The sequence below is a fragment of the Labeo rohita genome, chromosome 21, assembly GCF_022985175.1.
Source record: "Labeo rohita strain BAU-BD-2019 chromosome 21, IGBB_LRoh.1.0, whole genome shotgun sequence".
Taxonomy (NCBI): domain Eukaryota; kingdom Metazoa; phylum Chordata; class Actinopteri; order Cypriniformes; family Cyprinidae; genus Labeo; species Labeo rohita.
Window position 1 is genome coordinate 2,775,178 of NC_066889.1, and position 130,672 is coordinate 2,905,849.

A 130,672-nucleotide genomic window follows, 5' to 3' on the forward strand; every position below is an offset into this window, starting at 1 on the left:
GGTCTGGGCAAGACACTATTGCGGTGTCCTCTAGTTGAGCATAAACAGACATGAATACGTATCAAACAGTTTTGTTAAACAAGATATTGCACACTTTAATCTACTGTGTATTATTAATGAAAATGGATGTCATTCTTCCTACACAACATTCAGTCAGGTACACCTGCAGATCACAACTTTCATGTTCACACTTACAAGCTCCATAAAACATTAACACACATTTTAATGCAAGAAATATTTAAAAATGTAATGTTCTGACTCAATACACTGGTTTAATTTGTTTTCATAAGCAGTCCCTTTGCATGTGAAGTGAAAAGAAGTGCAACTAAATGTACTAAATATGCACTTGTAGATTACTTACAATCTAAAGTTTACTTACAAATACTATGACAAAGAAATAAAAGGCCCCTGGATGGTACATAAAGAGAGTCCACTGCTTAAGTACACTTAAGAGCACATATGTGACCCTGGACCACAACACCAGTCATTGTCATGGTCGTGTGTGGAGGAAGACGAAATATAACAAAAAGGGCTTTAATAAAAGCCAAATAGGGTACATCAAGATAGAAACAGCAGGGAAACACACACCAACATAACTTTAAGCTCAGACGGCAACCACTGAACTGAATACAACTTATAAAATGGTGCTAATGATACACAGACAGGTGAGAGTGATTAACTAATAATGACTAGACAAAGACAGGAACAGGAAAAACCGTATAAGGACACAAGGGGGAGAAACCAAACTAAACAGTCAACAGGGGTGTGACAGTCATAAGGTTCAATTTTTCAAAATTAAGATTAATAAATAAGCTTTCCATTGATGTATGGTTTGTTAGGATAGGACAATATTTGGCCGAGATACAACTATGTAAAAATCTGGAATCTGAGGGTGCAAAAAAATCTAAATATTAAAGTTGTTCAAATTAAATTCTTTGCAATGCATATTACTAATCAAAAATTAAGTTTTCATATATTTACAGTAGGAAATTTACAAAATATCTTCATGAAACATGATCTTTACTTAATTTGGCCCACACAATGTATTTTTGGCTATTGCTACAAATATACCCCAGCAACTTAAGACTGGTTTTGTGGTCCAGGGTCACATATTATAGATTCATATTCAAAGTTGTACTAAATTACAACTTCATCATTGCATAAGTGTTATTACAAACATACTTAACTATATGCAAGTTTTAACTGAAATAACATTTTAGTTTACCATAATTGCTTGTCAGTACAATCAGCAGTACACTTTAACCCCTTAAAACAGCTATGAAATTATACATAAATATGTACTTAAATGCTGCTTAAATGGTTCAAAAATGTGCTCTTACACTACTTCAACTACTGAATTTAAATATAAACAATATTTTATACATTTTCATTTAATTGTAAGTTACATGCAATTAAATGTCCAAAAACATTACATTTAGTTTGCATGTATTCTTTGAAAGCATGTTATTTCTGTAATAAGCATTCTTTTTAAAGTATGCTAATGTGCACTTTTTTTTTCAAATTACGCTTTGGCTATAGTCTGCATCCACAGTACCTGTTAGCCAAATAAACAAAACAGGCATAGATAAACATCCAAACAAACTCACCTGAAAATTCCATTATTTGAATTGATCTGTGAAGAGTGAATTAATAAATAACGTTAGATGTTAATTTTTTTCTATTTCATTATTTGTTCATTGTGAATAAATAAATGGTAAGGACTTTATAAAACGACGCATTCATATATAAAATACAAAAGTAAAACATGATTTTAAGTTAGCGTATTTTGAAAGATATACCACACATACCAGTGAGATGTAAATCGTCTGTTTGGCAGTTGTGCTAACCTGTAGGGTAAAGGTTTCTTTCATGACAAACAATCTTAAGTCCCTTTTTTTTTCCTGCACAGTGTTTGTGGTTGAACAGGGGTTTGACCCACTTTCAAGTTCAGTTACTTCTGGTTTTAACAGCTTGAAAATGAACCGTTAATTCTGGTAACTTCATGTAAGTAAGTAAATAGGCCATAAATAACTGCAGGCATTTCCCCCTGTTTGCAACTCTGTATTAGCTTTATCAAATTTCTAGACATTTTTGCAGTTACTTTCTCAGCTTATAAGGAAATTCACAGTTTTTTATGTAGGCCCTAATTTTCATAAGCAGGTTTGTGTTTCACATCAGCTGTAACAACAGGGAATAGTCAGGCAGGCTAAAGAGCAGGCTGGGAAGCAGCTAAACAAGGGAACAGAGAGCAGGAGAAAACACAAGAAAATCCAGGAACATGCAATGACTGACAAACAAATTAGAGATAAGCAGGGCTATAAATGCTGAGCAGAACCAGTGAGATACTATGGAAACTAACAAGGATATGGTTGTGGACAAATGAGTCACTATTGCAACAAACAAGGGAACAGAGCAGCAGGGAAACATGAGGTGAACAATACAAAACAGAACTACACAATAAGAGTCCATGACCACAGACACAGAAAACAGAGGCAAGGATCATCAGCTTCACTATTTGTCACTTGTTACCTCACAAATGACATTAAAAGGATAGTTCATCCAAAAATAAAAAGCGAGCGGCGTTCCAGCAGATGACGTAGGTCGTAGGCATATAGCACAAGCTCTGGTGAGATATGACGAATGCAGAAGTGCAGAGAAGAGAGCAAAACAAAACACCGGTCATGAATTAGAAGTACAAAATGAGGATTTGTAAAGTAAAACGTTGGAGGATTTCGATATAAGCCAAAAGGAGACTGTAAACAAAACTTGGTTCTCATGCATGCATTGTCATACAATGCTACACCTATGTCTGATATATTTCTTACACAAACACATCGATTCACTTTATTAACCCCCCAGAGCCATGTGGAGCACTTTTTATGATGGATGAATGCACTTTATTTTGCTTCAAAATCTCAACAGCCATTCACTGCCATTATAAAGCTTGGAAGAGCCAAGACATTTTTTTTAATATAACTCTGATTGTATTCATATGAAAGAAGAAACACCTAGAATCACTAGTATTATGGGGTAATTTTCATTTTTGAGCAAATTATCGCTTTAACACTTCACACCACTGTGTTTAAGCGTCAAAGTGTACAACAACATTTAGTGACTTCTTTTTATTTTTAGGGGCGTGAACTGAAGTGCTGTAAAAGTTTAGATTACCCCCTTTTTCAGGGTTAATTTTAGGATTTGCTCTTCTGGCCACCTGTATTGCCTGGACTTTCAGTAAAATGGGATCATAATGTGGTAAAAATATATTTTTGGATGCTATTCTTGCATTTTATTTGCCTAAGATGTGACGTCATTGAAATCTGCTGAGACTGTAAATTAAAACACATATCACTATCCAAGAGAAGCCTCATTTGAAAGCGACCACAGCTAAAATGGATACGAAAATGCAGCACACAGCTGAAAAAATGCACAGTGGCTCAATATCAAAATATATGACCCTGGACTGCAAAACCAGTCTTAAGTCGCTATTTGTAGCAATAGCCAAAAAACACATTGTATGGGTCAAAATTATAGATTTTTCTTTTATGCCAAAAATCATTAGGAAATTAAGATCATGTTCCATGAAGATATTCTGTAAATTTCCTACTGTAAATATATCAAAACTTAATTTTTGATTAGTAATATGGATTGCTAAGAACTTAATTTGGACAACTTCAAAGGTGATTTTCTCAATATTTTGATTTTTTTGCACCCTCAGATTCCATATACTGAAATAGTTGTATCTCGGCCAAATATTGTTCTATAATAGCAAACCATACATCGATGGAAAGCTTATTTATTCAGTTTTCAGATGATGCATAAAGCTCAGTTTTGAAAAATTGACACTTATGACTGGTTTTGTGGTCCAGGGTCACATATAGACAAGACAAGGCAAATTTATTTACATAGCACATTTCATGCACAATGCTGTAAAAGTGCTTTACATAAAAAATATAAATAATAATAAATAAATAAAATATATCATAAAAAAATAACCACAACAATAAAAGCAAGGAATTAAAAATGTAAAATGATTTACAAATGGATTTAAAATGAATTAAAACCGTTAAGAATGGAAAATGATAATAGATAAATTCCTGTAAAACCACATACTGTAGATGTTCTTTATTTTTTTAATCTTATTTAAAATATATATGTTATGATTTGAGTATTTTATCAATAATTCTATACTATGACGTATGAACTGACAACCATAATGAAACCTGCATCACGTGTTTTGTACAACTATAACTTAAGTGAACTATGGCTTGTGTGGGTGATTTAAATAAATGTTCCTATGATATTTCATAATTAATGAGTTCTTTGACAATGATATTGTTTAGTATTTTCTATTTTAATCTTTAATATTTTCTATATTTTTAATATTTGATTGGTAACCATGGTAACCGATATGACCGCTAACGACCGTTAGCGTGAAGACACAACAACAACGCGACTGGTTCTCTGAGGTCTGCTAGACAACTGTTTGTTAAGGTATCGTACATTTTACTGGCATTTTTATATCCTCAAACCGCAAGAAACAGCAACAGAAAGGAAACAAACGACACAACGCGATAAAAATCCATCGTTAAAATTTTAACAAGGCAGTTAAAAGTCCCGGCGCTGTCTCGCAGTCTAGACCGTTGAACAAACTCTGTTACAAACACGGACGAAGTATGAATTATATTTCGCATAAAAACGTAGAAACTAAGTACAAAATGTCGTTACTGACATACCAGATTCTCTAGGTTATTGTGCAAAATAAATAGGTGATTCCTAAAAATTACTAAATGTTACAGCTGAGGAGAAATATGCAGTATATATTACTTAATGTGCTTAATATTGAAAAGCAATACATAGTGTAAGTTGTTTTGTGTATCTCTTTACGGAGGATGTGGAAAGTGTTGCTGGACAGGGCTCTCCAACTGCAGCAGGACCTGTGTCGCTCCACTAAACTCTATGACCAGATTATGGTGCTTGTGCTCATGGTGAACACTGCAACACAGGTGGTGATGACATTTGAAGGACTCGCACCAGGTAAGGATCACTGCAGCCCGGGGTCACAAATTAAATATACATATACAGTGCACAGCATAAATGAGTACACCCCCTCTAAAACTTAACAAATTCAGCAATTACTCTTCACTTAGAAGACATGTTAGGGTTCATTGGAGATATAATGTTCCAACAAGCCTGCTTGATCAATTACCAAAGAAAAATGCCCAAATTATTCAGCAAATTTTCTTATCAGTGATAAAATGTTGTGTTGCAAAAATGAGGATATTTTTGATCAACAGGTAAGTATACTGAACCAAAACCTTTAAAGACAAGTAATTTCCTGACGGTTAAAGGCATTTTATAGCCTACTGAATCATACACAGACTTAATGCTGTCAACAATGAAACTACTTGGGAGAGAACTTCCAGGTGACTTATTTTTTTTTTTAGCATAAAAGAGGACAGTGGTACAAGATGAATACCAAATTATTGTTTTAAGTGTGAAAATATAACAGAAGTTGTACCAACATTTAAAAACAATGGACTTGTGACAAGGCTCCTGAAAGAATCAGGTCTTCACTTTAAGATTTCATTTAATGATGAGTGATTTTTTGCTAGAAAAAGAGCTGTAAAAACACTACGCAAGAGTCTCAGAGCCGGCAAAAGCTATGAAAAGAGTGACACTTTTTCTCACAGAGTACGACGGAGCCTGCAGAAGTAACATGCATGGTTGTTGTTACTACACTGTAGCCAAAGCACAATAAACTCATTTAACCTCTTTCAATGCCTGTGTTTACAAAATATAGACTCTGGGAATCCATACTCTGGGGTGTACTCATTTATGCGGTGCACTGTATACATATATTTATATACTTATATATATTTGCAGGTTGCAAGCTTTTTCTTAAAGGGGTCATCAGATGTTAAGTTCACTTTTACATGTTGTTTGAACATTAATGTGTGTTGGCAGTGTATGTACAAATCTACCCTATAATGATAAAAATCCATGCAGTGGTTTTTAATTAATCTGTAAAAATAATATCCCCTTTTCCAAACTGAGCCATTCTCAGATATCTGTCGTTGTGGGGTCACACCCACAGAGGCTGATCCCACAATAGTTGATTGACATGAGCATCTTACCTAAGATCAGCTGTAACAGTCCAACCTCCATGTTTCGATGCCGGAGCAGGGATGTAAGTTAGACAAGAATTGAGCGATTGAGGTGTTGTGTTGCTGCATGTAATAATGAATGTAGTGGTCGTCAATTACTCCCGACATCTGAGCCGCTGAAGATGCAGTGGATTACCTTTGTTTGTGAAGGGAATGCACCTCCCGATCTACATATATCCATCTATGTTCGCACGAATCATTTGTGATCCAGCTTCACTTACAGCAGAAGTGAGTATAAGTTTTTTTAATAAATCTTTGCGATCGCCTTTCCTAATAATGTGCTAGTTAGCAAGTTTATCTGCTAAATGCGGCTAAAGTAAACAGGCTCGTCACTCCACAGAGAGAAGAGAGGGGTGGGGCGAGCAGAGCTCATTTGCATTTAAAGCAGCCTCGATCAGAATGGAATGATTTTTGCAGAGCTCATTTTGACAAGGTTAAAAGGGTGTTTTTTTACACTACCATTGAGAATTTTTAACCAAAGTATATTATAGACTTTTCATTAAGACTCTAAAGAATCATATTAACTTGTGGAAAATGGGCATCCGATGACCCCTTTAAAATTTTGAGATATTAACTCAAATTAAAAAGTTAGAATTTTGAGATAAAAAGTCGCAATTACCTTTTTTACGCAGCATTCATGCCTTTAGGCGTCATTTTAAGTCCAAGGTGACAGCAGAAGCACAGCATAAAAATGACTGAGTGCTCCACTGCATTCATCAACTTTCCACCAGAAGTAACGGCGCCTGTGCACAATATTTTCACAAATGTTGAGTTGTTCTTATCAGTACTAACATATGGTATTTTGTCTTTGTCATTGGTTTTTCTTAGCTTGGGTTTATGAAGCACTGGAGGCAGTTTTCTTGGCTTTTTATATGATAGAGTGTGTGTTAAAGCTCATAACTTCTGGCTTAGAGTACTTCAAAAGCCTGTGGAATATTCTGGGTGAGTTTTCAGTGCTGGCAAAACGAGTTTTTAATTTTTTCTTATTTTAAAGCACACATTTGGTGAATTTACTTATGCTTAAAGTAAGCGAAAAGTATTTACCACTGCAGTAAGAAAGTAAACATGCCTTAATATTTGATACAGCTTTGCTTCTCAGATTTGTTTATTTAAAGTGGTTGTCTTCTTTTCCAGTAAAATAAATAATGAAGAAAAATATTTTTTTACAGTGTATAGGAACATAACGTAACATTTTCTTTGTTGTTTATTTCTCCAGATTTCTCTGTCACACTAGTTGGATTGGTAGACCTTTTTCTCGACAGCGAATACTATGATACTGGGCGTTTCACCACTTTTTTCCACCTTCTTAAAATGTTCAAAGTATGTCGAGCATTCAGGATCTTACGCACTCTTCGGTGAGTGTTTCAGTCCTTATTACCAAATATACAAGCTGAAGCTTGAACTACCTAAGGCTGAATAGTGTGGAGCTGTTTTGCATCGTTTTTGTCTCAAAGGTAAACAGGATCTAATAATTGTGTCCTCATCTCAGGTTTTTCAGTGGTCCCAAGGTCGTCATGAAAGTAATAGGAAAGTCTTTGAAGATGAACGGAGTCATCTTCTTGCTAATGTTTTGCATGTTCGTCACATTTGCCATTGTTCTCCGACAAAACTTCAGCAAGTCTGACCCAAAGCGATTTGGTTCCACACTCAATACCATGTCTACGCTCCTCCAGCTGTTGACACTTGATGACTGGATCAGCGTCTATTACACCAGCCGAAACTATGGTATGGTACAGAAACATGTTCACAGGCTTATATTTTTTCAGAACTACAAAAAGTCCCATAAAGTTTTATCGAGGGGATCATAACTAGCAAAGCTTAATGACTTACTCATCTAGGTTTAAATTAAAGACTTGTTTATTTTAATACATTTATTTTGAAGACAATTCTTATGTATGTTACCAGGTGCACCTAATATTATCATCTTCATCGTCTTGTACATCTTGATTGAATACTACATCATTTTAAGGTAAGAAATAACATTTCCATATTCCCTTCAAAAGTATGGATTTATCTTTGGCCCTGGCCAGTAGTTTGTATTTGTAAACCATGCTAATGTTTTCAGTGGCCTCACAAAAATAAAACAAAACATTAACGTAATAATAATAAAATTTTATAAATTTAATATAATGTTTGAATCATGTTCAACATATGGCAGATTGGGTGACTGACGGTCCCTTTAAAAGTGTCCTGAAACTCTCTGGTTCCAGGCCATCCTTATCATTGATCCCAGTTTTTATGCATCATCATTATTAGTATTTTGTAACACAATGTGCTCATAAGTTGCATTATCCATTTTTTCTACAAAAACAAACCATGGGCGTAAGCCTGATCTACGCAGTGACGGTGGACACCATCCTCAGCAACAGAAAGGTCAGAGGGCATTAATAAAAGCACAATTATAAAACACAATTATAATGCTACATGAAGGTTTCACTAACAACGTTCCCTTTTACTGGACATGTTCACGTTCAGAATATGGTTGAGGATCAGGCGTCGCCAATTGAGCAGACAGGTGAGAGTTTTGTCATTCACTGAATAACTCATGAATGTATACCTGAGCCTGATTAACCAAGCTCTTCTTAAAACACTATACTATAATATAATACAATTTCAATAAAACATTTGCAATTGGCCCATTGGATATTTCCTCTATTGTACAGTTACCTTCTAAGTGGATTTTGCTGCCTTGGAATTATAAGGTTCTACACTGTTAAAAAAAAAAACACTATTTGTTGAGTAAACTTAAAAAATTATAAACATGTAAACGTAAAACTTATAAAAAAAATAATTTGTTACCCTGCAGATTTAAAATGTTAAGTTCAGTCAACTCGAAATACTTGAAATGTTAAGTTGTACTAAGTTAAAACTTAGATGTTTGAGTTGGCTAAACAAACAATTTGGATTGGTAAACTTAAAAGCTTGTTACCCAGCTATTTCAAGTTGACTAAACTTTTTTGAGTTGACTGAACTAAAAATTTTAAGGCAACCATGTAACAAATTATATTAAGTTGAATCAACAAATAGTTTTTTTTTTACAGTGTGCATCTGCATTCTGAGCAGTTCTTAGCTCTTATGAAGTTCTTAGCAATACATATTACTAATCAAAAATAATTAAGTTTTGATATATTTACAGTATGAAATTTACAAAATATCTTAATGGAACAAGATCTTTATTTAATTTCCTAATGATATTTGCCATAAAAGAAAAATCAATCATTTTGACCCATACAGTGTATTTTTGGCTATTGCTACAAATATACCCCAGCGACTTAAGACTGGTTTTGTGGTCCAGGGTCACATATTATTATTCCTCTAAGCACTATTGTTAGTTTATGTACTGCATTTATGTACGGCAAAAATGTCATGCTCCATTTGTAATGTTAGTCAAGTATGTTTTTTAGAGCAAATCACAAGTGAGCCGACTGACGACCAGACGACTGTGGTTGGTTTCTCAGAAAACAATTTCAGTGAAGGGTAAGAAATGGAAGCACTTTCAGCTACAGGTTTCGTCTTTATTTAGTGGATATTCACGTAGAAATCCAGTTACAATATGTTTAGGCAACCCAGCACTGATTCATCAGACTTGACTTGAGTGATTTCAGCTTAGGCCCTATCATGGATTTTTCTTGAATAAACACCAGTTCACGCAAATTATTTATTGTATTATTTATTTATTTATCACCTGGTCATATACCTGACATTTGCAGTTCAACAGTTATTCAATATTCCGGCCTGCCTTTATGAATGTCAGTGTCAAAAATAAATTGACTTAAAAATAAATGAACAAAATGATGTTGTGTTAAAGGAGAAGTTCACTTCCAAAACAAAGATTCACATATAATGTACTCGCCCCCTTGTCATCCAAGATGTTCATGTCTTTCTTTCTTCAGTCGTAAAGAAATTAGAATTTGACATTAAAACGTATACAAATTGTATTATTTTTATGAAAATAACTGATCGTTTCACTAGATAAGACCTTTCTTTCTAGGCATTTTGAAAGTTCGAAATCGGGGCACCATATTCTCCATTATATGGAGAAAAATGCTGAAATGTTCCTCAAAAAACATAATTTCTTTACGACTGACGAAAGAAAGACATGAACATCTTGGATGACAAGGGGGTGAGTACAGTATATGTGAATCTTTGTTTTGGAAGTGGACTTCTCTTAAAGTGCAGCAAAAGCAATGCACTGAAGTTAGTATTCTTATTGGTGTGTTGTTTATAGAAAGAACATTCGGATGGAACACTGTCTGAGACTCCTGGAAGCTCTGGAGAAGAATCAGCAGTCATTACAAATACAAACCAATTACCTGTACAGGCTGATTGAGAGCACTGAGGTTGGTTTAGTTCATCTCAGCTTATAAAGAAATCTTTACAAGTACTTTAAGTGCTTAAAAACAAATATCTTTCAGGATAGTTATAAGAATATACAACAGCATTATTTTAAGCTTTCATTTAGTACCTGTCAATATTGAGCAGACAGCGTGTGTTGGTTTACTTTGAGTTTAGCAGGTAAAATGCGCCAGTTCAGCGTAGCTTTATTAGGCACACTTGTATTTGATTTAATACTGTTACTCTACACAAATACAATAGTACTATGAAGAAATCATGCAGAAAACAAGTAATTTGTGTGTGTGTGTTTAGGGACCTTTCTTTTACCGTAGAAAAGAAGCAGATGAGGATGAGGATGAGCTACAGGACAGCCAGTGAGAAGATGGTCCCATTGTAATGTAGTATATGTGTCATATATTATTTATCTCCATTATAATATAGTATGTCTGTCTATGTATTATTTTTAGTATATATATAGTATATATGAAAAATAATAATCAGTTGTTTTTGTGTTTAGTTTAAGTTAATGAGATTAAAATTGTCTGTTTGAATGGTCAAAAGTAATCAGTTCTGTTTGCGTTTGTTCTTTTTTTATGTCACTTTGGGGACATAGTAGCTGAAATATCCTCAAAGTTAAACCTGACTAGAAGTTTATCCAAAAAACTAAGTTCATTCAGTTCAAAAACACTTTTTTTCCAGCTGGCTTTTTCATTGAGATGAAATGATTGGCAGTTGGAAATATATTTGTGAGATAAGAAACTTACTGCTGAATCAGACAGGGATTTACACTCAACCTTACAAGTTTTGACACTGAGATGTCAGCTTGAATTTCCAAAAAAAAAAGGGATCTTACGTAGGGATTAGGTTCATCTGAATGTTTAGAAACAAACCAGTCTGCACTAAAGCTTTCATAGCAGCTTTAGGACAGTATTTACCAGACTGTAAAAACAATATGTCAGTGTCCCTATTTAAGTTTGTGGTTAAAGGAATAGTTCACTTCCAGAACAAAAATGTACAGATACTCACCCCCTTGTCATCCAAGATGTTCATTTTTCTTCAGTTGTAAAGAAATTATGTTTTTTGAGGAAAACATTTCAGGATTCCTCTCCATATAATGGATTTGTATGGTGCCCCTGAGTTTGAACTCTTTGAAAATCGCCCTACATCGCTGCAGAAGTACCGACGTTTTCCTCAAAAAACATCATTTCTTTATTATTTAAGAAAGAAAGACATGAACATCTTGGATAACAAAGAGGTGAGTACATTATCTGTAATTTTTTGTTCTGGAAGTGAACTAATCTTTTAAGTTGATGCACATACGATCACACTTGGCGAAATCATCAAGATGCCGTAAGTACTGCATGACCATTATTTCATGTTTTTTTTTCACAGGAACTGGGAAATTAGTTGACAGGTACATTTCAGGTAAATAAAAAAGCCAATAGATGATGCAAATCCTCCATATAGTGGGGGTGTCCAAATTTTTATTTTTATTTTACATTTTTGAAAATGGACATTCATATGAGTAGACCATCAGTAAAAAGTGGAAAAATATGATAATAATAATAATAATAATAATAATATATTATTATGAACTATTATGGTCTACTCTGAAAATATTTGTCACGCTATAACTATTATAATTTAATGACAATCATAAATGTACTTGTTATATATAATGTAAAAATGAAAAATTTTATAACATTTTATATATACAGTCTAATAAGTATTTTATATATACAGTTCGAATATAACCTCTATTATGCTAAAAATGTGAGGATAAAAATAAAATATCTGAAAGAAATGATGGCGATGGTATTTTAAGCTTACATCATGTACATCATGTGTCATATACGTTGTGATAAAGGCTAATAAAAGTCTTTTACGGGCGCAGTGGAGGTGCATAGAGAAGCTTTTCTATCGCCACCTTCTGGAGTACATGAACATTTCAACGCTGTAAAATAGAGTAACAGATAGTCACAATAATCGTCAAAAGATGTAGCAAATGACAGAAAATTACAGAAGACAATGACAAGTCAGTGACAAACACTAAAAGGGCACTTGTCGCCTTTTTTCATCTTCTAATCTTCCCAGTTTAAAATGCAGTTTAACAGAGATGAATTGATATCTTAACTGAACATGCAACATTACAGTAGTATAAATCTTATAAAAAAATTATCTTTTTCATTTTTGCTTGCTCTATATATATGAAAGGTTTTACTTAATAGATTTTAAAGGAATTTAATATTATGTTCCCTCCTGTTTTCTAGGGTGAATAATGAGGAAGCACTGAGGTCACTTTTCAGTGCTCATTCTCTGTGCACCTCATCTGTGCATCTTTAAATCTTCATGAATCAGTTGAACACACCTCTTCTGTGAGCACACAACTCAAACCACAACTACAATCAAAGGAACTTACCAACTTACCATACATAAACTAATAACATGTTATTAATATAATGTGTTATAAATTTAATTTATTGATTTATTTGGTACCCTTTCCATGACAAAGACAGGACAGGAAACTCCGGTCCCAGGGCAGCTGATACAGGAGCAGTGGACCCACGTCTTTTGTGGTCACCTGGAAAAAAAAGAAGTAAATTGTGTAAATTCTATCAAAAATAAACAACACATAAGAACAAATAATGCAAAAAAAGGAGGAAACATTTTTAAAGAACAGAGTATTTTTAGAACTCAAAAAAACTTATTTCATAAGGTTTTTTATTTTTTTTATTTGCAACCCTTTCATGTTTGGAACACAAAAGGGAATTCAGGTACTGAGACATTCAAGACAGAGAGCACTGGGACAGGCATGACAGGAGCCTGTGGGTCCCAAGCTCTAGGCAGCCATTGCAGGAACCTTTGGGATGTTCACGACAGCTTTTTGGGGCCTCTTGTATTGGTGCAGCTGAAATTACTGGAACTGGGTGATCTTTTCAGGCACTTCTGGTACTCAGAAAACATCACATGGAGCAGAGCATCTGGGGCAGCCATGAGAAGAACATCTGAGACTGGACCATGGCATGAACATGTCTGAGTGGCCATTACTAGAACCTCTGGGACCCAGCTGACTTTGCAGGGACATCACTGTCCAGGATAAACTTTTTGTAGCCACTACAGGAAGTTCTGGTACCAGGGCAGCAAGACTAAGAGAACTGGCACACCTGGCGCACCGTAGCAGGAAGCTCTGGGCCAGACGTGGGAGGTCTTCCTGCCAGCCCGGAAGACACAAAGCTGACAGGAGACTGGGGAAATGTCTGGGGTTGGAGCTCCTTTACCCCACGACTTATATGGAGATCTGAAACATAACAGAAATAAGCATTCACCTAAATACGTTACACTTAACTTTGTCATTTCTTCCCATTCAAAATTAACAGTAAACACAAATGTGTAAAAACAGTCAGATCTTAAGATTCGTACCTGAAACCAGTCGTGGTGAAGGATCTTCCCCAGAACGAGCCGCTGCTTGGTGGAAGGCAGCATTCTGTGCAGAATCATATGAGAGACATCTGGTTATGACCTGAAGCCTTACATTTGCAATATTTAGTTGTAAAATCTAATCTGGAACAATCTTTGTATGATTGAAAAATGAAGAACTCACCTTTTGACAATCCAGGCTCTCAGAAAAAACTTTGTGTATATATACACATCCCCAAGCGAGCAGTACCGACAGATGCAAGTACTGCTGCTTCAGGCCATGGCGCAAGATGCAACCATGACCTGCCGGCCCCGTGAGACACAAGGGCTTTACGGAGGGATGGAAAGTCTTCCTGCCAGCCTGGAAGACACAAAGCTGACAGGAGACTGGGGAAATGTCTGGGGTTGGAGCTCCTTTACTCCATGACTTATATGGAGTTCTGAAATAAAACAGAAAAGCAAAACATTTGCCTAAATACAATAAACTGAACTATGTCATCTTCCCAAAATGAACAGTCCTTTGGTGGAGGAGGACAAACAGCAGCATTCTGTGCAGAATTCTGTGCAGAATGACGGGAGAGACATCTGATTACAAGGGCTTTATGGAGGGATGGAAAGTCTTCCTGCCAGCCCGCAAGACTCAAAGCTGACAGGAGACTGGGGAAATGTCTGGGGTTGGAGCTCCACCACTTATACGGAGACCTGAAGCAACACAGTGAAGACACCAAATAAAACATGAGTCTAAATACATTACATTATAAAAGCAAATGTGGCTGATCTTAGGCTCAGTACCTGAAACCAGTCGTGGCGAAGGATCTTCCCCAGACTGAGTCGCCGCTTTGGTTTATGCTGCAGGAGGCTGCAGATCAAATGGCAGCAGTCTGTGCAGAAACACAGGAGTGATATCTGATTATGACCTGATCTGGAAGAACATTTGTATGATAATTGGGTTTAGGCTTTTCTTGTGATGAAGAGCTCACCTTTTGACAGGCCAGGTTCTGACCAAAGCTTTAGTTCGGTCTTCTGCAGGTCCTCGGCAGTTGGAAAACGGCCGCACAGCATTGTGAACAAGATGACCCCAAGAGACCACGACAATGCAGACTTTGCATGGTACTTGCCCTTGACCCTGTACTCAGGAGGGTAGTACTCCATGGTGCCTGGAGGAAAGACATTTTCATCTCGTATGCAAGTTTGCATTACCAAAGCATTTTCTCTGTCAGTTGTGAGGAATAATACAATATACGTACCATACAATGTCGTGTAGGCAGACTTTCTCATGAGGTCCCCACACCCGAAGTCAATCAACTTGACCTGCAGGGTGTCCTTGCTCATGAGGAAGTTTTCCAACTTGATGTCGCCATGGAATACTCCACGGCGACAACATGTGCGAGCTGCCTGCGTCGCTTGCTGCATGATGTCTCGAACTAAACCTTCACTGAGCCTGCCTCCGTTGCCCTCCAAGAGACTAACTAAGTCCTCGCAGGGCGACGGACACTCAAGGACCATGATGTAGCTGTCCCATTGCTCCTGCCATTCCAGCAGCTTTATAATTTCTGGCGCACTGGGTCCCTTGTTGGCCAGGAGTGTAAGGGCGATCTCCACAGGTAGGGGTTTGGATGATCAGGCTAGAAGATTGACAGTTTTAAAATGATTTGTCTATTGAAAATCCATTTGTAGTCTGTGATAAAAGTTAATTTGGGATGTTTTAAATGAAAATGGTGTGTGAGAGTACATGACTTACAATAGTTAGATATTCCATGTCATGCGTCTTCATGACGTCTTTCACTGCCACCTGATCAACAAAACAAAAGCAAAACAATTCACATGTGTGTAGAGGTCATGCTATTCCACTCATTAAACCTGAAGACTGTGGACATGATAGTAAAAGGATGAGGAAAAAACAGTTGCTTATTTTTTTGTACTTACCTTAAGGCCATCCTCCACTCGACTGGCTTCATAAACGACGCCAAAGCCGCCTACCCCCAGACGATCACCGAGCTTGTAGCGGCTCATAATATCATCTATTAAAAGAGAAATAATTGCATTTGACACTTTTTATGCAGGTATTTTCAAGGGGACATTAAATAGTCTGGGTGAGGGGAAAGCACAAATTAAAAATGTAAATTTTTAGAAAGCTTGAAGCTATTGTCATAAAAAATATTATGAATAAATTCTTGGTTTTTGAAAATTATCTTAAGGAATTAATATATAATATAATAATAATATATATAATATATTAATATAAGTATTTATTTATGCAATAATTAATTACGCACTTAATGGATACTCATATCAAGGTTTACTTTTTTTTTTTTTTCACACAGTTATATCACTTACCATTAGTGCTGCTGGCTGGCGATGGTGACTCAGTGAGCTGCTCTTTAGTCTGACCATGGCAGATCCTCTTGAGGTGTTTCCTGGCAGCTTTGAGGAAAGAGGGCAGCCTCCAGAACCTCTTTTTCCTTTTCTTCTTCTCCTCCTCCTTCCTCTGTTCCTCTCCCTGTACCTCTAACTCCTCCTCCCTCGTCTCCTCTTTCCGTACCTCCAACTCATCCTCTCTCTGGACTTCCCTGGTCCTCCCCTGGTCTCCTCCTCTTCTCTTAGTACATCCAACTCTTCCTCTCTTTGTACTTCCAACTCCTCCTCCTTCCTCTCCTCCTCTTTCCGTAACTCCAACTCCTCCCTGGTCTCCTCCTCTCTCCGTACATCCAACTTTTCCTCTCTCTGTACCTCCAACTCCTTCTCTCTCCTCTCCTCCTCTCTCCTCTCTTCCTCTCTTCGTACCTCCTCCTCGATCCTCAGGGCGCCTTCCTCACCGGCATCGACAGGCGGCTCATCGCGGGGATGAGGATGTTGCTCCGCCTTGTCGGTGCCGGGTTTTGGGGGTGTACTACGATGGTAATCGTACACCTCGCCATCATCCACCGAAGTAACTCGAGAAAATCGCTGTCCCATCACTGATCACTGTTGAGTTAACAACTCTTGTCAACAACCACTACAACAAACCCACAAAATGGTTCACAGAATTCCACGGCTTTATATACCGCGCGCGCCAACATTCTAAACTTCTCAGCCGCGTTCTATCACGTCATAATGGTAATGATAATGAGAAATTTCTTAAGATCCATGCAAATTACACAAAAACAACAACAACAATTATAATAATAATAATAATTATTATAATGATAATCAAATAAATAAATAGAATTAAAAAATCACCCATTTTAAAATATATAATGGCAAAGCACTATAAAAATCCCTTTCAAAACACCTTTGTTTTCAAAGGAAATTACTCTACTTTTTATTGTAGTTTATTTTATTCTCATTATTCTTTTTTTTCTTATGATCGAGAGCCATATGTGTATTAAAATACATTTACATTTTATCTGTGGATAGTGAGAATCATGCATAAACTTTTTTTTTTTTTTTTTTTTTTCAAAATCGGTATAAAGGAGATAGCTAGACTGCCACACTATTTACAGTGAATATTTCTCTTGACTACGGAAAAAAAACAGTTTGGTATCTAGCGTAGTGAAAAAATTATGTTTAAAAGCATAAATATACAATGTAGATTTTTAACCAATTATGCGCTATATCTGCAGCTATAACAAGTTCATGATAAACAGACTGCGGAGACTATTTTAATTCAGTAAGGTAAATAAATAAATATTAAAAATAGTTCTAGAACAGCAACAAGCTGGACATAATATTAAGGTTAAAAGTTAATATTGAGGTTGCTCAATATATTCAAGTTTACTCAGAAGCCAGTTTTTGAAAACGTGTAAGTAATCTTAACTAGATATTAAATTATGCTCTGCTTCTCCCTTACAAATAATAATAGAATAGTTCGCTCATTATTCCAGCGGAATATTGTTATTGTACTGTTAATGTTTATTGGAGTAATGCAGGTAGTATCTGCTGGAAAAAGTGAATGCTTCCACATATTTTTTTTCTTAACCCCGCAAGGTAAACGATTTCTTACAAAATAATTTACAATGCAAAGCATTACATTAAAAAGTTTAAAAACGATATTTCCTCGAGTTGCTACTTTCTAATGACTCTGCTGAAATTGCTGTTCATCGTTTTTTTCTTTTTTCTTTTGTAGTAGTCATTTTGTCAAGATATTTTAGAATTTCGAATGAAATTTAAATATTTTGTTTTGGATGGATAGTGCTGTTTTTCTCCCCTATTCCCATTATGGTTTAATTTTGTTTTAAAGTTTATGGGGCTACAGCTAATATGGCGATTTATCCGATATATCCTAATAGACAGCTTAAAAATAAGTAGTAAAATTTGGAAATCATCATCTCAAAAACTATTACACAGCACTGTATATGTTTCTATAAAGGACCTACTATAGCCTTCTAGTGGTTAAACAATGACATTACGTTTGACTTCCCCCACCAGATGGCACCAATCTGCCTCTTAGGTTGTACATTTTGCTCACTTAATGCATTAAGAATTAATAATACATTTTAAATATATTAAAAAAATAAAAATAAATACAATTATAAAATCTTCACTGAACACATCTGTTTATTACTGTGCAGTTCCATTAGACAACATAATAGCTACTATCAACACTGCTGTAATGTATTATTTCAGTAAAAGGCAACTTATTATTAATTATTTGACAAAGTATGAGTGACTGCTGCTGGAGTTAATATCTGCATCATTCACCTTTAATTTTGAGGCCAACTCTCCCTGCAGAACACAGCCTCCTGGAGATACCCTGATGTGTGTGTGTGTGAGAGAGAGCCCACAGTTACATATATTATGTATAATCTACAGGTTAATATGGCTTAAATACCATAATGATTTTATTTTACTGCATATAGTACATTTGTTTCATAAAAATGAAATTATTGTAAGACTAAATCTTCTAGTTTAGCCACAAACAATACACATGTGATTCCTAAACATTATAATACTTAACAGATCATTACTTTTTATACAAAGTAATTCAGATTCATAATTTTACGGCTATTAATTTTGAATATTCATGAACTATTTGATATAATGCATAATGTGTTACTAAGTTATGAATTGTAATTTACAGAAAAATAGAAACATCTCTTTTTTAAAAAAGCAGTTATTAATAAGAAAATAAAGGTCATGTTCTGTTGGATCTGGGGCTGTCTGCGGTCTCTGATTTTACAGTCTGTGTAACTCAGCTTGACAAAACAACACTATCATCAAGAAATGACTCATTCAATGTTACTGCATAACCTTGTTGTCAGCTCAGTTTTATGTAAGTAGCCTATAGTTTGATTTGCCATTTGTTTGTTTTGATGCTTTGTACAACAAAAATCTTTTTATATCTTACATAACAATACGACATTCATTTCTAGTGTGTGTATATACATACATAATTTTAAAAAAGGCAACTTAAATATAAAATAGCAGCGTGCCAAGTGATTTTTAATACAAATATGTGACCATGGACCATAAAACCAGTCATAAGTAGTCAACAATACATTGTATGGGGCATTGATTTTCCTTTATGCCAAAAAATCATTAGGGTAATTCATAAAGATAGTTTGTAAATTTATGATTAGTAATATGAACTTTAAAGGCGATCTTCTCAATCTTTTGATTTTTTTTTTGCACCCTCAGATTCCAGATTTTCAAATAGTTGTATGTCTGGCAAATATTGTCCTATCCTAACAAACCATATCAATGGATTTCAGATGTCAATTCTCAATTCTAAAAATCTCAGTTTAAAAAAATGACCCTTAAGGCTAGTTTTATGGTCTAGGATCACAGAACCCCACACAGATTTCTAGATATATTTAAAATGAGATTATTTATTCACAAAAGAGAAATTAGTAGGGCTCTATGCTGAAACCCTGTTGTGCTTGTTGTGATTTTCTTAATTATATTTTCCGTCTGGTCTTTGGTGACAACTCATTAAAAATAAATGTTTTAGAAACATGTACAACTACAGTAAAGGTTCCCGGCACTTTCTGGTGACGTTTTAATGTGCTATTTAATTCCATTATTTTTTTTTCCATGCCTGGAAAAAGCATCATCATTTTAAATTTCCCTAATATTAGGGTTTCCATTTCTGTGCGAGCCATGGGTGTATGCGTTCAGGCAGGGTGAGGACAGGCTGTTTTCCTATTGTCTGGTGAGTTTGGAAATAAAAAAAAAAATGAGTGCAGACTCTCGACATCACTTCGGCTTGTTCAGTGACTAGAACAACATACGCTGTTCGGTCACAGCCGGGTTGGATGCTGCTGGGTCATGGTGCTCTCTAACGGCTCCATTCTTCCTCCAACAGGATGAAGACTAAAGGATGACAAGACAATAAACGAATTGATGCATTTCGGCGAATACCAAATGCGGGATGTCTGCGTCCCTTTGGCGAAGCAACGGCGCCGTGATAACGTAGTTTGTGAATAGGGAGAAATGCGTATGACACGCAGGAATCTGTCGTAAACTACGTCCTGGGCTCTGTACTCCGGCGTGAAAGTAGAGAATACTAGTCCGAGTGCTTCAGATGATCGCATAGGATATTTTCTCCACCGCAAGCGAGCTAATGTTAGCAGCCGTGAGCGGAACACTCAGCGAGACCGGGGGAATCCACTTGTGACGGAGGCCATGCTATTATGCCGCTCGAAAATGTACCCGAATAATCGGATGACAGCGCTCCGAACCGTCGACGGGAAACTTTTGGGTTCAGTCTACGCGGCGGGCTTGCAGTAAAGGAGGTCGTGTGCGGCTAGCGGGGTCCCGAAGGCCGGTGCGAGGCGAGGAGCCGTGGCTGGCATGGTGCTGTCACGCATGCAGCCGAAGCACCGCATCGATTGAAAGCCGCTCTGACTGCGTCGCCTCTCGGATCGGCTAATGTGCGTGAGGCGTGTATGGGTCCTGCGTACTCGAGATCCCCACTCCCTCACAGGGAGCCCTGAATCCGAGCTGCTCTACGGGCCATATTTTTGCCTAGCCTGACTGTCATTTCATGTATGGATGGACGCTTGCATGCTTTGACAGAGTCCTGCGTGCATCGTTGCAGTTGGCACAGTGCATCCCAAGGAGGGGCTGTTACTCTAGCAAACAGACATTGGCTCCGTCGAGGCGTTTAATTTGCGGAGGCTCGCGGCTGCCTGTCTCCCTAAGAACATTACGTAAGGCTGCAGCGTACGCTACGTATTTTCGAAGGAAAAATATCGGGTGACATTGCAGTCTCTCCCCCTCTCTCTCTCTCTCTCTCTCCCTTTCTCTCTCTCTTTCGCTCTCTCTGTCACGGAGAGATATAACGTAAGCTCCTCTCGGTTATTACGTCTGTCAAAGGCAGGGAAGGTGGAGCATTGTCCGTCGTACGTGCTGACGCAGTGGGATTTCTACGTGTGGTCTGCGTTTCGACCCGCCCTTCCCGCGGTGACGGTGATGGGTCGGAAGCGGTGTGTCGGTGCAGATTGTTCGAAGATGGCGGCCGGGTGCTGCGGGGTGAAGAAGCAGAAGTTGTCGGGATCCCCCGGGGCGGGGGGTCCCGGCGGGGCGGGGAGCGGAGTAGCCGGGACCGGACATTGTGGATCGGAATTGGGGATCGGGTCGTCGTCGACTGTGGTGGCCGGGAGCGTGAATCGGGTGAACGGCCTGGGGGGTCCGGGGGGTAGTAGTAGTAGTAGCAGCAGCAGCAGCAGCAACAACACCAATGCTCTGTCCCCAACTCCAGGAGGCTACAACTCCACCGGCCTCTCCCCGACTCTCAGTCCTGGCCCTGGCTCCGGAGCCAGGAAAATGGTCGTTTCGGCGGAGATGTGTTGCTTTTGCTTCGACGTGCTTTATTGCCATCTATACGGATACCAGCCTCCTCGAACACCCAGGTTTACAAACGACCCCTAGTAAGTAGCAAGATGGCTATTCTGACCTGCTTTGCTACAACAACAGATGGTGTGTTTCCTGTTCTCTCTGCTCGAACCAACAAGTTTAGAGCCCTCGTGCTCATGGGCCAAGTTTTGCTCTTGCCCCTGTCAGCCTAATGTCACGATTGCCATCATAATTACTTTGTTTTTATGCCCATACATACCAAATGCAGTAATTAATAGTTTACTCGCTAACCTAGCTAATCCAACCCTCCTCGATTAAAAAAGAACGAAAGGAAAAGAGTAACTGTTAATTGTCATGTTTCTAAATTCTAACTTTGTAATGAGTTTTGTAAAAATAAAATGTTACTAATTAATATACACTCAAAAGCATAATTTTATATATTTTTTATTAACAGTTGTTAAATTACTGTAGTCGGCATACATATTTGATAAAAAAAAAAATCGAATACGTGGGCTTTAAAAGTTTTTTTAGACATATAATTTTGAAGCCTGGGAGTAAAACGGATCTATTATTAATGCGCTCGGTAACTGGTTAACATAGCTGATGTGTTTTTTTTGCTCTCAAAGAGATTAATGGGTGTTAGCCTGCTCTTCTTTATTCGAGCTTCTCTGCAAGCTAACATGCTAACCAGCGATAGCCAACAAACACGATTCTCATTCGTCGAATATTTGGCTTTTTCTTTTCAGAAGGTCTCAGTTTTCTTTCTTTTTCTATTTAGATTGATTTTTTTCCAAAAACACCGAGTGTTATTCCGTTTTGATTCGATTTGAAGCCGCTTTCAGTGGTTAGCTCAAGTGAGCTAGTAAGCTAACAAAGCCCAAGAGTTGTTTACTTTTCCCCCAGATATTTTCATCCGATGCCTCTTACAAAATTGTTCATTCAATTTACAGTCATACGCTTATGTAAAGATACAACAATAACATGATATCAGGACATAAAAGAATGTTTGTGTTAAATGTTAAATATACAACGGTTTTGCTATTTTGTCGACCGCTAAACACTAAATCTTTATCTAGGACATTTTCAGGTAAGCTTTCTCGATGACATTTGGTGTGTTGTAAATGATTGTGTATTTGTATTGTAAAACAATGAGATTTACTTGAGCCACAGTTCGACTGCTGAGTTATAAGAGCGTTAAAGGGATCTTTATCTTATCCGGTTATTAGTCAGGGTTCATCGAACTAGGCAATGAATGAATGTCTTCACTGCAGTTCCTCCATCTGCTTATAGTAACACTGCCGCTATTTGGAAATACATATATTTATTTCATGTATACAACAATATAACTGTGTTTTTTCAACACAGTGGTGTTGGCCATTTACGGACCACTGTCATGTTCTATAATGTGTTTGTTTTTTTTTCCACAGTCAGATATGTGAATAAGTAACATGTATAATTTTCCATCTATTTATTTAGCAGATGGTTATTCACTGTTTTACAAATGATGAAAAATGTCATATTTGATAGATATTTTCAACGCTATTCATTGTACACAATGTGACTTTCAAAGTGTTGCTACACAAGCTAGAGGGAAGGAGGATATTAATAGTTAGTAAAGTAGTTGTTATGTTTAGGTATGCTTTAGAATTAAGGGAACAGAAATATGCTCATTCAGAATAAGGAATTAATATGTGCTTTATAAGTACTATTAAACAGCCAATATGCTAGTAATATGCATGCTAATACGCATCTAGTTAATAGTGGGAATTGGTCCCTGAACTAAAGTTTTATCAAAGTAATAAATACATATAGCTATAGCATTTTCTCCAAGCACCAATGGTCCACTTGGATGTTTGTCTTATGATGTGTTTTTTACAGCATAATCCATCTTGAATCCTTATTGATTGTTAGCATTTGATGACAGCAACACATAGGTGTCAGAAGGGGGAATGGACATACAAAAGAAATCACTTTCTCTGGATTAAAAAGATAAAAAAATGTAGTACTTTATAATAACTCTGATAATTCATTAGCAAACATTAAATAATGCTTAACAGATCATTAGTTGATATATATTCAATTTGCTACAATTATGAGATGATGTTCTTGAAAATGTTTACAAATGAACATTTAACATTACATAATAAAGCATTAGTTCATGTAAATTAAAAAGCTTAATGTTATTAAATGTTCATCTTATATGATCATGCACTTTAAAATTTTTTTACAATTTGTTTTTATATAATGATGAACAGATCAGTAGTTATTATATCCAAGTATCTACAACTATGAAATGATGTGCTTGTGAATGTTTACTAATTGGACTTAGCTGCTGTAACAAAGTTTGAGTAAAGGTCTAAAGGATGATTAGTCAAGAGGATTTATATTCTTGATGAAACAACACCAACCAACCACACACAATAGTAATTTGGGTGCAAACCTTGTTTTATTGCCTCAACACTTACAGTATACTGTAAACAGGGGATATTCCTTTCATCATACATCAGTATGAAAAGAAATGTATTTCCAGGAGAGAAGAAAAATACTTGTATGTAACTACCAATAATATTGAAATAAAAATGCATTAGATTAATATATAAATCATTTTAATCCATTTAAACAAGAAGTTTAATGGAATTTGTAATGCATTCAGTCAGTGTATAACATCTGTTAAAATCTGTATATTATTTTCTTAAAGTGCATGATCATGAAGGTTAATGACATATGTATGCGTTTTAATTTAACTAATGATCTGTTAATCATGTAATGTTCAATAAATTCATTAGTGACAATTTACAAGCGCATTATTTCATATTTGTAGCTATTTGAATATATACTATCTAATGATCTGTTATTCATTATATAATGTTTGTTAATAGTGTATTAATAAAAGTTATTAAAGCTGTATATATTTACTTTTTTTTTTTTTTTTTTTACTGTTGTAAGATATGTGATTGTAGTACAGGTGGTTTATGTGTGGACTGAATGAATTGTTTCTTATGGTACAGTTTTAAATCAATGTGAACATATCATTTGCAGATCAAAACTTGATTTGTCTTAAGATTTTATACAGTTTTTATCTTTTAGTTGAAATGGCAGTTAGTTTATCTTAATTATGAGATATAAATTGCTAGAAATTAAAGCAAGGATTCTGAAGAAATCCTTAAAATGTAAAGTTAATGTTGGTTATTTTGCTAGAAGACGCGTGACATGTATTCTAAAATTGGCTGAAAAAAAAATCAAATGTTTGATTTCCTCCGACTGGGTGGAATCATGAGCCCCTTTCACACAGTAATACCAATAAATTGCCATTTTCCGTTTTTCTTTGGCAGTGAAGTGGAGGTATGACAGGAAGAGAGAGAGGGGTGTGGGGTTGGGAAAGGTCCACGAGGCGGGATTTGATCTCGGGGCACCCGAGGCGGTGTTGGTGCACTGCTCACAAGGTTATTGGCGCCGACACATCTTACGTCAGCTTTAAATTCTCACACTTGTTTGTGACATTATTAAGTGTTTGTGCACCGCACATTTCAGTTCTCACAAAGATGCATTCTGTGTCTTTGCATCCTTCTGAGTTTGTTCTTTCAAGATAGCCTGACAAGAACACGAGTCTCCATGAGAGTGCCAGTCCATTCTTTGTGCTCTTATAATTGAGAAATAAACTAGACATTTTGTAGGGCTTGACTCAAGGATTCAGGGGAAAAAAAAAGCTGCGTTCACACTAGCAGCGACTTCTGCTTGCGACGAGGTTGCTAGTGGGCGTATTAGCGAATCAGGTTTCTTGCCGCTAAATTCAAACATTTTGAAGGCAAAAGACTAAATATAAATTAAATCTGTACATACAAACAAAAACGAATGAGAAGCAGAACCTATATTTTTCCATTGCGTATGTTTATCTACGGCTGAGAGGAGAACGATCACATGAGCTCTACCATCTTCTTTCCTAATGGCTGTCGCTCCCGAAAGTCACTCTTCATTTGCAAGTTGAGGGTTTCTGAATTTTGTCGCGTCGCTGGACATGGCCCATCCGGTTGTCAACGGTCACTGTAGCTCGCTGTTGCTCGTCGCCGGAAATCGCCAGTTCTTCATTGAAATGAATGGGATCGAGTTTCTGTTTGTATTTCAGATCTGTTCATCATGGGATGTCCTTTATATAGTGAGATGGCTGATGCTGAAAACACCACAAGTGTGACGTGTGCTTGAATACGTGTAGCAGACAAAACTGTGCCACTGAAGCCCAAAACATAGTTAGGCTCTGCATATATGATGCACATTTTGTCACCAGAACAGCATATGTGTACTGTAAATGCATCACCTAATTTTTAAAACCATGTTCATTATGCACGTGCAGATCACATGTGCTGTGGATTTGTTTTGCACCAGTCAGTTGTTCCACAAGGTGGCAGCACTTGCCCAGGCTTTTGTTTCACAGTAGGAAACAATGAGGCGTAGACTGCAACAGTATTGTATCAGTATTTTATCAGTATTTTATTTTCCGAGTTGTGTTGAGGTAAAAATAGCAACAGGTAGCGCCTGTAGCTTACAAAGTGCAACTCTTTCGCATCAACGAATTAACGGCGCCCCCCATAGTCCAAAATATACATAAAACAATGTGTGTTTTTTTTAAAAAAATAACACAAATCTTTAATTTCTACTAAGTAAGAGACATAATTTGTTTTGTTTTTGGTTTTTTTTTCAAAGAAAAATTAAAAATTATTACACACTTAATGGTTTACATGCATAAAGTGGTCTTCACAGAATGAAGTGTACATGCGTGAACAAAGACAACATGTGTAACGTATCTTTGAAAGAATATAAAATGCACTGCTGCTTATTTTCCTCATTTCATTGTCAATATTTAGTAATAGGCTCAAATGCAGGATTTTTTCACTTGGTGTTAAAAGCATTAGATTGTTGATATAGGACCTGTTGTTGTTAAATGTTTATTCCTCTTCTATTAAACTAGTGTAACATTTTATAACAATATCGGCCTGCATAATCAATAATACCTTACCATAAATGTGTCCAACCCAAGTGATAATGTCATAATAGGAGAGAAATGCTGGATGACATCAACATGCATGGTCTTGCAATGACCATAAAAACGCTCACCTTCACCTTGAACATAAAGGATTTTATATGACTTTCTTCAGCATCAACGCCTCATGAAATGCAATTCGTTTCAAACATAAATCGATATGAACACGTTGGAATTTATTACAACTCATAAAAGGAAAGCTAATGCATTCTGTTGGTATAAGGCCAATTAAGTAAATTAAAAACACAACAAAACAAACAATTTCAATAATTAATGCTAACAGATTGTAGGATATCATTAAATAAAGTGCCGGCAAATTGAACAACCAAAAAGCTTTTTCCGACAGGCTGCTTGTCACAGGCACACCTGTTATTCAATTTAATCTGTAGTCTTGGAGTGGGTAGATGATAACATTCGCATATTGCGACTGTTACCCCTCTTACAGGTTGGGCAGTTTCACTTCCCACCACTAGAGTTTGTGATATTTTGGGGAGTCCCTATGTTAGACATTCTTTGAGACAGGAAAAAAACAAACCTGAAGAAAGGGGGTAGTTAGAAAACATGGTCAGAGAAGCATTTTACAAACTGACATTTAAGTAATCGCATTTCAGATGTTTACCTGTTATGTTTGTTGTATTTCTGAAAGAAACTTAATTTGTTTGGAGCTTGCACACTACCTTTAAGAGCTGTAAAAACAATGTGTTATGAAGAACTAGAAAGACTTTTGTCTGAGACAAGGAAGTGGTGATAGGATTTCACCGCATGCTTTCCCTGAGTTAGGTGCGTGTAATGGATAGTGATGCTAACTGATTTAATACACACACAAGGTATATTGTAGAGCATTTCTGTTTTGCAACACGCAGAAGTGTTTCAGAGTGTCTGTCACTGATCTTCTACTAGTTCTTGTTGTTGGTGGCTTTAGTCTGACAACTGTTCTTTTATGCTGATCCCTATGAAAAACTATCTCAGACCTCCTGCCTTTTGTCTTTTTGTCCACAGTTTGCGTGGCCATGTGCCTATTTAGCTCAGTGTCTTTAAGGCAGCCATGACATTGCTGGATTTTCACTCAAATGTCTTTGTGCGGTTTTTTTTTTTTTGGAATTTCACAAAGGTTGCTATTTTAATTATTTTATTATTTACTCAAACTAGTATAGTCAAGCAAAATGTTATTAATAATCATAAAGAGTTTGACAGGGAAGGCGATGGTGGTTCTTTACTTATCAATAAATATTGCGCCTGCTGAACCCGTGGTGCGGCAGCAAAGTTCCTTGAATGTTATGCTGAAATGAGAGTATAGTTCGTAGCCATATCGATCTAGAAAATCACAACTTTTCATTTTTCATCCATCTTTGTACACAATTTAACTACAGAAGAGTCAAGTTTTAAATGGGAAAAATATTGAAACTCATTGGTCATTTTTGAGCGAGATACTAACGGTCTAATCAGATTCAATGATCTATGCTAAACTATGCTAAAAGTGCTACCGCCAGACCCAGAGATCGGCTGAATGGATTCAAAAACTGTAAAACTCATCTGTTTAATTCTAGGGAAGATGGAAAATGAGCCTATTTTCCAAAAAAGTGGAGTGTTCCTTTAATTTCATTAATGCATTTATCCCATTTCATCTGCCACTTTTTATAATTAAATATAGCAAAACAGAAATGAAATCAACACAAAATCCTTAACCTTTTTGCCAGAATGGTCTAAAGAAAATCTCAGTTTTGGTGGAAATCAGACCATTGGTGTAGGAGGAGTTTTTTTTTTTTTTTTTTTTTTTTTTTTTTTTTTTTTTTCCTAACAAAATCTAAATGGCTGACAGGAAGTTTGGCAGACTGCTTTAAAATTGGTGTCTATGCTCTCGCTTGAATCACAGAATCTATTGTTGACTCCAATGGATTCGTAAAACACAGCGTTTTATGTTAAAATTCCAAAATGGCAGACACCCAAAATGGCCAACATGTGAAAATTGCCAATTACAATATAGGTGCCTTCGCACCTTCAACACTTGTCCCCAAATTAGTGGTCAAGGTCAGAGGATGAAATTTGACACTCTGAAATTGTCAGGGTGTGAGCTTTTGAAATGTTGTCTATAGCAATTCAGTTGCTGCCCACGTTTTTTCTACGCCACGTGGTGTTTGTGCAAATGACGGGAGTAACTTTTGTTGCACTGTAAACAATCAGCGAAAGATTCACTTGAGGAATATAATAATAATCTTCAAAACCAGGGTACAATGAGGTGACGGATTTTGGTGTTCTGTTCCTGTCTAGAGCTGTCCCCGTTTTACTGGCTGCTAATATAATGCAAACAACCCTGGCAATCATAACCTGCTTGTTATTTGTTACCTTTTTTAATGTAATGGACACTTACATTTAAAAGCCTTTATATGTACATTAAATCACGCTTATAGACGCCAAACCTGAAATGAGCCCTCCTGATGTTTTTTTGTTCCTTGTTTTGCTTGTTTCCAATACATGTAATTTCTTCCATTATGAGCACTGATTCAGAATTAATGCTTGGGATGTCCAGGCAAAAGTGCTTTGATACAACTTCATCTTTTTATGTATGTATCACTGTCCCTGGATTTAAGGGTCAGGAGAGAATGCCTGATGCTGGGAAATGTGTCAGAAAATCTAAGTGTGGATGGCAGATGGAAGAGGGTTAGGTAGAATTTCAAGTGGTTTCTTTCTTTTTTTTTTCTTTTTTTGCAGGGGAAGGGTAGATTGTAAATGGGTAAAAACTGATTTTAGGTGGTTATCAGCATGTTTGTGTGCATGTAAACATGCTCACTAAGTTTAGTCTTTACCCTGGTCTTTCCAGCGCATTAAAAGAGTGTTGCCAGTTTGTTCCTGGCCAAAGGGCTCAGTCCTTAAATTTCCATCATGATCAACTGATATTCAGCTTGTGCTTTAAACAGTGCCCTAAATTTTCTGTCATGGGATCAGTTAAATATTGACTGCAACCGCAGGCCATATATCGTTAATCCTTGTTCTCATTAACTCCACTTTAATGTTAAAGGTGGATAGTAGGATAGTAACAATTGGACTGTTTATGTACAGAAGATGGACTGTAGTCAGTAGTAGTTGTAGTACAAATATTCTCATTTAACAGCAGGATTTTGAATCGGTTGTTTATGTTTAATATCTGTAGTTCATGTTTGCGTCTCCTGAAATCGTTGTGGGGTATAGACTGATAGATGGATAGAATTATAGGTCATTAGGGGAAGTGACAGATACAGTAATTTGCTGCTTATTAATAGTTACTATGGTAGTTGTTAAGTCTAGGTATGGGGTGGGATTAGGGGATCAAAAGTGGTCATACATAATAATTGGAGTAATATGTGCTTTATAAGTACTAATAAACAGACAATATACTAGTACTACACATACTAATAAACTAGATAATAGTGAGAATTGGTCCCAACAATAAAGTGTTACTGCTTTTGCTTGCAATGTTACCACTGCAATACTGTAACCTGTGACGTCTTCAGGGTTGGTTGAGTTCAACAGATAACAGAGACTGCAGAAGTCAGACAGTGGACAGATAGTGAAAGATGGAAACTGGAGATCCACAGGGCTAGTGCTGTACCGGTTAGCCTGACAATCGCACACAGTCATGAATACCACAGGCAAAAAACAACATAATTATGTTTTTTAACATGAATCTTAGGACACCAGTGAAGTATAATGCTTTGTTTACAAAATAATTGGTTAGCAACTAAATGTTACATTGTGACCATGGAAACATTTGGATTTAAGCCGTGTGAAAGTGGTATGTGAGCCTATAAATCTGAATTAAGCTATACACGGCTTTGTGCTCTGTTTTGTGAGTTGCTCACTCATTGCTATGGAAAGCCCAACTAAAGCCAAAGCCAAACTTGTCAGCCAAACTTTTTTTTTTTTTTTTAAATTCTGGAAAGTGTGTGCTCAAGTAATTTGTTGACATATTAGACCTTAATGGTCACACTGCACAGTGACTTTTTTTATAGAAAAATCCTGTTTCACTGATTTTAGTTTTTATCTCTTGAGACATTCATAGTTTGTGCCTGTTAGTCAAGGTAAGGCAGTCAAATATTTGTATAGAGCCCGGGATGTGATGTGGGGGAAGAATGAAGGATATCGTGTCCAAATAAAGAATTTGTTTGTTCATTTTTAGTCAAATCATGGCCATACTATGAATTAGAAATTCCCACAAGAATGCGATAAGTATGCGTTTTTGGATGCAGACATTCTTTATGAGTGGATTGTTGAATCATTGGCTCATGTGATTCATTCAAAAACGTATTCGTTCAGAAATGAGAAACACCATTGTTTTCCTGGGATGCACAAATATTCGGCACCGACTTTGGAAACATTTTTGTTGACAAAAAAAGAAAAAAAAAGAGGACAGTTGAACTGCTGTAGAAAATCAGTATCACATTTGTGAGTGCGCTTGTGCTGATATTCAGGAAAACTGCACTCATACTTGTGTGACAGTACTTAATTCCGTCATATCTAATAAATCTAAAAAACAAAACCCATAGAGGGAGATTTTTGCTTTCATACCTTGAAATTTGGGCATTCTGACTGCATTCTAATTGGTGTTCTTTTCTTTTCCAACAGTCCACTGTTTGTCACTTGGAAAATCGGCCGGGACAAGCGGTTAAGGGGTTGTATAGGTACATTTTCTGCCATGAACCTGCACTCAGGACTCAGGGAGTACACCCTTACCAGGTATGCCACATCCGTCTTTGAAAATCTTCTTTTCTCTCACTTATGCATCTCCATTTATTTGGATTAGATTTAGAATTAGTTACATTTATTACCAAAATGAGGATTTCCATCTTTATTTATTTATTTATTTACTGCACCAAATGGAATTGCAAATGATTAAAAAACAAAATAATTAATAATAATAATAATAATTAAAAGTGTCAGGTTTCCTACACTCTTTCCATCCAATTCCCTTTTTATTTAGTTAACACATTTTTCCACACCAAACTCTCACGATTTGTTGGCCCAATTTTTTTAAACTGTGTTTTGAAAGCACCACAGTGTTTATACCTGAGCTGTTAAAGGCTGTGTTTAGACTGCAGGCAAAAGTGGCCCAAATCTGAAGTGTGACTTGGATAAGTGTGTATAGCACAAACCACATGCAATCTGACACTTTATTTTCTTTAGATTAATTATTACTCCAGTACTTGCATTATTACATAGTCTAGGAATTTAGCATATATTATTGCTCAATACTTTTTTTTTTTTTTTTTTTGTGTCTTCCACAATAATTGGACACTCTCTCTACTGACATGTGGAGTAATAATAATAATAATAGCAATAATAATTTTGCTTGGTTTCTTGAAAACATCAATGTGAATGTGATGTGGACCACTTTTATCACAACTAAAAGTGGTTTGGGTCAACTTTGGCAACATTCTGATGGTAAACTCTTTTTAAAACAATTGCAAGTCTCACATCCAGCATGCCATTTGGAAATTTTTTTTTTTTTTTTTTTTTGTTGCTTTTTTGTAATTTTCTACAAATCATCTTGAAGTCTATACTCAACTCGTCCACTGGTTTACATTTTGCAGAAGCAAGTCAACCTTACCTGAAGTAGCCCTGCACTTTAACTAACACTTGTACATGCATTGCCTATAAAGAACATCTTAAACATCTTTTTCTTAAGAAGTTGCTTGACCTTGCTTCCAAGCTAGTCATCCATCTCTAGAACCACGGTCACATTCTTCCCTCAGCAGGAACGGAGACACCAGAACAGATGCTTGCGTCTTGGCTCGACTCAGCCCAGTGTTCGCTGCCAAATTCCCGCTTCTCCATCCTCTCGTTAACTTTGAAGCAGTTATATAACCAATAACAGTGTTGTTAACCTTCAGACTTCCACGTTCGCCTCGTTATTCACTCTGGTGTCAGAGGTAGCAATGAGTATAGAGATGAGTTATAGTGGACAGAATTAAGCATCACAGATGCTGCTGCCATAAACTTTTTAATCCATACAATAAAGTCATTGTGTTGTTTTGAAAAATACGTGCATTAAACATGTCACAAAAAGGAAGAAAATACTGATACTTAAAATATTTAAGTATACTGTTATTTAGATGCATTGAAGGGGTCATAAACTGCATTTTAGATTTTATTTTACCTGATGTCTAAGTTTAAGTTAGTTGTAAGTTCACACGCATTTTACCATTCATTTCATATCCGGATAGTATTTGGGTATTTTTATTTAGAATGATTTTAATATGGTCCAACCTGAGCCAGTCACAGAAATGCATGGTAATTCTAGTTATTGCCAGTAAGTGCAAGTCAGTATTCTCAATGCAGTTCTCAAATTCTTTGAATTTTTTCCCATATTTTTTTCAAGCCATGTTGGATATTTTTGGTCAGTCATTCGTAAGGGAATGTTTTGTTTTTATATCCCACATGCCTACTTCCTGAATATGCCTAAATGTGCCACAGGCTTACCAAACTATGCTGTGGAAGTTTTTACTTTCAGTGTTTTATGCCATGTTCTGTGCACACATTGATGGAGGAATAGTCGAGCTTTAATCAGCTTAATTGCTTCTCCTGGGAAATGAAGTAGTGGAAAAAAAACACAAGCAACAGTGGACTTCTGGGAAATGTTCTCATGAGATCTGTTCAGTATTAGGACAGTTACATAGAGCAATTGATTTGAAAGTAGATGCGTTTTGACACAGCTCTTCACTGTGTATTTAAAAATCTTAAAATTATTCATGAAAAATTGTCTTTGTTTACTCACCATCATGCCATAGGCGCTGATCCCATGGTTACTTGAGAAATAGCAGAGCACCCACAGAAAAATATAAGAGATTCTTTATTTCACTTCAGCCAATTAAAAAAAAACTGAGTTTCAGGAGCCTCTCTGACTTGTTAATCTTACATCATTGTTAATCTACCCTGCAAAAATGCACCAATTCCCTTTTTAGAGTGTTTAGTCAAGTTTAGTTCACTCTGTTCGCCAAATACACTAATCTTAAAAAAAAAAAAAAAAAGCAAGCGTTGAACCAAACATTATTAATGATATTAACCTTCATTCATTTGTTATTTAGGGTTGACACCCACCAGCAAAAAAGACCTATCCCTCATTCCATATTTCAAAATTGATGATCAATGCACAAGCATGATATTGTTCTGGCAATCAAAAAATCTAAATCTGGTAATGTATCATGATATGAATAATTAAGTCACAACAGTTATTTTGCTGTAAATGTTACAAAATAAAAACTTGCGACTATCAATTTCAATATTATAGCCCAAACAAACAAACAAAAAAACAAACAAACTGCAACTGTCAAACACATTTCAGATGTTCCATGATAAACCGTTATAATGTTACTAATGTGTTGCCATTTTTTAACAGACCTTTTGGAGATTAACGCTTTTAGATTCCATTAATTTCTAATATTTTGTTTTCCACATAAGTGAAGAAAATCATACATTTGGCAGCCAAAGACAAAACTTAAAGACAAAACTGGCTGTGTATTTATTAATAATTTGCAAGATGGCCATTTTTGGCAAGAAATGTGTTAGTGTGAGCATTTAAAGCAGTCGCCTGTCACTATCACAGCTCTTGGATACTGAATTGAATCAGTTACCGATACTTCAGAAACACTTCTGTTGTTACTGACAGAAAGGTTGCCAAAGGAAACCCATTCTCTTATTCCTGTTCTCACTGTTGGTCTTTCTTTGTTAATGGACTTTCCTTATGGGCTTTTCTCTTTCTGAGACATTATCACCTCCTCTTTTGCATCTGCCAGGTGTTGTGCCTATGAATATAGATAAACTCACTAGTCAGACTAGTCAGCTTCACTAGGTTGTTGGACAGCTAGTCATTCTAACCGACCCCTAAAAGAATGTTTGTAGGCATTCATACTCTTACTTGTTTATTGCGATTGGCTGTCTAACCTAGTTGACCCTTTGTTTTAATTGTACCTGGAATCTAGAATTTTAGCTCTTTTTTTTTTTTTTTTTCATTGATTATTATACTATCACAGTTTCATTGTACGCATTGTGGGGCTTTGTCCTGAATCTTGCCTTCATGTCCACTTCACAGTGCCCTTAAAGACAGTCGCTTTCCCCCCATGACGAGGGACGAGCTGCCGCGCCTCTTCTGCTCAGTGTCTCTGCTCACCAACTTTGAGGATGTTGGTGATTACCTAGACTGGGAGGTAAGAGCACAGAAGCGATACCATCTGTTATTCGTGAAATTAAACTCCCTGTACACTTAAGGTTTTATTGCTGCACGGATTTTGGTTATAAATGTCACTTATCACTAAATCACTGTTCCCTGAATAGCTGAATAAGTGTTTGTTCACTTAATCATTTGCATGAGTTTTTAGGCCTTGTCAGTTTAAACATTTATAGTCTAATGAGGCAGAGAATTGACCACTATTTGAAATGGGAAGTCTGAACCACTAACCTGACCACGCCACTAGAAAAAATCTTTAGCGTTAGGGCTATCACTAAAGATTATTTTTTGTAATTGAGTAATTTGTTTTTTCATTCTGGGGATTAATCGAGTAATCGGATGATTATAATTACTTTTTTTATTTTTTTTTAATATTGTGTACTATTTGATCTGAACTGAGCTGGATGACATCATTGAATTCAGTGATGAACTGCCTTTACCTGAAAATTGAGTGTTTACTGTTGCCCTTTTGCATTGCTGATGCACTTTTTCTTATTTAATACTGTACAGCCGCTTTGTCACAATTCTGTATTGTTAAAAGCGGTATATAAATAAAGGTGACTTTTAGTAGTAGTAGTAATAAAAATAGACCTAAGGGAACAATAGCATTTGAAAACGACCTGAAATGCATATGTAACAGCAATGAGACAATAATAATTATTTCAAATAAAGTGTCAAAAGCAAGTAATCGTATCAATTTATTGAACAAAACTGTTAAAATACATAATGTATTATAAACAAGAGCTAAAGTACATTACGTATTATAACAAATGCCTGCCGAGGGCGCCAACAGCCTGACAGTTGTTTTTACATTTTACTGCACAATCTAATCCTTGTTTAATATTGACTCAGCAACATTTAATTCAAATGTCCACTTAATCTTTAATATTTGGCCATTTCTTTATGATAGAAAAGCTACAGCCACTGTAATTTCTTCAGTATGTGGACATACATTTATTTTGAAATCACGATGAACAGAGAACGATATTGATGTATTCTCTTGTGTTTGTGTAGGTTTATAATTTTTATTTTTATTTTTTTTTAAGTTTTACCTTACAAATCTGATGAAAGGGTGCACGTTGTGTTCCCAGATGAATGTTATAATAAACCCAAACTCACAACAACATGCAATTTGATTTAAGTGTAATGATACTTTTGATTTAATTCTTACAATTACAAATTCTATGATATTCCACATTAAACTGTAAATTCTGTTTTTATGACTGGATTCCGCGATTCAGTCTGTATTTTTCGCATTGCAGAAATCATAGGGCTCAATTTTTATCATGAGATGGAATTTCCAATAAACTGATCATTTTAGTTTACTTTTTAGTTAAAAGTTACTGTTTAATTAAATTAAAGCTGCTTAGTTGAGCAAGTGTGACTGGCTTACAGGTGTTGTTCTGGTTTAAAGAGTTATAAATGAAAATATAGCTGCAAGCAGCCAAGCCTCGGTGCCACCGCCACCATTGCAACAGTGGGCATATGCATTTAACCCTCTGGTAGTCTTTGGTTGTTAGCAACAATTTTTTTGCAACTATCAGAATGATATCACTCGATCACTTTAGTCACACATACCTGTATTCTCAGAGGTCTAACATGACCTCAATAGGAAATGAAAGGAAATGTGTAAACGTATGTTTAAACATTATGAATGAATCAGAAAACTAGTATTCATCGCAGAGTGCACTGCAGCTCAGTCTGAACTCAAAACAACTTTAGAGGTGAGACACTTTCAAGATCTTCTCACATACACACAAGCGCAGCTCTCAGCCAACAATGTTGACAAATGGTCTGGCCACTGCGGCCTGTTGATGGACATCTTGCGAATTGCGTGATCAGAGAGCGAATTTGGGCTGTGCAAAATTAGCTACTCTCTGCATCCTTGCATAGGCGTACAGATGTAGCCTGGCATTATACTGTGGATCTTTGGTGATTCAGGCCATGCAAACATACACGCGCGCTTGCGTGCACATACGCTGTCCTTGGCGACCTACAACAGTGCAGACAGAAATGCGCCCTGGGTGAGGAGTGATGATGATGTCTTGTGTATTGTGCATCTTTTTTTGTAGTGTTTGCAGAGTTGGGGGATGTTAGTTTTACAGTGTTTTTCCTTACTGTTAGCTGACTGTGACTGTCATTCAGAGTTCCACCTTTGGGTCACACTTTAGTTTGGGGACCAATTCTCACTGTTAACTCATTATTAACTACGACTTTGGCCTCAAACATTTAATTTGCAGCTTTTAAATAGTAAGGTAGTTGTTAAGTTTAGGTATGGGGTTGGATTAAGGGATCTAAGAATAAGGCATTGTCTGTGTGTGTCATGCAGATACTAGTCAGTAATCCTCTTGCCACATAGATTCTGCATTCTTTTTCTGTCAGATCCTGGAGAGTAGATTGCAGGTCTTTGTATTACATATTTCTGCTGCCGTTTCATGTGCATTCATCCCTTTTGTCAACAGTGACCCAGTTCAGAGCTAGACTGTGTTTACACAAACTCAGAGGCAAAGTAGTTAACCGGAAGTGTATCTCTGCTTTAGGGATCCTTCATTAGTGGTGTTTGTCGATGCAAGCATTACTAATGCCCATGCCTGACATTAGGGATTTGAACAGTCTGATTTCTTTAAATGATGAAACAGATGTGAAATCCCATAGAAATACACTAGCTGTATAGACATGCATAAGAATACCCTGGAATTATTCTGAATTTTTTATTCTTATTATATAAGCATCATGTACAGACATTAACCTGATTGGCATAACCAGATTAATCCAATATTCCAATTTCTATCTGAACAAGATAGCATGTATGCGTTTCTAATAATGTAGGTGTATATGTATATAATAAGTCAATTACATTAGTAGATGTAAACGTCAGTTATAGTGGTAGACACTGTGTCAGCACAACTATGAATATCGGACTACTGATGTAAACGGCTTGTGTTTTGTATGTACAGTAAGCAGAGTAATTGCAACAAAAAGAAAAAAAAAAGTGGAGATAAGATTAGGAGGTAAGTGTGAAGTCCGAAGCAAGACGCAACCCATATCAACCCATTGAAAACAACGTCTCATAGTCAGACACAAAATAAAAATAAACCGTAAGTAAATGACTTTCCAGTAATTAGTAGCAAAATTGCATATCAAATATTGTAACGCATTAGAACAGACCTCATTAGTTCTTTAGCACCACGTCCATTTGAGCAGCTTCTTTTGCTTTTAAAGGCAGTTGGGAAACCCACTTTAAGGACCAGCTATGTTTTTGTTTTGTTCTGTAACTCCGCCCACTGCCTATGTACCCAATAGTGAGTCAACACCCCGGGTTGCCAGTTGGTGTAAAAAAAACTTATTGCAGCCATGGAAGCCAGCAAAACGAACCGGGTCAGAGAACGCCGATTCTACCCAACCTAAAAAAAAAAAAAAAAAAAAATCTCCACAATCTGGCAGCCCATGTGAGGGTCAAGTCTAAGGAGGACGGGCGGGAGAAACGTTTCTCTCCAATATTTTGAATTTGGACTGCAGGCATCTATGATGTGTGTTTATGTGTTTATTTGGTTACATATGTGATTTGTCACCATGCCATGTGACTCTGTCACTGTCAGTATGTCTGTTTCTTCCCTGTTCATTTTAGTAAGAGCGGGAGCAGTATTTGTCAATTACATATAGGTCAAGTATGAAAAGGAATACATGGGATTTTTAAAAATGTCTTTATTTCCTAGGTGGGTGTTCACGGCATTAGGATAGAATTTTTTAATGAAAAAGGATCAAAGCGCACCGCCACCTACCTGCCAGAGGTTGCAAAGGAGCAAGGTGAGAAGAGGAAACACACTTGCTTGATTTCGGTCCATGATGTCTTCGATTGCATTGTAGCAGCAGAAATAACATGCAGTCTAAAAAGTGTGAAAGAATGTGATTGAATTTGTTCTTCACAGGATGGGACCACATTCAGACCATAGATTCCTTACTTCGAAAGGGAGGTTACAAAGCTCCCATCACAAATGACTTCAGGAAGACTATTAAATTGACCAGGTGAGAGGATTGCCTTTTCTGAACATCACAGGCTATTTATAAGTGGAATGAATCTTTTAGTACTTGTGTCCAGTGGCACAAGACTGCAGTGTTGGAGAAGGTTATTTTAAAAAGTAATGCTTTACAATATTGTGTTACTCTCTAAAAAAGTAACTAATTGCGTTAGTTACTTTTTATGGAAAGTAATGCACTATAATAGTTTCGTGTTGTTTTATTTCTCATCTGGGCTGGGCTTGCTTGTTTGTTATTAATATAAAAAAAAGTTATATTTTTGGCAAATGTAAAAGCCCTTTCGCACCAAAAGTGAAATGCATAAGCTTCAGGCTGAAGAAAATGTTAATTCACGTCTGTACGGTATAGGGCGCAGCTCAAACAATCCTTTCAGTTATGCATCTGAATTCTGAATTTGCATGAAAATAAGACACAGGAGAAGAAAGTTCAACACTCTTCAGCAATAAAAAAATGAAACAAATGTTATGTTTATACAAAGTCAGTTTTGCTTAGTAGTATGGTTGAATTAAGACATCGGTTAATAAGATGTGCGTAAATGCATAAAGAATATTTGTTATTTAACAAATGTATCATAGTCTGAGTTTGCATTTCACTATATTCATTTTGAGGAGCACTGAATCTGTTTTTGTGCAAGTGAGATGAGTAAATGCATGTTGATATTTAATCTAGAACTACAGTAACATGTTTTCACAGCGCACACAACGCCTTTGCGCTTACTCACGATTTCTCTCAACATGGCAACACGAGAGCTGTCACAATGCATGGGAAAACAAAGTAACTGACGTTACTTACTTGAAAAAGTAACTCAGATATTTTGTTGCAAATTTAAAAGTAATGTACTACTTTTCTACTTATTTAAAAAAGTAATCTGATCATGTTACTTGTAATGCGTTACTCCCAACACTGCAACCTATTTTTAATACATTTGACACAGGATGTTATGAGCACCAAGCTTTAGTTGTGATCTTTCCATTGCACCAATTTATTTAAAGCCTCAAAAAGACGCATTTTTGCACAATGTGTAAAATGAAAATATTTGGTAAGCAGTGCCACTTTCAGTTCTGGCTATTGATAACTGTTGGGAAAAAAACAAACAATTTTGGCAATTTGTGGTTACTGTGTAAAACTGCTTTTACTTGAGGGTTACTTGTTGAAAGTGTAGATGGGTCAAGTCCTTTGATCAAATCAGAACAGAGCTTGAAATCTGTTGAATGTACAAGGCAGTGATGTACAATGCTTAGCAGTTTAGCTCGCTATGACACAGACCAAACTCAGATGACAAATAACAAACACCATAGCAGGTGTGGATTTCAAAGTATGTCATTTCCTACTTTATTTGTAGATAAAATTCTTTCTCTGCTCCTTCATAGCTGCAGTTTGTCACCAAATGTGTGTGTATATATATATATATATATATATGTATAAATTCTCATTGTTGCTGCAACTTTTGTTAATGTTTTGAGACAAAGAGCTATTGTGGTGATATTTAAATATATTTGGCTTTTTTGGGGGGGTGATTAGCAATAAAAAGTTACAGATGCACCGTTTTTTTTTGCGTGTGTGTGTGTGATCTGCTAATACCAATTTTTGCAGATTCAGATTTTTAAGAACTATTATTGACAGCATATACGGAAAATTTACAATTACATTACAATTTACTCAATCTGGACTAAGTTACAAATGCTCTCTCAAACACTGACTGGAAAAAGGTAGAAATAACAAATAACTGAAAATGAGTTTCTGTATATAACAAAACAGATGTCATTTCCCTCTATGTTTATAAATGGACATTTTTCCTCCTAACCTTATTAAATGTGTCATCTTTCACATCAGATTCTTACATTGTTTAAATTTAATTCAGAATAATAAACTGTACCCTTGTTACCATTCAAATGAAATCCGTATCAACGAACTCCATTTTTCCACTGCAGGAAACACAGAAGCTGCATCTGAAGTGGCATTAGATGTATTTACACAGACTGTTTGATGACGCTGAGGTGCTATAAATGCATTTACACCGCAAAATTTCAAATGCACATATAATTTTATACGATCGATGTTTTAAATATTTTTGATCATACGAATAAGAAATGCTGGGAAACCAAACCACCAGTAGGTAGCAGTAAATGACTGTTTTAATGAGTGAGTCATTTAGTCGTTCAATCAACAGATTCGTTCAAAAGACTTTCTTAAAATTATTCAGAAACAGGCAAGTGACTTTATGAATGGGCCACTGAATCATTGACTCACTCCATTCATTCAAAAAGGTGGATTCAGAAACAAAACACTGCTTTGTTGCTCAGAGACAATAGAAATTCAGCAAAAAGTCAATACTGTGTCTAAAATGCAAGTTGTTTATTGAACTACTATTGTATAAAATCTGTCGCATTGCAACCGTGTTGATATTCGGGAAAACATCCGGGTCGTGTAATGTTGCTTACCTAAATCATATATTATACATATCCTTTTTTTCCCTACCGCACTATGCATTTATAACTTTGTGTTCTGTTGCAGTCATCGTTTACACTGAATGCAATAAAATCAGAATCACAATGAAGGATTTCCACGCCAACAACATGTTTACATGTCAATTTTAGCATTTAGTGTAACGTAAAAACGGACTGGCTTGAAAACAGCAGACTGACCGGTTGGTCACCAGTCCGGGCCGATCATGGCCGGTCGATCAGTGCATCTGCATCCCTAATGTAAATATAACTGAAATCACAACACAACCATTGTCTTGAATTTATAAGTATAGTGGTTTTGGCAAATGACATCTTGTTTATAAATCTTGATTTTAGCAGTGCAGAGAAGCAGATTGGAAGTGATGGCATCTGTTCTTAATGGCTTGCATTGCTTGACAACAGAAACACAAATATATGTAAATGAAAACAGTTTTATTTTGAGTTTGGCTGTATTAAAATAGGAATAGGCTGTCTAAAAAGGAAGCAAATTTTAAAGGGCTGATATAATGTGATGATGTCTTGAATATGCTAATTAGTCCATGGCGTCATCTAGCGACATTTAGCAACTTTTTGAGCAGACTTTAGCTACTTTTCATTGACTGCATCTGGCAAAACTGTATTTCTGTCACTGCCACTGATAAACCCAACTGAACTAAAGTGATTGGAAGCTCTTGAAATTATAAAAGCAGCTTTCTTCACACAGTTTAAATAACAGATCATTTTGATGCTACTAAGAGGAATGATGTAAAGTTAACCATTTGGCTTGATTATCTGCAGCATGAACAGCGATAAGTAATTTGCAATAAAGATATTTTGAGTGTTTGCAAGACCTCACATATCAAAAATAACTGATCACAGATTTAGGTCCCTGTGAAAATGTTTTATTATTTCTCGAATTCTGTTTTAATAGTCTCAGCCTCAGACGTTTAGCCAATGGAACGTGCGTATGCATATGGCACACTTATCTGGAAACACTTCAGCAGTTTCGAAGTCGCCATCGGATTGGTTAAGTTAATCACAATTTCCGGGAGACGTGTGTCGCGTTCTTTACCCTTCCACTTGGAAACAAAGAAGCCGTGACGCCAAACTCCCTCAACGGCGAAGAAAACTGTCGTTATTACAACTGTGACAATAAGTGCTTATCAATATCAACTAAGCTCTGGATTTTCAAAAGTATGTGAAATATTTAAATTTTGCAGCATACAATCTTTAAAACGTCTAAGAGTTTTACACACCGGTCTACTATTGTGGCGACATTTCCACGTCCTTAAACATGACGCACCACAAAACGATACGTGATTGGTTGCTTTATCTGTCAGTCAAATGGCCTATTGGGCGGGTCTTGACCATTCAAAGCGGACAAAGTTCCCAGACCTTCAGCCGCCAGTATTAATGGTTAAGTTAAATTAAATTTTATGCATCTAAAAGCATGTCTAATTAATTGAAACCATTGAACTTAAAGTATTAAAGTTTAACAAAATTTAATTTTTAAGGCCCTCTGAATTTTTCCAGAATTTCCCTCAAATTCTGTTTTGTTTTTACTAAATTCTGTTTTCCATTTAATTTTCTGGACTCCATTTAAATATTAAAAAATTAATCCAATACATCTCTAATTGATTGTTTTTCCCAAAAATACTGTGTCTATTTAAAGGAACACTCCACTTTTTTAAAAAAAAAGGCTCATTTTTCCAACTCCCCTAGAGTTAAACAGTTGAGTTTTACCGTTTTCGAATCCATTCAGCCGATCTCCGGGTCTGGCGGTAGCACTTTTAGCATAGCTTAGCATAGATCATTGAATCTGATTAGACCGTTAGCATCTCGCTCAAAAATGACCAAAGTGTTTCGATATTTATCCTATTTCAAACTTGACTCTTCTGTAGTTACATCGTGTACAACGACTGACGGAAAATGAAAAGTTTCTAGGCTGATATGGCTAGGGACTGTACTCTCATTCCGGAGTAATAAACAAGGAACTTTACATCATTACATAAAAGTAATATATTTTTTCTTAAAAGAAACTGTAAAATGCCCATGAAGTGACTCTGAGAGAGAGTTATGTTAAAATGTTTATGTACTTGTATTGCGGCAGCAGAGGCTGAAAACAGCCCAAGCGTCACATGCGTTTCAATATGTGTATGAAACCGTGCGTCTGCGTCATTCATTCACACAATTCCGTCTGTGTTTTCTGCATCGCGGAAATCATAGGGCCCTACAGATTAGTCATTAAAATTAATAGTTACTTTACTTGCATGATACAGTATTACTGTTGGGTCCATATTTTGTCTGTTTTAAAACCAATAATGCTCTCCTGAGACACTAACTAACTGTTAACTACAACTTTTGCCTCAAACTCATCAATGTCAGTGTTTTTGAATCTTTAGATTTTGAATCAGCATTTTTAAATCTTCATATGAAAGGGAAGATTTTCGACAAATAATTGCATGTTTCAGAAGACAGTTTGTAAACATTGTATTTCACTGTTCTGATGCCTACCCTCGTTTTTCATTTTTGTTTTAGGTACCGTAGTGAAAAGATGACCATGAGCTACGCAGAATACATCGCCCACCGCCAGCATCATCACTACCAGAATGGCATCGGGCACCCTCTCCCTCCGTACAACCATTATTCCTGACAGCGAGCCGCATGACCAGTCACTGGACCTCTCGGCGGACATCTTCCCGGGAGAGCCCGCCCCCTCGTGGTCTAGCTATCTGTACTACTGTACCATTTTATGATGATAGTTTCCGTTGCCATGTCGACAGTCCGTTGGAGGCATGGCAGCGGGTGGCAAATAAGCATTAGGTGATTATAAGCGAAAAAATACAATTCATTTATTTCGTCATTTTTATTCTTTGTATTAATTTAGTTTTTGCAGCGCATATATATATATATATATATATATATATATATATATATATATATATATATATATATATATAAAATATATCAACCCTTCCTTTTTTTTAAGCAAATAAACAAGTACTAAGTTTTTTTTGTTTCAACAAATTTCCTAAAATCAGGTTTCTCAGTCTGTGGATGGAAATAAGTCATATTAAATGATGGGCTAGTTACGCTTTTGCTCAGATTTTATGTATGCTCAGCTTTAGTGACGTACGCAATTTTGTTTCCTCTTTTATTGTTTATTAGTTTGACTTTTATATCATATAAGCAACCACAGGGTTTAAGGGATTCTTTTTCCTCTCTGTGCAATTCCTCGTGAGTGGTGATTTTTGTTTTCCCTTCTCGTTTTATCGTGAGCATTGTTGTGCAGTGTAGGGTTATGCAGTGTGGTAAGGAAGAACTAGTCAAGTCTTTATTTTTTATTTTCCTCAAACTCTGAGATTATTAAAACCACTATTTTAAATTAGCTTTTGGGTGCATCAGAATATTTTTTTTTTTCCCCATAATGTAAAAGCCTGTTGCTCTTAGCATTACTGGAGTTGATTTGAACTGAATTTACTTGGATAAACAGTTACACCATTTTTGTGTAGTGTTGGAAAAACAGAAAAGCATATTAATCCTTATTTTGTTTCTCATGTTGACGTGTCGTATTAGCATTTCTTAGTGTCGTTTGTGAGATTTGATTGAAAGTGTCAGTGAAAGTCTGTACTCAAGCGGTTGAAGGCTTTTCTAGTCAAGAGATTCAAGTCGGTCTGAATTTGTCTGTTTTGTATCGCTCCTATTTTGTCACACAGAGAGGAAAACCTTTTTGAGAGACCAAGGTCAAATGACAGGGACAAGCTAAAAAAAGCCATACTCTTTTTAATGCATGCTGTGGCAGGGTGGTTGCTCTAAATGGCTGTTTTTAATTCATTTCGCTCCTAGTCTGTTTACCTGGCACGGGAATCTTCGCTCTCAGGAGGATGCGTCGGTTTTGTTTTTAACGATATGGTCTTACGGATGAATATGTCCATTTCTGTCTCGCATGGCGAAAATGTTTACACCCTACGAACGTAACTCACAGATCCGAACCCCTCAACATCTCTCGCTGAAGCTCGTTCGATTAATCTCGTCACGTCACACCAGGGAGTTTTTTAAAACTACGGTTGTTTCATAGTTTTCTATTAGGCCCGTTTTAAACTCTTGCTCTGAAAGAGGGCAGTGTTATTTATTTATTTTTTTCAAAGACCAGAAGGTAGACTGAATATCACGTGTCATATTGTCTGTAGATGCAGCGGTCTCGCTTTTCAACACCTTCTGAAAGGAAAACAATATGGGAGAGGTTCTGTCTTTTGTTTTCATATGCAAAATGTTAAGGGCTTTTGGGGTTCCATCCACAGTCATCGTCCAGCTCACTTAAACTTAAAAAAAACAACAAAAAAAAAAACAAACAAACCTGATTTCAGTTGTTTTGCCTTAAAAATGGTTATGACGTGGACCAGCTAATGTCGCCCTGAGTGCTCAACTGCCTTGAACGTGAATGAGTTTTTGGGCAAAGACGCCTGTTAACAGTCAAGTGTTTATTACGGCCCAGCCGTGACATTTTCATCTGTGATCTAAACTCATGAAAAGTGACACATTTGCAGTTTCTTGGTCTTTAGCAACCCTTTAAATACTCATTTTTGGCTCCAGTATTACACCTGGTTTTTGTGTTTTTAGTTGGACGCTCAGGGCTTTGTTTGTTGGTCCATTGAAACAGCACAAACTTAACATTTTTTCTGCTGCAAAACCAACTTGCATTTGAAATCTGGTGTATTGACCTTTGCAATACATTTGTTGCATGAATAGGAGGCCTCCTGTTAAACACGGCATGCTTGTTTCACTGCTATATAGATATGAGAAAAAAAAGACTATATAAAATGGTGCTATCGGACCTCATGTCGGGGGTGGTCGCAGTAAATGTGACTGGTCATGCGGACTCATTGATCATATCAGACTTTATTATTATCCTCAATATATGCAGATCTGTTTTACAGGTGTTTTTTTCCTACCAGTGTAACAAAATCTCCTGCAGGTTTGAAAGGACAAGTAGTGACGAGTCTATCCCCATCTTTCCCTCATGGCCTGGGGGATTCGGGCATATGCTTAACATCTCATCCGTTATAGATGTGCACATTTACGCAATACACAATTACCCTGGAGTCTCGCTCGTCATAAACGCCGTGGGCGTTCTTGTACATTGCCATTTTGAACGACGGCCCGGCTTGACTAGCCGAACGCCGTTGCCAAAACTACAGCGATAATGACGTTTCGACTTGTTTGTTCAAATATCGCCGTTTCGTTCGGTTGCAAGCGACGCTCGGTTCTTTCGTTTTTGGTTCTGTTTGTACATTTTGAGTTTTGCAATTTATAACAAAGTATTTCCATGATTCCTAGAGTAGTTTGAACATGCACTTTGAGGACATTAGCAATCCCAGGCACATTCGAACACTGTAGAAACTCTCAGTACCTGTCCTACCATTTTCTCGCCGTCTCGAGTTTCTGTCATTTGTAACAACGCAACTGGGATTCGTGTTTGGTATGTATAGCTAATGCTCAGTTTAGGCATAAACGTTGGGTTGTAACACCTGCGGGCGAGCTTCGCGCTCGCCGTTGAACCCACGGAAGTTGTTTGGCTCATGTTACCTTTGTGTGTTCAACCGAACCAAAGATGCCTCCAGCCATGTCCAAATGCTGCTCTACAGACCTGCCTTCCTGTCCTTCCAAAAACCTTCCCTGCAAGAGAAATGTCTTCTGTTTCTGTGTATTTTTTTTTTTTCTTTTGTACAATTTCTAATATTGTTTTAGGTTTTTAGCTACCTAAGTTCAGTGAATTTTCATTGTAGCTGTCTTTGAGACCTTGCACGGTGTCAACGACCGTAATACTAGGTTGCACTTTTTTATTTTGTTTTCATCATTGTTGTTATTATTATTATATATTTTTGTAAAGAAGAAAACCCCATAGCGTGCCTCTTAGATTTATGGGTTTCTTAATGTTTTTTTCCTAAGACCAGCAGTTATACTTTATACAAAAGATGAGTTAATCCTTATTTTTAAATGCCATTTAAAGAAGAAACAAAAAAATAAAAAAAAATAAAAAGCCTCTTTTCTTTACTCTGGACCCAGTAGCTGCACTGGCATACAATCGCACTGATAGATATGGGGGAAAAAAAAAGTATAACTAATAATAATGATGATGATGATGATAAAAAACAATGTAAGAAATACAATAAATTTGTTTGAGAACTTTTTTGTAAAAAAAAGAAAAGAAAAAAATGTTTAAAAAAAAAAAGACATGTAAAAAAAAAAGTAAACACAATGACTGTTTTTGTATATCAAGTTAATTCTTTTCAAAAAAAAATATTTTGGACCTAGTTTCTAAATTATTTTAGTGGTTTTCTATGTTCTGGAACTTTGAGAAGATGAGTTTTGAACATGCCCTTCGATGACTGACAGCTTGCAGTGTTGTCATTGCGGGCACCGGGGTTGCCTGGCGTAGCCCCACATGCCCACCACTTTTTGTTTGTATTTTCAGTTTGGATTCCTTCTTCCTTTCAGAACTTGAAATTGTTAAAGTAACGACTTGGCGAAAAAAAGAAAAAAAACAACATAGAAAAACAACTCCCCTGTAGAACTAGATCCTTTACCCCACTGAATTGCTGTTAGTGTGATGAGACTTGAAATGGGCATTTATTATGAATATGGTAGTATGGCTCCAAAAAAAAGACAAAAATGACAAAATCTACACAAAAAAAAAATGTGTTGGGGGGGGTTGGAAAATAGATGGGTTATATGTGGGTATGTGAGCTATGGCTGTGGCAATGATAATGTAGTTTTAAAACATTATTGTTATTACCTTTTAAATCATTTATCCAATAAAAATAAATTCTGAAAGAACAAGCATTGGGCGTCTTTATGAGCTTTTTTGACTCCTTGTGAATCAAACACACATCTTCGTTAATGACATGTTGGAGAAGACCTTTAATATAGACCATAAAAACATATGTACAAAAATGACACCAACACAGACAGGTTTCCCTTTCAGTCAAGTTACATACATTGAAATGAGTGATCCCATAATTCACATGGCTGCAACAGTCCAAAACTATCTAGCAAGTCTTAGTTTCTGGGCTTGACATGCAAACAGCTGAATACACTTGAACAGAACAGTTTCAATGCAACCCTAATAGAACTTGTTCTTCCTTCATTTGAGTCCACATTGGACTTTTTGTGCATGTGCGTGTGTGTGTGTACATATTTACCCATTTGTAGATAATTGGGTTTAGCTTAATGTTAAAAATTGAAGGGGAAAATAAGGTTGAACCATTTTAACTCCCGTCAAAAAGAAACATCTAAAGGGTAGCTATCAGTTAAACAAATGAAAACTGGAAAATAATCTTTAAAATGGTCATTCTGCCATCTACAAACAACAACCAATTTGCTATGATAGAACACTGTCATTTTCCGATCAAATAGCAAACGGAATCGCTTAAAGCCAACACAAAATGCTTGGTGGACGAGACCACGGCTAATAGCTTCAGCTTAAAATTTAGACTATTTACATACTGGTATTAAAGAAAGAGAGCTGGAAAAGCTCCTAGACATACAGTACCACTACATTTATGCTTTCCACAACAGGTCTACGATATTAACAAATTGTCATTTTGAGACAGTCTATTAAAACTGCCTCACTAGCAAAGCAAAGCGTGAGGAAATGCAGCGTTTACAACTGACAAATGAGCTAAAGGAACTGGCCCCCAGCTGAATGTAACAAAAGAAGGCAACTTGAGAAGAAAGGTTACGTCTTGTTTCTTGAGGTTAACGAATCTTCAATTTGCTAAATGTTAAAACTAAAAAAACAAAAAAAACAAGGCAAGGTTTATGTTGCTTGAATCCCGTTCCTATGGTGTTAAAACAGTCTTTCTATACGATCTAATGATCCAGCTTTGATAAACCAGATTTGGACCAAACAACAAACAGAAAAAAGGTGCTAAAGTTTTATATAGCTCTATGTACTACACTTTTTTTTTCCTAGGATGCTGGACTCCAGTTTAGTTTTTGTCCATGTAAGACTGCTGTTAAAAACACTAGTCCAACTTCTTGTTGCGTAGACATGCTATATCCAGTAAATAGCGGCACGTGGGAGCGGTGTGCTGCGAGAGGATGGTCAGAGCCTTGCCGTGCACTAACGTCAGGGCAGTCTGGTGGCCCGTCGCCCATATGCGGTACCATGGTCCATAGAAGGGGTCAGAGACAGCGGGACACAGCATGTTGTTCAAATTCACTTCTGTCAGCTGGTGGGACGCAAAAAAAAACAAAAACAAAGAAGACTGAGTTAGCATACGGCAACAACAACGGAAACAATGAATATGTAAAACAGAATGGTAACACTTCAGGGACCAATTCTCACTACTAACTAGTTGGTTATTAGCATGCATATTGCTACTAGCATACTAGCTGTTCATGAGTACTTTTAAAGCACATATACTTACACTTTATACTGCACAGCCATAGTCTAGATCCCTAATCATACCCCAAACCTAAACTAACAACTACTTTACTAACTATTAACTAGATAAAAAAGTTAGTCAAGACAAACTTTAAGTTGGCTTGAGAAAGCCGGACCAGAAAGTTTGAAAAAGTCTGAAAAGTTTAAACAGCTTAAGAAGTTTAAGAAGTTTTAAAAAGTTTTAAGTTTTCAGTCTGAAATAGCTTGAAGTTTAAAGTAGTTTTAAAAGGTTAAAGTTTGAATGCAGTCTGTCAGATAGATAGATAATTAACATGTTAGTGTGATTCTAACATTAGTAACATTAACATTAGCAAGTTGCTAGCACATTTTAACATGATTAACAAGTTGTTAACATGTTACTACTCTGTTTCTAGCATGATTAGCAAGTTGCTAGCATGTTTCTAGCATAAATAAGTTGCTAAAATGTTTCTAACATGATTAACAATTTGTTAACATGTTGCTAGCATGATTAGCAAGTTGCTAACAAGTTTCTAACATGATTAGTAAGTTGCTAGCATGTTTCTAGCATGATTAGCAAGTTGCTAGCATGTTTTTTAACATTATTAACATGTTGTTAACATGATATTAGCATGATTAGCCAGTTACTAGGATGTTACTAGCATGATTACCAAATTGTTAATGTTGCTAACATGTTTCTAGCATGATTAGCAAATTGTTACCATGCTGTTATGTTTATAGCATCATTAGCATGTTGCTAGTATGTTTCTAGCATGATTAGCAAGTTGCTAGCATGTTTTTAGCATAATTAGCATGTTGTTAACATGATATTAGCATGATTAGCCAGTTACTAGGATGTTACTAGCATGATTACCAAATTGTTAATATGTTGCTAACATGTTTCTAGCATGATTAGCAGGTTGCTAACATGTTTCTAGCATGATTAACAAGTTGCTAGCACGTTTCTAGCATGATTAGCAAGTTGTTAACATGTTTCTAGCATAAATAAGTTGCTAACATGTTTCTAACATGATTAACAATTTGTTAGCATGTTGCTAGCATGATTAGAAAGTTGCTAGCAAGTTTCTAACATGATTAGCAAATTGTTACCATGCCGTTATGTTTATAGCATAATTAGCATGTTGTTAACATGATATTAGCATGATTAGCCAGTTGGTAGCATGTTACTAGCATGATTAGCATGTTGCTAGTCTGTTTCTAACATGATTAACATGTCGTTACCATGTTAGTAGCATGATTAACATGTTAGTTTGAATGAGTTTGAATGGATTAGAAATACAGTACATAGAAGGGAAGCTTGACTGAGCCTCAAGGGATTTTGGGAGTTTTGACAGTTGGAGTTTGAATAGTGTTGGCTCATTTGAACATTCCGTCAAAGTAAGTCTGTGGGATTTTTCCCAGTATTAATCGTCAGTTTTAGGAAAATCGTAAGTCTGATCAGTTAGAAAAGATACAGCTCGAGTCAGATCATTCTGAAGATCTGGCCTGAGTTAAAGCTCTAGCAGGAGATACAGTCAGAAATTTTAATCTAAGAAGAATAATAACTGCAAGTTTAAATAGCATTTCAGTAAGTTGGCTTTCTCAAGCCAACTTAATAAGCAGCAAATTAGGAGTTCATTCAGGCAAAAGTCATAGTTAATAGTGAGAACTGGTCCCCAAACTAAAGCGTAGAAGTACAAAAACACACGATTCCAGCAGAATTTCATGCTTCATTTTGAGAAATGTGTAGGACGGATGCCATCCGCCATCATGTGTTTAAAAAACTTGCATGAAACAACTTTTCGGAAATAAGCAGTTTCAGTGCAACGCTAATGGAACTTTGGACTTCCTGTGTGTGTACATATTTACCCATGTCTAGATAATTAATGTTAAAAATTGAGGGGGAAAAATAAGGTTGAACCTTTTTAACTCCCCTCAATAAATAACATCTAAAGGGTAGCTATCAGTTAAACAAATTAATTACTTGTGTTCCACTTGGTATCACATAAGGCTAAACAGACCAGTTTCAAAACATTTAATTTTCTTGTCAAAACTGGCAACCGCCCACTGACAATAATGCAGGTGGAAATTTGATTATACTACTAAACAGAAAATGATGTGATGACATGCAGATTGTAATAAGGGTCTATTATACTTTTACAGACAGCTACAAAAATAGCTGTTTAGAACACACCCAAATCCCAAGATACAATTTTAAAAGATATAGTTTTAGTAATAAGATTATTAAGTAAAATATACAAACATTTAATAACACTGTAATAAAAAAAACAGTCTGTCTCTATACAGGACATAGCAATATTGCTACTCCCTAGTATTCCCATACATTCTACTGAATTATAAATTGTATGTTTTTAATGAAAACCTCACCTAACAAGGCAGCGTTTGTTTTTTTTTTTTTTTTTTTGTTTTTTTTTAACTTGAAGTCTTCTTCTATATTGTTATATAAATAAAAAATGCATCACTTTTGAGGGAAAAATGTAGAACTGAAAGTTTATTACTGACTTTATAACACACAATTGATTTTATATCAATTTTGACTTTCTAACTTATAATTGCGAGTTTATATCTCACAATTCTGAGACGATTGTAAGAAAAAAAGTCAGAATTGTGAGATACAAAATTCCAATTACCTTTTTTTATTTTTATTCAGAGGCAGATACAAGTTTCCATACTTCCTCAATAAACGAATAAATGAAAAAATAAAATTACTGTCGAAACAAAAATTTGACATTTACCGTGATAATTATCGATCGACTGATATGGAAAAATTTTTTGGCCATATTGCCCAGCCCTAACTGCAAAATTTTCAACAATGTCTTTAGTTAGTGTGTAATGATTAAACAATAGTTAAATTAATATTTCAAAAGCATATACATAAGACCATTTCTGCCACTGAATAAAAAATAAAATAAGGTAATAGCGACTTTATCTCTCAATTCTGACTTTTTTCCTTGTAACTGTGAGTTTATATCTTGTAATTCTGTGAGAAATAAAGTCAGAATTGCGAGATATAAACTTTTTTCCCCTCACAATTGTTTACATCTTCCAATTCTGACTTTTTTCTCAGAACTGTTCTGTAAACTCACAATTGCAAGTATACATCTTGCAATTCTTACTTTTTTCTTGCAATTCTGACAATTTTGACTAATTGTGAGATATTATTTCACAATTGCGAGTTAAAAAGTCTAATTCTGAGGAGAAAAAAAAAAAAACTTTTCTTGCAATTCTGACAATTTCTCAGAAACATGTTAATAACATGCAATTCTAATCTCAATTCTAAGGTAAAATAGTCAGAAGTGCGAGTTTATTACTGTTTTTCTCAGAATTGCGAGGTTAAATGCTTGCAATTCTGACTTTTTTCTCATAATTGCGAGTTTACAGCCAGTAATATTGACTTTTTTCTCAATTGTTTTTATCTTTCATCTAGTTTATATGCAATTCTGAGAAAAAAAGTCAACTGTGAGATGTAAACTTGCAATTGTAAGAAAAAAATATAGCTGCAAGCAGCAATTGCGGGGCCAAGCACAAAAGAGGCAGAATGAGGAGTTAAGCACGGCAAGGAGCAGCAGACCGACTACAACAGTGAGTAACTTAAGCCATTTTAGGATAATATCAGTTAAAATGGCTGAAAAATCATAAATACAACCAATCGTAATAAAATGTAATGGCTTATCACTTTTGACCAACAGGTGGTGCTGTTTTCAAATTGATGTGACGTGTTCTGTGTGAAATGACAATGACACACACAAAGTTTGCCGTCATTATGTCAAAGCTTTGCAGAGATACAGCCTCAGATGTAGTTTGGCATCTTTCCAGCAAATTTGTTGATGCGCTAAACGAAAACGGTTTCGTATATCGACACGAAATTCATAACTTTTTGCCAGCATAGTCTGAAGATGATCTGAGTCAAATTTGGTGAAGATCGGACTAACAGTCTGGGAGGAGTTTGAAAAAGTAGGTTTTGTACATTAATCAAAATGGCGGACAGGAAGTTTGGCCAATTTCTGCATAATGGGTATCAATGTTCTTGACTTGACCCAAGGAATCTATTGGCATCAGTTTCATTCCAATAGGCTAATGTAAACAGAAGTTATTAGCATTTTTGTAAATTTCATTATTAATGTTTAGTGAATGGCATATTACTTCTGACCCATAGGTGGCACTGTTACCAAATTGATGTGGCTTGGTCAGAGTGTGGTGACAATAGCACATATAAAATTTGGTGTCAATATGTCAAAGCTTTGCAGAGATACAGACTCGGATGCAATTTGGCATCTTTCCAGTAAATTCGTTGATGCGCTAAACGAAAACGGTTTCGTGTATCGACACGAAATCCATAACTTTTTGTCAGCATGGTCTGAAGATGATCTGAGTCAAATTTGGTGAAAATTGGACTAACGGTCTAGGAGGAGTTCGAAAAAGTAGGTTTCCAACATGAATCAAAATGGCGGACAGGAAGTTCAGCCAAAATTGGCAAAATTGGTATCGGTGTTCTCAGCATGACCGAAGGAATCTATCAAAATCAGTTTCATTTCAATAGGCTAATGTACGCAAAAGTTATTAGCATTTTTTAAATTTCGTTACAACTTTTGACCACAAGGTGGCGCTGGCCCCAAAATTTTTATGTCCATTCAGGGCATGGTGCCGAACATTTTTGTAATTAATGTCGAAACGATACGCTAATCCGTTCTCAAGATACAGCATTTTAAAGCTAAATTCAAAATGGCCGACACCCAAAATGGCTGACATGGGAAAATTGGATATGGTTCGACTCGGTATGACACACCGAATCTAAAGAGACCAGTTTTGTGATTTTTGGACAAATCATTCAGCCGTTATAAAGAAAAATAGCCATTTTTCGTATCTCCTGACCACTAGGGGCACTGCACCGAAACACTGCAGGTAGGCTCAGGTCATGCTTGTTATAACACACACCAAGTTTGGTGTCAATATGACAAACTATTACGGAGATATAGCCTCACATTGATTTTTGCTAGCTTTTCGTAGAATTCTTTCACGTGTTATTCGTGAACGGCTGGACGAATCGACTTGAATTCCATAACTTTTTGCCAGCATGGTCTGAAGATGATCTGGATCAATTTTTGTGACAATCAGTGCAACGGCCTAGGACGAGTTCGAAAAAGTAGGTTTTACGAACAATTGAGAATAGCGAAAAACTAAACCTTACGATTTTTGAATTTTGGTGTCCATTCGACTCGGCATAAGCCAAGGAATCAGAGGAAAAAAAAAATTTTGTTGTGTGGCTTACGGTTCAAACGTTATTAGCATAAATCTTTTGAAAGTTTGGACAAGTGGTGGCGCTAGAGAGTTTGAGTTAGAGACTCCAAACTTGCTATGGTTAATGTTGGGACTGTCCTCTATCAGTGTGCAAAATTATACAACTTTCCCGCAAGCGGTTCTATGGGCTGCCATAGACTTGCGGCGGAAGAGGAAGAAGAAGAAGAAGAAGAAGAAGCGGAATAATAATAACGCCAACGGATACAATAGGTGCCACCGCACCTCTGGTGCTTGGCCCCTAAAAAGTCAGAATTGTGAGAAAAAGTCGCAATTACCTCTAACATTTTGTTCAGTGGTGGGAATTGGCTTCCATATCTAACACTTAACCCCTTAACAACTCCTATGAAAACTGTAATTCTAGAAAAACGCCATAGAATTTGCAATGGAATATGTACTATTTACTTACACACAACACACAATGTGATGAGGTCATGTGACAAAGCAGTGGAATGTTGTAAAATAATGTCTACTCTTTCACTTAAACACAGTGGAAAGCAGTATTCAGTAAGTAACAAGCTAACATTGCATTTCTAACATAGTCATACGCTACCAACTCTTACTATTTCTTTCATATTTGTATGGCAGAAATACAGAGTAGACTGCTAGTATGCTACTGTGAATTATTTTTCAATAGTGTTTTGATTGTCATACCATTCCAAGGCCCTGGAGGAACACAAAGTGGTAGAGGAAGAGGATGCCCGTGGACAGCAGCGCCCACCACATGTCTCCGAGCGGCTCTGGCTTGTACACACCTGACAAAATGAGACACATCTTACAGTCAATAAAGATGCATGTGGAGCCCAGATCTCTCTTAGTCAGAGAAGTATGTTTATCTGAATGCTTGAGCGTCCTTTTTTTTAAAGGAATATTCTGGGTTTAGCTGAGGTTAAGCTACATCTGTTACTACACAGAATTTCAACTCATCCCTTAAACAAACAAACAAACTTGTGATTACAGTAAAGCACTGACAATGGGGCCAAGACTATGCACCTGGATAAACATTACAATAGTTTCATAAATATAACCACTATAACACAAGTTATAAATCACAGAATTGGGACAGAAAGTGTAGCTGATTTGTTTTAAAAAGGATTAAAAATCAGAGAATTTTTATATATTATTCCCATAAACTACATGTGCATCTTAAATGTATACATTATTCATCATAACCTGTTGATGATTGAGGCGAATCATTCAATCTGAACTGAATCTATTGCTATTATGATATCCTTTCAATTCAAATATAGGCATGTATCTTCCAGACTGATTTTTCTATTCAACTAAATATTTAATGTAATATATGACCCTGGACCACAAAACCAATAAAGGTCAATTTTTTGAAATTGAGATTCATACATCACCTAAAAGCTGAATAAATAGGCTTTCCATTGCTGTGTGGTTTTTATGATAGAACAACATTTGGGAATAGATATAACTATTTGAAAATCTGGAATCTGAGGTTGCAAAAACAAATCAAAATACTGAGAAAATCGCCTTTAAAGTTGTCCAAATAAAGTTCTTAGCAATGCATATTACTAATCAAATATAAGTTTTTATATTTTCACGGTAGGAGATTAACAAAATATCTTCATGGAACATGGTCTTTACTTAATATCCTAGTGATTTTTGGCATAAAAGAAAAATCTATACTTTTGATGCATTTTGATGTATTGTTGGCAATTGCTACAAATATACTAATGCTACTTATGACTGGTTTTGTGGTCCAGGGTCACATATTGTTATTAATGATGCCCTTTTATATTTAGAAAAAAATCAAACAAAAGTTTCCATGTAGTATATGTAAAACTATATAAAATATTACAATTTGGCAGTTAACGTACACTTAATGTAATTTTCTTTTATGTATTATTGGTAAAATTACATTAATAATTTTACTTCACATAACAGTAGTCAAATTACAGCACTTTTGTTAATTTCTTCACTTGCAAGCATTAAACCCCCAAGCTTTTTGACATTTTTCAGGGAGAGCTTAAAATGTAACTGTGGCAAGAATAATGGATACCTGCATTATTATTGTGGATAATCTGTTTTATACAATTTCATAAATAATTTCAGGCCACTTTTGCTCAGTTCTTGGCCAAAATAAGCTGTAAAGATGCTCTAGACATCATGCAGATGTTCAATTGTCTAGTTACACTTCAGGAAAAAAAAAAAAAAAAAAAAAAAAACACTTGCTTAGAATTTCTGCCTTGTTTTCCAGTTCAAATATCTTAACATTATTGAATCTAGAAATTGGGGCAAAATTATTTTTTACCCCACTAACAGATATTTCTTCTTGATTTAAACCAAAACTAACAATCTTTTGATACCTTTTTCAGAAAACAAGTCTTAATATCGTAATTCATTTTGCTCCTCAAGTTAAATATGTCTAGATTCAAGAATGTTTATATATTTGTACTGGAAAATAAAGTAAAAATATTTTTTTGCAGTGACACACAAACCTAAGAACATTGTTCAAACACACATTTTGTACTCCCTGTACTCTCCTTAAGTGCATATCCTTATAATTAACCAAAACAAACAAACAAACAAACAAGACATCTTAGACATGCTAACAATCGTTCTTAGCAATTTAATTTAGTCCAATGTGGAGCTGCAGTAATCCTTTTCGAACAGTAGATGACTCTATAGGTTTACTCATTTCTCTCAGAGCATCACTGCTCTACTGACATATACTTCACTCAGGGCATGTGAAGCGCCTTCTGACATCAACATTACAGTCATTTCACAACTGTAGGATCAGTTGGGTGAGCTCTATAAATAACACAACTGATTTCAACAGAACCACTGCTCACTTTTCAACTGAAATGTGTCAAACCAGTGTTGCCAAGTCTGTGGTTTTCCCGTGGAACTGGAATACTTTAACACTGTTGCCACTGGTTGTTTTTCATGTCCGCGGGTTGAAGTGTCCCCAATAACATGATAGTTAGTCCCTGGAAGGCAAATTTTACAAGGGGAACCCTGCCAAAAATGTGTATTTTACCCCCCGGAAGAGTAGACCCCCTTCGAAACACGACTGAGCTAGTTTTGGGCAGGATTTGTTGTGAAAACCTGGCAACCCTGGTGTCAACAGGAAAGCTAAAATGACACTGTGGTGCACGTGGACAACGGTGGTAAAAGCTCCAGCACTACGACTGTTTCTCACCTCCTTTTCTGAAGAGGTAGACTGGCACGAGATACAGCATGGAGTGCTGAATATAATAGATCTCCTTCTCAAATGGAAGCTGTGATGGGAGAAAAAATAAAGTATGTTTAGAAGATACAGATACATGCTCTAGCGGTTTTTTGATGTTAGCATGATTTGAAAAGAGCACTTACCAGTCGAGTGTTGACTACGGGAAAGAGAAGAGCTAGAAGGGCTCCATTCAGCATATGGACCTGAAGCCTTCAAAACAGAAGAGACAGAAAGCTCACAATATATCAGGATCTAAATATCAACTGGACAAGGGAAAATAGTGACATTCTATTAAACTGACAAAGGAATACCATTAAACTGACAGATATCAGAAATACCATTCAAAACATGAAGCTTTTATAGGTCAAAAGCAACTATAAAACAAAAATATTTCAATCAAAACAGCCCTGTTTATCATATGCTGCCTTAAAGCACCAAAATATGCGTTCTGCACAAAGAAGGCAATGCCTAAAAATATATTTAAGTTGATCGTATGAAATTAAAAATGGTGATATATAAACATCAATTCATGCAACACCGAATAGTATCAATAAACAATATAAATGTGTAAAGATAAATCAATTGATTAACTCAATATGTGTTTGTTTTTTTAGGCTTATTTGATGATTACGCTGTTAGAATGGCAACAGCAAAGTATTTTTTTTGTAAAAATAAGCTTTTGAGTTTCACTCATAACTCTTGGTAAATAACTAGAAGTACATAGTAAAATAATATGCACTACAAACCAGTGTGTTTATAATTACAATAATAAATTAAAATAATATTATAACATCAAGGCCAGAGTGGGGCTCATTTTTAGTCCAAGGGTTTAATGCCCTCTTTTTCACTTAATGTTTCAACAATAATATACAAATAAATAACAAATGACACAAGGAAACATTCAGCAACTTAACTTATGAAAAGGCACTGAAAAACACACCACATACAAATGAAGAGTCAATAAATCAAAATGAATAACAGACAGCAGTTTTAATAATGGATTATGCTCTTTTAGAAAATATTGCAGCACTGTATAAAAATCCTGATCTTGTATTGATTACCATTTAATAATTTGGAAGTGGGGACTGATTGGCATATGGGAAAAGGGCAGAGTTGGAAATTAATGTGAGGCAAAAAATGGGATTGAGGCAAAAATGCCACCAAAATGAGCAAAAATACGCCACAAATTTAAAAAAGCAGGCAAAAATTGCCCCTCATAAGCTCAACGAAAATGTGTATGATTGGACCAATCTATTATGATCTATTATGTAAAAATGGAGATATTCACCAAAATATTGCACCACTCTATAAAAATCTTGATCTTGTCTTGATTACCATTTTATTATTTGGAATTAGGGACTGGTCAGCATATGGGAAAAGGGCAGAGTTGGAAATTAATGGGGGATTGTGGCAAAAATGCCACCAAAATGAGCAAAAATTAGCCCTCTGATTGGTCATTGCCCCTCATAAGCTCAACGGAAATGTGAGGCGCAATCAGAGGCGCTTAGATTAGTTAGCAATGAAAATGCTGGAAAATGACTGCCTGCCAGATTATGACTCTCCTCATTCCCAAGTATATCAACGAGCAGAGTAATAATTTGGCAAGGAGCCAAAATTTGACTCAACCCCAGCCCAAATTTACAAGCGGCCCACCTGGAATCCTCCTGATACCGGTTAAATGGCTATGCTGCAATCTGGACCACTTTAGCAGACTGTTCCTGTAAAGCTAAAATAAGTGGAAGTGGCTGGCACCGGAAGGCTTGCACACTCATTTTAAAAATGGCCACGCCTGCTCTTGTTAAAAATAAAGTGGATACATATGAACTGTGTCCATGCAGGTTGCATGAGAAGAGCTATTTGTATGACACTTTCTGCTGCCTATTAGAACATTCGATAACTTATCAGATTCCATTATAATTAGGATGCTGCTTTAAAAGGCAACTGCCTGTGTAGGCAGACGTTCAGTCTGATTATGGTCTTGGCTTCTAAATATGGCTAGATTCATACCTTCACGTTGTTTGGTTCACCGTCTTAAAATTTTACACACTAAAGATGTATATTTTATTGGCAAAATAAAAGGGTTTATTTGTCTTCTGTCAGTGCATGTCCATGCTGCCTATGATGCATTGGTAGCTCACAACTCTACAACATCATTTAAGGTTGTTCTGTTTGTATAAGTTTTGTTCATATACAGTATAGTTTTTTTTCTTTTTTTTACCTGATAAAAGTTCACACTGATATACCTTCCTTTGTACCGAGTATGACTGGCATCACCGTACAGTATGTACACAAATGGAGGCTATTTTAAGTCTTCACCTCCCTTTCTCATAGTGTTACAAACAAAACTACAATGCACCTGCAGCACATGAATAGCCTATTGTCCAACATCATTTGTAAACTATTTTTACCATTCCAGAATATTTCAATTGTTTAACTATTTATATCTGTGCATGGCATTGCATTAGTGTATTTTACAAGCTTTTTTACAATCTTATTCCACATTACAATGCCAAGTGTGCTGACTGGCATTTTTTTTAAAGGGACTTTTTATATCTATGTTTGTATCTGATACAGTTTGTACAAATTACCCCTAAATTAATTCCTTTTAATTCCTGAAAATTACAACATTTGGAATATTTCCAAAATCCCCTAGTTTAACATCCCATGGAAAGTTTTTGGGACGTTCCGGAAATTTTACAGGAAATTTTACACCCTTTTGCCAACCTAATTTTAAAAGTGAGAGAGAGATAATCGAGCTATGAAATTACAGTGTGACAGAAAGATTCATACCCGACAACCTCATATTTTCTAACAAAACGGAAGTTTAGCTGGTGTTAAAATACCTCACTTCCACGACTCACTGACTCTGCTTGCTTAGCGATCATATAAATCACATTTAAAGCTAAAAAGATTACTAGTGTAATGCCACCTTAAGATCCAACAAGGTCTAAACAAAGGTGATGATAAAAAACTACTATCAGAAGAAAGTCATCCTATATTTTTTACATGGAAAAGAGTACAATGGTAATAGTGGACTGGTAGATAAAGATGTAAGTGAGTTGAAATGTGTGGATGACAGCAGACTAGAATCACAGTAGACTAGAATCAGTTGACACTGTCCCATCTGCAACCCCCTATTTGTAGCTACGAGCAGACAATACAGCTCGAGGTAACAGGAAGACTTGCTGAGAAATGTAGCACAACAATTTTTTTTTTTTAAGTTTAGTCTAGTGTTGTCCAAAAAATGTGACTCTGTGGCATGTCACTAGCTGGAGTCACCCAGCTAATGTCAAAAATCTTGACACAGGCATGTGATCACTTAACAAAAAACCCCCCACAGTAATAGATTCATTCGAGTTTTGTTACTTAAAGGGGATCTATTATGCAAAAAATCTCTTTTATAAGGTGTCTGAACACAGTTGTGTGAAAACAGCCAGCCTATAATGGTAAAAATCCACCCATTCATTTTCTTTTATAATCTCAATAAATCATAATCTCTCTGAATACACGATTCCAGATTCTCCCTACGTATGTCATCGTAGGAAAAAGGTCCCGCCCATTTGTGACGATCTCTGCCCTCTCTCTGAAAAACTGATCATTTTGACCCATACAATCTATTGTTGGCTATTGTTACAGATATACTCGTGCTACTTGAGGTTTTGTGGTCCAGGGTCACAAATAAGAACATGCTAGATAAAAATTGCATATGAAAGCAATGTGAAGTCGACCACTTGAATCTGTCGAGCTCATAATCACGAAGGGGGCTTATGAAGTTTGTGATACCACACGATTACACAATGACATCAGCTATGTCGTCATTTTTATCACGCCATGCTAACTGTCTGTGTAATTCATAAATGTGCATTTACTATGCACAGTAAAATCAGATAACTGACTTTTAAAACAATTCCGGTTGAAACATAATGATGAAGACAGCTACTAGTGCATGAGATTGTCTCGTTTTGTTTTTGCCAGCTTTTTAAGCTCCGCCCTCTTCTGAAAAGGGGGCCGGGAGCACCATCTCATTAGCATTTAAAGGGACAAACACACAAACAGTGTGTTTTGGCTAATACCCTATAAGTGGGATTTTTAACAAGCTATAAAAAATTATCTGTCAGGTATTTTGAGCTAAAACTTCAGATACACACTCTGGGGACATCAAAGACTCATTATACATCTTGTAAAAAGGAGCATAATAGGTCACCTTTAAACCTATTGTCTTCAGTATTATAACAGTTTGTTCTGTGTACTATTTCTGCATTTCTGCACTATAATTTGTGCAAAACTATTTCCCGATTCATTTATTGTAGTGTGTTCTCGGTTTTGGATTTAGTTCCAGTTCTACAAAACACTGCACATTAGCTTTCAAGCAAAACTGTTCATACAAATACACCATTTAGAAGTTGAGTTGCACAAAACTTAAAGTGCTCCTATTATGCCTTTTCAAATATGACCTTTCATGCAGTGTGTCACATAGCTGTATGTGAACATAACCTATCTGAAAAGCTGCGAAGCCGACAGTGCATGAGTCGGCAGGAATTCAATCTTATTCTGTTACGGCTGCACGTCATGAAGTAACACATTGGCATAATGTCCGCCCATGTTCTACGTCACAAACTACTTGCCCGCCCACAAACATTTACAATTTTCATGTGGTTTACGTCATGTCGAGAAGACGCTGTATCCTACACTGTGAGAGTAAATTTGTTTTATATTTACTTTCAAAAGATGAATCTACAAAGATTGTGTTTTCTAACAATCGTTCAAAATATGTAGTTGTGTATGTTATGTTGTGTAATAACCCTGCACATGTCTTGCTAACCGGCTAACCCACGCTTCTGTACTTCTGTTGTTCAGCTTCTGTACTTCACTGTAGTCTAAAAATTTGTGATTGATGCAGCTTGACTGTCTGACTGTCTCATTAGTTGGAGTAATGATAAAGGATGGCACACAAAGTGGCTTTTACAGCAGCCAGCACAGCGCTTTCTGCGTTCGATGTGAAAGCCGCTTAATGCATTATACAATGTTGAAGTTTACAACATAGTGGTGTGCCCGGTTCCCTTACATAAGTAAATTGCGAGCACTTTCCACAGTAGTCCATGTTAACTTGTCGATCAGCCACTTCAACCGTTTCATCGTCAAACCCCGACTTGAATTGTTATGGTAAAATCAATGCCATCTTTTCTATGTATTGACAAGCCTCCAGGGCTGTCAGTCAGTTATGGCAATGGGCGTATCGTTTTCGGACACGCGCTGTATGCGGTAGACCAATCATAAAGGACTGGGCCATCTGACCCATCACAGCAGTGAGGGCTCACGGAAAGGAGGGGTTTAGAATGACTGACTCCTCAAACTGGCGTTTACGAATCATTTAAAAATGAGGTAAAATGAAATCTATTTTTGGAGAAAACTAAAGTGTTTTTTGACCTTGCATACATGTAAACCTGTTTTAGGAGACTCATGAAACAATATTAGCCACCTTTAAAATGGCATAATAGGAGCACTTTAACATTAATTTTAAATTGTCCTATGACATGACGCAATTCATCTCCTTTAGGTGTCAGTTGTCTCTTTTAGCACCAGTGTGTTGTTGTAAGCGCTTCCATCAAACCCTAACTATCAGTGAAAATAAAAGATAGACTCTTCTGTAAAAACCAAATCATTAGATTTCAGTTCAGATCACAAATCATGGGCCACTGGTGCTTGAACCCTTATAATTACAGCTTGCAGGTATATTATTATTATTATTATTTTACAAAACAACAATAAAAATATTTTATTTGCATTCAAATGTTAAACTGTTGAGCTTTTATTGTGGTGGAAACCCACAGGGAGACCTTAACGCTTCTCTTCATTGCTAATAAATGTGTAAATGATTCTCATTATAAATTTGGAAAGATGGTTGGTTACGTTCCCAAATGCAAATTACAAATGACCCACAGCACTTGCAGAGTACATGTTGAACAGCAAACTGAAAATGAACACAGTATGGTGCTTCACTCTGAAACAAGAAGCCAGACTGTAACACAAATGATGATTATATAAATACAGAAAAATCACATTCTGTTTGATAGAATTCAATGATTTTTAATATGTTGTAGAAACAGTTTCAGCAAATAGGAGTAATATGAGTTACAAAACATTAACTTGTCCAAGGTTAGACTGGTCAAGTGTCATTAATTGTATGCAGAAGATAAAGTGGTGAGATACAGATATGGATTTAAATTCAAACTGCTTGCAGATTTTCACTGTCAATCAAAACTCAGTAGCCAATAAAAATTGATGACTGCTAGTCCTGCCCACAGTCCTGGGTTTTTATTTTGGCTTCATGGGCATTTAGTGCTTCCACTTTTAAGCTGCATAGTTTTCTGTATCATCATAAATAAATAGAAATAGAAACACATAATGTAGTTTATATGAATTCCACATAGTAAATTTGTAAACTATTTTTTCCTTTTAAAGAACTATCTACCTTTAAACAAACTCTGTGACACAGCAAAAGTTATATTGTGTAATTATCTAATGTTACAAAACTGGAAAATGAGTTATGATACAAAAACAAGAACAACAACAACATAGGCAAATGGATTTGTGGTTTCAATTTGCATTGTATGAGAGTTATTAGGACTGTGGGAATACAAATGCTGTGGTTAAGTTGGCACCTCTGAGCATATGAGCACCACCTTTAAGGACTGCCAACTGAGTGCCTGAATGCTTGAATAAAGTACAATGTTTGCTTCCCTTAAAGCTTCAAAGAACTAGCGGCAACAAAAGCCGACTATGTTAATATTCATGTCTGCTGCGTCTGGACCCAAAAAAAAATCAAGACTTGAACACACCGCATAGACTACAGGTGGATTCTGTGCCGGCATGATAGATATTAACGGTCTATTTCAGCAGCTATGGATAGTCTATATTCGTCATTCATAAGGAGAAACCGAAACAAAGATATACGAGATACACACAGATATGCAAAACGTAAACCAAGCAGTGCTTGCTTACAATTTTGAATATCAGTTTCATTTTAAGCGGCTCATGTTATGTTGTTTGCTGTCTGTGCCGTCTTGATTTAAGTGCTCGCTTCCATCACTTCTGCTTTAATTCACGTTTGCTGAACTCTCACTCTCCCCAACGGCCCCGACACCGATTCAACAAGCTGAATCAGACAAACTGCCACAGACGTGAGCCCGACGAGAGGCGACGTATGGAGCACACCAAAAAATAAATAAAAATAGCCCAACAGCCTGGCCTTTAGTTAGACTTGATGACTGCAACGTGAAACAGTATGTTCTCAATAAAGAATCCTGCTGAAGAGATACCAAAGTCTCCTGGTCTTCTCAGTTTCATACAAAAGCCAAAACGTTGGCACCACATTTGTTATTAAAGTGTATATAGAAAAGTAATTCAGTAATATCACTGAATTTTAAAGCAGTAATATTTTTAATTTCCACTATTTCTTTACATTTTCAGTTGGATTTTAGTTCAAACTCTTTTCTGAAACACATGAACAGCATCTCTGGTGTTGAATTTCAGTCAGTTCTAATGTGCTGGTCTAAAACAGGCCATTACTGTGCTCAAAGCTTTGCCTCATTTGCACTCATTTGGAAACAGGCATCAGATGTCATGACCACTAGTTTACATGGTAATACACACGTTATTCTGTGGTGAATATTTTGGTGAATTAATGGTGAGTTGCATAACGCGAATCTAGCAGTTGAGGGTCAAAGTGTATTCTGAAAACAGTCACTAAAGTATCAAACGTCTCCATGTGCAAAGTTTGCTGGTAGTTTTTCACATCAAAATGTAGTAAAGAAAGGATTCCAGCTCATGTGATTCATTTTGAAAGAAATCAATTTGTAATGTGATGAATCTAACATTCAGGTCATCTCTGGGGTGGTTCATAATTTATTGCCATCTGGTGACATTACCAATACAGCATGTCTCACATTCAGAACATTAAATGCTCCTGTGAGGAATTTAGCCCCACCATGTCACTTATAATGAAAAGTCAAAACAGGAACATTAACACCGCTTTGTCAAAACAGCAAAGGTTTTACAAAAGAGCCAATGTTTATGTGACATCAGAGAGGATATATCATAGCAATTGTTCACAACTTATTAAATATATGGTACAATATTATCAAGGATGTAACGATTACTGGTTTTGCGATAAATGATGAATTAAAACGCTTTTTATTGATGTTTGTTTTGTTAAGACAGGACAATATTTGGCCGAGGTACAACTATTTGAATATATGGAATCTGAGGGTGCAAAAAAAAAAAAAATTCAAAATACTGAGAAAATCACCTTTAAAGTTGTCCAAATTAAGTTCTTAGCAATGCATATTACTAATCAAAAATCAAGTTTTAATATTTTTACAGTAAGAATTTTACTAAATATCTTGACTTAATTTCCTAATGTTTTTTGGCATAAAAGAAAAATCAATAATTTTGACCTACACAATATATTTTTGGCTATTGCTACAAATATACCCCAGCGACTTAAGACTGGTTTTGTGGTCCAGGGTCACAAATGTTTTAAAAGAGTGCTAAGGGCATAGGCGCCGATCCTCACAGAAATAACTGAGCACCCATGGGTACTCCATGGGAGATAGCCCGTTCATTTTAAGCATTAAGAAATTCATTGCAGCTTTTACGACTTTTTTTCTTGTTTTCATAGTTCATGAAGCCGTTTTTGTCAAGAATGCATTACTATACGAGAGGGTGCCAGCATGAATCTCTCGGCTTGCAGCTGTCTTCCCCTCCCATGTAAGTTATATAGTGATAATGGCTCTGGGCTCCCTCAGATATTACATGTGCACCCTTAAACTCTGTCCTGTGTAAACAGGTATTTATTAATTTTATTTAGTGAAGCGCAACCCTCATAGAAAAACATGTGTATTATTTGGTAACTAATGCATTTGCAGTCCGTGCGTTTCACTAAGCAATTGGGGGTTGGGCACCCACCGGCAGAAACATAAATCGGTAATTAGAATGAATATATGAATGAACTGATCATATGAATGCACCTCTGAAGGTTCGTACTGTCTTCAGAAAAGATTCGATGGCATTTTATTTTCACCTTCACTCCATGTAATATCTTAAGTAGTGTTCTTAATCCCAATGCTGCTTTATCCACGGAGTTCATGGGAAACAGCTGTAATTTATTTACATTTACATTGTGTGCAGAATTTTGACTGGTTGATGAAAAATAAGCTTAAGTCGATTCTACACATTTAAACAATTCAGATAAATTATCTAGATTATTTACCAAACAGATAAAACACATATAATAATCTACTAAATCGATTATCATTTTGACTTAACCCTTTTCTTTATTTAAAGGCTGAAATGTGAGGTTTATCTTTTTATGAAACTTCTTCAAAGCTTTATTTGAAAATTTACATTAGATATTTGAACATGCTATTACTTAAACTGTTGTGAGTCATGTTGTCATTTAAAATTCAGACATCTTTGGTAGGTTACTGTTGTTGTTTTAGTGATTATGCAAACAAACAGTCCTTTTATTTGTCGTTGGTTGATTTTAAATATAAAACTTAGTGAAGTGATTTATGTGTCAGTCCTTTTTGAATATTTCCAGTACAGTTCATCAATACCGTGATAATACCAAAAACCAGGATAATTTTGGTCACTATAACCGTGATAAGAAATTTTCATCCCTATTTATATATATATATATATATATATATATATATAGGATTCATGTACTATATCTAAAGTTTTATTTTCTTTCATTTTAATGTGATCAGGCTTTTTGTGGACAACAAACAGAAGCCTTTAAATAAAACATGAATCCAGAATATGGTTTACTTTATTACTTATTTATCCAACAATCTTCCATGATTGTTTTTTACTGTCAAAGTGAAATTCCTGGCTGGTGGCCCGTAATATAGGAAGGAATTATCTGACAGTCTCAAACGTACCTAAGGTTATTACTATTAATATTATTACTTATAAAGTATAAAATCATTACACTTGTGAGGTTGAGAATGAACCCTCAGCTGTAGAGTCAGCCAATTCTCAAAAGTGAAAGCCAAATTAAGTTTTAGTCCGCTGCTGTTTAAGTAGACATTCTATCCAAAGCAATTTACAGCATAATAAGAGTATTGTTTGCTGTTCCAGGGGTTAAGTGCCTTTTCTCAAGGGCGCACTATTGATCGCTTTCTACCTTCCAGCCTAGATCAACTAGCTCAAGGCCACATTATTGAAAGAGATGAATATGATACATACACACACATTGCATGATATATACGACATAAAATGATGATTATAATCTTTATTTTTAAGTTTACTAACCCAGTCTCTTAAACATTAGGCTTCTAAAACTTCACGTTACCTGGATTGTCAATGTCTTTACTATACACAGCAAAGACATAGAAATATGTCATAGAAATATGGTTTCATTCTGACACGGTAAGTGATAAGCCAACCCAGACTCACGGCAGTTCGTGACATAGTCATCAAATTTCTATAAAATCCATTGATTTGTGTTCATGGACATGAATTTACCTTCTTTTTCATGTCACTCAGCACCTCTTTCTGTTCAAAGTATTTCAATAGCAAATAGCTTTCGTGTCTTCATCACGTTTTTCTTTCTGCCACTGCAACACATTGATTCTGATTTCTCATGGTTTGTTTAATCAGCCTTCATATTTTATTTACACAATTTACCCAACCCCACCCCTAAACCTACTCTAATAAAAAGTAATACATTTAAAATGCATTTATTTTATAATAAGTATAGTTCAAATCTATTAACATATTTACTGCCATTTCACTTAAGATTTACTGACATAAAAATTATTAAAAAGTTGTAATTAAACTTTATTTGGAGTACAACTTGTGCACAATGCACATTTATTAAAATTAAGCCTAAAATGCGTTTCAATGTCACTACTTGTGAGAACTGTATGCTAAATATTTAAAGTCTACCTAAAGTATATTTGCAATAGTTCCACTTTAGTGCAATCAAATATACTTAAGTATATTTCTAGTTGGACTTCAGCACTAATTCTGCACAATTAAAGTGCATTAAGTACAAAATTAATTGTTCTAATTTGGCAGACTTTAAATATACCAGTTTAGTATAATAAAAGTACAATTGCAAGGTATTTTTATTAAGTACATAATATGTAAATATATTTCTATACTTCGTATACTTAGCATGAAATAAATGTATTTTAAATACATTTTAATATATTTGTTTTTCACTAGGGTACCCATTTGTATATATATTATATAACACACAAGATATAACGGGCAAATATGACAACAGACAATATTTATTTAAAAGTAAAAAAAAATACGTTATATATAAGTGTTCCAAGGTAAAATAATTGATTTGTGTGAAGAACACACGCAAAAGCGATCCCCATCTCCATCCGCATTCCCCTGTAAAACTGTCTGTTTACTGTGCATATTCAAAATTGGCGGCCAAAGAAGCAAACAATACATCAGCTTTGATTGTGAAATGGCACTGGATCTTTTGTGTCTCGTAACCGATTGCGTTGTGTGTTTTTTTAATTAGACTTGACTGCGTGTATTCACAGAGCATTATTATTTCAGTGATCAAAACCTTGTTTCACCCTGTCTGTTCTTCATGTAACAATATTGTATAAGGTCGGAAGATTTGGAATGCAACACGAGTTGTTTGTAATACTTTTATACTGTTTGTGGTCAGTTTTTGCAATAATTACATGTGTCTGTAATTATATTTGCCTGTGATTTATATCGTTAAGAACTGGTGTCAGGTGCTCCAAAATATCTATGAAAGTAAAAATAATAAATATACTGAAAGCAATGGAGAACCCCACGCGGAGACAGGAATGGAAAAACAAAGTAAATGGCGTTACTTATTTGAAAAAGTAACTAAGTAATACGTTCAGGGTTCCCACGGGTCCTTGAAATGCTTGAAAGTTTGTGAATCTGAAAAAGAAATTTCAAAGCCCTGGAAAGTTTTTGAAAATAAACATACATAGAAGGAAAGTGCTTGAATTTATTTTGTGCAAAGACTTTTTCTAAAAAAAAAAAAAATCCATATTATTCCCTATTCCCCTGGTCTGCTGTGTTATTCCACCAACACTTTGTGGCCTATGCATACCAGCTTGCTTGATTTACATTAGTTAGGGTGACCATACGTCCTCTTTTCCCTGGACATGTCCTCTTTTTGGACCTAAAAAAATGTGTCCGGCCGGGATTTCTAAATTCAGCTTTTGCTTTCTACAGTTGGCATTCATTGTGTGCGTTTTTGTATTAAAGCCCTACGCGAGACTGTATTATTGATCCCATTTCTGTTGAATTTCGGGCCATTACAGCCTGCTCACGCAGTCATTCTAATACTGAATATAATTTTTGCGCATCAGGGAGCCACTATCGTATGCAGAGTATTTAAATCTCTTTTGAATGAGTAGCTATTCACTTTCACTTTCAATTTCGCGATTACATGCACTGTGTATACAGGGAGCACATCTTACAAGATCAGATATGAGCACATTATCTGCTGAGCAGCAAATTCTCCAGCATGTTGTCTGGTCTTGACCCATGATCAGTTAAATCTGGGTTAAATGTTTGAAATGTTTGCATGAATTACATTTGACTGAAATGCTTGTATTGAAACATTTTGCATTCTACTTATGTTTATGATCAGTCTGCACAAGGGTGACTGTAAAATATACATTTAAGTAAATATAAGTTAAATATTTTGAGTTTTGATATGGGATATGGTCATTGCACTACTTGGGGGCTTTTTAACCCCCCTCCAGAGATCCAAAGGACTATAACTTGGCCATTTGCAGAGCCAAATAATCACTTCTTTTTTTTTTTTTTTTTTCAGCATAGTTGTGTTTGACACATGAAAACTGTAACAATGTATCTTACAAGGTAACATGATGTAACCTTGCTCTCACTTAAATGTGTCCATGTTAAGTCCTTGAATTTGAGGGTATTGGACCTGGAAATTAAGTCCTTGAATTTGAAGTTAACCAAGGTGTGGGAACCTTGTACTTTACTTTACTAGTTACTTCGAAAAAAGTAATCCGATTACGTAACTCATGTTACTGCTGAGAAGTATTCTAAGCATTCACAGAAAAAGGTGTTGAAAGGCTATTTTAGGAAGAGTCTGGTGATATGCATAGGTTTGCATTCTTCATATGCTGAAGAGGCCAAACACTATAGTGGCTACTTTTATAGTGTCACTATAGACTTGCACAAGACCAAGGGTGAAGGTAACAAAAAAGCTCACAGTTCTCTGCAGTGCAATGCATTACTGAGTACTTACCTAAAGATAACCATTGCAGTTTTACAGGGTGGACATGCAAGCAGGAAGATCTGCAAAAGATGAAGTGATAAAAGTGATCAAGTGATAAAGCTCAACAACAACGACTCTTTTTGACAAAGCAGATAGTACATCAAGCAGCAAAACATGCAATGCAAACTACTAGACATGAGAGTGATTAAATGATGACAGAAATTTTACCAAGTCAAAAACAAATAAATGCTGAAACATTATTCTTAAAACAGAACAACCATTGCAAAGAGAAGACTACTCATTCAAACCAACATAACTGCTGTAAATGAGGGCTCTGTTCAATGTCACATACTGTGTACCGTTACCTTTTGGCCAACGGCCAAGCCGTACATATCTTATCTGAACAAGTTTATGACATTTTCATCGGCTGAGTGTTAATCAAACAACATTCAGCTACTGAAAAATGTACACCTAGAGATAACATGACATTTTGCACAAATTTACTGTTGCATTAAGTACTCCCAAAAAACTTTTGTGACTCTTTTACTTTGGCAGAAATAATCCTTATATATATATATATATATATATATACAGTAGTCAACATTTGAAGTGGATCAAGAAAGTTAACCAAAGTTGTCCTAAGACAAGAACGGGTATTGTTTTGGTTTTACTTTGATGAAAGGTTTTGATCCACTTTAAATATATATAAATATATAAATATATATAAATATATATATATTTGTAGCAATAGCCAAAAATATATTGTAGGGGTCAAAATTATTGATTTTTCTTTTATGCCAAAAATCATTAGGAAATTAAGTAAAGATCATGTTCCATGAAGATATTTTGTAAAATTCCTACTGCAAATATATCAAAACTTAATTTTTGATTATTAATATGCATTGTGCTAAGAACTTCATTTGGACAACTTTCTCAATATTTTGATTTTTTTGCACCCTCAGATTCCATATATTGAAATGGTTGTATCTCTGCCAAATATTGTCCTAACAAGTCAATGGGAAGCTTAGACATTCAGCTTTCTGATGATGTATAAATCTTTTGTGGTCCAGGGTCCCATACATACATATATATATATATATATATATATATATATATAAAGCGCATTAGTAACTGAGCTGTTTAAACAATCTTTTTCAATAAAAGTGTTTTATATCAACATTTCAAATAAATGTATATATTAAAATGCATTTCAATGTTTAAAATTATAAAGACATGACAAAACATATGGAAGGTATTTTCTGCCAAATGTAAAAAAAATAAATTAAATGATAAAAATGAAAATAAACACCAGATTATCAATTTCATTATAGAAAACTATACACAAAATATGTGCCAAAATTGAAAATAAAATAAAAAGATTTAACTTTCATTTTATTTTTCACTGTGACAACGCATTGCCCGTCAAATTGAAAAATAAAATGCAGTTGGTGATTTAACTTTTCATTTTCACTGCAATTTCGAGGCAAGGCTGCCTCTTTTATTTAACACTGTCTCTTTTAACAGTTTTCATTTTCGTTTTCATTTTCAAAGTATCATTTAATTTATTTATTTAAATTTGGCAGAAAATACCTTCCATAAAAACAATGGTTATGATCACTAGTGAGAATGCTAAAGAAAACTAAGGATGGCCACGAGCCATAGCTAATCTGGGGTTAATAAATTCGTAAAGTGCCAAAATTTATCATCTGTTGGGAGGGTATCCTGCATTTCCCTCTTTGGATATGAAGAGCAGTCTGGGAGCATGACACAAGAAGGAAGGAAGTTGAATCCTGTCAGCAGGATATCATTATCCCAGGTGAGTCAAACTATGGGAAATCTGACGTATAAGAGGATGACAATGCTTTCACTCTCCTGTATAATATGCTCACTCCAGAGTGCCATAGTAATATCCAATTAGGATAATACTGTTGATGAATTCAGCTGTTAATTCACATAATCAACACACATACCACATATAGTAAACACTAAAGCTTGTGCACAAACCTCACTGGTTTTTGGATGAATCATGTGGATTTGTTTTATGATGCCTTTTTTGAATTGTAAAAGTTTTACCTGGACTGCACAATCTCTCAGGTTGGAGCAACATGAGGGTGAGAAAGTGAACATCTTAAAACATAAAAACATGCCTTAATATTTAATGGCTATCTGAACTTATCCTGATTGTGTAAATATACTGTGCCTCACCAGGTAAATTAAAAACTATGCAACAGTGATTAGTGGAACGTAATGACCACTAATGTAACAACATCAATCCAGAGACATCTGTTATGAATTTAAAAACAGAAAAAGTGAGAGTGTAGAAACAGTGAACTGAGTCATGTCTAGCTTAGTGCAAGTAGGAAAGTATTTCATTCAGTCTACTACTAAAAAAAGATCTCTATGCAACTATCTCCCTCATAAATCAGAAACATCACTTCACCAAAATGATTGCACAAGTAATTCTAAAGAAATACTATTAAACATTTAAAATAGGCTTTTTAGAGGATTTGTTAACCCACAATTAAAATTTGATCATGATTTTCTCACCCTCATGGTATTGAAAACCATATTTTTTTCTGGCACATAAACACAAAAAGAAATGTATCAGAAAGTGCATGCTCTTTCCATGTGACTCAAGTCAACAGAGAACTATTGATATCCTTCTCAGGAAAAGACTGAAATTTAAGTTATTATTCACTCCTTATCTTCTCCTTCATCAAAACATCATGTTCGCACATAATCAAATATATGCAAACATTACTGGCGCATCATCTCATGTCACTTTCCCCATATCAACCTGTGCATTATTGTTATTATTGGTTTTGCACTCAAATTGTTTGTGTGTGAGTTCCATTGAAGCTTTAATGTTTACCAAATGATAAGCCTGTGACCTTGTTCAAACACTATAAGACTTATACAAATAAGTTTATTGACATAAGTGGAGCCATAGAGTTCCTATAGCATACTGCACTTGAGAACATAAGCTGAGTTTGCATATTTGAAGCCTGGTAGAGTGGCATCATAGCATGTCATAAAAGCTGGGCAATCTCAGGCTGGACTGGCTCACCTACAAAACAGGAACATCATCAGAAACCTGTCATGCTTTTGCCTGAGTAGGCTGGGCAATATATCAAATATTTACACCTGCGATATAAAATGAAGCAACGCTGATGATTTCATGGTGCTGTTCATTTTTTAAAGCCTGTGTCATTAGACTAGCTTTGAGATCTGTGCTTCTCTTCACCTTTATTTCTATAGTGCTTTAAGCAAAAGAGATTGTTTCAAAGCAGCGTTTACAGTAAACATGGAAGCAACAGAATCTATGCAAACTTTGTCAAAAATATGACAAATCAAAATTCTGCTGTAAAGCAGCTCTAAAATGACAATAGTGTCATTAAACCAGGATATTGAAATATCATAGATCTGCCGTTTAGCAAGTAAAAAGCACTGGCTTATCAATGTGCATGAATGTGCAACATGTATAAATGCATCAAGAAAGAGAGATCTTTCAAAGGTTTGCATGTGGCATTTTTCATACATTAAAGTGTCAACGCTCAAAATTGTTTGCTTAATGGCATTATTCATGTTAAATATTTTAGTAACATTTTGCATAGGAAATGTTTCAGTAATATTTTAGTCCACGCTTTAGTTTAGGGAACAGTTCTCACTATTAACTAACTATTAACTACGACTTTTGCCTCAATAAACTCCTCATTTGCTGCTTTTTTAATAGCTAGTAAAGTAGTTGTTAAAATATGCTCATGCAGAATAAGGCATTAAAATATGCTTTATAAGTACTAATAAACAGCTGATATAAGCAATATGCATGCTAATAAGCAACTAGTTTATAGTCAGAATTGGGCTCTTAAAATAAAATGTTACAATTTGTTTGCAAAATAACAGAACTGTTCACAAACGTCACCATATAAAAAGTAAGTATAGGTTAAAACATATGTAGGTTAATAGTATTGTTTATTACTAGTTTATTTATAGTTTTACTGTTTAGTTAAGTTTTTTCTGTTTAAACAGCATTTATTAATTAGGTCATGACTTCCTAAACTTAACAAATGCCTTAGAAGTAACTGGCATCTTTCTTTATCTTCAAAGCTCCCAACATTACGCATGCTTTAAATATACTTCACCCAAAAATGATAATTCATTTACTCACCCTCGATCCCAGATACCCATCATATGTGATGCACAAGCACAAGACCTTCATAATGTGAGTAAATGATGACAGTTTTTATATTTTTGGGTGAAGTATAGCTTTAAGAACCAGTTAAGAAATGACATACCATGACCCAAGAGCATTACTCAATAAACCATCAACCATTTATGTTCTTAGCAGACTAAAGTGCACACATCACATGTACAGTGTAAGTAGTTAGTCATGCATAAAAATGTACATGCATTATTGGAATAATTATTTTTAATGGAATTCCTCAAGGAATGCAACTAACCAATATTTACTGTAGTAAATGTTTTTTTTTTATTTACAGTACATGTTTTTTAAATCATTAAGATTAGTAATGATTAAAAACACCAGCCATACCCATTATTAGAGTGATATGAAATTGTTTGACTATTTTGTGAGATTCACTTGAACAAGCATTTCATTTCGGTTTTTATGTTTAAAAACAACAATATGACTGAATACGAAACAGACTACTCTTCTTTTAGTTAGTACATCTATAAAACCTGTACATCAGTTCAACCAGCTGCAAATAAGCGGCCTGAAAATGACAATACTTCCTCCTTTTCAGAACTTATCTCTCTTTGAATATGATGAGGGCTCTCATTTCCTTCCTATGTCCTGAAAGCCTTGCAGCTGCAAATGATAACAAGTTCAGAACTGCACCCAGGTATGCGTTACGAAACGTAAGAACATATTTCTGAAATTAGTAGCCTATGTACTGATATTCAGAACTTGGAAACAAAATTTACTGTCTCAAAATCAGCTCAAGTAATTTGAACCCGCAGCCTTTTAGCTATCAGCCCATATCTTGTCAGAACCACATCCGCACAATATTTTTTGCATGATTTCATCAGAAATATACTTACTTGCACCATCGTGACCACATGACATGGATTGAGGAGGTAGATGACAGTCTTTGTGGCAAACTTGAACCCAACCTCAACTCCAAAAGTCATGCACAGAGCTACAAGCAACAGGTTTTTGCCCCAGGTGTCTTCCTTACTCCTCCTGCCATCCTTCCCCACATCTCTGACCTCTTTAGGGACATTGAGCTTTTTGATGGCCACCACCACTTCCAGGATAGAAAAGAACACAATGATCAGAGTCTCAAATATTCTCTGCCGGGGAGAGAGGAAGGCAGCGCACTCGGGCCCTCCATTGCCCTCAAACATGGGGTCCACCCCTCCATACATCCAGTCCAGCAGACTGTAGATATTATACCGAGACATGTTCCTCTGCTCGTATTGGAAAAGGTACGAACAAGACGGAATAAAAGACAGGACACCAACCTCCTGGCGAAACATTAACGTCAAATCGGTGAGCGAATGATGAAGTGATCGAGGAGGTGGCCAGCCTCAGCTGTTTCATCAGATCCACATCCTTTATGTGAAAGACACCTGTGGGAGAGATCTACAGTCTATATGATGCGATGCTACTATTCACAGACGGTCGTCAAGGAGGAAGACGCATTTCCAAACGTGACGTCTTGACTGGAAACCGATTCTCAGCTAAGACCAGAGTCCAGAATATTCCTTGCCAGAGCGGATCATTACATAAAAGCTTAACAGAGACCCCTGATCAGCGCCGAGAGGCCTTGAATAAATAAGCACTACTTTAAAACGCGACTACGAGCGATATGTCAGAGATGTAGCCGGCTGCTGCAATGTATCGTCCGAGAATTGCGTTCAAAGCAGTCGCAGAGGGCGCGATGTGTCCGGGTCCATGTGGCGTATTAAGACCTCCTCACCATAGAAACGCCGCCCTGTTTTACGCGGGGCCCCCAAATCCACCCACACCGCAACACGCCTGCGCGTTTCTATTCCCAAAAACCATCACCAGCATATCGATGCCTGCTTATTTCCTGGAAAAAGACTAGAGCGCAAATGCCCCGCCTTCTTTGCACAAGTATGCACTTGTTAACTCCCTCACTGCCGGTGTGGCTGTACTCGCTACAGTTACATTTCCGTAAATACACCCCATAAATAAAAAAAGGTGAAGAGCAAACTTCCTGACAAGACAGTAATAAAACAGAAGTAAATATTTAGTTCAGAAAACAGCACACTGTCCGGTCCAGAAAAGAGATTTAGAGGAGTAAAACCTTAACTTACTAATAAATTATATTAATGCAAGCTGAAGGAGCCTAAAGGCACTGAAATACGGACACGCATTTCTTTCCATTTTATGTAATAATAATTTGTATCCTTCGTATAGGGAGAGTTCATCCAGAAATATAATATAATATAATATAATATAATATAATATAATAATATAACATAATTATATAAATACCTTCCTGCAGAGTTCAGCTCCAACCCTGATCAAACACACCTGAACCAACTAATAGGATATAAAGGAGCACTTGATAATTACAGACAGGTGTGTTTGATCAGGGTTGGAACTAAACTCTGCAGGAAGGTAGATCTCCAGGAACAGGGTTGGGCAGCCCTGCAATATAGTATAATATAATATAATATACCAGTGGTTCTCAATCCTGGTCCTGGGGGCCCCCTGCTCTGCACATTTTGCATGTCTCCCTTATTTAACAAATCTGATTGAGATCATCAGCTCATTAGGAGAGAGATCCATGAGCTGAACTGACGAGCTGATGATCTCAGTCAGGTGTGTTAAATAAGGGAGACATGCATAATGTGCGGAGCAGGGGGCCCCCAGGACCAGGATTGAGAACCACTGTAATATACTATAATATAATTAGGGCTGTCAGTCTAAAATTAGATTAAAATTTATAATCTGATTAATTACATGATGTTTTGATTAATTAATCTAATTGCAAAATAAATTTGACTGTGAAAATATTATTTAAAATATTATTTAAAGCTATTTTTGTGTTAAATGAGAATGTATCAAGTAGACCGTGCAAATTGTAGCTTTAGAAAGAAATATTTTATTTATTTTCAACATAGAATTTATTACACATAAACATTTAGGCTGCAACGGCCTAACGTAAACTATGGAACACAAAAGAAGATAATTTGAGAAACAACTCAGTATTTTTTGTTCATGTGATGAAAGTCACAGCTTTGTTACCAGCAGTCTTCAAAATACATGAATAAATTATGACAGAAATGAATTTTTATTAATTAATAATTTAATCCCTTTAATGTTTTTCTTTTTATTCTTCTTATTTATTTATTTATTTATTTATTTATTTTTAATGAAATGATACTCTAAATAAGAAACTAAATCTGCCAGCAGGTGGCAGTAAATGTCTTAATGAGTCATTCATTTATTTATATGATTTGTTCAAACGGCTGACTCATTCAGGAATGAATGTTCTTTTGAATCATTATTTCATACTATTCATACAAAATGCGGATTCATTCAGATACTAAACACCACTGTGTTGCTCGGAGACACGCAACAATTCTGCTATGGCTTCAAAGGTAATATGTTCTCTGCAAAATTGAGCAAAAATACATAATATTGTGTTTAAAACTGTTGTATAAAATCACATTTAAGCTTGTGATAGATCGGGACAAAATCAGCACTCCTGTCATATTGCTCTTGCTGCCTGTGTGATATTGTGTGATATGTGAGATATATATAAACATGAGGTAAAACACATACAAGGGCATTTTTTCACACCAATATCTTGAATTTTAGGGCATAACTGCATTTGTGAAGTTGTTGCCCTGCATCATATTTGTCAACAGTCAATTATATGAAATATAAGATGAGGTACAGGTCTGGGGGCAGCGCCAGTGCGTTAACTGCATTAAAATATTTTAATCACGTTATTGTTCATAACTAATTAATTAAGTTAACATGTTAAACTGACAGCCCTAAATATATAATATAATATAATATAATATAATATAATATATATAAATACCTTCCTGCAGAGTTCAGCTCCAACCCTGATCAAACACACCTGAACCAACTAATAGGATATAAAGGAGCACTTGATAATTACAGACAGGTGTGTTTGATCAGGGTTGGAACTAAACTCTGGAGGAAGGTAGATCTCCAGGAACAGGGTTGGGCACCCCTGCAATATAGTATAATATAATATAATATACTATAATTAGGGCTGTCAGTCTAAGATTAGATTAAAATTTATAATCTAATTAATTACATGATGTTTTGATTAATTAATCTAATCGCAAAATAAATTTGACTGTGAAAATATTATTTAAAGCTATTTTTGTGTTAAATGAGAATGTATCAAGTAGACCGTGCAAATTGTAGCTTTAGAAAGAAATATTTTATTTATTTTCAACATAGAATTTATTACACATAAACATTTAGGCTGCAACGGCCTAACGTAAACTATGGAACACAAAAGAAGATAATTTGAGAAACATCTCAGTATTTTTTGTTCATGTGATGAAAGTCACAGCTTTGTTACCAGCAGTCTTCAAAATACCTTCTTTTATGTTCCACAAAATAAAGGTATGAAATGAATAAATTATGACAGAAATGAATTTTTATTAATTAATAATTTAATCCCTCTAATGTTTTTCTTTTTATTCTTCTTATTTATTTATTTATTTATTTATTTTTTTTTAATGAAATGATCCTCTAAATAAGAAACTAAATCTGCCAGCAGGTGACAGTAAATGTCTTTATGAGTCATTCATTTATTTGTATGATTTGTTCAAACGGCTGATTCATTCAGGAATGAATGTTCTTTTGAATCATTATTTCATACTATTCATACAAAATGTGGATTCATTCAGATACTAAACACCACTGTGTTTCTCGGAGACACGCAACAATTCTGCTATGGCTTCAAAGGTGTTATGTTCTCTGCAAAATTGAGCAAAAATACATAATATTGTGTTTAAAACTGCTGTATAAAATCACATTTAAGCTTGTGATAGATCAGGACAAAATCAGCACTCCTGTCATATTGCTCTTGCTGCCCGTGTGATATTGTGTGATATGTGAGATATATATAAACATGAGGTAAAACACATACAAGGGCATTTTTTCACACCAATATCTTGAATTTTAGGGCATAACTGCATTTGTGAAGTTGTTGCCCTGCATCATATTTGTCAACAGTCAACTATATGAAATATAAGATGATGTACAGGTCTGGGGGCAGCGCCAGTGCGTTAACTGCATTAAAATATTTTAATCACATTATTGTTCAGAACTAATTAATTAAGTTAACATGTCAAACTGACAGCCCTAAATATAATATATATAATATAATATAATATAATATAATATAATATAATATAAGAATTCATCATTCATCAGTCAACCTCATGTTTAACTCTATGAACAACAGAATCTATTTTGCAGAATGTTGCCTATTTATTTTACATATAAAATGAAAATGAACATCAAATTCAGTAACTAGACTGGAATTGATTGGAAAAGCCATTGTTAATTCAGTTCTGAAATAAGTGCAACTCATACAATAAATGAAGGTAAATTAATGAAACAAGAAAAGACCCAAAGAAAAACAAACAGTTATAGAAAGTTGTATACTGTAGAAAACATCTTAAAACTAGCCTAAACTAGATTGATGGCCCTAGAAGGTCTAGCTGTAGATTGGTTTTAAGCTTCAGCTGCACTAGCTTGACCAGGATGTGACATCCAATTTAAACTAGCTAAAACCTGTTTAAACCAGCTGCGACCTTTTAAGATTAAGATGATTTCCTCTTATTCACTTCTTAGTCATCATCGTTAGTGATGATAAGCTTTGCTATTTAACATACTGAATCATAAACACGTAGCACACATTGGTCCCTTAAGTAGCCTTGTTGCATAAACGCTGAATGTCAGCCTATTAGAGAAGACAGTGACTTTGTTTAATGTTGGCTATAAGAATTGAAGCCTTTATGCCATTCCCTTTCTGTAAAACGTGTTTGGGGCGTTTTACAACGTATAATCCTAATTGTTTCATGAGACATTGATTCAAAAGCGACCTCTTGTGGTAAATGTAGTAACGACACTTAAGTTAAATATTTAGTCTTTTGTTTTGAAAGAAATTTTAGTATTGCTAAAATACGGTTTTCAAGGATTGTTTTATATTACGACACCAACTGTATTTTGTATTCTTACATTATTAGACGTTCATCTTTGAAACCATTTGTCATAACATGTGCTGCCTCTTGGATGAAAGCATGGTGTTGCTCTTGGTTTTCCATCTTTCTAATGGCAGTTCTGCATACTTTTCAGTTGCCTGCTGTCTCACTGAAGCAAGCTGTTCCACAAGGATCTGTTCTTAGGCTGTTATTCTTATCAGTTCAGTTAAGTTAATTTCTAAAGCACATTCACAAGCAGCAAGTAGGGTGACCAAAGTGCTGTACAATACAAAACATAAGACCAGAGGATAACAGGTAAAATAAAGCAGAGAAGAGCAATAAGACATTACAATGTATCCCTTTATGTACTTAATAAAAATACCCTGCAATTGTACTTTTAGTATACTAAACTGTTATATTTAAAGTTTGCAAAATTGGAAGAACTCATTTTGTACTTGATGCACTTAATGCGGAAGTAGTCCTGAATTCCAACTAAAGATATACCTAAGTACGTTTGATTGTGCAAAAGTGGAAGTACTGAAAGTATACTTTAGGTACACTTTGAATATGTTGCATTTAAAGGCTGGTATTATTTAATTATCATACAATCCTCATCACTAGTGACATTAAAACCTTTTAGGGTTAATATTAAGAAATGTGCATTGTGCACAAGTATTACTCCAAATAAAGTTTAATTAATTTTTTTCATATGTATATTCTTTTTTATATATTTTTTATAAATATGTTAATAGACTTGAACTATACTTAGTATAAAATAAATGCATTTTAAATCTATTACTTTTTTTTTAAGGATTAAAAAGCCAATGAAAGAGACATGTTTGCAGACTGCATAAAAAGTAGAAGCAACCCTACTACTGGTTTCAACTACTACTATTATGCAAATAACATTCAAATTTGCACTGCTTGTAAACCTGCCCTATCCACTCAACTGATTCAATTTCTGCTTGCATAAATGAAATAAAAAGATGGCTTAATTATAACTTTCTAAAATTAAACATGGACAAAACTGAGACCAATATTACTGGACCCCCATTACTAATCAATAAAATTCCTCCTGACTTCACCTGCAGTATTTGTAATACTCGCATTAAGCCATACAGTACTGTAAAAAAAATGTGCTTTTTAAAATGTACTTTTCTGCAGAAAGAATATTTACCTACACCATTTGTGCATCAGTTACATTATTAAAATCATGTGAAGTCAGCTATGCTATTTTTTTACTACTACTACTACTAATTTCTATTAAGAAAATGGCAGATGTTTTATTTTTAGTCAAAGATAGAATTCTTTATTCATTAAAGAATTCTGAAGCAAGGTGTTCATCAAGGATTTTTTCTCGGGCCGTTACTATTCTTATATATATATATAAGAATATATATATATATATATATATATATACATACATACATATATATATATATATATATATATATATATAAGAATAATATATATAAGAATATGAGAATGCATCTCAATAAATTAAAATGTCATGGAAAAGTTCAGTTATTTCAGTAATTCGACTCAAATTGTGAAATTCATGTATTAAATAAATTCAGTGCACACAGACTGAAGTAGTTTAAGTCTTTGGTTCTTTTAATTGTGATAATTTTGGCTCACATTTAACAAAAACCCACCAATTCACTATCTCAACAAATTAGAATACTTCATAAGACCAATAAAAAAAAACAAAAAACATTTTTAGTGAATTGTTGGCCTTCTGGAAAGTATGTTCATTTACTGTATATGTACTCAATACTTGGTAGGACCCTCTTTTGCTTTAATTACTGACTCAGTTCGGCGTGGCATGGAGGTGATCAGTCTGTGGCACTGCTGAGGTGTTATGGAAGCCCAGGTTTCTTTGACAGTGGCCTTCAGCTCATCTGCATTTTTTGGATTTTTTGTTTCTCATTTTCCTCTTGACAATACCCCAAAGATTGGTCTATGGGGTTCAGTTCTGGTGAGTTTGCTGGCCAGTCAAACACACCAACACCATGGTCATTTAACCAACTTTTGGTGCTTTTGGCAGTGTGGGCAGGTGTCAAATCCTGCTGGAAAATGAAATCAGCATCTTTAAAAAGCTGGTCAGCAGAAGGAAGCATGAAGTTCTCTAAAATTTCTTGGTAAACGGGTGCAGTGGACCAACACAGTGGACCAACACCAGCAGATGACACTGCACCCCAAATCATCACAGACTGTGGAAACTTAACACTGGACTTAAAGCAACTTGGGCTATGAGCTTCTCCACCCTTCCTCCAGACTCTAGGACCTTGGTTTCCAAATGAAATACAAAACTTGCGCTCATCTGAAAAGAGGACTTTGGACCACTGGGCAACAGTCCATTTCTTCTTCTCCTTAGCCCAGGCAAGATGCCTGTGACGTCGTTTGTGGTTCAGGAGTGGCTTAACAAGAGGAATACGACAACAATTGATTTTGCTTGACAAGCCTCTCAAGGCTGCAGTTCTCTCGGTTGTGCATCTTTTTCTTCCACACTTTTTCCTTCCACTCAACTTTCTTTTAACATGCTTGGATGCAGCACTCTGTGAACAGCCAGCTTCTTTGGCAATGAATGTTTGTGGCTTACCCTCCTTGTGAAGGGTGTCAATGATTGTCTTCTGGACAACTGTCAGATCAACAGTCTTCCCCATGATTGTGTAGCCTAGTGAACCAAACTGAGAGACCATTTTGAAGGCTCAGGAAACCTTTGCAGGTGTTTTGAGTTGATTAGCTGAGTGACATGTCACCATATTCTAATTCGTCGAGATAGTGAATTGGTGTTTTTTTGTTAAATGTGAGCCAAAATCATCACAATTAAAAGAACCAAAGACTTAAACTACTTCAGTCTGTGTGTACTGAATTTATTTAATACATGAGGTTCACAATTTGAGTTGAATTACTAAAATAAATTAACTTTTCCACAACATTCTAATTTATTGAGATGCACCTGTATACTGGTTTCAGCTACCACTATTATGCAGATGACATTCAAAATTGCACTAATGAAATGGAGAAACAAAATGCATCCATCTATCTATTTTCCAAACTTCATGGTCCCATTGGTTGGAAGGAGAGTGAGGTTGAGACCAGAGATTATTTTATTATTGGCATATATGAGGGTCTGAGGTTCTGCCATTGGAGAAAGTGTAATGGTCAGCTTGAATTATGCTTGCCTTGATAACCAACCACAGTATAGCCTTGACGTCACTGATTTTCTGTCGGAATTATGAGACAGTCAGCCCCTGTTTGAAGATACACTCTTAAAAATAAATGTGCTTTAAAAAGTTCTTCACAGCGATGCCATAGAAGAACCATTTTTGGTTCCACAAAGAACCATTCAGTCAAAGGTTCTTTAAAGAGCCATCTCTTTCTTACCTTTTTATAATCTGAAGAACCTTCTTTCGCCACAAAGAACCTTTTGTGAAACAGAAAGGTTCTTCAGATCTTTAAGGTTCTTTATGGAACCACTTAGACAAAAAGGTTGCAAAATTGTCAGTGACTTTCCTTATAAAACAGCTTTCCCCCCCCCACCAGTTTTAACTCTAAAAAGAAATCAATCAAAAATTAATGTTTCATGGCAAACATGTTGAAGATTAACTATAGGTGGTTGATTCATAAAATGCTACCCAGCAAGTGGCTTTGGTTGTGGCATCAGAGATCCACACTTTGTTGTCTAATGTGATAAACCATGGTTGCATCCAAAATCGCATACACTAAAGTGCACAACCAGTTCTAGATAACCAGCTGACAGTCATATTTAATCTTTTGTAGACAAACCATGGCTTTGTCTGAAAGCTGAAAATGTTGCCTTTGGAGGATGCAACCCAAAGTAGGAAGGTGTCAAGGCATGTCCGAATCCAATGTTAGCTTCACTTCCTGTCTCCTGAGATGCCTTCATCTGATCTATGACGTCACGCAATCCTGTGCATTTCCACAATTTCGTGACAGTTGAGCTAAAAACAAACAAACAAAGTTTTCAAGTTGTGGTTAGTGGTCAGTTTGTGTGTAAATGGTTTTTCACCAAATTTTTCCACATTAAAGGAAAAGTCCACTTCCAGAACAAAAATTTACAGATAATTTCACCCCCTTGTCATCCAAGAGGTTTGTGTCTTTCTTTCTTCAGTCGATAAGAAATGATGTTTCTCGAGGAAGCAAAATCAGGAATTATCTCCATATAATGCACTTCAATGGTTTGAACTTCCAAAACGCAGTTTAAATGCAGCTTCAAATGGCTCTAAATGATCCCAGCTGAGGAAGAAGGGTCTTGTCTAGCAAAACAATCTGTCATTTTCTAAACAAATTGACAATTTATATACTTTTTAACCTCAAACGCTCGTCTTGTCTAAATCTGCATTTTTTTTTTTCCGGTTCAATACGGTCAATACAGTTAGGGTATGTCGAAAAGCTCCCATCTCGTTTTCTTCCCCAACTTCAAAATCGCCCTACATCGCTGCAGAAGTACCGACCCAGTGTTTACAAAGTGAACATACAAAGCAGATCAAACGCCCTTTACAAAAAAAGGTAAAACAGCAATGTAGGATGATTTTGATGTTGAAGAAGAAAACGAGATGCAAGTTTTTCAACATACCCTAACTGTCTTGACCCAGATCACACAGACTACACATGCACATCGCAGAGATGAGACAAGACAAGCATTTGAGGTTAAAAAGTATATAAATTGTCAATTTGTTTTGAAAATGACTGATCATTTTTTACTAGATAAGACCCTTCTTCCTTGGCTGGGATTGTTTATAGCCCTTTGAAGCTGCATTTAAACTGCATTTTGGAAGTTCAAACTTGGGGGCACCATTGAAGTCCACTATATGGAGAACATTTCTGAAATGTTTTTCTCAAAAAACAAACAAACAAACAAACAAAAAAAAAAACAGACATCTTGGATAACAAGGGGGTGAGTAAATTATCTGTATATTTTTGTTCTGGAAGTGAACTTTTAATTTAAGAAGTCATTTCTACCAACAAATTAGTACTGAAGTTATTAAATATTTACTTAATTATGACCAAAGCTATTTCTATTTTGTTTGTAGACCTTCAGTGTGTTTGTAATAAATGTCAAACTAGCAATTACAGTCTTTATTTATTTATTTATTTATGATTAGTTTTGGTGCAATTTTCACATTTTCAAAACTCTTTGCAACACAAATCCCAAACTGATCACACTTGTTAAATTGGTATTTAGTCCTGATCTTATGTTTTCATTAAAGTCCCACAAATCCACATAATAACTTTAGTTTAATTTCAAAACTAAAAAAAAAATATTTGTATTATGTATGAGAACTGCTAATACTTCAGTAAATTCAGCAGCAAACAAGCAAGCGAGTACATTGTAAACTGTGGGAGGTCAGTCACTTCAACAGTAAATGTGACCAGCATTGAGTTTACTGGCATTGGCTCCTCTTGGGTGGGGAGAATACTGTGTTATTGTGTTTTCTGTCTTTCTTTGGTAGATTTATTGAAACCACAAATCTGCCCCTACTTTGAACTGGGAAAGTCTGAGGGGAGAGAGTTGCCCACTGCACCACTTCATGATTTGATTAGTTGTAGCCTACTCTGTAAAGTCTACTATGATGCATTTATGTTGATCAATCTAAGAAGTCTTGACCAGATTTTTAAAATCACTGTCGGGATTATATTGCATATATTCATACTATATAGAACATACGTTTCTAGCAGTTGTTATGTAATTCCTTATTTAAAAAAGCAGTCCCTACTCAGAGTGTGTGCAATTTTGGCGCCTTTATAAATGGAGATGCACCATGCTGGTTCATTACGGGACTAAAGAATTCTCAAGAAAGCTGGTCAGTATGACCAGAATCTTTGTACAACGAGTTGATTCATACAGTATTGCGATATAGTAATCCAATCTGTAAATCTGCTTTGAAACTATATGTATTGTGAAATGAGTTAATAAACCTGACTTGAAATCTGTCCAGGCAACATCAAAGACAATACGCAAATAAACAAAAAAAAAAGGCCCCGCCTGCAAGTTAGGATGACGGGTGGTGATGAACATCGCGCTGATTTCCTGTACGCTATACTCACAAACTTTGCTTTGACTTCCTGTATGCTACACTCCCTCTTTTAGATGGCAAGGAACTTTATGATTCACCAAAATGTTTATGCAAATAGAAGCTTTTAGGGGACAGTTAAGGGTCGATTTTTTAGTTGAATGATGACATCAGCGCAGAACCCACAGAAGGTCAAATAAGTACAGAATGATGAGATACAGAATGATGTAATGCTCTCACACAAGACTTGTACATTTGACACCAGATAGAATTGTTTCCCATGCTTTTCTTTACCTTCGATATGAGACGGCATCGAAAGTGCTTTTCATCATCAAACGCATTGGATAACAAAATGTTTTAACTGGGGGTTCCTTCTCTGTTCTGTTGTCTCAGTTAACAATTGAAAAATGAGTTTGACAGTGAAATATTAGTTGATTTCATACCAAATGAGAATATTGTTTATTATTATTTACTTATGTATATCTTATATACTATTATTATTGATATTATTATTCTCCTATTATTCCTTATTTAAATATAATTTTTAGCCCAATAAAACTTTTTGTGATTTTAAAAATAAAAATTATTTATGTACATTTTTAAAATTTAATGAAAATAATACAATTCTCATCTTCTTTCGATAAAATTATCATATGAAACTAGCTGATTGTATTAAAAAAAGAGATTGTCTTTTCTTTTAATGAGTTTGTTTATTCATAATTATTTTTGCACATTTATTTTTTAATTATTTAATGTGATACAATTCTTGTCTTCTTCAAATAAAATAATCATATCAAAATAGTTTATTGTATTTAAAAGAGAATGTCTTTCATTTCAATTAGCTTGTTTATTCATTATTATTTTTGTACATTTATTTTTTGTATTTATTCATTGTGATACAATTAATGTCTTCTGATAAAATGATCATATGTAAATAGTTTATTGTATTTACAAGAGAATGTCTTTTATTTCAATTAGTTTGTTTAGTCATAATTATTTTTGTACATTTATTTTTTATTTATTAAATGTGATACAATTAATGTCTTCTTTTGATAAAATTATCATATGAAAAATAGTTGATTGTATTTAAAAAAGAATGCATTTTTAATGAGTTTATTCATAATTATTTTTGTACATTTATTTTTTATTTAATTCTACACTTCTGGTCTTCTTTTGATAACATTATTATATAAAAATAGTTTATTGTATTTTAAAGAGTTTTTTATTCACAATTATTTTGTTCATTTATTTATTTTTGTCTATTTAATGCTACAATTTGTGTCTGCTTTTAATAAAATTATCATACAAAAATAGTTTATTGTATTTAAAAAGAGAATATTTTTATTTCAGTTAGTCTGTTTATTCATAATTATTTTTTTTACATTTAATTTTTATTTAATATAATACAATTCTTGTCTTCTTTCAATACAGTTATCATATAAAGTAGCTTATTGTATCTAAACAGAGAATATCTTTTATTTCAGTTAGTCTGTTTATTCATAATTATTTTTTTACATTTAATTTTTATTTAATATGATACAATTCTTGGACAAAGTTATTATATAAAATTGTATTCAAAAAGAGAATGTCTTTCAGTTTGTTTATTCATTAATATTTATATTTTAATTAATTTTCAAAATTTATTTAATGTGATACAATTCTTGTCTTTTGATAAAAGTATCATGTCACTGCAGAATGTCTTTCATTTTAATTTGTTTGCTTATTAATCCAATAAATAATTAAACTAATAAATGAATAATCACTCTTCGGACTCCAGATGTATTTTTAAAATCGCAACATTTTGCTAAAATAGTTTGAGACAAATTAATAAGTCCTGCAAGCGGTATCTCAGCATGGACCCGGGTCCATTCATTTTTAGAAGTCTTCAAGAGTCCCTGTCCAAGGTATTGCCTGTGAGCAGAGATGCTTATTGAAAGTGTTGCTATCAAAAGGGACTGTCCCTTGTTAAGGTGACTAATGCACACAATTCCCAGCCAGGTGAAGGGAGAGACCCAGGGGAAATTTATAGAGGGCAGATAAACTCTGGCCACCCGCACAACCCGACACACTCTCATAAGACTACAGACAAGCACGAAGCCCTGCCATGTGCACGCACGACACGCTGCGAAGCTCTTCTGCAACCAAGGAAGTCGCTTTTTCCGTATTCTTAGAATTCGGAGTAGTCTACAGCAGGAGGAAGGATGTGGAGCAATAGACAGTTTGCGTGAGACGTCAAGTGAGGAGTTCAGTGGAAATCGGTGTGGTTGTACACAAGATATGTTTCTAAGCCAACAAATGTCTTTGTTAGCGCTTGAACATACATACAGCATTCGAGAGCTCAGAGATGTGCAGCACTGCAGGAACAAGACGTCGCAACACTGGATGGCTCACTGAGATGAAGTAAGTCATTTCTAGATGGACTAGACCTACTTAACTACTATGCTCAGAAACAACTAACTAAAGAAATGAAATTTCAAATTAAACTTTAGGGTTAGTCATCATTTGTGCTTTTGAAAAATGTTGATTATAACTACACAAGCTACCTGCAAGCGTAACTATATTTTTGTTAACTTCCTACACGACCATTTCTGAAGAGAGAAACGGTTAATGAACAAAGCAACCAGTTTTTCTGAAGAATGTCATAAAAGTATCATAAAAGCAATGTTTTCTCTGCATAAACTCACAGATATTGTGACAGATCCGTGAAGATACATTTTCTATTCAATTTGTATTAAGCGTGGATGCTTTTGGGAAATAACCTAATATGCATGCATAATAAGGACATGGTATTCCCCCTAACAGACACCATCAGTTTCACTTTTTCTGAACAGCTCTTTCAAAAAAAAAAAAAAAAAAAAAAAAAAAAAAAAAAAACAGAGCAGCCGCAGAAGAATATATGAGGCTTCAATAGCTGTCAGGGTGGATTATTATTAGTGGACCTGTTAATTGTTTATAAATACATTCATTGCATGATAATAGGATGTTTCGTGGACTACTTTTATTTTTCATATATGTGATGAATATGATGAAGGATTATTGCACTGATGTCATTTGCTTACTCAGTACTCAGTGTAGAGTCTGTCTGATATCGAAACGCAGCTACATCTGATTACTGGGTCAGTAAAGATTTCACACGCTTCAATCAAAAGTTCTTCAAGAAAACTAGAATTGTATTTTGTATGTATTATTGTATGTTTCTTTCTTTCTCTCTGTTTGAAACATGTTTCATAAGCACTGGAGCATGAATGAGGCGATCAGGACTTTTGTAAAATGATGCTTCGTAATCCATGATGTAGTTTACAGTTCATTTAACAAAATAAAATTTTGTCAAAAACAAGTCTTACAGTCTTACATTTCTACAGACACAAATGTTGATTGTAAATTTTGTAATCACAAATGTTCAAGAAACCCTTTTCATGGTTTTAAAAGTACACTCATTTCTCTTTTGTAAGCTACATTTAATAACACATTTTCAGTCTGTGTAAAGGAAAAAGTAAACAGGTTAAATCAAACATGCAAATGAACAAATTATTTTATTGAGAACGTAAGAAAGTTGTTTCAGACTTTTTTTTTTGGGGGGGGATAGCTAATAAAAAGTTACAAACTTGCTTAAAAATTGACAAGCCTGATGATCATATGACAGTTCTAGACTGCTTTGTTAATCACAGTTCAAAAATAAATAATATTAATAACAACAAGTGTTTGATCCCTTCATTAGGCGACTGATATCGAAACATCTCCGGAAACTGAAAAACTAATCATAAAGGGTCAAAGATGAGACGTCCCATTTTGGTGTCTGCTTTATTTACAGAAATGATTTTAGTTTAATAGAAAGCATATTAAATGCAAGTAAAGTGCCTGCTTTAATGTTTCAAGTAACTATGAAAATAAAATGGCAAAATATGGGTGAAATAGCTAATGTTCCACCATCATTTGGTGTAACATATATTTGTGCAAAAATGAAACAACATACTTATTCTAACCTGTGCTTATTAAAATATATAAAAGTGATCAAACTAAATTGTACTGTATTTTAAATGATTCAAATGTTTTTGCTACCAAATGGGTAAAATCTATTGATTTGAAGATTTAAAGTGACAATTAATTAGTATTTTATGGGCTGCACTGTGATCCAGAAACAGAGTCTTTTAATGACATCTAATGATTCTTGTTTTAAATATTGTTGATCCTTTTGTTAGCCTATATGATCTATTGTTACCCTGAATTGCATTTTAGTGGATGCCTTCTATAAATCATGGTAAAAATGTATGATAGTCTTTATTTTTGGCACAGGGAAAATAAAATTCAACAGGACAAATTCTTGGGAGAAAAATTTAAAGCTGTAGCAAACTTTTATTGTTTTGATGTTTGAAAACCCCTTTTGGTGTTTGACTCATCGACAGATGATTAAATGTCTAAAACCCAAACAATACTCGTACATTATTATGGACATGGTGAATGTACATTCTGTAAACCAATCAAGACAGTATCATGAAGTAAAATTAGGGAAATTGTGGATATGAATGTAGAACAGGGAATCCCCACAAACCCCAACAGGTTCATAATAGAACTGCAAGAGGTTTTGAGAGATAGATTATGACAAAAATGTCAATAACATAATAATAATGATAATAAAACACTTTTTTATTATTTTTAAAATAACATTTGTACAATCAAAACAAGATATAACACTTTACTCTTAAAAATCTTAAATACAAAGCTATTACATTTATATTCAGTAGTGAATTCAGGTTAAATGGGCCTTTAATCTTGATTGTACTGTGCTCAGTGGGTTTACACTTTCTGAGCATAACAATGGTCTTTAATTAAATGGACACGATTTGTTTAGATGATAAAATAATTTTAACTGAAGAAATACGACTCTGGTGATTGTGGCTACACCTCAGAGGAAGACCTCCCTCATCATGAAAGGAAGTAAGACCTTTGACGTTCAGAATTTCATTTCTAAGGTTGCTCACTAAATGTAACCAACATTATTGTGACAGAGTTTGTACTATTTATTTCTGCAGTTAAGAAAAAATAAGTTTAAGGTGGTTAAATATGGCCCACTTTAGCTGAAGGTGTTTAGGTAAAGTGGGCCACATTGAACCTTCACCAACTTTACTCACATTCAATAAACAAACTGACATTCACTCATTATTTTAGAAGTGACACTTTTGAATGTGCAGTCGAGGAACATCAGATAGAAGAGAATGAGAAAGCAGAAAGGAAGGCGAGGCATGAAGTTGAATCTGTCTGTACGACAGGAGCAAATGTAGATGCAGAGTATAAAGCTTTTAAGTATGGTCACAATTAAGAGAAAACAGCAAAAAAGTTCTTCAACATTACTAATTTTATAGTATTATTTTAAATGTTCCTCTTAATCAGTTTTTTAGCCCGTTTATTGCTGCTTGTGTTAAATATATGTAGTTCATTTTCATCAATATTATGTTAGATGTATTTATATTTAATGTTAATGATGCAACATGTCTATCAGTTGTTTTCAGTTTTACTCATAGCCTAGGCTATGTTTTTGGGTTTGTGAAATATGATATGTGAATGAATGAATGAATGAATGAATGAATGAATGAATGAATGTTTGTATCTATATCTGGGTTATCTAAAATATAAAAATCTGGAAATCTAAATACAAGTTTGACAAAAAGTCACCAATTTTACCTAAATTCCCCCCTTTGATTTAGTTTATGGGCAGGTTATTGAATTGCTTTAGGAGCTACTTATCATATCATCACCTAGCCATGTAAACTTACATTATAAAGTTGTTCCCACATGAAAAAAATTAGTTTGGCACATATTTGAACAATCTAAACCAACTAAATAGTGCTGACCCAACTTATCAGATTTATATTAAAATAACTAAATTGAAGTGTGTGTAAAAACTTTCTCCAATAAATTAAGTAAAGGTAATAAATTAAATTTTTTCCAGTGTTGTAACTCTGCTAGTCTCTGTTTCTGAACCTTATCTCATGCTTTCATTACAGTTATATATCGCTCCACATAATCATTGTTTCAAAGCACAAGGTTTTTGTAAAATGATGACATTTGTTTTAATCTCCAAAACATATGATCTTCTTTCAGTTTAGTACTTTTAATGCAAGATGCATGTTTCTACAGGATCTATATAGATTAACCAAATAATTGATTAAACAATTAAACTTTAAAATCACATAGACAAGACATATTAAACTGAAGGAGAAGAGAGCTAAATGAAATGTTTAATAGCAGTATTTACATTTACAAAGGCAGTTACTGTGAATGAAAGGTTTGCATAAATGAAACACTTATTTTGTGAAAAGGAAACCTAGTACTAAGAGTTTTAAAAACTTACAACTTGCTTGTGAAAACTATATAAATGAACAATATAATAAATGCAAATAATGAATAAAGTAAACACATAATAATAATAAAAAATCTGTGACTGACACAAAATGTCATTTAGTTTGGACAGTTTGAAAATGAAAATTTTCTGCAACATTTTGCGCAATTGGACTTTGACTCAAAACTTTAGAAAATCTTAATCCCACAACTGCAATTAGATTAAATAAATAAATGAATAACTAAAATAACATATAACTTTTTAAGTTTCAAGTCAAATACTATTTGCGAATACCACAGAAATTAATAAAGTAGTGCCCTAAACTGAATATCACCTGTTGCAAAATAGCGCTCACTTTAAAATAAACATCTAATGGCGCAGACCGACTGGTGTATGATATTAAAGTACCGCGAGAACAGACGGTTCCTAATGCTTTCGAATCGCTCTCGCGATACTTTGATGTCCAGCCGAACACGCCTACTGTGAAGGTCACGTGACGCAGAGGATGCGCACGAAAATTATCGTCCGGATAGAAAACACGCAGGAAAATGTCTGAGAAGGGTAAGCACCATGCTTTTCTTTCTTTCGTTTTTTTCTATCGCTTAATACGCATTTAAATAAGACAGCATATTACCAAACTTCTCTTTCTGACGCTATAATAAACCTACACCTCACGAAGGACCTTCAGCGATGCTGAATTACGATTGCACACATGTAAACACACGTCCTTCAGCAGCTAAGTAGTACAATTAACATGAAATACATCATATTAGAACCGCGTATTGAAACGATAAATAGAGTTTCTATTAATTTTATAACCTTTAAAACATTGCAACACGCTTATTCACACAACTAGCAAAGCACAGACATTCACATGCAAAACTAATTAATGTTTGTGGCATGAGTCATATTACCCACACACCCATCGCCTGTATGTTTGATTTTATAAGAGAAGCCTTGGATGTCTTCTAAAACAGTAATTGCCTTCTAAAAGCCTGTTGGAATGATCCTGTCAAGGACAGAGAAACATTTGCTTGACACCCAAATGGATCACCAAACCCTTTTCTGAAGAGCCACACTAGGAAGAAGAGCTCAGGCTTTGTATTATTAGCAGTATATAGATATTGTGTGAGTGTGTCAAGTCATACGCATGACATGTCAAACTTGTTTTATCATGACATGTCAAACTCCTGTCTCTTCAGATTTGTCTGAAAGTGATACCGTGTCTGTTGGCTGCAGGAGTGTGCTATTTCTGTGTCTGGCTTATGTTTGAAATCCAGCAAGGTTACATCATTAGCCAGGGTTATCACATAAAGATGCTGACTGCTCACAGTGTGAGTTCTCTCTGGGAGCTCCTGTATCCACAGTCCATTATCCCACCTGGATGGAGAATAGTAGCATTGCCTTTAACCTGCTTGTTTTTCAGGTTTTTCTAACCGCTTTTCTCCTTGACCTTGGGTTGTGTCAGCCAGTGTTTCTTCCCAGAACAGTACATTAAAGTAGATTTTATGAGTGCTTTACAATTGCTTTACAATTACTTCTGTCATGACACAACATGACAGAAGTAATGACATACATGCGATGCCTTGAATATGTTTTTAATTACTGTGATATTTTTATTGGGGCATAAAGTAAAAAATGCGATAAAACCTTTGTGATATCATAATAAAAAAAATCTATAAATACATTTAGGGTTGCACGATTAATCAAATTTCTAATCGTGATTACAATTACAGATGCCACAATTATGTAATCGTTCAAAGGCACAGTTACAAAAAAGAAAAAACATTATTCATTATTACATTATTCTGCTTTCTTAAGATGTGTGTGTGTGAGAGAGAGAGTGTGTGTATTTTTCCTACAGGTTATTTAATTTTTTTTTACTTTTTAATATATAAAGTGGAAACTATATATAAAAATGTGGCATGCAGTTGCTTCAAACAATAGTATAAAGCTATTCAAAAAATCATTCAGTGTAAATTGTGATAATCGTTGCAATTACAATTTTAAGGGAATAATTGACAGTCATGATTTTTGTCAGAATTGTGCAGCTCTAAAATAAATCTTAAAATAAATTAACAAATAAAATTCTTCAAAAGAAAACCTTACTTGCTATAGTCTTTTGTAAATAAATAAATAAATAAATAAATAAATATCAAAAGTTTTCAAATAGTAAGATTTTTAATGTTTTTTTAAAGAAGTCTTCCAAAATACAGGTATCAAAAATATATCCAAAATACAGCAAAAGCAGTAATATTGTACAATATTTTTACTATTTAAAATAACTGCTTTCTATTTGAATATATTTTAAAGTGTATTTTATTCCTGTGACCAAAGCTGAATTTTCAGCATCATTACTCCAGTCTTCAGTGTCACATGATCCTTCGGAAATCATTCTGATATGCTGATTTGCTGCTCAAGAAACATGTTTTATTATCATCAATGTTTAAAACAGTTAAGTACATTTTTTCGGGATTCTTTGATGAATAGAAAGATCCAAAGATCAGCATTTATCTGAAATAAAAAGCTTTTGTAACATTATACACTATACCATTCAAAAGCTTGGAGTCAGTTTTTGGGGGGAAAGAAGTTAATAGAATTGATATAAAATATTACTTTTATTTAGCAATGATGCTTTAAATTGATCAAAAGTGATGATAAAAACATTTATAATGTTACAAAAGATTTGCTGTTCTTTTGAATATTCTGTTAATCAAAGAAACATGAAAAAATTCTGCTCAACTGTAAAAAAAATAAAATAAATAAATAATAATAATAATAGTAATAATAATAAATGTTTTTGAGCAGCAAATGACTGAAGTAACAATGCTAAAAATTCAGCTTTAAAATCACAGGAAAAGTAAATGTTTAAATATTTTAAAATATATTCGAATAGAAACACTATTTTAAATGGTAAAAATATTTCACAGTTTTACTATTTTTGCTGTACTTTGGATCAAATAAATGCAGGCTTGGTGAACAGAAGAGACTTCTTTAAAAAACATTAAAAATCTTACTGTCCAAAACTTTTTGACTGGTAGTGCATATACATTTACAGAACATTTGTGCTCAAAATCAAAGGGAAGCAAGAAGAAAATTCGAGCTAATTTTGTTTATTGTGGACAGTCTTGTATATTATTATTGACCTGTATGACAAATTATGTGTCATGTCTTCAAAACATTTGATAAATATTTATTTGTTAAACAATTGTCTCAGTTGTCACCCTTTTGTAGTATGAAACAGCCTTATATTGAAACTTGTGATTTGTAAGTATCATTTTATAAAATGAATGTTACTGTTTTCTGACAGACACCGAAACCTTTGATGTGCTGGAACTGGCAGAGCATGTAAAGAAACAAAGGTGGTGGAACAAAATGTTTGGCAAAAATAACTCTGGACCTGCGGCTGAGAAGTACTCCGTTGCAACACAGTTGGCTGTTGGAGGAGTGACCGGCTGGTAAGTCATTATGTGAACATTGATGCGTATCGAAACATGGAGCAGAGTGCATGCAAATAGGTAACTCTTGTGTTTCTCTTAGGTGTGCAGGTTACTTGTTTCAGAAAGTTGGGAAGCTTGCAGCATCAGCAGTAGGCGGCGGCTTCTTTTTGCTCCAGGTGAATTGAAGTAAAAACAGTAAAACCAGATGCTTATTAGAATTATGTTGAGAGTGTACAGTATATATTTTATGAGTGTTTAACGATAGAAGCAATCTCCAATGCATTTTCAGATCGCTCATCACACAGGCTACATTAAAATAGACTGGAAAAGAGTTGAGCAAGATGTGAACAAGGCAAAGAAGCAGCTGAAGCTGAATTCAGACAAGCCTACTAAAGAAGTGAGAACTAAATTTAATGAGGTAAGAAAATACTGTTAGAATTTGTATATGCATTTATGTAATTGTGTTCTCTTTCCTCGTGCTACAAAAAACACAACATTTTATCTCAGGTAGCCTATGCCACTATTACGACATATCATGGTATTAAAATAAAATAGAGATATCATAATGTGTACATATGCTTATTTGTAGTATTATGATATTAAAAAATGCAGCCGTACAAGTCAGATTGTCAACTTGTGGGTATGTTGAATATACGGTATATCTTTTTAAAATGTATTACCTCCTGTGTAAACGAACCAGTGTTTCAGTCATGTAAAGGTGTCAATAAAACACTCAACGTTACATGTACTTAATGAAATTTGTCCAATGTTTATAGTTCATTAGCTAGCTTAAAAACACTAAACAGGAGCTTATTTATTTAAAGCTGCGGTCTGTAACTTTTGGCGCTGTAGCAGTTAATAAATAGAACTGCATGCGTCTTGCGGAAGAACATTGTAGCTGGAGCTACTTCTCTCTGTTTATGTCTATGATCAGTGTTGGGGTTTGGAAAAGTATGGAAAAAAAAAAGTAGAGTATGGAAAAATATTTGTGTTTTGAGACTTTTGCTCGTATTTATAGTTTTTAATAGAAAAGTAAGACTTTAATAAAACTAAATTTGAGAAGTGAGATTTCATGGCAGCTGTTTAGTGATTCTTTAGTGATTTTCTGATTATGCAAAGTGCAGGTTATAAGCATTTTGGGTTTGTTCTCACAATATTCTTAGCACCATATTACATGACCTTATAATACACAGACTATCATGTGCACACGAGAAACCATTAAACTTGGTATATAGGACAAGGTACACTGAGCCACCTATTGTGCCATCAGCCCATTTCGAGGTGTGGTTTCTTGGCCTCCACAACGTATGCGCTAAAGAGACCTAAGGCCTTGAAATATGGCATACTGCCCTAATGAATGCCAAATTTTAAACAGTGCCATTCTTTTTATAGACACTTTAACTTGGCAAATTTTTATGTCATTAGTCCATTTTGTGTCATGGTTTCTGCACTGCAACAGAGGATGTGTTAAATTGGACATTATGCCTTGATATTGGAGGTAGTACAATAAGAAAAGCCAAATTTTAAGCAAGTAGATCTCTGTTAATTCATGTACATCCACATAGGTTTTATTCATAGTAATGCACAAAAGAAATAGATTATATAAAACTAGAAATTTTTATGCACAAGCGTGCAAACAAAATCCCATGTGCATAGTTTATTGAGGGCACAAAAAATGTTTGTCTTTTTTTTTTTTTTTTTTTTTTAAATAATAAAAAAAATCATTTAAGAAAATAAATGAAAAAAGAAAAAAAAAAACACTGAGACAATAAAAATATTTACAGATGACTGTATTATATACCAAATATAAAGCTGAAAATAATGCTCTATGAACCATTTATGTTAAATATGGTCTGAAAATCTACTGAGAGGTTTGGAAATTTAAGTATGGAATTTTGAAGTAGAAAATGGGTAGGAACCCTGGTGATCGGATTACTTTTTCAAGTAACTAGTAAAGTAACACATTACTTTTTTTAATTTACAACACAACAAAGTTACGGACTGCAGCTTTAAACTGTTAATTATTTATAAATTTAGCTTAAAACATACATTGTATCTCGGCTATAGAGTGTGTTTATTTGAGTGTGAATGTTATATATATAATTTCTGTTATAAGTATAAAGTGAATTTAATAAGTTGCGGGTATTATATTTATAATTGTAATTGTAATATTATGTTAATGTACCAAAAGATAAGGTTCCTTGTGTAGTTTTACAGCATTAGTTGATTTTTTCCCCCGTTTTCCCACTGGGAGAATTTCACATGTACCTGAAATACTTACAAATAAATCAATACCAGATCATATATTTGTGATACTGTATATTGTGATATTTTTAGAGATGGGTATCTCATCTCAGGAAGAACATTCAAGTCATACCGCAACATTTAAAAAAAAATTGCTTTAAATGAAGATCAAACAAAGAAAAAAATTATATATATATATATTGATGTTTATATATATATATATGTATATATATTTATATTTTTGTTTGTTTGTTTATTTATATATATATATATATATATATATATATATGTGTATTTCCCCACAATTGTCAAAAGTGGGATTTGGGGGAAATGTGGTTAATTTATATAACAATATCGAAATGGTCCACAATTTTTTTTTTTTTTCTTTTTTTTTTTCTTTAAGTAAAATTAAATTTCCTACTTTCTTTGTTCTCTTGATTTTGGGGAGTAAATAAGGTTTTATAAAGTCTACACAGACATTATTTGGCAAACATTTTAGCTTATATTGTAATGCTGCAGTCAAACTTTGAGCACATTAAAAATCACACTTTTAAAAATATAACTCAACATATAATGCATTCAGCATGTAAAATTCTGAAATAAATTCCACTTTACTGCAAAAATGCACAACTGCAGCTTTAAAGATTGCATTCTTTTAATTCAGCTGAGAAGTCCTGTTGTGATGTATCAGTCTTCTGTTGGTCACATGACAGAGTTCGCCAAACTTAAATTCTGGAGCAGAATGAATTTGCATGAGGTTATGTTTCCTGTCTCCTGCGTTCACACAGTTATGAATGGAATGAAAAGTATGCCAGTGCCTATTATCATTGTTTTGAATTCACTTAAATATTCTCTTTCCATGTAGGTGCAAGTGTTTGTCAAGAACAACATTGTTCTCACAGGAGGTTTCGCTGGTGGATTTCTGCTTGGTCTGGCTTCATAAGATCTCTCATTGTTCCGTCTTATGCTCTGAGGATGTCGTCGACCATCAGATTACAGCTTTTGTGATATTGCAGCTTCTATTTAAATCAGCACTCCTTTAGATTTGATTGTTAGGATATGATCACAAGGAAACATTTAAGAATGTTAGAATGTATGCTTACAGTTTTCAGACGTGCATTGTTTTCGTTTGTACTTAAAGCCCCTGTTACATCTTTGTTTATTTGAACATTTTGCTAATTATTTTGGTACAAACAATTTTTGACACGAGACTTGAAAAATCAGCTTGTTTATGTAAATAGTTGCAACATTTGAAACTGCCCCTTTAAAAACTCGTATCTAAACAGTTTTATGTCATGCTGTCTAAGCTCAGTGCATTGAATTGTTTAAACTCATTTGTTCAAACTTAAGCTATTTTTTTTTGTAATAAATCTGGACATTACTTCAACGACAAAGAGGTTAATAAAACTTGTAATTTTAATTGATAATGACAGAAATATTCATAGTAAATAGACAATCAGGTTTTAAACAATTCTGGTTTGCCTTTTTTTTTATATTAATATTTATACAATACATATCATCTATTTTCCTAAGTTGCAGCTAATTCTCACTAAACTGTATTGCTAGGTTGAATAAATAGTGAGAGTCGGAGACAGCTTGATGATTTAATGAAAGTTTGATTCTAAGACTGAAGAGACAAGTGGAGGATGACTGTGTTACATCCACATAATTATATAAAGTCTTTAATGAATATGTATTCCACATGTCCTCGAAAAGTCTCCTCTGATCTCTTGCAGCAAATATACATGCATACTGTATGGCCTTCTATTAAACTACTGTCTTTGTGTCTGTAGCTTTGTGTTCCTTGGCAAATCCAGAGCAGCAGACAGAGTTTTCTTTTGCATGGACTTCACAACACTTCCTCATGGCTTGAATCACATCCTCACAAAGACTTTCAATGTATTTGTTGGCTGTTAAAAACACAAAAAGTCAAATGGTTAAACCGCTTCAAATAACAGCCTGTAATATTAATATAAAGCAAGGTTATCCTAACATTGAGACCATAGGCTACCTTGTAAGCATTTCTGAATGGCACAAGCCTGTTTTTGACAAGGGTCTTTTTGTGGCATCTTATTTTAAGATAAGATACGTACAACCAAGCCGCACCTTCGAGGAATAGTTCCAGTTAAATGTCACTTCTTGCAACCGCATGAACAGCGACGTCATTGGTGCACAGAAATCTGACTCCCCGGCGTGCAGCTGACTGTGCAACTCTAAATTTCTTCCGGTTAGAAAACACCCTTATGATCTTCGACATGTTTCCTATTAAACATGCGTTTTATATGGAGCTGTTTTTAGATTTTGCAACGAAAAATCGCTGTACACGATCGACGCCAAGTCGTGTTGAGGGAGCGACGCTCCTTTTTTGTAACTTTTTTTGCGTATATGCTTTATTATAAATAAATTTTAAATACAACATATCACAACTGCAAGAAGTTTTGCTTTCAGTACAATAGTGGTTCTGTGTCGCCCTCTAGTGCTGGAGATGCGCTACAGCATTATGTACTGTGAACAGTAGTTTACTCATTTTAACATCGCATAGCATGTATAATGAAAAGAGCTGGCTAGATTACTGACAAATTGTAATCCGTTACTAATTCCAAATTACATGACAAAAAATGTAATCAGTAACGCAATACATTACATTACACATTTTAGGTAATATTATCAGACTACTTTTACATTACTTTTGACCTAACTCGTTTATCACATTGATTTAAATAGGATAATCGTGTACCATTTTTGCATGAAAATACAAAGAGTGAAAGAACAAAACAGAACAAAAAACATTAGTTGTTATTAACAATTAAGTGCGTTAAAAATTACGTTATGTCAAGGTTTCCTAAACTGGTGTTTGTGAAGGAACTGGAGCAGATTTTTATGAAAAGCAAAAAATGAATAATAATTAATTAAATAAAAAATAAATAAATAAACCACTTTAAAACCAATCAAGACAAAAAAAAAAAAAAAAAAAAAAAAAAAAAAAAAAAAAACCTTATTAAAAAAATTAAATATTTTATTTGTTTACCTGCATGCCATGTGACCATAACCAACATCAGAGAACTAATTATTAAAATATTTATTTTATTTATTTTAAAATGGGGAACTTCAAGTATATATATATATATATATATATATATATATTATGTGAAAGAGGATCAGATGAGGAAAAAAATGGGTGAATTTTGACAAAAGCATTCCAAAAATAACATAGAAATACATGGTTAAATAACCAACAGAGTGATAATTTAAATAAAATTCAATGTGTTCATCAGTAATTGATGCAATGTTGAAATACTTCTTAAAACTGAAATGATTTTTGTAAATCCAGTGGTCAGCTGCTGTGTATTTGACTACCTGATTAGTGACTGTTTTTTGTGTGAATGTATACAAAACTGGAAGACGTTATATATATATATAAGCAATAGACTTTATGAATAATTTATTGCTATTGTGTGAATAATATGTAATCATGTAATCTGTGAAAAAGTAATTGTAGTCTGATTATGCGTAATTTACTCTAATTACAAGTACTTAACTTTTGGAATCTGATTACATAATCCAGATTACATGTATTTAGTTACTACCCAGTTCTGATAATGGACATAAAAGTTATTGGTCATAACAACAACAACAACAACAACAATAATAATAATAATAATAATAATAAACTGCAAAAATACACAAATAAAGAGGAAAAGTAAAAAAAAAACAAACAAAAAAAAAAAGTAAATTAATCTTATTATAAATCCAAAAAATTCCTAATTTAATTGGTCACACCCTGGTGAAAAAAACAGCATATGCTGGTAGGTATGTTTTTTTTTTTTTTTTTTTTTTTTTTTTTTTTTTGCTGCAGCATATGCTGTTTTTTTCACCAGGGCAATGGTTATTCCATCAGTGTTTACTATATTCACACCATTTAATGTAGTTGAAATTCCATGAATTTGATTTCTGTGAGGGATATCATTAAGAATTTGTGTTTTTACTGGTGTAAATTCCTCAAGAATGACAATTGTTACTAATAAAGATTCCATTCCTGACATCAAGAATTATCATAACTGGTCATGTCCTTTTTTTTTTTTTTTTTTTTTTGTTCAAGTTTCTAGTCTTTTAATATCCTTTCTTTAAGAATCAGTAATAAAACAATTTGTATAGAAATATTTTGCAATTCAAAAAAAAAAAAAAGGTTTACAGCAGTTTTGCATAACCAACATTGAAGAAGCCATCTTAGTCAGTGTCAATAGCCTTTTGGGCAGCCGACATATGGTGCAGTTTTATTTATTTATTTTTTTCAATGCTTTATTAACAACAAATAGCATGTACAATGCCATAACTCACTGTATAACAAAACACATTTCACATGCCTCAAAATAAAGGAACAAGGAACAAAAAACAACAACAACAACAAAAAAACAAAAAAACAAAAAAAAACAAGAGAGGGTACATAAGCAGTTTACCGACAAATATATCTTACACAAATATTTACATTCCATATGATATTACAATGAAATGTTACTACAGAAATATACTTTGCAGATTAGCACCATTAACCTTATTTTATGTGAAAATATTAAGGGATGAGCATATATTAATTGTTTTAACCGCTTACTATTTTTAGATTTTGACATCACATCTATATACATTTTAATCTCTTTTTCAAGGACTAAAAAAAGAGGTTTGCACTTTGTAAACTTGCATTTATGAATGTGAAACATCCTTTAAAGAGCGATCTTTAATAAAATAACCCAAAATCACATGTCTATAAGATAAGGGAAATGTTTTTAAAATATTACCATCAATGAAAACTTTCACATTATTCCAAAAATGCTGGATATATTGACAGGACCAAAACAGATGAGAGATTGTTTCACTGGAACATTCACAAAAAGAGCATTTTAAATCAGTATCAATTTTAAATTTTTGTAGAAATTCTTTTGTAGGATAAACTCTATGGATTAATTTATATGAGATTTCCTTAGCCTTATTTGAAAGGACTGGTCATGTCCCTTCCCGGTCACCGTAAATAAACTGATTGCCCATGTGATTCTTGTAGTTCTGTTTCCTGTCGGAAGGAATTGAACGTAGCGCATGCGCTGTGCTGATGTGGAAGTGCTTCACAGTGATAAACAAGCAAACAAATCAGAGGAAAACATAAACTGCTAGCTTGTACTTCATATAATGGCAGTGAGCGCTGTACATTTAGAGTCAGACGCATTTCTAGTATGTATGAATCATGCTCTGAGCACGGAGAAAGAGGAAGTAATGGGGCTCTGCATTGGCGAGGTTTGAATTTCTTGTGTTTATGTTGTTTTCTATTTAATGTGTGTGAACAACAACAGGTGTGCTTATGAAACTGTGTAAATGATGTCTCTCCATCAGGTGGACACAAACCGTATTGTGCACATTCATTCTGTCATTATTCTGCGTCGATCAGACAAGAGGAAAGACAGAGTTGAGATTTCACCAGAGCAGCTGTCAGCGGCATCCACCGAGGCTGAGATATCCTTTGACATACACTCTTACATATATTATATGCATTATTATTATTTATATAACCTTTTTACATTTTTTTTATGGTTATATGGGCCTTTCTACAGAATTGGTGCAAACTGCTGTTCCACAACCAAAAGGGTAATATTTAAAATACCAGTAATATATACATTTAATATATATAAAAGTTTAGTGAGTTCTTTCATTTGGGAGGTGGTTGTCCCAAACCATAACCCATATATATATATATATATATATATATATATATATATATACACACACACACATAGATACATACATTTTCATGTCACTACTGAAACAGTGTATGTTTTAGTCCATTGGCTGAGACTGATTTTAACTACACCCCTACCCCATGGTGAATAGATAGGACCCATACTTTAACTTTAAAGAATGTCACTACCGAACACCGTTTTTCTATAATTAAACACACTTTTTGGAAGTTATTCCATAACACTTAGTTTTATATGTGTACAGCTGTTCAAAACTGTGTTAGTTAACCATGTGCTGATTAGCATCTTTGACCTAAGTTCAGAAGTATCTAAAATTGTCACGGCCACAATTAAAATAAAATTAAAATTGTCATCATTGTTTCGGTAGTGACAAAAGGAAACGCATAATCCTTTATTTGGGGGAAATAAAAATTTAGTACAGTTATGTAAATTTTAGTACTTTAGTATGTTTTAGTAGTGTTTAAGTATGTGGGTTAAAATTCTGTAACGTGATGTGGTTGCTCCTAAAACATTACTGTCCCTACCAAAAATAAGTATATTGAATTGTCAACTAAAATGTTATGATAGTGTTTGGTTCACTGTATATAACTAATGAATCCTTAATTTTGAAATCAGTATGATCAACCTTCTGCCTTTTACAAAGAGAAATTGTATTAAAAATACAAAAAAACTCATAGATCACATTTGAAATATTGTTAAAATTGTAATTGTTATTGATTTACCTTTGAATGCTTAATAAAATAGAAAAATATATATTTACAAGGTAGATGCAAGTAAAAGTCCACTTCAAAGATTCACATATAATGTACTTACCCCCTTGTCATCCAAGATGTTCATGTCTTTCTTTCTTCAGTCGTAAAGAAATTGTTTTTTGAGGAAAACATTTTAAGATTTTTCTCCATATAATGGACTGATATGGTGCTCCAAGTTTGAACTTCCAAAATGCAGTTTAAATGCAGCTTCAAACGATCTCAAATGTGGTTGTAAACAATCCCAACTGAGAAAGGTCTTATCCAGCAAAACGATCTGTAATTTTTATAAAAATAATACAATTTATATACTTTTTAATGTCAAATGCTCGTCTTGTCTCGTCTCTGCCTGGACTGTTTTTTTTTGCGGTTCATGACAGTTAGGGTATGTCGAAAAACTGATCTCATGTTCTCCCTCAACTTCAAAATCTTCCTATATCGCTGTTTTACCTTTTTTGTTAAGGGTGTTCGATCTTCTTTGCATGTTTACTTTGCAAAGACTGGGTCAGTACTTCTGCGACGATGTAGGATGATTTTGAAATGATTTTTGAAATTGAGGGAAAAAATACGATTGGAGTTTTTCAACATACCCTAACAATCTTGAGTCAGAATACACAGAGTTCAGGGAGAGCAAGACAAGACAAGCATTTGAGATTAAAAAGTATTTAAATAGTTTTTTTTTTTAGTTTTTTTTTTAAATGAAAATAACTGATCGTTTCACTAGATAAGACCCTTCTTCCTCGACTGGGATCTTTTACAACTGCATTTGGGATCGTTTGAAGAGGATGTTCAAAAATCACGGCACCATAGCAGCCCATTATATGGAGAAAAATTTCTGAAATGTTTTCCTCAAAAAACAATTTCTTTATGACTGAAGAAAGAAAAACATGAACATCTTGGATGACAAGGGGGTGAGTACATTATATGTGAATCTTTGCTTAGGAAGTGGACTTCTCCTTTAATAGGCCAATATAACCCTAATACAGTTTCGGTGGTGACAAATTTGGGGAGAAGACAAATACTCCAAAACTTTCTGAAAATACAATATGAGAATGAACTGCACAGTTACTAGAAACGTGTACCTTGGATATTATACAATTTGCATACATACAAAGTTTGTGGAAAAAGTCAATTTTTTTTTCAAACCGTTTCCAATTCTGACTTTGAACCAGTTCTGTATAATGACCTATATATGGGGCTGTTTTTATTTTCTTGTTTTTCTTCATTCTGCAATACATAAACATTGCACTAACAACTTGGTTCCATAGCAGTAGCATGCTTTTGGACAAGTACCATGGTAATACCATGGTATTTCTTAGGTTGAAGAAGCATGCAACTAGAGTACTTAAATGTGGTAATGATTCAGTACCAATGACATACATCACACACTGCCACTGATATGTTATGAAATACATACTCTGTTTACTGTACTGGGTAACACTTTCAATAATAGCTTTCAGTACCAAACACTACTATAATATTTAATACTTTTTTAGTAAAAATGTAATGTCATGAAAAGTCATGAAACTTTGACTCAAAAGGATCTTTTCTCTAAGCCTTTGTAGGTTAAATAAAGGTTAAAGACAATTAAAAAAAAAAAAAAAAAAATCACAGATTGTAGATTTTATAGCATTTTACAAAATGTCCCTATTTTTTTCTGATTTACAAAGTACTATATAATGACTTCTAAATGAAATTCGTCATAAAGTGTAATGCTGATGCTATTTTAGCACATTTTCTTAATATGAGGCACAGGTTAGCTGAGATGACAGGACGTCCCATGAGGGTTGTGGGCTGGTACCACTCTCATCCACACATCACTGTGTGGCCATCACATGTTGGTTAGTTTTTTTTTTTTTTTTATATTTTTATAAATGAATGCGTGCAGTTATGCATTATTACCTTACCTTAATGTGAATAAAATACAATAATTCTTGCATTACCCAGATGTTAGGACTCAAGCAATGTATCAGATGATGGATCAGGGTTTTGTTGGACTCATCTTCTCATGCTTCATAGAAGATAAAAACACAAAGGTATGCTAAGTTCGTCATCTTAAAATGAGTTATTGTTTTATTGCCATGTATTTATCATTTCCATTTCTCTTGTAGACTGGTCGAGTTCTGTACACCTGTTTCCAGTCAGTACAAGCCCAGAAAGGCTCAGAGTATGTAATCTGCTTTTTATTGTAATAAATAAATGAAAGTTTTACCTTTTATAGTTTTGCAACCCAGATCCATTCATCATACATAGACGGAATTTATATTTGTCTGCAAAAGTTATTTCAAACATTTAAGCATAAGCCTTCAGATTATTAATCTCCATAATCAAAAACATAAATTCCAAACCTGACTGGTAGTGTATGCTAGCTTTATCTGATCTCTCAGTATTTGAATAGAAATAGTCTTTTGTGCCGTGTTTTTGCTCATAAATATGGAAATTGCATTCCTCTCTTATGACAAGGTATGAGCGGATTGAGATCCCCATCCATGTAGTCCCACACGAAGCCATCGGGAAAGTATGTCTGGAGTCTGCCGTGGAATTGCCCAGAATCCTCTGTCAGGAAGAACAGGACACATACAGAAGGATTCACAGGTATTCCTTATTTTATTCATAATCCATTGCTGCATTTTCTTGTAGATGTTATTATTGAACTTAGTAAACACTTACTTGGGAGCTCATAAAATATATATTTTTTGCACCAATATTTCAGTTTGACTCATCTGGATCCAGTCACAAAAATACATAATGGATCAGGTAATGTAATTTTAAAATCCACTTTGTATTTCCTGTATGAAATAGTAGTGCTTGCATGGCAGCAATTTAGAATTGTTACAGTTTTAGTTCATTTTAAGGTTTGGGTAAATAAAATCATTCGTTTTTCTTATCTGCACACAAATTAATGTGTTAAAGCATCTTTTCAGTGTGAAGCAGCTGTAGATTGTTAATTAGGATCAAACACATTCTATACGCAAATTGCATAGATGATCAGTCAATCATTATGAAAAAAGATTAGTTTTGAAATGAAGGGTAATTTGTCAGTTGATCTATCATTTCTAAAGTATTTTTTTGTGTATAGTGTGCGACCAACTATTTTTACAGTTGTGCTTTTGTAATTGTTTTCTTCTCAGTGTTCACTAAAAACCTGTGCAGTCAGATGTCAGCCATTAGCGGCCCGCTGCTGCAGTGGCTGGAAGATCGACTGGAACAGAATAAACAAAGTATCATCAAACTCCAGAAAGAGAAAGAACAACTGACACAAGAACTGGCTTCATTAAAAGGAGAATAGAAAGCATTGAAAGTTTTAACAAAACCGATAAAAACATTTTTTTTTTCTTAGTTTTTGCACTGAAAGCAGTTTTTTTTCTGCCCTACTGCCATATTTTGATCAGGAGTCACTGGGAGGGCAAACACAAGATGTCTGTAAGTTCACATTTAGTGATCTCAGCACATTTGTAATGCTGTGTCTCAGTGCTTCCAGCCAGAGATTTGAATTATGAACTATGAAATTATGTATATACACATATACATACACACACACACACGCTGGTATCTTTGTAGTAGTATACTCACTGAATATTCTTAAAAAGGTTGCTGGTTGTTTTTTTTTTTTCTTTTCCTTTTTCTTTATTACTGATTTGATTTTGATGGTCATCATAAGTGTTCTGTGAAAGTGAAGTGAACAAACAATATTTACTGATTTTATTTTTTATAAGCTGTAAATTGATGAATGTACATACATGGCAGTTTAAAATGACTGTAAAATAAAAGGGTGAATCTCAAAATATGATTCTTTGAACAGCACAATCTTGAAAACTAGAGTGACTTATGTTATGATCAGTGTTGGGGAGTAACTAGTTACATGTAATGGAATAACAATTTAATTACAAAATAAATGTAACTGTAATCTGTTACAGTTACAAAGAAAAAAAGTGTAAATACATTACAGTTACTTGTAAGAATGTTAAGTTGCAAAAGGGGGTTACATCTAAATATTTTCACACATACAGATTTGATTGATTTCTTTCCAAAATTGCATTGACTGCTGTGAAATATGAGACGACAAAGTTTCAGGAGTTAAGAATACAGAGTAGGATGCATGCTTATTTGATAACCTTTTTATGTTCTATTTGGGTTGAAGTATATGCGTTTTTCTTTCATAGCTCTGCAAATATTTGATTTTAAAAACAGTATCATAGCTAATAAACTATATTTTGTTCTGATTTTAAACCAGTATTTAAACTCAAAAAAGAGGTGTTAAAGTGTGATTTTTGTGGTGGCTGTGCTTTAAAATTTTTTTTTTTTTTAATCTGAAGTGATGAAGGATTTTGAGAAGTCAAAGTAATCAGAGTAATCAAAAAGTAATCAAATGTAATCAGTTACATTAATAAAGTTATTGAAATAGTTACATTGCTTATTACATTTCACATAGGTGAAATTGTAATCTGTTACCTATTCCAAAGTAACCTTCCCAACACTGGTTATAATCATAGAATGTTTCTTTTCCCACTTTTCTCTCTTTAACTAAATTCAGTTTGGAATCCGTGTTTAGAAATCAAAACTCTAAACTCAAAAATCTTAAACTCTTAACACTGCAAGAGCCACATTTGCAAACTATATTTCTTTCTCTTTTTTGTTTTTCATTTATAGGCAGATTTTCAGTCTAGGCTTCTTGCTGAATGTTTCTGTGAATGTCAATTAGCTCCCGGGTTGAACATTCTGGCACTTAGACTATAAGTAGAAAATGTGTCGTAACCATAAGCTTTTCCAGATTCAATAAAAATATGAATATTTTAGCTGGTAGTTCAGAAGAACTGAAAGTGGTTAGGAGTTGTTTTTTCACTCTAGTCCTGTCCAGCACTTTATCTGTCATATTTAGAAGATTTTTTACAGGTTAAGTCACACTTGTGCTGACTAACGTAAAACCAGTCGCACAGTATCACTATGTGTGGCAAAATATCAATCCAACTGAAAACCCGACAGAGTCACATGTTGTATTATTTGTTGTCACTAGGTGGCGCAGGTGTCCTTGTTGTATTGCAGACAGTTTTATTGAACAGACAGTCTTTAATCTCTTTAGATTGTGAAACTGGTCAAGCAAAGCAGATTGAATATGATTTCCTAGAGGTGTATAAAAATATAATTACACATGATGAATAATGATAACATGTGTCTTTAATATTAATGTTGTATTTACTGTTGTATAAAAGCAGTAAGCCACTCAAGGCTGGACTACATCGTCATTTACCGAACAGATATGAGTGCAGTTGACTTTGTGCTTGATATTTATTGTTGGAGCGAGCTGCGTTGTGATGGCAGTCTGAAGCGATCTCACATTGCTCTTGCGGTGACAGTGGTTTATGGAAATGGCCCACTGCGCTGCCATGCTCACATATTTTGACTGTGTTTTTACAGCAATTCTGTCCTCGAGAAATGAAATCTCACACATTGAACCAGCTCTCTAGATATTTTCCAGCATATGGAAGTGCAAGTGCTCATATAGAATAAATATCCTTTATGTTATCCGATATTGCTACGGACAGTGGACCATAAAGTTATACCATTTTGTATCAAGGCAAGGCCTAACACTCTACTAAAACAGAATGACTTGTGTTTGTGTGTGTGTGTGTGTGTAAAAGCACTTATCCTGGGACTGGAAGCGAGCAGATAATATTAAAGATGTGTTCTGAGACTGATGGAGCGAGCCAAGACGTCTCTCCCTCCTTGCGCATCAACATACTGGTTATTACTCCTGGCAGAACACTGTCATTTATTTAGTGTGAAGGCAAGTTGACTGTAAACCCGAAGCCTCTATAAATCTGAAATGGTGGTTGGGGGAAGGGGTTCCGTCTGTCTGCATGCAGGAAGTGAAGGGGATGGAGTTTATGAGTGTGTGTTTGGAGGGCATTGTGTCTGATGAGATGCCTAAGGGACCTTGGGCCCCTGGATATATTTATGGCGGAGGGGCCAATGAGGTAGTGGACAATAACGTCCCGGAGGCTGACAGTGTTTAATTAACACCTTCAAAATAGGCAGGACAAAACTGAATAGCCTAGTGGTTTGGTTCTTATGCTCTTGTGGTCTAGACGTATGAGATGCGTCTCACTCCTTTTTAAAGCTACAGTGCGTAATGCACTGTATGATAATACATTTTCCTATTCTAGTTAAATATGCAGAGACAACTGTAAGTAGGTTGACTTTCTGAACAGTGGAAACTCTATTACCAGGTGGTGCTATCAAAACATGAGAAATTTTGGGTGGCCATTTTCAGTATCTGCCCTTTTTTCAGTGGTTTTTGAATTCTGAAGTAATTACCTACATTTATTTACTCGTTTATACCCACAGTGCACTCTGATTAGAAAACACTCGCCTTAGCACTATTTCTTAAAATTCAACAGGACTGATGAACTGGAAGAGAGAGTGTATGAGAGAACAGGAGTAAGTGAGTTGGAAGGAGAGATGAACGAACAGAATATGCTAATTTTCCAGATTATTGCTGCTGAAAATGGTCAATTAATATCATGTTTTGGGCTGTACTATTCGGTCAGACTGGGAAAAACATTTGATGTACCATAGACTGCTAAACATTATAACAAATTTAAGAGAAGAGTGAAAAAAAACTTTTGGCATTTGTGGTGGGCCAAACTGAACCAGGATTTCCAGAGCAAGAATCCTGACAACATTCGTGTTTGTTCTTATAATTTCCAGTCATCTTAAATATCTCTTATGTATCTTTACCACCTATTAATTTTAGTTTGTAAAAATATAGTGCCTTTTCCTGCTCACTTAAGTCCTTCTCTATATGATCTAGCAGCTTCCACATGTTTTCTGTACATTAACCATGCAGTCCATGCTGTTGTTAACGTCTGAGTATCTACAATATGGCCGCACATCTGGGTAACTCACCAAATGGTTACGTAAGTGCAAACCCTATACTACAGATCCTACATTTTAAAAGTATGTCCAAAATAAGAAGTTTCATTGGAAAATGTCACCTGAACAAGTAAGTACATTACAATGTCTGCCAATTTTGTTCTGACCTACTGAAATAAAAAAAAGTTTACAATAATCACTAGTAATGGTGATTAAATCACAATTGCAAAGTTGAGATCACATCAAATCATGCAAATTGTTATTATTGCTATACTTTGTTCTCAAATTGTTAATGTTAACAACCTTACCTTTGCGTGAATGTGTATTTAGTGTGTATTAGTGTTATCTGTAGATTTGAATTTTTCTGTACAATCTAATCTCTAATTATCATACCATTCGAATGCCATTGAAACAAATAGTTCTTTTAACCTCAAAAATCAATTTAATGTTCCTTAGAACTCATTCTAAAATGACAAGTTTGTTCCAAAAAACTGACAAATTATTCCAGCTGCTGTAAGAAGAGGCTACAAATGACAGAATACAGCTGTAATGTACTTTTTTCTTCATCAACCAATTTGACGAGGTTGTGCTGTTAACTCAAAAGATTGTGAGCCAGTAATCCAGTGCTTCTCAAAATTGTACTGGATGTTGCATTTTGGATGTCTCCCTTACTGCTCACACTTCATTCATCTCTAGAGTGAAAGAAAACATTTTAAAGCTGATCAATAAAAAATTCAAATAAGTGAAAAATGTTATAGCTACCTAATATATTGTGTATTTGCTGAAATTTCTTTCCAAAAATACATTTACAAGGTAACATTGTAAATTGTGTATGGATAGAATGATTGAAGTTTGATGGAAGTTCTTAGTTTTGCTGAACAGTTTCACTACTCTCATGTCTTATGTGCAGCTCGCTTGCTTATTGTAACTGGTGCCATCTTATGAATATATCATATTATGAATATATAATATTGCAATGTTTATCTTGTTGCTAATCTGGTTGTTTTTTTACACAGGTGTTTTAAGCAAGGCAAGACAAGTTTATTTATGTAACACATTACATACACAGTGGTAATTCGAAGCACTTTTCAGAAAGAAGATTAAAACAATTAGTTTTAATTGTTTTAAGGAAAGGAAAAATTTTAATCATAAAGAGAAATAAATAAATTAGATAAAATAAAATAAAGATTATACATTACAACATAAAAAGGAAGTTTTGAAAACAACAATGCAGTGCAATCGGTATAGCACACAAACAGTGTTAGTTAGGAAATGCACAGTTAAACAGAAATGTTTTCAATCTGGACTTGAAGTCAGCGACCGACAGAGCACATCTGACATCCTCTGGTAGCTAGTTCCAGCTGGGGGTGGCATAATAGCTAAATGCTATCTCACCATGTTTTGAATAAACCGTGGGTGTTATTAACTGAGTTGATCCTTACGATCTGAGAGCTCTGTTATGATTAAAATCCGACCAACATATCTGCCAGGTATTTTGGTCCAAGGCCATTACAGGATTTAAATACAATTAAAAGAGCTTTAAAAATGGATTCTGAATAAAACTGGAATCCTGTGTAATGGCTTATGAGCTGGTGTGATATGTTCAGTTTTCCTGGGTTTGGTCAGGAGCCTGGGAGCAGCATTTTGTATTAGCTTTAACTGTCTGATAGTCTTTTTGGGAAGGCCACTATGAAGCCCACTGCAGTAATTTATCTTGCTGCTAATAAATGCATGAATACACCTCTCTAGGTCTTGCTTGGACACAAATGATCTGATTTCTGCTATGTTTTTTTTTTTTTTTTTATGGTAATAGGCTGATTTGTTAATTGATTTGACTGTCTTCTGAAGTTAAGATCAGAATCCAGGAAGACACTAAGATTTCTGCCTTTGTTTACTTTTTTAGACCCCTTCTGCATTCAACTATTTTATTTAATCTTTATTGCCAAATATGATGACATCCAGCTGTTTATTTCATTAGGCACTAGCACAGGCAGTCTATGGGACTGAAGTCATTTGGTGATAGAGGTAGGTAGAAGGTAGGTAGATTTGTGTGTCATCTGCATAGCTGTGATAAGCAATTTTGATTCAAATTATATAGCCTAGGAGCATATATAGATTAAACAGTAGAGGTGCAAGGATTGAGCCTTTAGAACTCCATGCGTCACAGCAGTCCAGTTGGATCTGTGATTGCTTATGCTCACAAATAGACACTATCTTCTAAATATGATCTGAACCATCTAAGTACTGCCATCAGACAGTCCTGTCAACTTTTCTAGCCTCTTGGATTGCATTTGATTCAACAGTATCAAATGCAATACTGAGATGAAATATTACCAAGTCATTGGATGCCCATTTTCCACCAGTTGGTATGATTTTTTAGGGTCTTAATGAAAAGTCTATTACATGCTTTGGGTAAAATCAGCTCTGCGAAAATCATCCTGTTCTGGTCGAGGTTGCATTAAATGTTAATGAGCTCTGCTCACCCTGCCCCTCTCTTCTCTCTGTGGAGTGACAAGCCTGTTTTTTTTTTTTTTTAGCAGCATTTAACCACGTTTAGTCTCTAAACTTGCTAACTAGAATGTTATTAGGAAAGGTAATTGCAAAGTTTCATAAAAAACCCTTTTACTCACTTCTGCTGTAAGTGAAGCTGGATTACAAATGATTTGCACGTATATATAGATGCATATATGTAGATCGGGAGGTGCATTCCCTTCACAAACAAACGTAACCCACTGCATCTTCAGCGGCTCAGATGTCGGGAGTGAATGGCGACCACTATGTTCATTATTACATCCAGCAACACAACACCTCAGTCGCTCAATCTAAGATAGTCTTGTCTAATTTACATCCCTGCTCCACATCAAAACAATGGATGTTGGACTGTTACAGCTTATTTAGGCAGGTCTGAGGTAAGACGCTCATGTCAGTCAACTATTGTGGAAGGGGCCTCTGTCCGTGTGACACCACACCAAAAGGCATTTGAGAACGGCTCGATTTGAAAAAGGGCATATTATTTTTACAGATTTATTAAAAACCACTGCATGGATTTTTATCATTATAGGGTAGATGTGTACATACACTGCCAACACACATTAATGTTCAAACAACATGTAAAAGTGAACTTTGCATCCGATGACCCCTTTAATTAGTTATGTCTCTGTGTTGTGATATGTTCGGAAAGCCTGAGGTTGTCCATATATTTATTTGAATTTGCTTAACTGATTAAAAGCAGCCTTTTCTATTACCTTGTTATTCTTTATTTTTTTGTTTTATTGTTGTGATTATTGTTTTTATGATTATTCTACTGCCTTTTTTGTGAATTATTGTTTTTATTATTGTTTTTATGATTATTCTACTTCCTTTTATGTAAGCACTTTGAATTACCTTTGTGTATGAAATGTGCTATATAAATAAACTTGCCTTGCCTTGCCTTATGAGAGACCTAAAAAGTTTTTATTTATTTATTTATTTTTTTTTAAAGATGTCGGAAAAATGCCAGAATGAAGTAAGGAATTTACCATCTCTGGTATGTCATATTCCAGACAACTAAACACACTTTTGAAGAAAGAAGTAGAATGTCAGACAGCATGTGGACTTTTTAAGGTGCTGCACTATTTCATAGAAAAAAAACAAAAAACAAAAACAAGTTTGCCATAGTGACACAAGTATTTTATTACTGAAAAATACCAGTTGTGACTTTAATGGGTTGTATGAAACCACTCAGAGACTGTTGGCATATGCTTATATTCTCCAGGAAAAGTTGGAGAGAGTTATGAAAAGAGACCTCAGTCATGCACCTCTAACAGAAGTTTACTTAAGAGGAGCTGTGTAAAGAGGTCCACCTTGATAAAGAAATGAGGGTAGAGCTAAGGGAAACTCATAAACATAGCTTTCAGTCCCCGCTGAACGATAGTAATGGGGCGCTTGTTACCAGGACTAGGACCATATCGACTCAGCATGGTGATATTACGGGTGTACGTCTAAAGGGGTTTCGCAACACATAGTTATAGAAACTCAGTCCTGGAACTAGCCAGCAGAGTTGTTCCTCAGGCCGTTTTCCTGGTTGCATTTGCACTGGCAACAGGAACTCTGAAGCAGCCGACAGCGGTGTCTATATGCATGGCATTTACAAACGTCAACAACCCTGAATGGAGGATGCCGTGATCAGAGCTTTGTTGTTAGCATGAAAATCTGACTAAATCTCCTATGACAACTTGCAGTGTTACATATCATTAAGGCTGAGAAAAGAACACAACACTGCAGACAACAGGTAAATACCATTATTGCTGTTTCCATGTTCATGTTCCAAAATGTGGGTACTTCCGTCCGTAGTTTTAGGAACTATGAAAAGGTTCCTCCGGTGTCAGCTTTGATTTGCCTTCAGTCTGCCTCATCTGAGGCCCAGGGCCACCCAGTTACTAGTCATGCATTCAGTAACTGCTTGGCTATTGAGGTAAAAATGGATTGGAGATCCCAGTTGGTTGTCTGGAGACCAATGTGGAGTGCATGGGGACCTTATGTAAGTGTATGTTTGTTTTTAAGGTTCCAGAACTGCAAGGAGATGTGAGAGTTCCTGACATTGTTGGCATGAATATACTGGGGAGCCTACAAGAGTGATTACTTAAAAACCTTGTTCAGGACTATTCAGTATGAGTTTTATGGCCTTATTTCAGCTACATTTATTTTCCCAAAACTTACTAACCACGCATAATCTTTGTTTTTTCTAAAAAAAAAAATGCAAACATGTACATCCATCTTGCTCACATATTATTGTAGCACAGTTTATGCTGAATACAAAAAAATTATATGTTGGCCAGTAGTATGTTATAAGTGGCTGAAATAAGTACAAATGTCAGGGCATGTCAAAACATCTAAAGGTGCCCAAAATCACCTCAGACCCCAGAGGGTTAAGGGACTACTTGTGGCACACAAAGAGGTGACTAAGCTAAACCGCCATAGAGTGTTTAGGAAAGACTATATTGGCCCAGCAGGTAGAATAGGTTATGTCAGGGTGGCAGGGTGCAGGAAAGTTACCTTTCCACCATACACTCAGGTAACTGTACAAGGGTGTTGCCGAATTCCAATGCAAAGTCTTAGTGGCAGCCACAACAGGAGTAAGTCTGCCAAGTGGGATTCTGGTTGCTAATATCTTGACCCAAACAAAAGAAGGAAAAGTGCCAGTTCTGATATTAAATGCCACTGTACAGTTAGTGAGGCTGCCACCCAGAGCTAGGCTTGCTAAGGTTCAGAATCTGGTCTAGATCTACCCAAAAGACCTTCTAATTTTTGAGAAGCAACAGGATGCTCTCTGTGTATGGGTTAAAAATCCAGTTCTCATAATGGATTATTTGATCCCTTTGCCAGTCCCAGTAGGGGTTAATCTGGAACTTTTGCTGGCTGTGTGTTGCAATGGAGAAACACACAGATGTGTTTTCTAACTCAGAGAGTGACTATGGCCCTCCATTGCTTTTACTCATTGCATCTCCACTGGTGATGCCCAGTCCAACGAACAACACCACAGGCATATCCCACCACAAGTCTTTCAAGAAATTAAGCAACACGTACATGATCTTGTTTCCCAAGGCATCCTTAAGGAGTGTTGCAGTCTGTGGACTTTCCCTGCTGCAACTGTTGTTGAGAAGATTTTTCTGAGATTACAGGAGGCTGAATCAGGTAACCTGTAAAGATGAGTACCCTCTCCCTCGAGTGGAGGAATCATTTGATGTCCTAGGAAATGCTTGCATTTTCTCATCACTTGATTTGACTTCTGGCTACTTTCAGGTTGCCATGGATAGTCAGGATTAAGTAAAGACAGCAGCGTTTATGCCATTCAGGTTATTTGAGTGGACCTGCAGGCCATTTGGGTTATGCAACGCCCCAGCGGCATTTCAAGGCTTACCCCCATTACGGGGTGCTCAAGTTTCTAGGCCATTTTATGCCCAAATATTCTATTCAAGTAGACCAGGAAAAAGTGCAGGTGTTGGAGACATAGAAATCTCTATTCATTTTGAACCAGCTGGAGTTTGTTTATCAAGTGCGCAGGGCAACCACGCAAGAAAGCATTACAATAATCTAGCCTCGAGGTCATGAACGCATGAATTAACTTTTGTGCATCTGACACTGAAAGCATGTCGTAATAGATGTTTTTAAGATGGAAAAATGTGGTTTTACGAGAGATGTGGCTTTTAAATGAAAAATTGCTATCAAAGAGACCCAGATTTCTAACTGAATGAAGACTTGACAGAGCCGCCATCAAGTGTTCCCTTACCAAAAAGTCATATACTTCAAGTTTATTTTATTAAGTATACTTAAGTAAAGTTCAAATATATTTTAAGTATACTTTATGTAATAAGTATACAAATATCAGTGTACTAGTAGTATATTTGTAATTGTACTATTTAAATACTCATTGGGACTAAATTGGCCCACTTTCTAGTATATAAAAGTATACTTCTAAGTATACTTCAAGTATAACAGTAGTAAACTTTGAGTACACAACTAGTTCACAAGTTTTAGTTTGTACTGCAACTATACTAAAAGTAAACTTATAGGTATACTGATAGTTTACTGATTAAATACTTGTAGCATTTTTAGTATACTTTGAAGTATAGTCTTAGTAAACTACTAGTTTGATAGATTCGTAACGCAAGTATACTTGTCATTTTCTTTAAGTGAACTTTACACATTTTAAGTATACTACTATGTCCCTATTTAGGTATTATTTTTGTATATATTTTGTTATATGAATATCCGAACATACGAAACATCAAAAGAAAGAACAGGGCAAACATGGATTCTCTTTAAGTATAAGTCAAGTATACTTAAATGTCATTTTAAGTATATCTCTGAGAAGTACATAAAGCACATTTCTGAGAAGTACTTATAAAGTAGACTGAAAGTATACTTTCCTATTTTTAGTTTAAAAAGTATACTAATAGCACACTTGAATAAACTTTTTCATAAAGATTAGAGAGTTTTCTAGGTCATTGCGCATTAGGGGGCCTGTTAAAACTCAAATGAGGAGGCACTACTTCCTATACCTTCTCAAAAAAAAAAAAAACTTGGATATTTTAGATGCTGTTGGTATGGCCATATTGTACTGTCTATCCAAAACAACATGTATAAGAAGCTGGTCGTGTTTATATGGTGATGTGACTTATCTTTGTACTAAATGGTGCCAATATAATGACAGGAAAGTGTCAAACATGAATGTATTTTCATGATTTTTACAAAGAAATGCTCTGAAAAATGGCTTTTGATGTCAAAGTGGTATAGGGACAAGCTTTAAATATATCTTTCACCAAACAAGTGCATCCAGAGTTCTGCATCATAAGTCTGTTCTAAAGATGTCAGTCATTTCAGATATGTAATTCCCTGAGTGTTTCGATTAACATCACTATGCGGTATGAGCGCCTTCTTTGCTCATGTCAGTCCTGCTCCTGATCCACTGCTCCTAACCCTCATGCTTGGAGAGTATTTACGTCTTTGATTCCACTCCAAGATTTATTTACCTAATACAAAGAGTTCTTATTTTGATGATCATAACAGCCGACTCCGATGCATCACAGAATACATCACCACACCAGTGCCTTTCTGTGTAATAACCTGTGCTGATTCAATAAATCATAATATGCATGGATACAAAAAAGATGAATGTGGCAGTTATAGGCAAGAGCTGTAGTTACACAGGTGGGAGGGTGGGTTGGAAGTAAGTATCGAATCTGGATCGGCTGATTGTTTTTGGCTAGTGATGCTGGGACAACATTTTTTTGGGGGTCATTCAGCAGAGTTTCTATATTCAGTACATCCTAATGGAGTAGTTTGAACAAGCCAATGCGCATGTGCAGTCCTATAAGGGTGTCTAAGGACAATGACTGTTAGTAACCAGAGCTTCTAACAGCAGGTGCAAGGAGTAGAAGTCACTACATAGAATGACTGACAGAACCCTTGCAATGGGTTGAACTAGAAAGGGAAATTAAGCACATATATTTTGTAAAATTATCGGTTTAGATCAACAAACTGCATTTTCCAAAATGGTGTTGCATTAGACAGCACGATGGCCCATTAACGTAACCCTTTAATACTGATGACAGTCAATGCACAATTGCTCTTTTTTGGCATTTTCGTATGAGTACCTTCAGGGGGTTCCATGGGAGAAGCAGCAACCGCATAAAAATGAATAATACAGTGAGTGAAATAAAGAACAGTCTGGCAGACTATTCTCAGGTTCAGTTGTTCATTTAAAAAGGGGCTTCACCAAGCAGATAAATAAAAGATGTTTTGCTGTATCAGGCATTTTTGACAAATTAAATTCAATATAGCGGAACGCCCCATCTCGAGGAGCCGTCTGTTCCTGTGGTGACGTTGTGGAGCAAAGAAATGCTGAGTGATGTCATTGATTATTTTTCACTGGCTTACTGAGATACTGCTACACTTATGAAAGCAGAGCTATCAGGCTTTAATTTACTTGTGCAATGTGTTACTGATAAGACATTGCATTTTTTTTTTTTAGCATAATTGAGAATTGCTCTTATCAACAGTTATGTTCTGTTTATAATAGGTTTTTTATAATGCATTGAAAAACAATGTCGCACCAGCTGAAATAGGATGTACTGTACATTTAGCCAGTCATTATCACAAAAGTATAGCTTGTCAGGACCCTGAAGGCTGATTGCATTTTGCTGTTTACATGGCTGCTTACCAAATACATAAATATGTAAACAAGAAATAATGACTTGAGTTAAAACTGTATTATCCTATTTAACATCTTTATTATTAATAATCATTCATAAGCATTCAAAATGACTTTTTTTTTTATAAACAAGTTGAGTTATTTTACACATTTATCTAAAATAAAACATTTTATCTTTCAAGTTCTCTCTCATTTACCTTTTTGTGTGAGACATATTTACTTTTTTTGCTTTAACAGAGAACTGCTGAGCTTCTAGCCATCTTTTAAAGGCCTCATGCATGCTATATTCTGTAAATTAAATTTATTACTGTCCTCCAATACCTGTAAAACATTTAGGTATTATAGGTTACAGTGGCTTGCAGTGGAGTTCTAAAATGAGTGCTGTTTTTTTAATATAATGTGAATTTATATTCCTGTTATACTTATTGTTGACATATTTTCAGGGTTAAACAGGCATTATTCACAACAACAACAACAACTACAAAATCTGTTCTCAGCATGCTAGTGCCTCTTAAGCATTTTTACTTTTATTGCTAATGAACTATAAGAACACAGTAGCAAATTTAAAGTTGTTTTTCAAGTCATTTCAGATTTGGTTCTGATTTGAAATACAGCAGTGATATCTCCAGTAAGTGGGTGAGTTCATTTACTTTTCAATTTGTCTTCGTTTTAACACCTTTATTTTTTCATTCTGACAGATTCTTGGACGTGTGAATCATGTGAACAGAGTAATAGGCCAATCATAGCATGATGGATGCATTGCCTTCACTCATATGACTGTCCCCCATTCGTTCTCAATTATCCCCCACCAAACCCTGGCGTAATTTAGGGGATCTGTTAAAACTGAATGGGTTAAAGGCAGGCAAGTACTTTATTGACCATTGGCACTATTGGACAATGTCGCTTTAGAAGGTCTAGTGATTTATACACTTTTTAATGCCATATTTCATAATATTGGCATCATTTAATTTTAATACTGTTGATTATATTCTCATTTAATATTTAAGGAGGAACTGTCTCCCTAGTCCCATTGGAGGAAACAACTATTGGTTATAAGTCACAACATAACACAAACAATTTCTGAAGAGATACAAAAAAATAGCATCAGTATTCTAGAAACCAGGATAAAGATATTTAATTTAGCAGTCATTATCAAATGGTGCTCAGTGCTATAGTTGGCCATTTAGAATCAAGTATACCAAAGAACCATGTAATAGTGTGACAAGAATGAGGTTACTAGGTTGTAAGACGGATGACTTTTAAAGTCTCCTAAAGCTTCATAAGTTAGCACTTGAGAAGTAAAATCACATAACCGCCGTTAACTTCTTGGGCAAAACCGATCGCAGTTGACATAAACTGGTTTGTGACTGGACCAGGATGACATCTAAAGGAGTTAATGAAGATGAGGAAAGTGGAGTTTGATTATTGGAATTCAGTGTGTAGTGGGAAATAAGAAAAAAGAAAAAGTGGATGAAATGAAGGACACATTGTTTTGGATTGTTCTTTTGGATTGTTTCAGTAAACCTGTTTTTAAACATATTGGGTCAAATATGGACAAACCAAGCAATTAGGTTGTTCTGACCCTGGGTTTAAGTTAAATGTTTAACCAGCCTTCCGGGTAGTTTAATTTAACTCAACTATTGCTTAAAAATAATTTCTTGCTTAAAATGAACCCAAAACAGGTTGGAAATATGTAACATCTATTAATATGTTCAATAAATGAACATTAATAAGTTGAATAATTAATAATTAATTAATTAAACTTTTTTTTTTTTTAAATAGCTAAATGTTCACCTTTTGATTATTGCTGGTGGCTCTAGAAATTGTGTCTGATTTTTAATTTACAATCTATTTATAGTTGCATTAAATAAAATTGACCAGGGGGTCAAAACAACTCTGTCCATATTTTACCGGGTGCTGGTATGTTTTTGACCCACTGTATGGAGCACCATAGAACTGTAACCTGGACTCTCATCCTTTAAATGGACTGTGTGAATTACTCTCAAGACATGAGGTGATGTGTCATTTATCTATAACAGATTACTCAAGCATGGCTCCAGCACACTCCACCGTAACTGGATATGGGAAAGTATTCCTAAAAAAAAAAAAAAAAAAAAAAAAAAAAAATCCAAAACAAACAAACAAAAAATATTCATAAAATATATCAATTATTTTATAATATTTGTAGAATATTTCCACCATGGCTGCGCTTTAAAATGTGAAATCAGCCATTTACTTTCAGGTTTTTCCGATGTCCTTAAATACAATGAATTACCATAATTTGTGTAAAATCACGATTTTGTGCTAATCCACTGATTCTCCTGAGGGGAAAGAGCCAAAAATGAATGAAGCTTAAAACAGCTCTGTTCTGCCTGAAGAATTAAGATGTACATTCACCAAGAGCTTGTAAAGAGCAACTTCATCTATTCTGTCATAAGATCAGTAAAACATTAAGCCAATAGATCCTACTCCAAATCACCATGGTTACTAAACAGATAATAAAATGGTAGGATTAGCACTTGATATTTCTGTAATGGGGACAAAGAAGAATCATTCACAAAGTTGTGCATACAATGATGTGCATGTTCAGGCCTCAAGCATCTATGCCAATAAGCTTAAAGGAGAAGTTCACTTTCAGAACAAAAATTTACAGATAATGTACTCACCCCCTTGTCATCCAAGATGTTCATGTCTTTTTTTCTTCAGTCGTAAAGAAATTTTTTTTTTTTTTTTTTTTTTGAGGAAAACATTGCAGGATTTTTCTCCATATAAATGGACTGATATGGTTCCCCGAGTTTGAACTTCCAGTTTAAATGCAGCTTCAAACTATCCCAAATGCGGTTGTAAATGATCCCAGCCGAGGAAGAAGGGTCTTATCTATCGAAACGATCAGTTATTTCATTAAAAAAAATACAATTTAAATACTTTTTTTAATCAAACGCTCGTCTTGTCTTGCTCTTCCTGAACTCATTCTGACTCAAGACAGTTAGGGTATGTCGAAAAACTCCAATTGTACTTTCTCCCTCAACTTCAAAAATCATTAAAAAAAAAAAAAAACCTTATGGTCATGAACCAGGCAGAGTAAGACAAGACGAGCGTTTGACATTAAAAAAAATATATATATATATATATAAATTGTATTATTTTTATGAAAAAAACTGATCGTTTCGCTAGGTAAGACCCTTTTTTCTCAGCTGGGATTGTTTACAACCGCATTTGGGATCGTTTGAAGACACATTTAAACTGTATTTTGGAAGTTCAAACTCAGGGCACCATTGAAGTCCACTATGCAGAAAAAAAATGCTGAAATGTTTTCCCTCAAAAAACAATTTCTTTATGACTGAAGAAAGAAAGACGTACATCTTGGATGACTAGGGGGTGAGTACATTATCTGTAAATCTGTGTTCTGGAAGTGGACTTCTCTTTTAACTATATTTTAAACCCATGAAACTGGGTGTGGGCAGCACATGTTTTTGGAATGCTGTCCCTTCTCAAAATGTACTTCCTGGATTAATTTCTAGTCATAGTGTACTTTTATGAGTGCTTAAAGTAAAACTAACAACAAAAACATGCCCAGTCTAAATTCTTAAAGGGATAATTCACCCAAAAATGAAAATTGTCATCCTCACCCTCATGTCGTTCCATGTCTGTAAGACCTTTGTTCGTCTTCGGAACACAAATTAAGTTATTTTTGATGAAATCCGAGAGCTTTTTTTTAGCTTTTGTATTTTTTGTTCTCTAAACCAGACCAAACTCTCTACACAATGGTTTTGTCTTTATTTCTGCTTTGGTGAATCCTCTCCGACAGGCATCTCAGCCTTACTCTGCAGGGGACCTGGATCAGAGACTACTGCTCTTTCAGAGAGCCTCAATCTCTCTAATGCAAAGCATTGTTCACTAAACACCATGTAATCCACGAAATTTGGCCATGTTGCATGTTCTGGTCAGCACATAGCACAAGGTTTTTAGGCCAGCACACAATACGTAAGTGCTCTGTCAGGCCTGTTCTATATTTGTGTATTCATTTGTGACGAACATAATGCAGACTCTCATTGGATCGGCTTCCGCAGACATCCATTATCTGCATGTCCGTCCATGAGGAACAGAGTATGGGGAGATTTACAGTAGCTCAGTCCTAAAACATAAATTTAATTGGAAGAGCCAGTGTGCAGCCTGCTCGTGTACCGTCTGTTAATCATCTGCATTCAGTATTGTCAATATTACATAGTGTTAGACAGACAATCTTACATTGGAACGTTTGATCTATCACACACTTCACTGAGGTGACAATCTCTGTTAAAGGAGAGACTGTTTAGATCTGTTATTTTTTATAGTGCATTTAGAACTTTTTGAGAGGTTCTGGGACCAGACAGACAGTGGCCTTGTTTCTAATTCTCAACACTGATGTACTTTGTCTTGCCTGGCCCCTTTTAGGTTTTGTTTGGAACAGGTCCAGACTGGCAATACTGCTAGAAGTGATTTTGAGGACACTTTATTGCAGCCCAATTAGAGAGAGTTCTCAAACTTGTCCTGAAGACCCTATACCACTTTTTGGAGTCCCCAGGACAGGTTTGAGAAGCACTGAATTAGAGGATCAGAATGCTTGAAGAAGCTGCCAGCACTGATGTGTCAGCTATCTGTCAACTTTACATAGCCTCATAGCATTCCAAACCCATAAGACTTTTGTTCATCTTTGGAACACAAAGATATTTATTTATTATTTTAATATTCTCTTCTCATTTTTGTCCATCGATTCGAAAATCCATGCAACTACATTTTTCAAGCTCCAGAACGTATATCAAAGTCTTCTGAAGATACACAATCCCTTTATATGACACAAATATATGAACAAATTTAATTGATCTATGCACATACATAAAGCACTAAACAAAAAGTTCAAATATGCATGCTTGTGTATGCTTGCAAACATGAGGATTGTTCTCTTGCGTCAAACATTCACGGTTAAGCTTCAGTTTACCATGTTTGATGTGCCATACTGAGCATTTAAACTGTGAATGTGGCTCTCACTGATAAATATTTCAGCAAGTCTTGCCATCTTGCTCAAGGGCTTTGGCGGTTATGGCACTTTCAGCTCTGCTTTGCTGCTAGCGTGCTAAAAGGAGAAGCTCAGTTCTGCCTGGTTCTGAGTCAAACCCTGTAGTCATGTCCACTGTACATTGAACGAATACATCAAGAGCTCTGTATTCGGTTTGCATCGTCACTTGTGCAGCAGTTGACTCCTGTTTGGGACTTGATCAAATCACTACTGATCTTTAACCCTGTAGTTATGCCCTCAATGAAGCATAAAACGTAATTAATTTTATTTATTTTAGTTCACTGAGATCAGGAGGTTTTATATCACTTGGTTTTATAGACAAGACTTGCTGCAATGTCTCAGGATTTATGGGTCATAAAAATCCAGTGTGGAAATCTATAGCATATGGTAAATCATGGGCATTTGGGCTTTGGGTTCCAGACTGGCTATTCAGGTTTCTAGGTTTCACAACGTAAGTCTTTGAGACTCCAAAAGGACAGCAATTTATAAGCAAATTATAAGTCCATATAATTCATAAATTTATGCACACCATTTACAATTTTACATGTTAAGTTGCCATACCGAACAGGACCACATGGATAACAGACTCATGTATGTGTACGACTCCTGTACATCAGCGTGAAAATCTTTGATTGCAGTCCTTATCCATCAAAACTATGCTAGTGAAACGCTGGTTTGCTGATGTTCCGTTGAGTCTGTATTTAACACAGTGTGTTGTGTGAGGGCTGTCTTTGTTTCTACTTGAATGCATTTGAGGCAATCGTGCTATGATGGAAATGTCCCACAAGTCTACTACATGCACCAATGAGACTATTTATGCTTGCAGCTTTAAATCCATCATTGATGGTCAAATAAAATGTGTGCGCAAAACAAGGTACAAATTCCCATTTCACGTCTGTTTGCAGCTATCTTATCGCTGGCATTATCATGCATGCACACCACCACTTTGTGGTTCAGGCCCCATTGCTCTACAGATGTCATCAAATGATCCGCCAGGTTGGCATCGCTCTTTCAGTGCTCAGGTTTGCAGGACATAACTGTTCATCTTACCATCATCAGTAAAATGGCACGTTATAGTGACATAGGACTCTCTGGTTAATGCCGTCCAACTGTCAGATGTAATGGCCACAAAGTCTACTGTTGCTAAAGTAGTTAGTAAAGTAGTGAGTTTGGAAACCATGCTCTCATGTTGAAGCTCTATTGTCACTGTTATGGTTTTCCGTGAGGGATTGCCTTAATCTGGCTCAAGAAATGGCAAGACTTCCTTAAATCCTTCTCTCTCAATGAAACTTAAAGGAAGCACATCTCTTGAGATCATTTTTGCTATGAACTGAGTGGTCTTTCTGCAGTCGTGGATGCGGTGATGAGCAGCTGTGCGTCTTCATTCAGTTGTTCAATAATTACATTTCCTTATTTGGACTTAATGATTCCTCACTGTAGTTGTACTGTTATTATAACTCTGACAAATTTTGCACATGACATGTTAAACATTTTGATCAGAGTAATTCCAAACTTCACTACACTTAGATGCAGAGGATGCAAATATTCGAGTATTTGTGCATCGAGAAATGATTCAGCACTGATTCTGAGATTTTCCGAATGCATCGCGATTCTTCCTTAAGTCAATTCTGAGTTTTGAACAGCAGATGGCACTGCATGCTTTAGAAACAGCCATACTCTGCTTGTTTCCAAATCCTTACACACACTTGAACCTAAAATAATCGTTCATAAAATCTGAAAAGGTTGAAGCGAATTACAAGGGTGTTCACAGTGGGCTGTGTTTACATTAATCTTGCGTCATAAAAGCATTCTGAGCCGAGGTAAAAATTGCATGACTCAGCCGAACGTACAAGCGCTCTTCAGCACTCTTCTTAAATCACCATCTGCTGTTAAAATCTAAGCTTAGAATTGATTCCAGAGAGTATCGCAATGCATCCTGAAGATCTCAGAATCGCTCCACGAACCGATTCTGCATCGATTTATCGTCAAGGCCTGTGAATATTCTGTCCAACTGAGGAAGCCATCTCTTTTCCTTGTTATGATCTTAGGTAGCATCTTATTTCCTGGTTCAGTCTCTCTGCATGCCTATTTGCATTTAGATGATACCAATAAGTTAGGCTGACTTAAATATCTAGTTGTTTGCAAAAGCTTTGCCATACTCAGGATGTGAACTGGGGTACCCAGGCCAAAGCGATGTCCTTTGGTAATCTGTAGATTTTGAAAACTTTGTTGTACAAGGCTGGACAAGGGGTGGGGGGTAGGTGTGTGCGGGGGCTGTTTTTTATTCTCGAGCAAAAGACTGAACGACATTCACGTTACATGATTTGATTTTTATGTAGAAGGAGTGACAGTGCACTGCATTAAAAGACATCAGCATTCATGTTTTGATAACCGCTGGCCCACAAAACGAAACTAAAAATAAATCATCTTTGAGATCAAGGGGGCCCCCTGGTGTTTCGGGGGCCCTATGCAGCTTGCATATTTTGCGTAAAGGGAGGATCGGCTCTGCTCTTGGGATTGCCTTTGAGAATGAGTTTAGTAGTGCTGCTATAGTGCTGTTTCTGATGAACTCTGGAATCTGTGGAATCTGACAAATCCCAGAAATATATGTAGTTCTTTGACTGTTGAAGTTTGTTGCCTATCCGGTTACTGCCTTTACGTTGTATGAGACAATCTGCATGCCCTGGCGGCTGATATTGTAGCCCAGAACTCATGGTGTGGAATTTGCACTTCTCAGCTTTCACATATAGTTGGTACAATCTTGGCATGTTGAACATGTTGGTCTTTGGTCTGGGAGTAAATCAGGATGTTGTCTATGTAGGTGATTAAGTAATGGTTTAGGACCTCATGGAAAATATAATTGATAAAGGCTTCAAATACAGCTGGTGTGTTGGGTAGACCAGGGTTTTTCAAACCTCACCCCTGCATGCAAAATGTGCAGGGTGCCTCCAGGACAGGTTTGAAAACCTCTGGGCTAGACCTGTGGTTTTCAATTCTGGCCCTGGGACCCACTGCTTTGCACATTTTCTATGTCTCCTTTATCTGACACATCCAGTACATGGATCTCTCTCCTAACGAGCTGATGATTTGAATCAGGTGTGTTAAATAAGGGAGACACACAAAATGTGCAGGGCAGTGGATCCCCAGGACCAGGTTTAAAAACCTCTGGGCTAGACTATGTGGCATCACTTGGTACTCCGAAGTGCCCCCTAGTGGTAAGAAAAGCAGTTTTCCATTCACCACCCTCTTGAATTTTGATTAGGCTGTATGCACTTCTCAGATCTAACTCGGTGAAAATTTGGGCCTCACGTAAATGCTCTAGAGCTGAATGCACAAGGGGAAGTAGTACTGTACTATACTGTTACAGAGTTGTGTCCCTATTAATCGACGCAAGGCCAGAGTCTGCCATATTTCTTTTCAACAATGAGAAAGCCTGCTGCTGCTGGTGATGATGATGATGGCCGCATGAAGCCTGAAGCAAGGGCCTAATTTGTCCATGGCTTGAGTTTCTGGGATTGAGATTGGGTACACTTTACTTTTAGGAGGTGCTGTGTTATGTAGGAGCTCTATGATGCAGTCTCACTGTTCTGTATATTCCTGTATTGTGTAGTCCTGTTGGGGCTTTCGAAGTTGTTGATTATGTACTGGAAATGGAGTTCAGAGTTTGAGACTGTTGGTGACAATAATGTGGTCTTGGGTGGCCAGCCACA

General features: G+C 35.2%; 5 protein-coding genes and 1 long non-coding RNA gene across 6 annotated transcripts; 4 read left to right on the forward strand and 2 right to left on the reverse strand.

Annotated features, from left to right (window-relative positions):
* The first annotated feature begins 4,423 nt into the window (after positions 1-4,423).
* LOC127152288 (uncharacterized) lies at positions 4,424-7,070 on the forward strand. Its single transcript, XR_007825062.1, has 3 exons — positions 4,424-4,491; positions 4,889-5,034; positions 6,993-7,070. It is a non-coding gene; the product is annotated as an uncharacterized LOC127152288 (long non-coding RNA).
* Positions 7,071-20,096: 13,026 nt separating this feature from the next.
* ammecr1 (AMMECR nuclear protein 1) lies at positions 20,097-44,841 on the forward strand. Its single transcript, XM_051093187.1, has 6 exons — positions 20,097-21,766; positions 31,327-31,437; positions 34,790-34,904; positions 38,641-38,731; positions 38,854-38,950; positions 43,945-44,841. Exons 1-6 carry the CDS (start codon positions 21,309-21,311, stop codon positions 44,057-44,059), a joined length of 987 nt encoding a protein of 328 aa, XP_050949144.1. The 5' UTR covers positions 20,097-21,308; the 3' UTR covers positions 44,060-44,841.
* Positions 44,842-48,303: 3,462 nt separating this feature from the next.
* LOC127152499 (transmembrane protein 164) lies at positions 48,304-77,671 on the reverse strand. Its single transcript, XM_051093191.1, has 6 exons — positions 76,657-77,671; positions 71,626-71,675; positions 58,472-58,538; positions 58,299-58,377; positions 55,784-55,884; positions 48,304-49,640 (listed from the first exon to the last, which is right to left on the reverse strand). Exons 1-6 carry the CDS (start codon positions 77,092-77,094, stop codon positions 49,434-49,436), a joined length of 942 nt encoding a protein of 313 aa, XP_050949148.1. The 5' UTR covers positions 77,095-77,671; the 3' UTR covers positions 48,304-49,433.
* Positions 77,672-94,612: 16,941 nt separating this feature from the next.
* On the forward strand, positions 94,613-100,817 carry fundc2 (fun14 domain containing 2). The gene is made up of 5 exons (XM_051093193.1): positions 94,613-94,728; positions 97,478-97,625; positions 97,708-97,783; positions 97,897-98,025; positions 100,717-100,817. The coding sequence occupies exons 1-5, from the start codon at positions 94,716-94,718 to the stop codon at positions 100,792-100,794; spliced, it is 444 nt and encodes a 147-aa protein (XP_050949150.1). The 5' UTR covers positions 94,613-94,715; the 3' UTR covers positions 100,795-100,817.
* Positions 100,818-101,517: 700 nt separating this feature from the next.
* Positions 101,518-102,033, reverse strand: cmc4 (C-x(9)-C motif containing 4 homolog (S. cerevisiae)). The gene is made up of 2 exons (XM_051093195.1): positions 101,863-102,033; positions 101,518-101,761 (listed from the first exon to the last, which is right to left on the reverse strand). The coding sequence occupies exons 1-2, from the start codon at positions 101,918-101,920 to the stop codon at positions 101,619-101,621; spliced, it is 201 nt and encodes a 66-aa protein (XP_050949152.1). The 5' UTR covers positions 101,921-102,033; the 3' UTR covers positions 101,518-101,618.
* A 2,875-nt stretch (positions 102,034-104,908) lies between these two features.
* On the forward strand, positions 104,909-110,131 carry brcc3 (BRCA1/BRCA2-containing complex, subunit 3). The gene is made up of 8 exons (XM_051093192.1): positions 104,909-105,134; positions 105,231-105,350; positions 108,095-108,182; positions 108,289-108,377; positions 108,453-108,508; positions 108,805-108,936; positions 109,055-109,098; positions 109,473-110,131. Exons 1-8 carry the CDS (start codon positions 105,030-105,032, stop codon positions 109,628-109,630), a joined length of 792 nt encoding a protein of 263 aa, XP_050949149.1. The 5' UTR covers positions 104,909-105,029; the 3' UTR covers positions 109,631-110,131.
* The last annotated feature ends 20,541 nt before the right edge of the window (positions 110,132-130,672 follow it).

Bases quoted from the DNA above. Each gene is read 5' to 3' on its own strand.
- ammecr1 (XM_051093187.1), top strand. From the start codon at position 21,309: ATGGGTCGGAAGCGGTGTGTCGGTGCAGATTGTTCGAAGATGGCGGCC. The intron at 21,767-31,326 runs GTAAGTAGCAAG...CTTTTCCAACAG, and splicing joins AGGTTTACAAACGACCCCTA to TCCACTGTTTGTCACTTGGA. The intron at 38,951-43,944 runs GTGAGAGGATTG...TTTTTGTTTTAG, and splicing joins AAGACTATTAAATTGACCAG to GTACCGTAGTGAAAAGATGA.
- LOC127152499 (XM_051093191.1), bottom strand. From the start codon at position 77,094: ATGTTTCGCCAGGAGGTTGGTGTCCTGTCTTTTATTCCGTCTTGTTCG. The intron at 58,378-58,471 runs GTAAGTGCTCTT...CTCCCATCACAG, and splicing joins CCGTAGTCAACACTCGACTG to CTTCCATTTGAGAAGGAGAT. The intron at 49,641-55,783 runs GTATGACAATCA...GCGTCCCACCAG, and splicing joins TCCTCCAGGGCCTTGGAATG to CTGACAGAAGTGAATTTGAA.
- fundc2 (XM_051093193.1), top strand. The intron at 97,784-97,896 runs GTGAATTGAAGT...ATGCATTTTCAG, and splicing joins GCGGCTTCTTTTTGCTCCAG to ATCGCTCATCACACAGGCTA. The intron at 98,026-100,716 runs GTAAGAAAATAC...CTTTCCATGTAG, and splicing joins TGAGAACTAAATTTAATGAG to GTGCAAGTGTTTGTCAAGAA.
- cmc4 (XM_051093195.1), bottom strand. From the start codon at position 101,920: ATGCCACAAAAAGACCCTTGTCAAAAACAGGCTTGTGCCATTCAGAAA. The intron at 101,762-101,862 runs GTAGCCTATGGT...TGTTTTTAACAG, and splicing joins CATTCAGAAATGCTTACAAG to CCAACAAATACATTGAAAGT.
- brcc3 (XM_051093192.1), top strand. From the start codon at position 105,030: ATGGCAGTGAGCGCTGTACATTTAGAGTCAGACGCATTTCTAGTATGT. The intron at 108,183-108,288 runs GTTAGTTTTTTT...TGCATTACCCAG, and splicing joins TGTGTGGCCATCACATGTTG to ATGTTAGGACTCAAGCAATG. The intron at 108,937-109,054 runs GTATTCCTTATT...CCAATATTTCAG, and splicing joins ACATACAGAAGGATTCACAG to TTTGACTCATCTGGATCCAG.